The 144,179-nt window shown below is 44.4% G+C and overlaps 1 protein-coding gene across 1 annotated transcript; it reads left to right on the top strand.

Moving 5' to 3' along the window:
- Positions 1-27,166: 27,166 nt before the first annotated feature.
- Positions 27,167-93,372, top strand: ALDH7A1 (aldehyde dehydrogenase 7 family member A1). Its single transcript, XM_088475107.1, has 18 exons — positions 27,167-27,513; positions 30,951-31,004; positions 32,553-32,618; positions 35,879-35,959; positions 38,305-38,428; positions 39,490-39,622; positions 51,391-51,435; positions 54,620-54,697; positions 62,726-62,823; positions 76,789-76,830; positions 78,624-78,718; positions 78,820-78,904; positions 80,175-80,281; positions 80,379-80,495; positions 83,940-84,037; positions 88,731-88,804; positions 90,965-91,040; positions 92,911-93,372. The coding sequence occupies exons 1-18, from the start codon at positions 27,319-27,321 to the stop codon at positions 92,963-92,965; spliced, it is 1,623 nt and encodes a 540-aa protein (XP_088331233.1). The 5' UTR covers positions 27,167-27,318; the 3' UTR covers positions 92,966-93,372.
- The last annotated feature ends 50,807 nt before the right edge of the window (positions 93,373-144,179 follow it).

Below are 144,179 nucleotides of genomic sequence, written 5' to 3'. Positions count from 1 at the left end.
TCAACCTGACTATAACGTCAGGTTGAGCATGTTAGGGGATGATTGATGTGCCTGCACTGAACGACTGAATGCTCAGTGTAGGCACAGCACCAGACAGTGAAACGACTGCACGATTACAATGTCGTAATTGTGCAGTCGTTTTTATGGGGTCTATTTACTAAGCAGTGTTAGGAGACAGAGTGAAAAGTGATAAGAAAGTGATAAGGTGCCACCCAATCAGCTCCCAACTGTCATCTCACAGGCTGTGTTTGAAAAATGACAGTTGGGAGCAGATTGGCTGGCATCTTATCACTTTCTTATCACTTTTCACTCTGTCTCCCAACACTGCTTAGTAAATAGACCCCTATGTCTGCTAGTGGATGTGCCCCTTTAGTTACAAATCTCCACTCTGCCTAACAACTGTTTGATGCATGTAAATCAATACAATTCGACACAGTTAATAAAACAAATAGACACCTACAGTATGTGTAATTAAATGTCAACAGGCATTTTAAAACAAGCTTTACAAACTATTGATCATCATTGTAAAGCACAATGAAATTTGCTGGCGCTATGTAAGTAATGTTAATAGTAAATAGTTAGTGCTTTCAATGTGTCTTTCTTATTCCTCTATCACATATGAGGCATGTTTGCTCCACATGACCTGAAACATGCAGAAAACATGCAGAAAATAATATCTAACAGAATTCTCCCTATATTAAACTTAATTCCAGTGGCAGGGAAATGGCCTGCCTGACTTTGCAACCCTTTCCATTAGTGATTGGATCTCCTTTTTAAATGCATTATATATACAAATTAGTGCACACTTCATACAGGGGTATTCAATATGGGAGCGATAAGTCCGTTTTTGCGTTAATATCGGAGGTATGACGTCATTATCGCAGGTTTTACTTTTACACTGTATTCAATTTCAGAGACTTATCGCAGTTTTGAAAAGTCTTTTAGGGGTATTCAATATGGGTGCGATAACATCGTTTTTTGCGTTAATATCGCACTTTTTAACTTTTTTGCGTTAATATCACTGGTTTTAGTTTTACACCGTATTCAATTTCAAAGACTTATCGCAGTTTTGAAAAGTCTTTGATAAAAAACGGGGATAACTTTTCACCATTGAATAGGTGTCGAAAAAAAGTGCAGAATTGGGGTTTAGGGGTGCAGGCTTAAAAAAATAGCCTGCACTCCTGAGATTGACATTTAAAAAAGAACTGTGTCAAAAAAAGTAAAAAAAAAAAATAGGGACACCCCAAAAAATGTATTTAAAAATTGGGGTGCAAAAAAAAAAAATGGGAAAAATGTTTTAAACAATAGGGAAATAGGTTCAGGGCTATTCTGCAAGTATGCGGAAGATGTTTTCTAGAATAGAATTATAGCGGCAGGTGCACAAATGCAGAATTTAAAAAAAATTACTTTAGGGACACCAAAATATGCTAGTACCCATTTTCATGTACCCCAAATTTGATGGGACCACTTAAAAAAAACAAAAAAAAAACCTAAGTGCTCTTCTGCATCACTTCTTCAATGTCGGAAAAAAAACACCTGCTGCGGCTATTTAAATCCCCGACTTTCAATTAAAGGCTAAAACGGGGTACCCATAGTGTACCCCCATGTTTTTACAACTTTAGGGGGGTCTTACAAAATTTTTATGGAAAAAATCGTAACTTTACGCAAATCCAACTTCGGAGGTTCCCGTTTTCGATAATTTTATATTGAATACGGGGATAAGCGGGAGCGCGCCCGATACTTTAACGCAGGTAAAAACTCCGATATGAAACGTTAACTTCGACAGTGAAGTTAACGTTTCATATTGAATACCCCTCATAGTGTCAATGTCTGATGAACTATCTGATATATCACAAGAAACAGTAGCTTAGATAGATGTATTTGAGCTACCAGTAGTATGCACTGATGCTGGACGACAGTGTTTTACTCACAACCATTAAGCTTTTCACTATCAGGTCTGTGGAATTCCCACTTTGGTAACATGAAATCTCGGTGAGCAGGGAAAGGGCGAGAAAAAGATCCGCAGCCACAAATTCATTTGGCCAGCAATGCTTCCAATTGTCAGAATGATGGTATGAATAACAGATGATGTTTTGGTCATAGTTGATCAGATAGCTGCCATAACCACACTGGCACATGCATTTGGAATTTATCACAATATACTTAAGCATATAAAATGAGGTTATTTATGTAAATGTTAAATAATGAATGATTTATCAATGTAAAAACATCTTTCCAAATATTTAAACAGATTTTCCTTTATCTTTACTAGAACTTAAAGCCAGTGAAGAAAAGAATGCCGATTTCACGACAGTGTTTGCTTTTTCTTCACTTTGTATTTTAATCATACTATTTGTTCTTATTCTCGCATTCTTTTACATGCATTGGTAAGTACGGTAAATAGTTTTTATTTCTGCCTCTTCTACAAATTAAACACAATGCTTATATTTAATAATAGTAAAACTGTATAATCCCTTTATATGATGGTAAGGAGATACACTGACAGCAGCTATTTGTTAGTATCTACCAGTTATCAATGAGAGTTATCCTTCCCAGCTATTTGCAAATTGTACATGATACATTCTAGCAATCTCTGACTCCCAATACTGTCACATTCCAAGGATTCTGTATGGTTGCAGTTGAAATACCTGCGTGCGGGATGCTGGCACTCAGAATACTGGTGCCGGAATGCCGACACCAGTCAAAATCCCGGTGCCGACATCCCGACGATAAGTAGTGGGGTTGGGGGACGGTTAGGGGTTAGGCACTAGGGGGGAGGGTGAGGCACTGGGAGGGAGGGTTAGGTTTAGGCACCAGTGGGGGAGGCTAGGTTTAGGGTGCGGGGAGGTAGGGATAGGATACTTACCCGACAGGTGTTGGTATCCTAACCCTGTCGGGATGCTGGCGTTGGGATTCTGACTGCCGGGATCTAGAGCGCTGGCATCCCATACCAACCCATCTGTATTACTGCTATGGGTGCTAAAGTACAAAGAGCGAAAATACATAGGATGCAGAACTAGAGCAAGGTCTAAATATCTGTTATCAGGTTACTGTCTGTTATCCCTGTCACCTATGAGGTGTAATAGTAGAAATTTCCTCCCCGTCAGTATCTGGAAAATCAAATTGCCAGAGAAAAGATACTGTATCAGCACTGGCTTACCTGAGGGTCACTCAGAAAGTGACAGGGTGTTACATGGACTTACCTGAAAATATCTGAAAATTAGGGAGTTTGAGGGGAAGGTTCACTTAAAAATATGTTAGAGTAGTTGAAATGTTTATTTAAAATGTCAAAATATGTGGAGTTAGCTTTTAAAGAGGCTACGTATAGTTATATATCCATTTTGGCTATTTGAAGAAAAATGTGCATACTATCTGATACATGGACACAGTGAATTGATTGGTAGAAACTGATATAAAACGTCAACAATGATGAGGGACAGTGGCGGAAGTAGAGAGTGGTGGGTCCAGGTGCAAGATTATGCTTTGGCCCTCTCTATGCAGTGCCCTCAGTAGTGATCCCCCTATGCAGTGCCCCAGTAGTGCCCCATATACAGTGCCCCCAGTAGTGGTCCCCCTATGCAGTGCCCCCTAATACAGTGCCCCCAGAAGTGGCCCCTCCTACGCAGTGCCCCCAGTAGTAGTCCAACCCTATGCATTGCCTCCAGAAGTAGACCCCTATGCATTGTCCCCAGTAGTAGTCCCCCCTATACAGTTCCCCAGTAGCAGCCACCCACTCTATACAGTGCCCCTAGTAGCGGCCCCCCATACAGTGCCCCCAGTAGCGGCCCCCTCTATACAGTGCCCCTAGTAGCACCCCCCTATGCAGTGCCCCTAACACACACACAAAAAAGGAAACCCAGAACCCTGTCGGGATGCTGGCGTTGGGATTCTGACTGCCGGGATCTAGAGCGCTGGCATCCCATACCAACCCATCTGTATTACTGCTATGGGTGCTAAAGTACAAAGAGCTAAAATACATAGGATGCAGAACTAGAGCAAGGTCTAAATATCTGTTATCAGGTTACTGTCTGTCATCCCTGTCACCTATGAGGTGTAACAGTAGAAATTTCCTCCCCGTCAGTATCTGGAAAATCAAATTGCCAGAGAAAAGATACTGTATCAGCACTGGCTTACCTGAGGGTCACTCAGAAAGTGACAGGGTGTTACATGGACTTATCTGAAAATATCTGAAAATTAGGGAGTTTGAGGGGAAGGTTCACTTAAAAATATGTTAGAGTAGTTGAAATGTTTATTTAAAATGTCAAAATATGTGGAGTTAGCTTTTAAAGAGGCTACGTATAGTTATATATCCATTTTGGCTATTTGAAGAAAAATGTGCATACTATCTGATACATGGACACAGTGAATTGATTGGTAGAAACTGATATAAAACGTCAACAATGATGAGGGACAGTGGCGGAAGTAGAGAGTGGTGGGCCCAGGTGCAAGATTATGCTTTGGCCCTCTCTATGCAGTGCCCTCAGTAGTGATCCCCCTATGCAGTGCCCCCAGTAGTGCCCCATATACAGTGCTCCCAGTAGTGGTCCCCCTATGTAGTGCCCCCTAATACAGTGCCCCCAGAAGTGGTCCCTCCTACGCAGTGCCCCCAGTAGTAGTCCCCCCTATGCATTGCCTCCAGAAGTAGACCCCTATGCATTGTCCCCAGTAGTAGTCCCCCCTATACAGTTCCCCAGTAGCAGCCACCCACTCTATACAGTGCCCCTAGTAGCGGCCCCCCATACAGTGCCCCCAGTAGCGGCCCCCTCTATACAGTGCCCCTAGTAGCACCCCCCCTATGCAGTGCCCCTAACACACACACAAAAAAGGAAACCCAGAACTTGAATCCCCGCTCCTGCCAAGACCGCTGCTGTCCGCTCCTCCTGGCCCGCTCTGCACTATGGGAGAGACGTTCATGTCTTTTCCATCACCCGCTGCAGTGAGCCGGAAGGCAGAGCTCATGAGTGAGCTCCAGCCGGCTCCCTCCGTGGACTCAGCAGCCAATGAGTGTCTGTCTGACTCTCATCGGCTGCTATAACAAACACACCACCACCGTGGGCGGCTGTGTTTTTGTTACTGTGTAGTGTAGTGTGGAATGCTCTCACTGCGGTCTGCAATACACTTACATACTGTGGGGCCTGGGGGACACTTGGGGGCGGGTGCAGCGGTGCTGTTGGATGCAGGCGGCTATGGGCCCCTGCACCATAGCGGGCCCCGGTGCAAGCAATTGGCTGCACTGCCGCTATTTCTGCCAGTGATGAGGGATGAGGTCTACAGAAGTGTCCTAGGACTGCTGAAAGTGTGAGTGCACATACTCAGTTTCAGAGATCATGCTCTCCTGGGGTGAGATGCTGTTATACTGCTCTGGTTGAGCTTATTATAAAGTGTTAAATTATGGAAAATGTTATATTAAAGGTTCAGGAAAGGTGTAATTGGAAATGTAAAGATAGATACCCATCAACCGGTAACATTGCTGCTCTTCTACACATGCCCTCATATTGTTCTGCAATGCTGTGTGCTTTGGCAGATGTTTAGCATATTACCACCAAAGAGGAGTTGTTCTTTGCCTTGACCATTTTGCACTTTCTAATTTAGATCAGTTATGTAATATCAAGTGTAAGCACTTTGTAGTATGTATTACCTGTATGTTCAACACACCCACCTGTCTTCTTTGGAAGGTTTGATAGCTCTACCCCAAAAAATATATCTAGAGAATGTAAAGAGCTATACCCACAGATCGCCCCCACATGCCATCTACACACTTCTCCCACTTACCGATTACAGCTGGAGCCTGTAGATCAATGATTCCCAACCTCGGTCCTCATGGCACACTAACAGTCCTGGTTTTAGTGATATCCATGCTTAAGCACAGATGGTTAAATCAAAATGCCTAAGGTACTAATTAAGTCACCTGTGCTCAACTATGGCTATCCTTAAAACCTGGACTGTTAGTGTCCCTTGAGGACCGTGGTTGGGAACCCCTGCTGTAGACACATGCTACACAAAGGGAGGAGAGAGAACACAATGAACTCCCTTCTCTGATTGGTTATGCTGAATCACCATGGTTGGCCTGTGCTGCTGGCCAGTTTATACTAGGGGTGAGCGGGCTCGGTTTTACTCGGATCTTTTTATTGGCTATCGCCGAACACGTGTTTTGGATAGCGAATGAAATCGAGCCGAAATTGCGGTAAAGTGGCGATAAGAACCGAGTAAAACCGAGTAAAACCGAACCCGCTCACCCCTAGTTTATACTTAACTAAAACTCCTTTATAAGAGGTGATGTATGTATTCTGTGGTTGATCAGGTTGGTTTTTTTTCTGTCTTCAAAATGAATCTCTCACTTTGGTCAAAATATAATATTCTGAATTCTGCATTGTATGCTAATGTCACACAAGAAGAAAATGTACATATTATGTGCTTGCATCTTGTTATATGTTTCAATATTTTATATCTAAACTATATCCTCTTTGCATTTTGTAGGAAAACCATTGCATCTGATGTAGAGAAAATGGATATGGAAAGAGGCGACACATAAATATTTTCTTTGTTCTTTTTCTTTTTATTCTTTTTCTCTTTTTCTTGATAATAATAAAAAATAATAATAATAATATTATCCTTTATTTTTTTGGCACAACAAGGGGTTCGCAACACCTTACAATGTACATAAACAGTATGAACAAACAAGAAAAAAGTGACATACAGTGCAGAACATGGTTTATAGGCATTGCTGCATTAGCAGTCATAATACACAGCAGCAGAACCCAAGGGTTACTTGCCATTGATGAAGTGAGAGAAGTAAAAGCACATACGGGGAAAAAGGTCCTGCTCGTGAGAGCTTACAGTCTAAAGGGGAGGGGCAGACAGACAGGGGTGACAAAGGGGAGAGTCAGTGAGCAAGTAGCATGGAGCAGTTAGGATGAGATCTTGAAGGCTTTGATAAAGTGGGGCCTGCTTTCCCATTTGAAGTTTTGCAGAGAATTGGAGAGTCTGAAAGGGATAGGGAGAGAATTCTAGAGTTAGGGAACAGCAGGAACAAATCTCAGAGGTGGGAATGGGAGGAAGTAGTCAGTTGGGAGGAGAGGCAGCAATTTGTGGGGTGAAGTGGGCGGGAGGTGAAGGGAGAGAAGCTCAGAGATGTAGAGGATTGGGTGAAGGTTTTGTAAGTGAGTGTGAGAACTTGGAATTGGGATCTGAAGGGGAAGGGGAACCAGTGTAGGGCTTGTAGGAGAGGGGACTGCGGAAGAATGGCCAGAGAGGTAGGATGACAGCCAGGAAAGGGCAGTATCACGCAGACCAAGGGAGTGAAGGATCTGCAGGAGCAGAGGTGTCAAAAGTACTAGTGTCACGGTGTCCAAAGTACTAGAGAAGTTGAGTAGAATGAGCAGGGAGTAGTGGCCCTTGGATTTGGCAGCAAGGAGGTCATTGCTGACTTTAGTGAGGACAGTTTCTGTGGTTTCTGTGAAGTGGAGAGGACGACAGCCAGACTGAAATGGGTTATTCAGGGAGTGGGAGGATAGAAAGGCGTTGTAGACAATCTGCACAAGGAGTTTGGAATCAAAGGGAGGAGGGAAATCATGATACAGCGCTGAAGTCCATTCACTGCTGAATGGACTTCAGTTTTGGCACATTGTGGTTGTTTACGTGGAATGAAACTACAGATACTGGTACTTATTGGCATCAGTCTGCTGCTATCTTATTGTGTTGTATAAACCTTTAACGGAAAAAAAACACAGAAAGAATAAGGAGACAATGCTGCAGTATCCAATAATGTATAGTATAATTATATTTAAATATATCTCATTTATATGAAATGCTGCAGTTGTGGTTCTTCGGCATTACTCCAACTACTGAGAATATTAAAATGCTGGAGTCAGTTTTATAACAAAATCTACACTTGGAAATGATGATGCTTTTTTTTACATATTTGAATAAACCAAATAAAGGGGCTGATTGAGAAGTGGACACAGACGCAGGCGCCTCTATAGGTTGCCGTCCACCTGTGACTTTAAGCATATGCTTGCTACATAGTCCTTCACTGATGTACATCCATGAGTATGAATGTACAAAGTCTGAGACCAGGTGGTGCTTTGGTTGCACCATCAAAACTTGCACCACTTCTATGAGGTGCAGACAGAGCCGGATTAAGGCTTGTGGGGCCCTGGGGCAACTAAATTGGGGGGCCTCCACCAAGCCACACAGAGCCTACTCCCCCCCACCTCACCCACCACACCACATGGAGCCTAATCCTACTCCCCCCCACGTGTGTTAAACACACACACACACACACATATATATGTAATATATATGTAGCAAATGTATATATTATATATAGAACATACTAACACACATATAGTATACACACGTAAACAAATACACATATACATACACAGTATACACACACTAACACATATATACACATTAATACATGTATACACATATATACACACATACTGTACAGTATATACAATAGCACATACACATACTATACAGTATATACAATAGCACATACACATACTGTACAGTATATACAATAGCACATATATACACACATACTGTACAGTATATACAATAGCATATATACACACATACTGTACAGTATATACAATAGCACATACACATATATAAATATATATATACACATACTGTACAGTATATACAATAGCACATACACATATATACACACAAACAGTACACAGACACTTACTTGTATCCAGTAGCTGCAGGTTGCTGATAGGGGTGGGCACCTCACAATGTTAGGCTCCGTCCCCTCACGGCATAATGCCGCAATTTGCGGTTGATTTGGGGGCGGGGCTTGTCGTATTGGCTCCGCGCCCATTGCGGCCAGTGAAGAGGGGAATTGGTCCATCAGGGGGGGTTTCTATGTACTCAGAAACCCCCCCTGCGTGCTCAAGTGTGGGGGCCCCTCTGTGTGTGGGGGCCCCGGGATGACCGCCCCTGTTGCCCCCCCCTTAATCCGGCCCCGGGTGCAGATTTTCCTACATATGGCCTCCAAAGTGAGTGATTGAGTGTATGAGTACGCAAACACTTCAACGAAGTGCCTGTGACACTTCTATAACACGCCCATAAGATGGACCATCTCCGTGCATCTGTTTAGCCACCTCCCAGGATTGCCCAGCACTTATCCAAGACATTACTGTTACTGTGTGTCCCGAACAGCGCCTTTGTGTGTACACTCTGTGTAATGCATGTGCTGTAAGAGTTTGTAAGGATGTTGCCGAATGCGCAGTAGCAAAAAAGTTGCCTAACTCAGTCAACATTGGCATTGTGTGCGTCTGTGTAGAAATAATATGGCAGACCAATATTGTATATCAATTTGAGAAATATACAAACTACTGCATCAAAGGTGGAGGTCTCTGGGTTTATTGATGCTGGGATAGGGGGGACTCACAATGTTTTGGGTATTACCCTATAATCCCAGGAGAAGTTGATGGAACTCCCGCATCCAGCCCACTTGCTATTGAAGTGTCAGAATGAGGAGAGTAATACCAGGAATTGCAGGTCCGTAGAGAGGGGGCAGTGTCAATATGACACGAATTCCATCATTTGGTCCTGCCTACTGTTTTTAGACCTGTGATTCATGGGATTAAGCTGCAATGGGGGCAGAGCTTAATGATACAAAGCACCCAACTCCGTCCTCTCAGTGGTCAGTTGCAGGGTTTGCTGTGAGATCATAGAAACAGGTTTTGGTGTTGTGATTAAAACTTTTAAATAAGGTTGAAAATTCAACTTGAAGTTTGGCTGATACAAAATGATGCTCATATAATGGACGTGGATTAAAAAAATAGATTTTATTAATTGATGAATGCCATATTTTTTTTATCATTTTGGGATTGTTTTTATGGGAGCACACAAAGATCCATTAAAAGTGGCTATGAGTGCAAACTTTAACATATATATATAGAGAGAGAGAGAGACCAAAAAGCAGAGTCTTAAAAACACGTTTAGAAAAGTTTTTTACTGTGAGACAATCACATAACCCAGAAACCAATGTTTCGGGACAAACAAGCCCCTTTGTCAAGATGAACTAAACAGAATGTGCAGAAAATCTTACCTTAAATAAGGAGAAACCCCCGCCCTGTGCGCGCGGCTGGACACTGCCCGGGACTAGCAGCGTGGACGCCCGTCCCGCAAGGATGACGTCAGAGTGCCGGACATCTCCTGGTAGTCATAGCAACCTGGGCACCCGGCCTGATGCGGCTTGTTGATCTAGCCGTCAAAGTATAGAAATTAGATAGCTGAAACCAAAACAAAGAACAAGCATGGCCCTTCACCGGTCGGCAGTGAAGGAGAACTCTTGGCAGTGAAGTTGGCTTTAAAAGAGTGGAGATACCTGCTGGAAGTGGCTAAATTTCCCTTCACTGACCATAGGAACCTCCTCTTCCTCAAGAATATCCAGTGTGTGAGCCCTCGTCTGGCCCGATGGGCAATATTCTTCGCTCGTTTCCAGTTCACTCTGACCTTCCGGTCTGGAGCCCTTAATCAGAAGCAGATGCTCTGTCTAGATCCCATCTCTGTGATGACATTTCGGAGTCAAGAGTGTTTGCCACCATACAGTTACAGCCTCCTACTGGGAAGACTTTTGTGGCCCCGGAATTAAGGAAGCAGCTCCTCACCTGGGCTCATTCCTCTCGCTTTGCAGGCCACTCAGGTACTCGGAAGACTCTGGAACTTTTAAAGAGAGGCTATTGGTGGCCATCCATGAAGGCTGATGTATTAGAGTTTATTTCTTCATGTACCTCTTGTGCCCAGCATAAGTCTTCACATCAAGCTCCAGCTGGTGAGTTGTTGCCATTACCTATTACATCACGTCCATGGACGCATCTATCCATGGACTTCATAACGGATCTACTGAGCTCTCAGGGTTACACTACCATCTGAGTCATAGTAGACCAATTTTCAAAAATGGTCCATTATGTACCTCTAAAGAAACTGCCTACTGCTCCTGACTTGGCTCACCTGTTCGTCCAACAGTAGTCTCTGACCGTGGTGCTCAATTTGTAGCAAGATTTTGGAGAGCCCTATGTTCTGTTCTACAAGTAAAACTAAACTTCTCCACGGCTTATCATCCACAAAGCAATGGATCCACAGAGAGGCTTAATCAAGACCTTGAGACCTTCCTGAGGATTTTTATGTCTTCTTCTCAAGACAATTGGTCTGTATTGCTACCATGGGCTGAATTTGCACATAATGCCTCCTATCATTCTTCTACAAACCAAACCATTCCAAGTTGTTTACGGCCTTCATCCTCGGTTTCCTGAATTTCAAAGCCTGCCTGTCCTTGATGTACCAGCCGTGGAGTATACTGTACGGAGATTTGCATCTATTTGGTCTCAAGTACGTACTGACTTGGAGAAGGCGTCCTCTCGCTACGAACTTCAGGCAGATAAAAAGTGTAGGAAGGTGCCACGCATGCAAGTTGGAGACCAAGTCTGGTTGTCCACCCAGAACCTACGGCTCAGAGTACCATCGATGAAGTTTGCTCCACGTTTTATCGGACCCTTCTCCATCATTGAAATAATTAACCCTGTGGCTTATCGCCTTCAGTTGCCCCTTATCTGAAAGTCCCCAATTGTTTTCATATTTCCATACTTAAACCCCTGGTGCTGAATAAATTCCACAGAGTTCTCCCTGTTCCCCCTCGTATCCAGACTGAAAGAGACGTGGAGTTTGAGGTCTCCCAGGTCCTGGATTCTCGTGTACGCAGAAGGCAATTGCAATACCTGTTGGACTGGAGGGGATACAGCCCGGAGGAGCACTGTTGGACCGATGCCCGAGACATCCATGCTCCCGCGCTCATCAGGAAATTCCATGCTGCCCATCCTGAGAAGCCTGGTGAGTGTCCTGGGGCCACTCATAAGGGGGGGGGATTATTGTCACGACCAAGCTTTCTTGGCGTGGTGGTCGACGGGTAATTCCTGTTAGGTCGCTGTGGCGGGGGCATCTGGTGGTGGTGCTGGTGTTTGGTGGAGGGCATTGGCTGCGCATGGTTCTGTGTGGGCACATTGTCACACTGGGCTGGTGCTTCCATTCCGCCCGGCGTGGGCGCTGCCATCTTGCCTCTGGCCATGTGATTCAGTTGTCCAATCCTGGTGGGTCATGTGCTCTCTCCAGCCAGTCACGGTGCAGCACTTGGTATTTAGGGAGGTCCAGAGTCTCCCTTCATTGCCAGTGCAACGTGTTTCTCAGCGACAGCTGAGAGAGAGTTCCTGTGCTCATTACCTCCCTCCTTGGAAATGCTACCTAGCCAGTTTACCTTGCCTGCTCCAACCGCTGGACTTCCTCTGCACCCCCATTTACCTTCCTCCTGCCTGAGTACCTGAGTCTGCTGTCACCCTGCACCTTGCCTCCACTTACACTCTGCTGGATTATATCTCCTCTGCCTGCATATCATTTCAGCTCGCCATACCTGCATACTGGACAGTTTCCTGCCTGTCACTATCTGGACATTCTCCCATTTGCTTCACTACAGTTCCTAAGTGCACTTCAGTGCTTTGCCTGGACTTTTACTTTTGCCATATTCATGTCTACTAAATCATTAAAAGTTCCACATTTTCATTTAAATCTGCTTCTGTGTCTGCTCCTATCACCACCCCGGGTCCACAACAAAACCAGAACCTCACACACGACTGGAGTCTTCTGCCTCAGTCATCTCCAGCAGCGTGAGTGTGACTCCTGTCGGTGTGTGTGTGTTCCCTGTGTGTGTGAGGTGTGCTGCCAGTGTCACTGTATGAGGGGTGCTGCCAGTGTCTGTGAGGGGTGACAGCGTGTATGTGTTGTGTGAGGGGTGCTGCCACTGTCTGTGAGGGGTGACAGAGTGTATGTGTTTCCTGTGTGTGTGAGACCCCATGCAAGTAGTGTGTGTCTGTTCTGTGTTTGTGCAGCATGCGGCAGCCAGTAGAGGAACGCTGGAACACTGGTGAGTGTAGGGTGTGAGTGGCCGCATCTAAAATCCTGCAGGATTTTGCCTGGAAAAAAATCAATAACCATTCTTCTTTAATGAATACCACGGGTATCGGGCATACCCGCGGTAATTCAAAATTGGGTGCAAGGTCCGCAAAAAATGTTACTAGCAAAATCCCTTGCCCAATTGGATATGCCCCTTAGTCTCTCTTCTCTACCCAATTTTCACTCTTCTGTCAGACCAAGTTCTCTATTAACTATGTGCAAGCCCTTACCTCTGTCCTTGACTCTACACCACCGGCTGTCACTATTAACGCATGATGATCCTCTCCTCAGTCAAAATACTCACTTTCTGCTGAGCTCCTGTGAAGGAAATTGCATGCTCGTGCTAACTTCCTCTATTTTAAATTCATGTTCTCCTCCTAAGGCTCTGAAAAAGTTTAAAACCTCATCTACTCACAACCCATGGCATCTCTTTCCTATAATAACCTCCCTTCTTTCCCCTTCCGCTTTCTCCCTGCCCTTATCCCTCTTTGCAATTAATTTTTCCACCCACATTTCCTCCAAAATCAATTACATCTATCATGATATCTCCTCTTAGAGGACTTCTTCCATGCCCAGGGGCACCAAGAGGGTTAGGGTGGGTGGGGAGTGGGGGGGATGGCGGGTACTAATGACCCAGCCCAATAGAGGTGCCCGGTGGGAACCCAGGACTGCCTCTTGCCACCCCTTGCCAGCCCTCCCTTACCTGTGTCTCCCCAGCCCAGCACACACTGATGTGTGCTGGGCTGTGGTGAGGACCAGGGAAGACTGCAGTCGCTGATCATCATCAGCAGCAGCAGCCTCCTTTGGCTGTACAGGGGGATCACACTGATCATGCCCCCCCCTGGATTTGGCCCTGACTGAGGGCTCAAGGCGCCCCATGTAGAGAGAGCTGCCCCAGATATACTATTTTTTTGTATGGAGGTATGGCCATGCCTCCTTATACTAGGCCACATACCAAAAAAGTACCAAGACGCAGCCTTGCCTCTCACTCCCACTCCAGCACACACATTCACACACCTGGCCTGCCAACTCTTCTTTCTCTCTTTGCCAGATGTTGGTGTCCATACCCTTCTCTCCTCCACTTCTCCCTCTACCTGCCCCCTTGACTTTCTCACCGCCACTGGTGCCTCTTCCTGGCTCTCTACCGACCTATTCAGAAACTCTTACTCTGTCTGCAGACCTCACTGTACGTCCTCTCCTTTCCTTGTAACTATTAAGGGCCCTCAAGCAGGGGCATTTCTAGAGAGGAGTTGGCCCACGTGCAGTCTCCATCACAGGCCCCCTCCTCTCAGTCCAGTGGCCAGCGCTGCACTGAGCGTAGCGCAGCCAGCGCTGCACTGATAGACTCTGGGCACTAGAGTGTGCCCGGAGTCTATAGCGCATGCGCAGGTCACCAGGAAAATGGTAGCGGCAGCCATTTTCCCTGTACAGCACATTTGCAAAACAATGGGAAAATGGTCGTTACAGCCATTTTCCAGATGTTTTTACAGTGGGACTCCAGAGAGGTAAGTATAAAATGGATGCACCCATTATAAATATGCCCCTGCCCTCAAGGCTCTGTTCTTTTTCCTTCCTCATTTCTCTCTACACTTCTTCCCTTGGTGGGCATCAGCCCCTTCAGCATGCCATTTCATCTATACACCAGGGACACCAAATGTACCTATCTTTCCCTGACCTCTCCCCTCCTGTCCTCTCTTATGCCACTTGTTCCTATTGGATGTTCCACCAAGAACATCCAAGAGGAACTCATCCTCTTAAAACTGAAGTTATTGTCTCCCTCCCCGCAACCCCCTCCTTTCTATCTCCATTATCAATATCTCCCTTTCCTCTGTTCACCAAGACTAATGTCTAGGTGTCATATTTGCTTCCACTTTCTCATTCTCTTCATGCAGTGACTCCCTTTCCAAATCCTGTATTTTGTTTTCTCTGCAATATTTCCAGGATCAGACAGCTTCTTATACTGGAAGGGAAGCCATTAAAACCGCCATTCTTGCCTTCATCATCTCTCACTTTGTACTGCAATTTTTAACCACAGCCTACCTATCTCTTCATCATCTCTCACCTTGTACTGCAATTTTTACCCACAGCCTACCTTTTTCCCCTTCAATGTATTTTTACCTCTGTCTGACTTATTTTCCTCTCTCGCTGATCCATCTCCTTTTTTAAATACTTTTACTTATACTGGCTAAGGTGGTTGGTGATCCATTCAGGCACCTGGAGGAACAGCTGGCTAAGGTGATCAGAACGTCGTTCTGGCACCCGGAACAGCTGGCTAAGCTGGTCAGCACCCCATTCTGGCACCCCAAATGGCTGGTCCCCTGTGTAAGGTGGTGAGTGCCCCATTCTGGCAGGCAGAATTGATTATTAAAATAGTCAAAAGTGGTGGAGTGGTTTTCTTTTTTGTAAAATCAATAACCTCCCAACTTTACCAATGGGCATGGGGTAATTATTAAACATAAGTAATAATGTGATGAAAATATCTGCCACAACCCCCCATCCCTCTCTCCTCGCTCTGTATGTAGCATGTGTAGTCATTGTATATAGAGATTAGTACTAGCACTAGCAGCTATCTTCGTGCTGCTCCCTTTTTGCCCTGGAGCGGCAGCAGCGGGTTAGGAGGCTGCAACGTCTCCCTGCACCGTTTCCCGTGTGACAGCTGTCACATACACCCACCCTGATGGGGACACACACAGAGAGCTCCACAGTGGCAGAGGTCACTGCAGGAAGTTGTTCTGCTTCAGCGTTCCGAAATCTGGACCGCCCTGGTTTTCAACGATTCCCTATAATGTATATACCTGGTTCCAGTGCCCGGCGCTGCCAGCACTCAAGAGCTACAGGGTGGGTGGAGGAATGAGACTACATGATGCTGCTGCACTGCTGCACCCCCTCTGTGCCATCACATGACCTGCACCATGTGACACAGCGGGGACTAAACAGCACAAGACACCACGTGGCAATGACACTCACTGCAGGAGATGGGAATGCAGCAGATATAATAATGGATGAGTGTAATATAGCTGCAGGGTACCAGGATAGGGGTGCCAGTGTGACGGGGAAGTGGATAGACGTCTGTGTACTATAGGTGTCACTGCATGGAGGGAGGGACTGTGTGACAATGGTACTGCTGCAGGAGGGACTGGACCTGATTCATATATTGACGGGACAAGGCACAGCTGCTGCGTCTTTGTAAAATATGAAAAAGCAGCGAAAGAAGTCTTAAGTGACTTAAGTAAAAAGAAACCAAGTGTCGGCTTCTCTGATCTGCTGCTGCATCTGAAGACACAGCATCGGATCAACTGCGAGAACATCAGACATCTGAGCAACCCTCAGGTTGCTCATGATGTCTGACAAAATACACGCACATACAGCCATACATACTGTGGTGCTGATTCTGAGTTGGATGCAAGTCCATATGCAGTGACATCCTGCAGATACCTACAAACGGCATATGTGTCATAGAAATCACAGAGAGCACTTGTGCCACACCATACATACACACATGGACAGAAATGGACAGAGCAGGCAAATTGATCCGTCTGGTAACTGATCACTCTTTCAGTTCAATGGGAATTTCTGTGCAGTGCCCATGCAATCACACGGGCCACATTTCAGGACAGTTCTGGAGTGTTCAGACGCTGTGGGTGGGCTGGTCATCCACATAAAGACAGATGGATAATTGCTGGGACAGTCCCATTTTTCTGGTACTGTCCCACTATCTCCCCCGCAGGCCTCAGTGTTACGCAGGTGGGGGGGGGAGTTGGGGGGATCACAAACCGTGGCTCGACATAGTATAGCAAAGCAGCAGGTAAGCAGAGGCATAACAGATGCTGTGCGCATGTGCACGGCATCTGTTCACTAGTGTAGGGAGAGCCTGGTGTTGAATCGTAAATAAACCTTTAGTACATTCCTGCCTATAAACCTCTAAGATTCACCTGCCTAGAACCTCTAAGACAAAACCTGCCTATACCTTCTAAAACCACAAGATGTCACTAATTAGCGCTGTGTTTAATTATACCATTAATAAAACTCTAAGACAGTTGAATAGCGGTCCAACGCGCTAAAGATTATTATTCAGGTAAAAGTACAGATGTTACCACGCTATGATCTAACAATGAGCGCAAAATAAATTGTACAAACATTAGGTCATAAGGTACAGTCAATACATACGCGTGCGCTCTGGGACCAGATACCGGCATCAATAATGAGACCTCCGTCGAACAGCATAACAGGAACACCGCAGACTGGCATCTTGTTTAAGAACACTCACATATATACCCGTACTGGGATAAGCAATACAATAGAATACGTTGGCAGGTTCTCATTGGTTCCTCTTCTTGCTTCTTCCGTTACGGTACAATTCATAGGTCAGTGCAAAGACACAACCCAGCCTCTAACAGCCTGATTGTGTTCACCTTCCCGCTGCATAATAAATCTAATCTAACTATGGCATACAACATTTCAAGAAGTTATTCTCTCTAACATTCATATTTCATAGCCGCATGTTCTGATCTTCTCACCGATGCCACCGAAATGCTGTGGGAACAAAGTAGATCAGTACGGCACCAAACACGGTCCAATTGTCATTTACTAAGCCATAGTTACAGAAAACATTAATTTCTTTATATGCTAGCATTGCAACTAAACCAAGTAATAATTATCCTTTTTGCGTTACGGGACCATTGCTTTTAAATGTATGTAGGCGGGGAGAAACAGCACTGAATTGCGTTGTGCGTCTGAGGGTCGGTGGGGCACTCAGCGAGCAGCACTAAGCTGGAAGGGTATCTATGTGTGTATGTGGCCATGCCAGTATGATTTTGGGAAGGATCACTAAAAAGCTGACTGTGTTCTGTTTAACATTGTGTGTATGAGTTGCAGGGAATTTTGCTACTTTTCAAATATAAGTCTGTGTGTGATGTTATACACGTAAGTCTATGCATGATGGGCCACATGCACACACATACATACATATATATACACATATATATATACACACACACAAGCACACATGCATTTTTCTGATGTTTTTAAACTGCAATTGCAAAATGTGTTTATACAGTGAATTTAGGCCCTCATTCAGAGCCGTACGCTCTGAGCAGAGCGCACGCTCTGCATGAGGGCCGGGCTCCATTTTCATGGAGCGTCCTCCTGGACGCTCGTATAGCTGTGGGTCACCACCCACAGGCTATACGAGCGTGCATTTTGATGGCCGCGATGGTCGTGACCATCGCGACCATCGAAATTGCGAGCCGGAGCCTGCGGTTGAGGTTTTCAACCGCAAGCTCCGGAGTGATTTTGGCTCTATCAGAGCCAAAATCACTCCCACTGACATCACTAGTGATGTCAGTGGGCCGGCTTCTGACGGGAGGCGTTCCCGTGGGAACGCCCCGTCAGGGAGGCACGCCCCCGGCACGCCCACCAAAGGGGGCGTGCTGTCAATCAACATTGACAGCACGCCCCCTTTGATCGGACACAACGAGCGAAGGAAAGTCCTTCGCTCGTCGTGTCTGGCGCATGCGCACGACGGAGCTCCCTCCGTCGTGCGCATGCTCAGTGCAGACCATCGACCCACTTGCGAGCGGACAGCCGCTCGCGAGTGGGTCTGAATCAGGCCCTTAGTTCTCATACAGGGTGGATGCTCCCAGCAGTGCAGTCGGAGCCTCACTCTTTATTCTGCTTGTTTTGGTTGTGGGGATGGACTCAATTGTGTAGCTCCATAGCTAGGCTACATTACAATTGCCACAGCTCATATATTCTTATGTAAAAATGCTCATAGCACCACGGTATATTGTGTCGTGTTATGGTATAGGGATTTTCTCCAGGATGGGCTTTGTATAGGATTCCAAATGCTAATAAGTTAGTGTCTATGTGTTAAACACTGTCTGCATGCGTTTGAGGGAAGGCTGACTATCTATTTTTTTTTACAAAATAGTGCTGTGAGATTTTATCATGTTGGGAAGTCATTTTTATGTGTGCTGAAAACTGTCGGTATGTGTTGGGGAAGATTATTAAAAAGCTGTTCGTGTTACTTTTTAGCAACTTTGCATTGTGAGTAGCAAAATTGCTACTTTTATCAATTTTGCACTGTGGATTGTGTACTATGTATTTTTGACCAAATGTCGCTTGTGTAAGCTTTCTTTTCTAAAATGGAGTCTTGCTGCCATTCACAAGATGGCGTCGTGCAGGTTTTCCTCATTGCCAAACAGATTCTGTCTTACCCAATTATTTGGTTTCGACACTGGGGACTGCTCAGCATCTCGGAGAGTGCTGAGCATGCCCCCCCACAGTGACGCAAACGGGGGGTGCCGCGATGTTCTGCCCCGTTTTTCACCAGACTCCATGCAAAATGTCCCTCCTGATAAATCTTAAAAGTTGGGAAGTATGCATTAGCATAAGATAGCAAGCTGGCCGCCGTGGCTGGATGGGATCCACGAGACAGATGTGCGAATGGTGGTGTTGTCCCCTTTCTGCTTATACTAGGCTATCCCAATAATCTAAAAGCGCATTCACACAAGCAGGTAAACCATACTTGCCAAGTCTCCCGAAAATCAGGTGGTGCTCCTGGCCACCCAGAAAAGTGTGCAAGTCTCCCGGGGGGCTGGGGCAACCCAGCCACCCACTTCCCCAGTGAATTGGGCAGCACAGACATCCGACGATGCAATGTGCATTGGATTGCACCATAGTGGGTCCACTGCCTGCTCCACAAAGCCGGCGATCACATCGCCACACTCCTCAATCGATCACTGTCTCCTTCCGCCCCCAGACCCGCCCACCTCTACCGAGCCCTGGCCACCTCTACCGAGCCACGCCCACCTGGCTGCCTCATCCTGGAGGAGGCAGCCAAAATGTCGGCAAGTATGAGTTTAACATCTCATACTTTGGCCTGTATTCACTGGTCCCTATTTAACAACGAAGGCAAATACTGGCGGAATGTTTCATTTTGTATCACTGTGGTACTAACGAAAAATCCACTCGTATTTTACCAAAAAGGGATGACCATCCTCTTCAGCAAATTGCGCAGCTTTGTGAGGAATATAAATTAAGTAATGTCAGGAGATGTGGACAGGAGCTATATTAATGACGTCAGCCAATATAATTTATTAACTTGGTGAAATGTATACTCTATTTCAGTGTCAAATGTTCATATTTTAACTACATTTGGAAATATAACTCTGCATAGCCTCCTAGTGCCCAGAGGGACGGGCAGTCCTTCAAACCATGGGTCCCAGAGGCTTCCTCCACAGGGGGTTTTTCCTCTCCTGAGTGCTGAAGGATGAATCTTTGTGAGTCATGAGGCTTCCACCATCTTGGTCCTCTTATAGGACAAGCTTGTAAGAGCCTCCGGCTAATCTTGGGCACTAATTTATTTTACAATGCAGAGTAAAAATAAAGTGTTGTTTTCCTTGTGCTAAAAACTCGTAATAAATATATTTTAAAATTGATTTTGTTTGATGTGGGCTTTGTTTTTTTCATAATGGAGGCTCTTAGAAGGTTAAAAGGCAGTGAGGTCTAGCAAAGTAATGATACCATAGCGGGTAAGAGAAAATAATGCAGTAGTTGGGAGGCTAAAAATATAAAAGCTATGCTATATACAGTATAGAGCATGGGGAAAGGTGTGAAATTTGATGATAATAAAAATGAGGATGTTTATGGAGAAATTAAGAAAATGGATGGATGCTTCTGATATACGATCAAGAATTGGTTGGAAACATTCTATTTGTATGTAAGAAAGGTAATAACAACAATAACATACAAAGGTAATAAACTCTTCTTAAATACGAGTCTATGGGCCTGATTCAGAGGAGCTCTCTGTTTGCGAGCGCTCGATCTGGATCAGGGCATTTTTTTTCTTCTAGTTTTGGCCCTCCAGGCCGCTCGCAAAGCTGTGTGTGACCACCCACAGCTAGTGCGAGCGGCCTGGCGATGGTCGCGATTATCGCGACCATTGGGCTTGCGTCGAGACCCTGCGGGAGGGTCTCTAATAGAGCAGGAAGTCCACTACTGACATCACGAGTAATGTCAGTAGGGCCGCCCACAAACGCCAGGCGTTCCTAAGGGAATGCCTGCGTTTGTGCAGCCTACAAAATGGGACGAGCCTACAAAACGGGGCGAGCTGTTACTCACCATCGACAGCCGTCCTGTCTTGTACCGAGCCCCGGAGAGACCGAACTTGAGTCGCTCGCTGGGGCTCATGCATGCATACGCCGGAGGCGGCGTATGCGCAGGGGCCAAACATCGACCCGCTTGCGAGTGCTATGTGCTCGCAAGCGGGTCTGAATTAGGCCCTATATCTGCTACTACAGAATCAGGAATGTGGTCTTAGGCCCTGATTCAGAGCCGGATGCTCTGACAGAGCGCTCGCTCTGAATCAGGGAGTCTTTTTTTTTTCGCCATAGGCCAAAAACGGCGATATTTTCACCAACAAACAGGCGAAAATGCAATTGGCGAACAAACACTGGAGATAAGTTTTCTCCATCCCAGACCAGGTGAAATAAAATGCAAAATCCCTTATATTGGCTAAAAATGTGGGGATTTCTTTCAGAACCCTTTGGACACCCCCCCCAAATGATAAATTAGTCAAAAAAATGTAATAAGTTGCGCACTTTGGCGAGAAACGACCGCGCAATTTTGGGTGAAAAAAAATAAAAAAAACTTTGAAAATGATAGGAAGCAATTTTTTTCCACGTAAATTGGGGATATGTTAAAAAGGATGCAAGTATATTTTCGTGTCGTACAAACGCAATTTTAAAAACCGTAGAAAAATGCCTGCTGTGACCGCGTGCGATGTTTAAAATACTTCACACATCCATATCGTCCCCTGAAAGATCAGACCCAATACATTAAAACCATTTTCAATGATTTTTTATTTTTTACCCCAAATTTGCGCTGTAGTTTTTCGCCAAAATGCGCAACTTATGATTTTTTGGGGATAATTTATCATTAGGGGGTGTCCAAAGGGTTCTGAAAGAAATCCCCACATTTTTTAGCCAAAAATAGGGATTTTGCATTTTTTTTCGCCTGGTCTGGGATGAAGAAAACTTATCTCCAGTTTTTGATCGCCAATTGCGTTTTTTTTCACCTGTTTTTTTGGTGAAAATAAAACGGCGAAAAACGTCCGTTTTCACCGCTAATTGAATGCGGCCCTAAATCTTATCAAAACAAACAAGAAATTAAAATAAACACAAAAATGTTATGTTCATTTCATGACACTCACAAAGCACTAAAGGCCTTGTATTCTGAATGACATAAAATATTTCTATGAAGCTCATATTGGTTACTGGCACCTCAGGAGTGATATGATAACATTGGGCTGTGGTAAGGGTCCCAATGACAAATACTTTGTTTACGCACAATCCGGCTCAAGATTTTACAGGGATTTCTACTGTGTATTCTTTTCTCATATAAATATTAAGTAATGAATATATTCAAATAATCTTAATTTTTCATAAAATACAGGTCCAATACCCTTTTAATTGTTCTAGTACACTGTTTCCAAGTTTTTATTGTATCTATTCATTTATGTATATTTTATATTTTTATGTGAAATATACAATTTATCTATTTATGGGAAATATACATCTTTTCTTCTGAAAAGCAATTCGATGTGCAATCATTTTTCTCTCCGTTAATAATTTTAAATATCATCTGTAGTGCATTTTATGATTGCTTTTAAATATTCTCAGTAATGCACTTAGTACAGTCCTTTATAACCCATTTAGAAATTTACTACTCATTGGAAGATTTTTTGTGTGTACATTATTTATTTCAGAAGTTATCATCATAGAGAAGTCCTGAGACTAAAAAGAAACCGTGGAAAGAGGAGAGAGAGGAAAGAAGGGGAAAAAGGGGTAAGGAAAGGGAAAGGAAAGGAGAAAGGAAGGAAAAAGGAAAGAAAAAAAAGAAAGGAGGGAAAAGGGAAAAGAAGGAGAAAAAAAAATAAAAATAAATACATTTTTTTTTCTAAAACTACAGAATGACATCACTTCTGGTGAAAGTAGAACTACAAAGTGACGTCATTTCCAGTCACGGACGGGCCATGCTATAACAACATCGTTGGTTTCTTCTGAGAGGATGGATTGAGTTAGCAGAGGATATACCTCATTGGGACTTTAATACGTTTAGCTACCATATGAGTTTTTTCACAAACAGGATGTAGAAACTTGACGGACCACAACTTCCTGTTTCCGGCCAGACAGGAACAGGAAGTGACAAACAATCAGGCTATTAAAAGCCACATTTTAGAATGGAGCCTCCATGCCTTGAAAAAGGGACAAGGGAGTCCCGAAACTCGTTGGAAACTAGGAGGAAAAAGGGGACTGTGGACCAGGACGGCTAAAGCAGTGGCAGAGAGGACTAAGGTGATCCGGACCACCTGTCTTCAAAACACTAACACCAATGCCCGTTTAAACCGATTATCTGGTAAAGCAGCCACCCTGGCAAAGTTTTATTCATTTATTTTACCATTGTCTTTATTATAATAAAATGTGCATGTTTTGATATCTATGACACTGGTCGGTTCATTGACATGCTAATTATAACCACATAGGAGTGGTATATATGTAATTTTAAGTGATTTATTTTCAAGACTTGTCCATCAGTTTCAAAGGTAGCGCCTAGTGATTACATTCACACCACAATTCATAGGCTTTCGAGTATTATTGACCAGGTGAATGCTGACTGCATATGGGAGAGAGCCCCATCAAGGAGGAGGCGGATGGGTAATGTGTAAGGCGGTTGAATAATGTGTAAGGGGGGGATTTCTACTGTATGGCATAATGTATATGCCGGGGCATTTTAAGAGAGGAGGAGGCCCGTGTTCAGCCTCCGTTTGGGCCCCCTCCTCTCTGACGGCGGCTCAGCGGCAATCAGCGCTGTAGATTCTTGCTTCATGCCAGAATCTACAGCGCATGCACGGGTCTCTGGGAAAATGGCGCCCGCGCCTACTGTCCCGCAGCCATTTTCCCAGTGCATGTTTGCTGCTCTACAGCACCGGTCCGGCGCTGCGGAGCAGCACTTCGGGAATCGGCGGAGGTAAGTATAATTACCTATGGGTGGTGGGTGTGCGGTGTGGGCTCCCCTGGACCGGGGGGCCCGTGTGCCCCTCACGCCCTGCACCCATTACAGATACACCCCTGTGTGTATGAAGCATTACTACCGTGGGCATAATGTGTAGGTTAATAACTGTGTGCACATAATGTGTGAGGGGCATTACTACTGTATAGCATAATGTGTATAATACTATGTAGTGTAATGTGAATAAGGGGCACTACTGTGTGGTGCAGGTGCATATCTATAATGGGTGCAGTGTGTGCGGGGCTTACGGGCCCCTGGGTCCAGGGGGGCCACACCGCCCACCCTCCACCCAAACTTCCTAATACTTACCTCTCCGAAGTTCCACGTCGGCTGGAGATGCGCTACACAGAACGCCTCGACTTTCCTGGCGTTCTGCACATGCGCAGTAGGGAAATCGCTGGGAAAATGGCTGCCGAGCCATGTTCCCAGTGTCCTGCGCATGCGTAGTAGACTCTGGGCACAGAGTAGTGCCCGGGGTCTACTGAATCTGTCAGTATGCTGCAGCCGCCGGAGAGAGGAGGGGGCCCCGGATGGTGAGTGAACATGGCCCCCCCTCTGTAAATACGCCCCTGGTGTGGTGTAATGTGAATTGGGGGTACTATAGTATGGCCACGCCTGCGGCGTGCACTGTCCCTATTTACTATAAGGGGCGGGCACCAATGCTCTTTCTGGCACACGGCACCAAAAAACTATGTTTATGCTGGGGCAGATTCAATTAACCCATTCCGGTAGCTTCCTCATGTTAAATACAGAAGCTGATTCTGCTCGCATTAGCCTTGGGCAGAACAATGTGCAATGTCGACAGCAATTTGTGTCTAATTTAGGGTTTATGGGGCCTATTCATCATCACTTAATTTCTACAAAAGCAGGTGTAAATGAACATTTTCACCTGCAATTGTAGAAGTTCAGTTATCGGGCCATTCATTAAGAAGGTAAGGTAGGAGATATCACAGATATCTCCTGCTTACCTTCCTCTGGCGGAATGGCCCGCTGTCCCCATACACTAGTATCACAGATATCTCCTGCTTACCTTCCTCTTGCAGAATGGCCCGCTGTCCCCATGCACTAGTATCACAGATATCTCCTGCTTACCTTCCTCTGGCGGAATGGCCCGCTGTCCCCATACACTAGTATCACAGATATCTCCTGCTTACCTTCCTCTGGCGGAATGGCCCGCTGTCCCCATACACTAGTATCACAGATATCTCCTGCTTACCTTCCTCTTGCAGAATGGCCCGCTGTCCCCATACACTAGTATCAGATATCTCCTGCTTACCTTCCTCTGGCGGAATGGCCCGCTGTCCCCATACACTAGTATCACAGATGTCTCCTGCTTACCTTCCTCTGGCGGAATGGCCCGCTGTCCCCATACACTAGTATCACATATATCTCCTGCTTACCTTCCTCTGGCGGAATGGCCCGCTGTCCCCATACACTAGTATCACAGATATCTCCTGCTTACCTTCCTCTGGCGGAATAGCCCGCTGTCCCCATACACTAGTATCACAGATATCTCCTGCTTACCTTCCTCTGGCGGAATGGCCCGCTGTCCCCATACACTAGTATCACAGATATCTCCTGCTTACCTTCCTCTGGCGGAATGGCCCGCTGTCCCCATACACTAGTATCACAGATATCTCCTGCTTACCTTCCTCTGGCGGAATGGCCCGCTGTCCCCATACACTAGTATCACAGATATCTCCTGCTTACCTTCCTCTTGCGGAATGGTCCGCTGTCCCCATACACTAGTATGAGGACAGAGGCCCTGATTCAGAGCCGGACGCTCTGACAGAGCGCTCGCTCTGAATCAGGGCCGTCCTTCTTGATTTTTAGAGCAGCCTCCTGGCCGCTCGTATAGATGTGTGTGACCACCCACAGCTATAGCGAGCGGCCAGGAAGATGGGCTTGCGACGAGAAACTTATGGTAGGGTCTCGTTGCCGCAAGCCCTGGAGTGCTTTCGGCTCAAACAGAGCTGAAAGCACTCCCACTGACATCACTTGTGATGTCAGTGGGGCCGGCCCCAGACGGTAGGCATTCCCATGGGAACGCCTCCGTCTGGGCAGCCACGCCCACCAAAGGGGGCGTGCTGTCACTCAACATCGACAGCACGCCCCCTTTGGTACGAGACCCAGAGCGACGGTTTGCCCGTCGATGTCCGGGTCATCGCGCATGCGCACGATGGAGCCGGCTCCGTCGTACGCATGCGCACTGGGCCACCATCGACCCGCTTGTGAGCGCTCGCGAGCAGGTCTGAATCGGGCCCAGAATTCATCTTAATTCATCTTCGCCATCTTCACATGGAGATTGCTCCAACTACCCGCTCCTTTCCTATGGGAAGGAGTCCCGGGTAGCAAAGAGGGATCCTTCCGCCCCTGTCCGGCTCCTTCTGCCGGACGTCAGGGCTCTTGTGACTTGTAGGTCACACATGTGCACTAGTGTCACTGCTCAGAAAGGAGCATTGAAAAGATTCACTGTTCCTTTCGGAGCAATGAAGCCGCTCGCGGGGACAGCAGATTTCCGGATCAGCTGTCTCTGCGCCGGAGCAATGATGAATTGCTCCGTCGTCCACGGCGAGTTAGAATGTGAATTATTGGGGTCCGTTCGGACCCCGATAATGAATAGACCCTAATGTATCAAGCAGTGAAAAGCGTGGAGCAGTGGACCAGTAGAGAAGTTGCCCATAGCAACCAATCAGCTTTGAAGTAGCATTTTTCAAGTAGTCTATAAAATAAGATAGATGATTGGTTGCTATTGGCAACTTCTCCACTTGGCCACGCTTTTCACAGCTCGATACATAAACCTATCTGCCCCTATATGCTGGATCTCATATTTTGTATGGAAACAAAGGCATAACCTTCCGCTATAATAACTAAATTCCTCCTTCCTCCAAAGATGAAACCTTAGCCGAACCTCTTTTTTATTTACCTCCTGCTCCTGTAGCCAATCAGATCGTCTAAATCTTAGTAGCTGACGTATAGCAGTGTCACTAGTCTAGTAGCATGTAACACCCTCCTCACATCACATGGTACCGTATCCGTATGTTTACAACACTGACAACAAGGCGATGGGCTATAGTCATATACAGACGGCTGTCAGCGAGTAACGCAGCCAGCATGCAGCAGGTGGCAGTAAGCCTGGGCCTCGTGAGCTGAGTTGTCTGTGCCGTGACAGCAGCTGTGTGGGCTGAACCTGTCCCACCAATCACACGCTGTGGAAGCTGGAGGTGGATCTGCCTCTTAACTGCCCTCTCACCAGCCAGCTGCATCCCCCAGGCCGAGCTCACCATGCTGCAGCTAACCTTCCCTCTATCCAGACAGTTTCTGCTGAGGAGGAGGAAAATCCTCACTTCCTGCTGTAGACAGGCTGTAGCTATGTCTTCTCTGTTAATTAACCAGCCACAGTATTCATGGCTTAAAGACCTGGGCTTGAAGGAGGAGAACGATGGTGTGTACAATGGAGCCTGGGGAGGCAGAGGAGAGGTATGTGTACTGCCCTGTCTGTGCCTCCTACTAAACTTAAATGATTTTGGGTCGATGCCTAAAGTACACGTACGTTCCCTTCAGTGCAGCACAGCCTGGCATACAGGAACAGTGCATGATTACCATTTCTTATTTCGTATAACAGCTTGATGTTCAGAATTATGTAGATTTTTTAACTAATTATGGTCACGTCCCTGCTTACAGCTTGCTGCAGGTTGTCCTCTGGGATGCATGTCACTGACAATGGCAACTTTGCTGTCTGGACTTGAAGTCCCTGAGAAACTCATGCAATGTGTATTATTAAGTCCAGTCCACTAAGCCACCACAGGAACTGTCCCAGGATGAGATATTGCTGTACGGTGATTTTTCTGGTGCCTATTATGTGGACAATGCACATCTACATAACCGATGACATATTAGCTAGTCATCAGATTTGTTCTTTTTAAACATTTATTAATCCTAATCTCATTATCCAGAATGTTATTTTAAAATCAAATATTGTAGCCGTAATTTTCATTTATTTGGCCAAATAAGAGAATTACAGATAATAATATGGAAGCTGGGTGTTTATTCTGCAGATGTGACTCATTGTTATGATGACGCATCACTGGTACAGTCTGGTCCAGCACTAGTTTGCTGAAAATGAAATTTATTGTGTGGTATATACTGATCTTAAGTTGTACATCTGTAAATACCCAAAAATATCCCAGGGTCCACATTTTTCTACCATTTTCATGTTATGTCCTAACATAAAACCAAGGGATAGGAGCTGTTATGAATCCGTTGAGTTGCCCATTACAGTGAGAACTAATTGGTGCCAATCTTTACTAAGCCAATTAGTCATCATGCACATGAATCTGGGTTATATAATGACTCTTCTGAGAGCATTGGTTCTTATGGGGGCTCTTTTCATGTGTCCTGTACATTTATGCATCTGCCCCTAAACAGTGTGTGCTGGAAACTTCTCTAATATAATAAATGAGAAAGTCTGTATGTCTGTCTGTTTGTCCTTTATTCACGGCCAGAGTTTTGGACCGAGCACCACCAAATTTGGCATGTTAGTGTACTTCGACCAGGATTAGGTTTTTGCCTCACTTTGAACTTTGACAGGTGCCCCATATAACACATTCCACACTGCCCCTTTCATATTATGCTCACCTCCCTGTGTCCCTTCAGCAGCCTCTCTTCTCCCCCTGTGTGCCATCAGCAGCCAGCAGGTGTGGATTTGGGGTCAGCTAATTACATTTGGCGCACTGGCTGGCATGGACAGACAGCGCCAGCACAATTTGAATCTCACGCCGGAAGCGAGCCAATTGGAGCTCGCTGACTTGCAGCCAATCAGGTGCCTCCACTGTTGATTCGCTGCCGGTCTGTGAGCTCTGACTGCCACGCAACCGGCGGAGCTGTCTCTCCATGACTGCCTGCCAGTGTAATCCGCGCGCAGACCGGCAACCAAATCAACATCGCTGACACCCGAACCCCCCCTCGACGGCCCTGACTGGACCTGCCCACCTTGTATGCCTGGCGGTTCAGGTGGAGCGGCGGGCCACAGAGGCAGCTTGAGGTCCATAGCAGCCGCACCCCCTTGCATCCACGGTAGTTACGCCACTGTTTGCATGCATGTTTAGCAAACAGTGGGGTCCTTTTCAGGATCAATGGGATGGGGTTATAGGCGAGGACAACGTAAACAAATAAAGGCTGCAGGTATACTTCAGGGTCCTGTCTTCAAACCGGGCAACGCAGGGTATCCCATCTAGTATTAAATATTGGAAATATATTCATTGAGGCCTGACCCTATTGTTTATGCCGTCCCATTTCTGCCTCTAGGAGTAGTGAATTATTGACTTTGTTTGAAAGCGTGTAGCAAACAATTAGGCTAAATAGTAAGGTAGTAGCTAAAGGTCATACATCTGTTCCTAAAATTGCAAATGTTCTGCAGCATTACTTATTTTCAACTTAAATCACTTGATATTTTGCTGAGTGAACACATCTCTCCTGCAACCTGTACTCATATATTTTGCTTAAAGTTAATGAATGATTGCTGAGTTTGCGAAGTTTACAGTTCACTTTCTAGACATGATTTATAATAACTGTATAGATTAAGTAAGGTTATGAGTTGGCAAAAATCATTTGTCCATGTTAGTTTTGGAAATTTGCCACCTACATAATTGTTTTACAAAATGTATAAACTTGGGGTCTGATTCACATCCGCACGCAATGGTGATATTTACGCAGATTGAGCGATTGTTAGCCATTGTGTATTCATGTAAGTCGCACTGTGCGTGCTCAGCGATTGGTTTACTATTGTGCTCACACAGAGGATTCACTGGCAAAGTAAGTGACAGGTAATCAGCGTTTGGGGGAGGTAACTGGGGATGGTTAGAAAAATGCAGGCATGTAGGTTAATTTAAACTGTTTTGTGGGCGTGCATAAATTAGCCACTGCATCCTTGCAGCAAAAGAGCCCTCTGGGTAAAAAAACACTGCATCCAGTAGAAGACAGGCAAAAGACTGCACGATTATAGAAATTGTAATCATGTAGTCGTTTGTCTGTTTATTATGATTGATGTTCCTACACTGAACGAGCAGTCGTTCAGTGTAGGAACATCAATCATCTGCTAACATGAGCGTCGTCAGGTTGACCTGCATGTTTGCCCGATGATAGATGTTCTAAAACGACCAGCGGGAGTGTGCATCGCTGGTCGTTTTAGACATTTTAGTGAACGATCTTCAAACGATTAATGAACGATAATGACGTCGTTATCTTGCAAACGCTCAATTTAATCGCCTAGTGTATGGGCAGCATTAGTCACTGTATCCTTGCTCGCAGCAAGAGAGCTCTCTGGGTAGAAAAACGCAGGTGTGTCTGACCTTCTAAACACTGTTTTATGGGTGTTCATAAATTAGCCACTCCTTGCAGGAGAGCCCTCTGTGTGTCTGGAGACCCGCTATGTCTATGGCAGCTTAGACTTACTCAGAAGGGTGATGGCTGCCTGATCTGCGTCCGATGGTTCTGTGTGTGAGCGGCGGATGTGAGGTGCTTTCAGTGGGCATCTGTACTGGGCGGTGGGTGAGTAATTAGCATAATTTTGATATTGCGATTGCAGCTGCAATGGCATTTGCGTGCGGATCTGAATTAGGCCCTTGGTCACTTTATGGATACTGTAGAGACAGACTTTTGCAGCTAGGCCACTATCATCTGATCACTATTTTATTGGTCTTTGCCTGAGTTCTTGCATACCATATGTAGAAAACAATTATGGGTATCCCATGTTTTATTACATTTCATCTACAATGCCACGGCTATTTCTTAATAAAAACAATGCCCTCTTGTGCTAGCAACATGATCACAAGGACTTAAATATAAAACAAACATATTGATTTTTGCAGTCTTTAAATGTATCTGATAATTATTTTACACATTTCATTTTCTTTCAGGTCATAACATCGTATTGTCCTGCTAACAATTCACCAATCGCCAGAGTTAGACAGGTAATTTATTTTGTATTTTAATTGAAAATCCGGATTCTTTATTGGTATAGCCGCATACACACTACAAAATGTGTATATGCAGCGATATAGTCACACTTGCCGATGCCGACCAGCAACAGATGGCGAGGGGGGGGGGGCGGGGCCATGCTTAACTATAATTTTTATGTTTAATAGTGTGGTAATAATACATTTGTTTTCAAGAAACAGTCTTATTTTATCTATATTTTTATTAATTTTAAAGGCCAAGTCAATCCAAGAAGACCACCCGTTCCTAGGCAGGTTCATCCCTTCTCCACCCCCAGGCAGGTTCTTCCTTACCTCAGGCAGTGGAAAGGTGGAACACTTGCAATGGCACTCTCATTGTTAACTTTATAGTGTCCCCTTATAGCCTCCCACTGTTCAGTTATATACTGTACATCTGGGACATACAGTAATTGTTCAGCCAACAGGATTTGAACAGCACTATGTGCTCCTTATGGCACTAAAAGTCCTCATTCTAACAGCAACTGACCAAAAAGCTCACTTGGCACATAGAACATGTCAGTTTATTTTCCATCAAGCTTGCTTTGGTACTGACACTGGCAATAGACAGGTTTTTGAATCCAGCACTTTTTGCAGAGCACTAGTCTGTCACATGTATTTTTGTGACTTCATCCTTTGTCCTTTTTTGAAGTCAGGGTGCGAGCAAAAATGTGCGAGAAACCCGTGGTTAGGGCGCCCTAACCAGGACTTTAGACGTTTTACAATACATCCTAATTAGAAATTGATAGAGTAATTTGAAGAGGTGAAATTTTACTTGTGAAAGTCCTACAGTTCGGTGGTCACAATTCTACACTGTGAGGGAAATTAAATCTCAGTGATGTAAGGATGCGCATGTTACTGAATTATGTTACTCCAACATTGCACCTTTTCCTGCACTACACTATTGGGTGCGAAGTAAAATGTGGACTTTGGTGGCTGAAAGGTGCCAGTGATCTAAAAGTTTCTTCGGTGCCAGTCTCCACGAATAAAATTGCCCCCTGTATTTGTAAATTAGAATTTTATGGAATGGATAGAGCTGACGGACAATTCATGCTGCCCTTTGGTATGATTGGGGTTGGACTAGTCACACTTCTGGCCAAAATCCACTGTTCGGATATTGGAAACATATGAACAGTACAAGTGAGCAGAAATCCAAGTAAAGGCCACATGAATGTTATAAATGAGTACATGCCACCATTTTACTGTAGCCAGCCAAGGGAGTGTTGTAGTTACTACACTGACTGTAATATTATTAGGCCACCTACCTGAGTGCTTGATTCCAATCCGTGACTGCAGAGGCAAATGTGTAGTGGAGACGTGACGGTAAATACAAGGGAGTGGGCTGATTTCTGTATGTTTGAAGTCACTTTGCACAACTGGATGCACCATCTGTGAATTCAACACAGTTATTTTTGATGCTGCATATTAAGTCCTGTAGTACAGATTTTGCTACAGAAATAGGTGCATCTTGCTTCCTAATGTCAAATGATAGTGATCTATGTCTGTTGTATTTTTTCTTTATTTTAGGCCACTCTTGAAGAGTACAATGAAACTGTTACCAAGGCAAAAGAAGCCTGGCAATTATGGGCAGATGTAAGTACAATTTAATCATAATAGATGGAAACAGAGAGTCAAGGCCGCCAATATTGTTTGCTGTCCATTAACTTGTGACAGTATAGAGGAAGTAGAGAGCGGTTACATATATCTGTCTATATCTGTCATAGTTTAAACAAACCAAACATCTGGGCTTAACACTGTGAGGAATACCAGAGTACTTGCATAAAACTATTATCATGTGCTTGGTGAGTAGCCCTTATTTCCAATTTACCAGTTGGGCCTCTGGTGCTTGACTTGTGGTCACCTCAGGAGACCTGACACTTGGTGAGCAGAAGAGATCTGATGCTGTACTTTTTAATTGATAACATCTAGAGGCAAAGGTTCTTTTTTTCTTTATTTCCTGTTCCAAAAATGAGAAGCACGTCATGCACCTGTGGTTTTAATAAGTAAAAGCTTGTGTCCCGTGCTGATCGTTTTGGAAGTGTTCCATTTTGTAAGGGGGAACCATGGCAGCCGGGCTTGGTCCTCAGGTCAGTCACGCAGAGTTGATAATTGGACTGTGAACGGTCTTTTGGAAAATGTTCATAAATTGTCGCCCTGTTTCAAAGGAAATTGATATCCAAATTCACTCGCCCTCAGCAGTGGTGTAATAGTACAAATCTGTGAATTCTCACCGAGGACTTGACTTATGATGATTAAATTGCCAGCTTCCATAGTATATAATGCGGGAGATGCCGTGGAGACTGATAAAGTGGAGAGTGCCAATCAATCGGCTCCTAACTGTCAGTTTACAGGCTGTGTTTGAAAAATGACACTTAGGAGCTGTTTGGTTGTTTCTTTATCACTCTCCAAGGCTTAGTGCATCTCCCCTTGTGAAATTGCTTTCCTCTGCCTCAAGAAAATGTGCACTTACATATGTGCCTATGCAAAATTGCATTGTTCTGGCACTTGCACCAGTCATCACCTGGAAAGGCATAATGGGAAACTGTTAGAGCAATTGCAAACACATGCAGACCAGGACTCATCTGGGCAGGTGTAAACAGTGGATAATGATGCTGGTCACCAGCACTAGCAACTGCTTTCGATTAGCTGTTTGTGAATGTGACACTGATTGGAGCTTTCATTGTGGCTTCGGCATCGATTATGCTGTAGTTTGGGTTTTTCTCCTCCTACATGAGTTATACCTCTTTTCCACCAAAAACCCAGGTCCGACCTGGGTTTTTGGACATGGTTCCAACCCTGGTCAGACCCAGGTCAGACCCATTTACACTGCACCTTTCATCTGGGTTACTCCCAGGTCAGCCCTGTTCATTCACACTGAACTCAGGTCTGCCCTGCTAAACCTGTGAGGTCATTAAAAGTGGGAGGTGACTGCTCCACAGCCACCAATCAGCTCATTTTAGGCATGATCCAGGTCAGATAACCCGGGTTGCACCGTCTACACTGCACCATTACCCGGGTCCATCCTGGGTCCAACCCTGGTAGCTACCTGGGTTGGATTGCAGGGTCACTTGACCCAGGTTATTTTTCAGGGACCCATTTACACTGAGCTGCGACCTGGGTAGACCCAGCAAAAACCCAGGTTTTTGCTCTGGTGTAAAAGGGGTATAACAGAGTTGTTTCTGCATTTGATGGTTTAATGATGACTAATAGTGAATGCATATTTTGGAAACAAAACTAATTGTTATGTTAAGTGTATGTGATGTACTGGTGCCAAACTGCACACATGTTGCAAATTTGCATATACACACAGTTGCGATTTTTTTTAAGTGAACACATATTACACCTCTGCTGAAACACCCCTATAGTGAGAACTTTCATAGTGTAATATGTTTTCACAGAGAATATATTACAGGCCTAATCCATTCCATGCTGTAAATGATACATACCAGATGTTAGAGTTGTGATGTTACAGTAGAACAATGCTTTTATTCTGGTGACCTAAATCGAAGCTAGCTTTTAACATCAATAATATTCTTTAGGGATTACATAGTTCCTAACATTACAGATGTGTTCATGATTAATTTGCATAGTATGTACACTGAAGTGCCAAAAGTCATGGGATAGATGCCTAGTATCCTTACCTTCTAGCCCGGCAAAGTGCAGCAACTCAACGTAGCAGATGTAGATCCATGCCATCTGAATAGCTTCCCAAGGCTGCCTGATATTTGTAGGTGCAGGATCTTGGTTGCAAATTGACCTCTCCACCATAAATGCTTGGGGTTCATGTCGGACGAACGTGGTGCCACACCAATCGTCAGAACTCTCCAAAATGCTCCTTGTACCAATTCTGGACAATTTGGGACCGATGACACTGTACATGAAGTCCATGAAGGGCTGCAAATGTTATCTAGCAATGCAACGTAATAGTTTCTTGTCAATGACATGTACAGATGGACCTATGGACCCCACACTATTATGGAACCACCAACAGCCTGCACAGTGCCTTATTGACAACTGGGATCCATGGCCTCATGGGGTTTGTGCCCTACCCGAACCCTACCATCGGTCCTAAACAACCGGAACAGTGACTTATCAGACCATGCCACATGTAGCCAGTCTTCCTTGGTCCAATTGGTGAGGTGCTGTGTCTGGTGTCATAGTGTTAACCGGTGCACTGTGGTGGGTCTTCTGCTCCCATATCCCATGGAAGATAAAGAAATCTGCACAGACCTGCTGGATGTGAGCCTGGTATCTGCTGCATTGAATGTGGATGTGATTTGAGCCAGTGTCACTTGTCTGTTACCACGGACAAATCTGGCCAGACTCAGATGGTCACGATCATTAAGCACCCAAGGACTGCCACTGCACTGTCCGTGGTGGGTGGTAATGCCTTCCATGAGGTATTCCTGGCACACATGTGACACCATAGATCGAGTAATGTTGAATGTCTGCACAATTTATGAAATAGAATGTCCAATCCATCATGCCCCGTTCGAATGCCGATAATTCACATTGCCTTGCCATTAACAGCCTAGCTGGTGTTCAAACTGACTCAAGAGGTGTCTGATTACAACTGATGCAGGTCTGGGCATTTAAAAGACCTCACAGTATGGTGATGCCACCTGCCATTACTTTGGCACTTTAGTGTATATTATGTATAAATATTTTCAAGATGCTTAATGTTGCATTAAATCTAAAACGTTTATTATTGTATTCATTATATGCTTGTCCTAGTAAGAAAATTGTTTACATGACTACTCTATATTTTTTAATCCGGAGATATTTCTAAAGGAAATTTAGCTGTCATATGATTACAAATAATCTGACTATTTCATTTACTTGTTTGTTTTAAGATTCCTGCTCCGAAACGTGGGGAGATAGTGCGACAAATTGGTGATGCTCTTAGAAAAAAGATCAAGCTTTTAGGACACCTGGTAAAGTAAACTAATCCTAAAAATACACTATGAATGACACACAATGGTGTAGTACTGCTTGGACTGAAGCAAATTGCTTGCCAGTAAACAGAAGATGTATAATTATGGTAATATTCATGTAATAGTACAGCTGTTTTCATTTTGGTTTGGTCGCTTACTATTAATTGTTATCTGGGCCAAAACATTGGTACCAGTCTTTCTGACCTCTTTAGAGTCTTTAGTGCCACCACCCATCTAGTCGTGTTCTGAGAATGTCCATCTATGGGGACAATGTGATCATTACTGATCCAGTCTTATAGGTTCACTGTATCTTTCCATGATTGTGGATAACTCTGAAACATGTTGACTGCAGCTATAGCTTCAAACATGCTCTAGGTTTATTTGTGACTAGCACAGAGCAATGTACTGTGTATACCAGACAAAGTTTTGTTATCCCTCTCTGCAGACTGAGCAAGCTTATGGTGCTGTGTCTGCAACATCTTTTCCTGGTCGTTTTAGATATTTTCCAAACCAGCCTAAAAAATGACTTCATGCACCACCATGAATGACCTGTGTATGTGCCTTGCCGCTAGGCCACACCCTCAAACAATTGTATTGTATGATAGCAAGCAATCAGTTAGTTTGGATTAATTTATGCAAGGCAATAAAATAAATGAATAATTGATTCAAATAATTGGTTGCCAGCTGCTACTTAAACTTTTTTTTTTTTTTGTTTACTGTTAGTAAATACTGTGCATGCAGTATTGTAAAGTATATGGGGAAACTGATGTGTTTGCCTTTCAATTCCTTATGCAAGATCTTAAGCCTGTGCTTTCTGAGTTTTCACTACATTAAACGTAGTTGTTGCAATGGAAAATGTTTCCTTTTTAAAAATGAAAAAATGTAAAACAAGCCGAACCTAAAATGGTTCTAGTAACACTAGTTTCTTGATCAGAGACGTCTGACCGTTTCCACATTTTGTCTGATGCAGAGATGGACGCAAATGCCATCGCAGCTGTGATCTGTCACGGATCGCAATTGCTAAAATATGCTTATGGCTCACTCGCTGTCCAATGCTTAGACGCCCACTGAAAGCATCTCGCATACGCCGCTTACACACAGAACCGGAAACCGCTCAGATCAGGCGGCCATCAGCCTTCTGAGCAAGCCTAAGCTTTCGCAGACATAGCGGGTCTCCAGACACACAGAGAGCTCTCCTGCTGCATTCAAGAATGCAATGGCTACTTTATGGATGCCCAGAAAGTGTTTAAATTCTCCGACACTACGGGTCACCAACTTTGAGAGTGAGCCGCAATTCAATCGCTGAGTGTGCACAGTGCGGCTTACATGCATGCTCAATGGCTAACAATCGCTCATTCTAAATTTGAAAGCTTATAGTTTGTATGAGTTGGGCCGGGGTTCAGAAATCCTGACTTTGAGAACACACCACCAATAATACATATTTATTATAAGCTATTTATAGTTCATTTAATTCATCAAGCAGATATTAGATATTTTTGTTGTCTAAAGGTATTGTTGGGATTTAGGAAAAAAAAGTCGCTCTATTATTATACAGGTGTTTGATTTACATATTTTTATATTAATTTTTTTTTACTTTTTTTTTTATTTGTCTAGATCTATAGCCATTTTATTAGAATGGTTTTATCTATTTCTTGAACTGTACTCAAAACAGGATGTAGTCAGGATGCCGGTGGTCGAAATGCCGACCGCCGAAATCCCCACGCCCAGCATACCAAACGTAGGTAAGACGGGCGTCAAGAGCTCTTGGGAGGGGGGGAGGGTTAGGTTTAGTGACTCTTGTGGGGACTTAGGGTCAGGCAGCCCCCCCCCCCCCGGGAGAGTTAGGGTAAGGCTAGAGAGAGGGGGGGCTAGGTTTAGGCATCACCAGAGGGAGGTTAGTGTTAGGCACCCCCCCCCCCCGGGGGGTTTAGGGTGCAAGGAGGGGGGGTTAGGTTTAGGCACCCCTGGGGGGAGTTTAGGGCTAGGCACTAGGGGGGAGGTTAGGACTAGGCACCACTACAGAGGGTTAGGGGGGGGGGTGGGGAGGGTTAGGGGACTTACTTGCCCTAGTTGGGATCTTCATCTGCCGGCCTTCCATCTGCCAGCCTTTCCGGCACTGGGATTTCATCTCCTGGGCTTAGGACCGGTGGTATTACATACCGATTCCCTCAAAACAACTTTGTCTGTTATAATAAGCAACATTCCTTTTATTGCCCTGTATTCTTTAATGTTGTCAATAACTCTAAATAATTCTATGTTATTGGTAACTGATATCTCCACCCTCTAACATTATCTCCTGCACCAATTCTACATTTGGATAAGTTGTGTATAACCTGCATTTTCAGGAGTCATTGGAGATGGGAAAGATCTTAGTAGAAGGAGTTGGAGAAGTCCAAGAATACATTGATATATGTGATTATGCTGTTGGCCTTTCACGTATTATTGGAGGACCTATATTGCCATCAGAAAGTAAGGAACTATGATACCATTACTTTAACCCAATATTTCTTGTCAAATGAACACACTGTTGTAGGTTATATAATCTCTTCCTATACGCCTCCCCTGTCATCACTTTGTGGAGCAACTCAGCTTTTCAACCTAGTCTATCCCATATAGCTACAGTATAATGTGGTGTAGTGCAAATTGGCCTCCTTCCTCCTTTTCAGACCTTCAAGGCTTGTATGGGTTCTTAGTGTGGCAGTTCCCTCAGTACATGCCGATTAGGCTCTAGTATCCTTATAAGCTAGACCTTTTACCCCATTGTTAACACTTTGTCAGTGCTGACCTTGTTGATATGGACAGATCCGATGATGGCAATAGGTGTCATCGGAGTGCGATGGAGGTTAATCCACGCTATAGATAACTTTAACATAACCAGGGATTGGTTTATTAACTGGTAAAAAGCAGGTGCAGAATAACACAGGGTTAAACAGTATGCAGCAGGTACAGGATGCAATATCCCCAGGTACAGCCTGGAACCTGATTGTGGTTAAGCAAACAAGCCCTAATCTATTGCAGTTTGCTAAGTAACAGTATGCAGGATTTGGGATTCTTCATTGGGCGGTCTTAGAAAGTCTGTGTATTCAGCACTGGTCATACAGATCTTTGGTCTCTATGGGAACTGTACTGGTTGTACCCAGTGACTGTTTTTGTTTCAGGTACTAGTGGCACAAAAATTTTACAAGCAGCATTAATTTTGTCACTACATAAAACATGTAATTTGCACAGAAAGTACAGTTCTTCATATGGATCACTGATTTCTGTGATCTGCTCTGTTTACCGTGCAGTAACTGTAGCTGAAACCCGGTGTAGGATGCCGAATTGGAGGAGTACAAAGAGTTACAACTTTTTTTTGGTCTGTTTAATTCCACTTGAAGCAGATTGTAATAAAATTATTACTTTGTCATGTAGTCTAGTACAATTATCATGACCCGTTTTATTTTTGGCAATTCACTAATTTGAAATAGAAGTATAGAATGGTATTATAAGTATAGCATAATACAGATGGACTTGTTGCATTTGTCTTCCAGGGCCTGGGCATGCTCTGATTGAGCAGTGGAATCCAGTGGGATTGGTAGGGATTATTACCGCTTTCAATTTTCCAGTTGCTGTGTATGGGTGGAACAATGCACTTGCTCTGATCTGTGGGAATGTCTGTCTATGGTAAGAAAATAGTAGATTTGCAGCTGTTATTGAGGATTATTATTCTGTTTTTGCATTTTCCACATCTTTGCACTTGTGTTTACATAAAACTACGCGAATAGGTCAGGATAGAAAACCAATTGTGTTAAACTTACACGCTTAACAAATCTCTGAATTGGATCACTGAACAGTCAATAGGTTGACATGAAACATATGTAACTATTCACTACTCCCTTTGTTTTGTTTTTTTCAATGTCAAGTTGAAAGTAAATAGGTCATGGCTTCCATCCTGTTTCATTTCAATCTATGCGATTTTGAATTATGACATTTTTAATCTATGTGACTGAGTGACATTGTGACATTTAATGAAACCATTAAAAAGTGAAATAAGATAGAAACAAGGCAGTAGAGCAGTAGCAATGTCATTTCACTTTATACAGGAGCACAAATATATGTAATGTTTTGTATTTCTAATTAACAATTACAAGTAACAGGCTCCCATATATACATCTGTATAAGGTGCAAAGAATATATAAAACGGCAGGTTAGAGGCCTGTGTCCTGAGAGCCCACAGTCTATGAGAAGGTGATACAGGTGTGATCTTGTAATTTATTTACTAAATACTGTCTTGAATTAAAAGTATTTGCTTAGAGGAGTGTATTAGACAGAAGTGGATGGCTTGTGTCAGGTTTGGGGGGCAATCAATTGGCTTGATAAATTAGTTGGCTGTAATTCTAACTTGAAAAGATTGCTCTGTACTGGACATAGAGCAAGATATTATTACTATTAACCTCTTTATGGCACCACAGAATGTATGCAGCACCGTACAGAGTATGCATACAAAAAATTGTCACTATTACAAGGTATTCAACTTACATACAATACACAGCAGAATGCCATAGCATTAACCATTTAAGAGGAGAGCTGGTATACTTTAATAAAAAAGTACGTCTTAAGGGTGCGTTTAAAACTGTGGAGGCTGGTTGAGAGTCTGATTGGGTAAGGAAGGGGGTTCTAGAGGATGGGGGCACCTTGAGAGAACTGTTGTAAGCGAGTGTGAGAGGAGTGACCATGGTGGAGGATAGGCGTTGGTCAGAGGAGGAGCATAGAGGGCGATGAAATCAGAGATGTAGGTATGGCAGAGTAGTTTACGGCTTTTATACAGTAGGTGAACTCCATTTTGTGAGAGATAGGGAGCCAGTGAAGCATGTTGTAAAATAGGGGAAGGCAGAATCTGTACGGTGGGAGAGGAAAATGAGATGAAGCATTAAGAATAGATTAAAGTGGAAAGAGAACAGAGAGGAGGAGGTTGCAGTAGTCTAGACAGGAAATTATGGAAGCATGAGTGAGAGTTTTGGTGGCATCAGGTGTAAGGAAGGACATATTTAGTTGCAGGAAGCACTGTGACATTCAGGAGGAAAAGGCAGACCGGCAACTGGAGACACGGGTGAAGATAGAGGTCAGTGGGGAATTGCTAGATTTGAGTGTCGTCAGTGTATAGATGGTATTGAAAACCAAAAGAGCAGATGAGGTTTCCAAGGAAGGAGGTGTAGAGGGAAAGAAGGGGCTAAGGATTGACCCTTTGGGGCCACCTACAGGTAGAGGAAGCAAGGATATGGTAGAGACAGAAAAGGAGCAGTGGGTGAGGTAGGATTTGAACTAGATAAGGGCAGAGTTGTGGAGGTTGATAAAGTAGAGTGTATGAAGGAGGAGTGGGTGATCAACAGTGTTGAAGGCAGTAAACCTATCAAGGAAGATGAAGAGAGAAGTGAGCCTTGGATATGGCTGTGAGATGGTCATTGGTGTCCTTGGTGTGGGCAGTTTCAGTAGAGTGGTGGGAACGGAAGCCAGATTGAAGAGGGTCGAGAACTGAGTGGGTAGAAAGAAAAAGGTAAGGCGAAGATGGACAATTCTCACTGATCTAGGAGGCATAGGGAGGAGAGATGTAGGGTGGTAGTTAGCGAGAGAATCTGGGTCAAGTGAAGGTTTCTTAAGGATGGGTGAGGCATGTACTGTGGGCAGGTAGAGGGGACAATGCTGGAATAGAAGGACAGGTTGACGAGGTGGGAACAGACATCAGGAGAGTGGAGGAGGTGTGGGGGAATAGGGTTAAGTGATTCTTGTGGGAAGGTAGGTTAAAGGGGAGGGGAAAGCATTGCGGATGTATTTGATTTCAGTAGTGAAGTGGGTGTAAGTTTATGGGAGAGAGGGAGGAGAGTAAAGGAGGACCAGAGTAGGGGGGGGAGCAGAAGAGGGACTTAAAGGTGGCAAAGAGGCGGCAAGAGTTGCAGGAGTTGAGGGATTTAAAATAAGAGATTTTAATGAGAGACCGTAGAGTTGTAGCAAGTGAAGTAGAGTTTCAGTCTGAGCACGTGATTTCCTCCAGGGCTATTCAGCAGTGTCAGAGCATTTCTGAAGGTAACGAGTATGTTTAGTGTGCCATAGCTGGAGAGCAGACCAGTGAAGTCTGAGAGTGACAGTTGGACCAGCAGAGTCGAGAGTGAAGGAGAATGCACAGTTCTAAAGTCCAACAACTTGGTTAGGGTGGAGATGGGAGAGATGAGGGTGTCTGTTGAGGAGGAGATGAGGGTGAGGTCAAGAGTAGCAAGGCTGCGCTTAGTGAGCATAAACTGGAGAGGGGGGTAAGGGTGTGAGATAGAAGCTGAAGGAGATATTATGGTGGTTTGAGAGAGGAAGGGGAAATTAGTCAGGTCAGATATATTGCAACGGTGGGAGAAGACAAGGTCAAGAGTGACCACTAAGGTGGGTGGGGAGGAGGTCCATTGGGTGAGTTCAAAGGAGGAGGTGAGGGATAACATTGTGTGAGGAGGGACTGGGGGGGGGGTGGTAGATGACTGTGAAGTGAATGGTAATATGAAGAAGAGGCAAATGGATTGCACCATGAAGAAGGAAAAATAGAGGAGGGATTCAGGGGGTAGAACTCAGAAGGTGCAGCAAGGAAAAAGTGACTTCCACACATTCACCTTGCTGTTCACCGGGATGAGGGGTGTGGAAAAGAGAGACCCACAACGCAGAGGGCAGCTGGGGAAGTAGTGTCAGATGGGGAGAGCCAGATTTCAGTAATGGCGAGGTTGATGAATTCATGAGATTAAATGGTCATGGATGATGACCACTTTATTACAGACTGATCTAGCATTCCAATCGGCACAGTAGAAAGGAATGGAGTGTTGAAGGTCAGATGGGTTTGAGGTTGACATAGTTGAGATAATTCTGGGGAGTAGACTAGTGAGGGAGAGGGTGAAAGAGTGATGATGGGACAGAGAGGGGAGGGGAGCTGGGGGTTGTGAGAGGGAACGAACGAGGATAGGCAGGGCAGGAAGAGAGGAGAGGAGTGTAGGGAGAGGAAGGAAGTAGGGGAGAGGGCAGTGAGTCAGGAGGAGGAAGATGGGAGAGCAAAATGCTAAGTAGTATTTATGGGCTGGAAATGGGCAAAAGATGGGAGAGTAAGATGTAAAACAGCAGAGGCAATACAATACACAGATATATAGAAAATTAATTCCAGCAAAGCAATACAGGGGCAGATGCAGATGTGGCCACAACTGCATCTATTGGAATTTTCCATTCTGCAGCTTTATGCAAATGCCACTACAAAGTCCTTCCCTAGCGTATGAACGTGCAAGGATGCCCACTTTTTACTGTACGTACACTGTAATACTACCTGGTGTGTCTTTAGAGTGCAGATTTACCATGTGAGTGGGTATGGCCTTCAAAGTGAACAACTGATCGTCTGAGTACACCAACACTTTAGTGACCGTCCCATAAAACACCCATAAGATGGACCATCTCTGTGCATCTGTTTAGCCACCTCCCAGTAACCTCCTAGGAACGCCAACACTTTTCCAATACATCTCTGACACTGCGCCTCTCAATCACAACAGCGACTTTGTGCTTACTCATACAGGGTTTTAGGGTTTATCGCGCGGTAGCAAAAGATTGCTCAACTTCGCCAAAATCCACAGTATGCAAAGGACAAATGGAGATTGGCAAAATAGGGCAGCACGAAACAGAACAAATGGTGGGGAGATGCGGAAATCAGAATGGCATTAAAATATAAAAATGTTAAATGGAAAATAAAAATGCACTTTGATGTTAAGAAAAGGCAATATAGGATACATGTCAATGCAATTACTTGCTGGTGCAAATAACAGAAGTAGTAAGTTAAACTTTTGAAAGGAGAACTCTTAGGTTATGTGCATCATGCAATGTTACGTAAAATCAGCAACTTAAATAGAATAAAGGATGAGGACATTTTAAAAAAGGTTAATGGTATTCAGGAGTCTATTTACTAAGCCTTTATCTCTGTTCACTTTATCTCCATCCAAGGCTTAGTAAGTAGACCCCTGAATGCCATTAACCTTTTTTAAACTGTCCTCATCCTTTTATCCTTTTATTTTTGGTGGGGTGTGGAAGCAAAATTACAATGGGGTCTATTGACACCAGGAAGGAGGGTGGGGGGGGGGGCGGGGGCGGGCAAAACATCTCCTTGGTATATTTTTAAAAAAAATACAATATATTTAAAAAAATACTTTTTAAACTTCATTAAATATAAAAAAAATAAAAATAAATTGTCAGTAAGTGGTTTAAACCAGAGGTTCCCAAACTCTGTACCTATGGCACCCTAATAGTCCAGGTTTTAAGGATATCCATGGTTGACCACAGGTGACTTAATGATTTAGCCACCTGTGCTCAACCACGGATATCTCTAAAACATGAACTGTTGGGGTGCCTTGAAGACTGTGTTTGGAAACCTCTGGGTGAAACCATAAGATGTGACCTAGTTTAGTGAAATTACCTAAACATTTCGTCTTCTTTTCTTGGTAAGATATTTTGAAAGTGCAGCTGAAAAATCACTAATACAACTCAGGAATCAGTATTTACTCAGATAAAATCTGTTTACTTAGGGTTACATGATCAGTAAACCGTAGTGTCTAAATCCAAAATAAACTCTCTGCAGGCACATGTGACTCCTCTGGGAGACATTCTCTTGCAATAGCAATATGATTCATATTTATATTCTCAATATTAGAAACATAATTTCTATTCTTGTGCAATATTATTTTATATATATATATATATATCATTTTTTTTTTTTTTTTTAAACCTCTAAATTGAGACTAATGACTCCTTGACATATAAAAGATGCATTACACAGTAATGAAAACACACACACGTGTCCATCAGGTAATAAGTTCATCTGCTCTTTGATTTATTTGAATGGAGAGAGCAAGGAGTAAATGGACAAAGGTAACAGACCGAGAAAAAGTTGCATCGCAAGCAGAAGTGTGTCCCGCATCCCCCCCCACCTCAGCCTTGCTCTACAAGATTGAGGGGCCTATTTACTAATGGATGGAGATAAAGTACCTGCCAACCAGCTCCTATCTGCCATGTAACAGGCTGTGTTTGAAAAATTACTGTTAGGATCTGATAGGCTGGTACTTTATCTCTAGTGCCAAAAGATCCCCAGTCATACCAACTCCCACTCCCCAGGTGTAGTAGGTTCTTGCGGCAGAGCCCCTCCTCCCCGTGTGTCACTATATATGTAATACATTTATTTTTTTTATATATCCCCTAGGCAAAACAAGTATTTTAATGGGTAGCATAACCCCCAACCCCCCAGTGCCAAAAGATGCCCCACCCCCTCACCTTGTTGCGGAGTGCAGTGCGGGGGGGACTAATCATCATCAGCTGCTGCAGAACAGATCTCCTCTGCAGAAGCCAGGGACCGAGCGGGCTGGTGTGGTCGCATTTCATGCCACCAAATGAAGCACTTCTGGCTCCGGTCACATCACATTAATTTGACATGGTTGTTGTTATGAAGTATTGTTTTATACTTTTTTTCTGTTCCTTTTTTGTAAATATCATTTTTGGTTAGAATAAGCAAAGCATAAAGTTATCTGCTTCACTGCAAATTAATGTTTCTAATCCATGTAGAGTTTCCCAAACTCTGTCATTACAGTCCAGTTGTAAGGTTATCCATGCTTGAGTCCAGATGTTTAAACGAACTTGACTGAGGTACTAATTAAGTCACCTGTGCTCAAGCATTGATATCCTTGAAGCCTGAACTGTAATGGTGGAGTTTTTGAAACTCTGCTTTAATGCAATGGATCTCAACTCCATTCCTCAAATAACCCTAACATGTAATGTTTTATGGATGTCTTCACTTATGCACAGGTGAGTTAATCTATTTCTTCTTCAGGGTCCATAGGGCTCCACAGGGAGACATTGGGGTGTAGGTGTGACCTGGATGACCGGACAACAACCGCAAAGCCTTTCAATCCCAGGATGCTCCGGTCCTTCCCCCTATACCCCACCCACAGGCTGAAGGCACTTCAGTTTCGTTGGTGTCCGGCAGGAGCTGGACCACCATTATAACAGGGGATTGCATTAAGCAGCCCAAGCTTTTCTTTTATGATTTAATTTATTTCTATTTTTTTACTACAGTATAACGGGCGAGCAGCACCAGACTGTCCTCCGGCCATCTGCTGCCGCCCCATCGCTCCTCCGAGGCGCTGTGACACAAGCCTTTTGCTAGGTACTCCTGGCCGGGCTCCGAGGGGTCTAGCTAGCGGGCTCCGAGGGGGACTAGCTAGCAGGCTCCAAGGGCCCCAGACTGCAGCCCGGAATTCAGGGGACAGGTAAGGTGGAACCCTGTTCGCGGGACCCGCATTGTTGCGCAGTCTTGCCTCCTGTCGTAGGAGGCAGACCGGAGGCACAGATGTGGACACTGGTGAGCCCACGAGTCCAATAACCACCGGGGCATATAACATACTGGTGCAGGGCATATGTAAGGGGGACCCTGTGGTTAATGTCAGCAAGGGGAGAAGGCGCTCTCCCTGCAGCCCCTCCCCCTGTCCAGGGCGACATTCCACTGCGGTCTTCGTGTTCCCTGGGCAGCTCCTCCCTCATCCTCCGCCCCCTCAGAACCCACCCTGGGCTGCCTTTTCACAAATGCTGGCAAAACTTGCGGACCAAGTAGCAGTCCCCATGGTAGCTCCCCTATGGGATGGCCGCAGCAGGTACTCCCTGAAAATCCTTTGCCTCCCCCATGGATTGACATGCTGTCTACCTCAATACAGAGTTTGGCTAATACCTCTACGGTTTTTCAGCAAATGCTGCAAAAAGAAAAGCCTTTACCTACTAAGGGCCTGATTCAGACCCACTCGCGAGCGGCTGTCCGCTCGCAAGTGGGTCGATGTTATGCACTGAGCATGCGCACGACGGAGGGAGCTCCGTCGTGCGCATGCGCCAGACGCGACGAGCGAAGGAAAGTCCTTCGCTCGTTGTGTCCGATCAAAGGGGGCGTGCTGTCAATGTTGATTGACAGCACGCCCCCTTTGGTGGGCGTGGCGGGGGCGTGCCTCCCTGACGGGGGCGTTCCCACGGGAACGCCTCCCGTCAGAAGCCGGCCCACTGACATCACTAGTGATGTCAGTGGGAGTGATTTTGGCTCTGATAGAGCCAAAATCACTCCGGAGCTTGCGGTTGAAAACCTCAACTGCAGGCTCCGGCTCGCAAATTCGATGGTCGCGATGGTCTCGACCATCGCGGCCATCACAAAGCACGCTCGTATAGCCTGTGGGTGGTGACCCACAGCTATACGAGCGTCCAGGAGGACGCTCCATGAAAATTTTGCCCGGCCCTCATTCAGAGCGTGCGCTCTGCTCAGAGCGTACGGCTCTGAATGAGGGCCTAAGTCTACTAAACGTGCTCTGTTATCTTCCCAGTCCACACAGTTATCGGATTCTGAGATATCATCTGGGGAGGCAGAAGACACAGATCTCTCTCACTCTGACTCCATCTCAGGAGAGGAGGAGCCACCCTCTAAACTAAATATACCTGCTCTTGTGAGAACTGTTAAAACTATTCTAAAAATAGAAAAGGATGAACTCGCTCCTAAGAAAAAACACACACTTTTTAAGCGATAAAAGGTTGTTTTTCCAGAGTTTCCTCTGACAGCTTGGAATATGCCTGGGTAAAATGTTTCAAATTCCAAAACTGTTCAGTTCCTTTTACCCTCTTCCAGCTACTGATGGTTCTAAATGGGAAGTTCCCCCCGCAGTGGATTCTCATGTAACACATCTGGTTAAAAATGCCACCTTACCCATTCATACTGCAACCTCCTTGAAGGGGACTACAGATAGATGTATAGAAGCTTGTCATAAATCTATATACTACCTCTAACAGGAGCTATTACTCGTCCTTCTAGGGCTACGGCCTGGGTGGCAAAAGCCATTGAGAGTTGGGCAGAGACCATAGTAGAGACTTTTCCCCCTGGTGCTTCGAGGGAACAGCTGTGCTACATATCTCACATTAGAGATGCAGCATCCTACTTATGTGAAGCAGCTATGTATACGGCTTTCCTGGCCTCCAGGATATCTGCCACCTTGGTAGTGGCCCATCGTATTCTTTGGCCACGTTCCTGGAAAGCAGATTCAGACTCTAGAGTCTCTGCCTTATGCAGGAGACATCCTATTTGGTCCAGAATTGGATAAAATTGTGACTACTTTGGCGAATAACAAGACAGCGTTCCTGCCCTCTGCATATAATACAAAGCCTCGGATGTCATCCTTTCAGTCCTTTCACCCTCATGGAAAAGCCAAGGGTCAGTCCTTTCCACGACAGCAGACATCAGCCAAGGCCTCCAAGTCGGGCTACTAGACATCCACCTGCCAAGTCTGAGAACAAGCCTGCAGCCTGACGGGGAGGCCGACTTCTTCAATTTGCCCAAGTTTGGCATCAAACCAAGTCAGATGCCTGGGTAAGAGAAGTGGTCTCCCACGAATATGCCCTCTCCTTCCTGAGGCGAACACCCCCCGCCCCACCCCCAACAGTTCTTTTGCACAGGACCTCCATCAGACTCAGCCAAGGCCCTGTTGCTCCAAAAGCCATTTAGTCCTTATTGAAATCAGGAGTAATAATTTGGGTCCCCTCCTCACAACGGGGCAATGGCTATTATTCTACCCTTTTCTTAGTTCAGAAGCCCAATGGGTCTCATCGGCCTATCCTCAACCTCAAGTCTCTGAACAAGTTTACCAAGGTGCCCAGGTTTCATATGGAAACCCTCCGTTCTGTTATCCTAGCTATGGAGCCTGGGGATTTTATGGTATCTCTATAGACATTCAGGACGTTTATCTAAATGTACCTATAGTGCCTTCTCATCAACAATATCTCCGGTTTGGTACACTGCAGCAACATTACTAATTTCAGGCTCTGCCGTTCGGTCTTTCAACACCCCCCCGGGTCTTTACCAAGATCATGGCAGTTATGGCGGCCTATCTTCGTCGTCAAGGGATCAGACAGCTCCCATACTTGGACAATCTCTTGCTGTTGGCAAGTTCCCCAGAGACTATTCACCGCCATCTACAGGTAACCATTGCCTTTCTTCAAATGCACGGTTGGCTGATCAACTGGAGAAAAAAATCTTACACCCTAACACCCTCTCAAAGGATGGTACATTTGGGAGCCCTCCTGGACTCTCGAGTTCAGAGAATCTTCGTAACGGCGGACAAGATTTCATCAATCCAGCAAAGATTACGCAGACTGCTCCACATTCGCTGAGTATCAATTCACTCTGCAATGCAGGCCTTGGTATCAATGGTGTCCACCTTCGACATGGTGGAGTTTCCCCAGTTTCACTCCAGGCCCCCTACAACAGCTGATCCTCTCCATGTGGAACGGGCTACCTCATCTGGTCAATTCCCAGAGGATGAACCTCCCCCCAGGGGGTTCGCCTGTCCCTAGCCGGGTGGCTATAGACTTCCCATTTGAACAAGCAATGTCCCTTTTGGATCCCAGACTGGGCTCTCCTCACCACGGACGCAAGCCTCCGAGGGTGGGGCGCAGTAACCGGCCAGCACTCACTTCCATGGCCGATGGTCCCCAGTCGAGGAAGTGATACCAATTTAACATCCTGAAACCTTGAGCCATCTACAGCGCTCTCACTCTGGCTCAGAATATTCTGAAAAAACAGGCCAGTACAAGTACAGTCCGACAACGCCACGGCCCTGGCCTACCTCAATCACCAAGGGGGCACTCTGTCACTCAGCAATGACAGAAGTGTCCCGCATTCTCACATGGGCCGAATGCAATCTCCCAGCCATCTCCACAGTGTTCATCCCAGGAATTCTCAATTGGGAAGTGGATTTCCTCAGCCGTCACGACGTGCATGCTGGATAATGATCTCTACATCCAGAAGTCTGTTTCAGCCTCTAGTGGACAAATGGGGTCTTCTGGAAGTGGATCTCATGGCCTCCAGACACAACAACAAACTTCCAATTTATGGAGCCAGAACACAGGACCCCTACGTGGCCTTCATAGACGCATTGTTGGTGAAATGGAACGCTCCATTTTAATGGAGGAGGGCCCTGATTCAGAGCGAGCGCTCTGGTCAGAGCGTCCGGCTCTGAATCAGGCCCTATGACCCTCAGGTCTTTAAGGTTTCTAGAATTCTTGCCTTTCTTCAAGCTGGATTGAATCTAGGCCTCCGCCTAGCATCTCTCAAAGTGCAGATCTCTGGTTTGTTTATCTGGTTTCAGCACAGAACTGCTCCTATACCAGATGTTCACACCTTCATGCACGGTGTTCTACAAATACAACCTCCCTTTGTCCCTCCTGTGGCTCCATGGGATTTGTTAGTGGTGCTCCAAGCACTTCAGGAACCGAATCAGTGGATGTCAAATGGCTCACTGCAATTACTCTGTTTCTTCTGGATATAGCGTCTGCCCGTAGGGTTTCGAATTTAGGGGCGCATTTATGTCGCTCCCCCTTTTTGATATTTCATCAGAACAGGGCTGTTCTTTGAAAACGCCCGGGATTCCTTCCCAAAGTGATTTCTTGCTTCCACCTAAATGAGGAAATTGTGGATCCGGCCTTTATTTCACCAGACCTCTTTTGCAGATGAGACCTCTTTTGCAGATGAGACCTCTTTGGATGTGGTCTGTGCTCTAAAGTTCTACGTGGACCGTACTGCTTCCATTCGGAAATCGGACTCCTTCTTTGTCTTATATGGATTCCACAAGAAGGGATGGCCAGCTAACAAACAGACTCTGGCCAGATGGATTCGCAACACTATCTCACAGGCCTACACGCAGGCGGGCCTTCCTATGCCGACTACAGTCTCTACTCCTTCTACTCGCTCTGTGGGTCCCTCGTGGGTAGCCTCAGCTGAACAGATATGCAAGGCGGCCACCTGGTCTTCTGTCCACACCTTTCTTAGGTTTTATGCCTTTGATACATTTGCCTCTCGGGACGATTCCTTCGGGCGTAGGGTTCTCCTATCGGCTCAGGCGCGTTCCTGCCCTTGAACAACTGGTTTGGGACATCCCCAATGTCTCCCTGTGAAGCCCTATGGACCCTGAAGAAAAGGAGAGTTATGGTAAAACTTAACTTGGTTAACTCTTTCTTCGAAGTCCATAGGAACCACAGGGCACCAGCCTTGACGCTCCTAGCTTCTATGGGTTTTCCTCTCCTGGTCATTTGTTTTCTTCTCTGTGTGAGAATGTGATTCCTCAGTGTACCAGTCTACCTTCTCTCAAATCCTGCTCCTGCGTTGGGCTTGTTAACAAAACTGAAGTGCCCTCAGGCTGTGGGCGGGGTATAGGGGAAGAACCGGAGCATCCTGGGATTGAAAGCTTTGCTGTTGTTGTCTGGTCCTCCAGGTCCCACCTACACCCCAATGTTTCCCTGTGGACCTTATGGACTTCGAAGAAAGAGAGTTAACCAAAGTAAGTTTTTTACCATAACTCTTCTTTTTTTTTTTCCTTAATTAGGAAAGGTGCTCCCACCACATCCCTCACCAGTGTGGCAGTGACAAAGTAAGTGACACAATTATGTGCCAGTAATCTACTAAATCTTTTCTATGCCTGTACTCTGTTTTTAGTTTTATTTAACATTATTCATTATGTGTACTTGCCCTGTATGGGGTTATTGTTGTTCATTTTCATAGCCGAGTGTAGGTGTATATAAGATAAAGTTTGCTGATCCTAGATGTGCACCACAAAATAAGGCTTTTTGCTAACACATAACACCACACACTCTTACCTAATACAGGAAGCACATTTGAACTACATTAAGGGCCTGATTCAGACCCGGTCGCAAGCGCTGAGTGCTCGCAACCGGGTCGATGGTGGCCCACAGCACATGCGCGAGTCCCGGCTAGCGAAGGGCACTCCGTCGCTCCGGGTCTCGCAACAAAGGGGGCGAGCTGTCGATGTTGAGTGACCGCTTGCCCCCTTTGGTGGGCGGGCCGGGGGGGATGGCTGCTCAAACGGAGGCGTTCCCATGAGAACCCCTGTCGTTTGGGGGTGGCCCCGCTGACATCACAAGTGATGTCAGTGGAGAGCTTCCGGCTCTGTTAGAGCCAAAAGCTCTCTGGGGCTTGTGGCCACGAGAGCCTACCACAAGGGTCTCGTTGCAAGCCCGATGGTCGCGATGGTCTTGACCATCGTGACCATCATCATAGCCGCTCGCTGTAGCCGTGGGTGGTCACCCACAGCTATGCGAGCGGCCAGGAGCCGTTCTAAAAAAAAAAAAAAAAGCCCGGCCCTGATTCAGAGCGAGCGCTCTGTCAGAACGAGCGCCTCTGAATCAGGCCCTAAGTTCCCACTGGTTTAGAAGTTCTACATTAGATATTGCAACACCTGATACATTCCTGCTAGGTTTGTTTTCTTTATTTTGTTGGGATATTTTACATATGTAATGTACCTGTATGAATAATTATTTGTCTACAAGCTCTGTGATTCTTAATGGTAACTGAACATTTTTTCTATTTAATGGTTTCATTATTTAATGGTCCCAAAAAGATCACAAGGGCCTGATTCAGAGTTGCAAGCAGTTGCAGCAAGCGTCTGTAGTAAAAAGGTGCCCACTGTATGCTTTTGTGATCCTATGCTGCATCTGGAGAATATCGATCACCTGAGAACCCTGTATTTCACGTTTCCGGGGCCAATGAAGCTATGTTGAAGGATGCAGCCACTGGCTCAGCACACCCAGATAACACTGGCCTTCGCTGCCCCTTCCCTGCTCCAGCTTACGGGGCACTGCGGCCATTTTTGCAGACACCGATCTGGATATGCGCAGTACAGATCATGCGTATGCACAGATCGACAAACATTGGAGATGTTTGTTAAATCATCAGGCCCAATGTGTACAGCATTTGAATGATCAAATCTTAGAGACTGCGTATGGACACCATAAGGCACTGTATGGCACGTTGCAGCTTAGTAACTGCCTAAAGTTTGCACGGAGAAGAATTTAACGAAGGAAAAAAAAAAAGTTGTCTTGGATGGTATCTTTTTAGGCTTCTTTTTTTCTTTATTATAGGAAATGTGATAATGTACATATTGTCATGCAGTTGCACTACTTATTATTTCTTGTAGTTATACAATGTATTTTAAAATGTAACCTTGGCGAGCAGCGCCATCTCTCCTCCTGTCATTCTTTCCGCTAACTCCGTAACTCAGCCTATATGCATACACTATAGCTATAACTACACTTGTATTCATGTAAATATGTTACTTGATGTAAAATATGTCACTATGTTGCCTTGTTTTCCCTGTTTTGTACCTTTTTAACTGTGTACAGCACTGTGGAAATTTGTGGCACCATATAAAGAAATGCTGCTAATAAAATATATAACTCTTCAGAAGGGCAACTTGTGCTGTCTTTTCCAAGGAAAGGGCATTCTTTGGGTCTTTATTATATAATTTGATCTTGTCCACCAGAGAAATGTCTCCACTGGCCCTTCACCATTTGCATGACTCGGTCACATGTGATGCGACCGTGTCAGAGATGTCTGTGGCGACTGCTGAAAGGTGATCTTCTGGCAACCGCCAGGCTCAGCCTACTCCCCCCAGGGAACAGGAGGGCAACCAGAAAAGGATCGCCCACCTGCTGCTGCAGGAAGACAGTCTTTATGCTGTCCGGGTTCAGGGCAATCTAGAAAGCTTTGGCTTGGGGTGTCTGCAGTTCCCCTTGGGGGACACGCTCACACACACTCTCACACTCTTCCTCTCCCCCACTGTAAACGTTTTTTATTTTATTCTGCATAAAACTATTTTTTCTAAAAATGTCCCAAAATTGTTAACGATTATTTTTTTTTAAATTAGCAAATTATGTTCATGAGATTTCTGTAACCCTTATTCTGTATAATTTTATTTACAAATCTGCATATCTGATGATAAAATTATACTGAATCTGGTTTAAGTAGCTATTTACATAATTTGATACACAAAAATCGAAAATTTTGGAAAAAATATTTAGCCAGTTAAATGCATAGAATTCTCATGAAATGAATAATAATTGAGTATACTGTTGGCTTTTACTAAGCGGCCAAGTCACTATGAATCTACTGCCATCGGATTTTGTTGGTGGTGGTGACTCAGTATGGCTCAGAATAAAATCCTTCTTTTTAATGCAGCAAGTAAAATAAGCTATTTTTATCGTTGCAGCTGTGTTAATTGTGTATCATGACAGTAATTTACATGAACACAGATAACTGCCATTATTCTAAACCAAACAATTGAATGTGTTGCTGTATATGAATGTAATTTATTACGGTTTTTAATATTGTTTAAAAAAAATGAATCAATTTTATAAAGCAGCTTCTATGTAAATATGACCTTCTACATAAACTACTATTGTGTTCTATTTTTTACCTTGGGGTAAAAGAAAGAACGTAATTTGCCAGCTTATTGTATACACTATATTTTTCTAGCTTTTTTTTTTATTTTATTTTTTTTATACAATTTCCAGGGATATTTTGCTGTTGGGCAATCACTGAGACACTCTATATACTCATTATGATACAATGGCAGGCATGCTCAGTGTGCAAGTCTTAACATTTCAGTTATTCAGGCATGTTCTGAACAGATGAAGGTTGTGTGACTAATACCTGAGCTGTGGCTTAGTGCGAAACAGCATCTGTGCTGACAAGCTGAGGTGATGTAAATTCAGCCTAGACAACACTCCATAAATTATCATTTTGTTTACACTTTTCAGAATAGTTGCTCAAGTACTAGAAGACAATAACTTGCCTGGTGCAATATGCTCTTTGACCTGTGGTGGCGCTGATGTTGGGTGAGTTAACTGACTTCACCTTGTTTGACCTGCATGTCTGTTTAACTGCCAGAGGAAATCTTGTGCAGATGATTGTAGTATGTGCATTTATATGATGTATTTAATTGAAGACACTTTTAGATAAAGAAAAGAATGAAACTTGTGTTCCTTTTTTTTGTGTGTTTACTTTAACCACCTTCACCGCGGATGACTAGTCCAACTTATCAGCATGTATACTAAAACTGTGAGTGATGAGTGGGACTCGCCATCTGCTTTTCAGGGGGTAAAAATCTGATCTGTAAAAGTATGAAAAAAGGGGGGGGAGGTCAATGACTGGGTCACGTGGAGGCAGAGTCCCCCTATCACCGTACAAGATATAATGATGGGGTCACCAGAGAAATGTATGGCTGGTAATAAGTGTAATTACCAGGCATTAACCCCTGCTCTACAGAAAAATGTTGGAGTCCAGTAATGGGGGTAGATCTTCCCCAACCTGGCATTCATAAAATCAGCACCCACATTAAAAGGGGATGATGTGGCCACCTTGTCTGGTGATCACTAGACTATACTACCCAGGCCTACAGAAAAAAAAAAGTATGCATCCATATATGCAACGGTGGGCACTATACTTGCCTTTATGATGACACCTACAACTGTGTGCGCCACCTATATTTGAAAGAGAGGAGTCCGCTCCTTCAAATTATGTGGCCCACTAGTAGCTATCGTCTGGGAATCACCTGTGATCAAACTTTCCACAGATGAAAGGGTGGCCCTTATTTAATGCAGTAGATTGTCTAGTTTTAAAATGGTTGGTCTTTTTTGGCTTCCCTCCCCCCCCTACAATAGGCAGTGTTTAAATTGAGACAGTGCAAATTTAATAAAAAGAGCATTTTTCATTTCAAGTGCAGATTAAAAAAAAAATTTTGTCAAAGGAATCCTGCTTTTTACTATTTTGGAAAGGTGAATTACTGGACAAACAAGAACGACAAATCATTTCTTTGTGGTGTGTCGAAGACTGGAAAAAACATATTTGCATGGTTATAGTACCTTTCTCAAAATTGTTATTATAAACACAACTTTCTACTTCAGGGTCCATAGGGTATCCACAGGATACCTTGGGGTATAGGTGTGACGTCAGTCGCAGGGCACCAAAGAGTTAATCTTTCAGCCTCCCAGGATGCACTAGGTCCCCCTCCTATACCCCGCCCCCGGGCCAAGGCACCTCAGTTTAGTTTGGTGCCCGGCCGGAGTCGGGTGCACCTGTTGGAGTGGGGGCTAGAAGAGCCCCTGAAGCTTTTTCTTCATGCAGCTGTGGCTGCACATCTGGATGAACAACATGGACAGTCAGTCCTGATGTCCATGCTGTCTTACCTACACCCCGCCGGTACCAGAACGCCGGTACTGATCCGGGGATGCTGGTGGGCGTCTGGGGTCACAGCTAGCGGTGACCCCAGATGCTCCGGACCATGGCCGGATTCAAGGGGGACAGAGGTAAGCAGCGGGGTCCCGCGGTGGGTCCCCGCTGATCACATGGTCCTAAGTCCCCAGGCAGGGGGGTCCCTGGGGACTGGCTGCAGCGTGGAGCCAGGCGACCAACCTGCGCTTCCACTACCCCCTGGGACAGCGGACCGCAGCAGAGCGGTAGCGCTGCGGCGTCCCAGGGGTTAAATGCATGCCAGGGGAGCGCGCCTTCCCTGTCTCACAGCCAGCGCCTCCCCCGCTGCACACAGCCCTCTCTGCACTGTGCTGACTGGTCCTGTGTCAGCGCTCCTCCCCCAGGCCAGCTTCTCTCTGCTCCTCGGCGGCCATCTTCTCTGCAACGCATGGTGAACGCTGCTGGAAGTCTGGAAGGAAGCATCGTGGTCTGGGTCCCCCCGCATACCTCTCCTCCGCTGTGGCTCAGGTCTGTGTATGCAGCGCTGTGTCCTACCAGGCCCTGTGTCTGTGTAGTTGAGTGATCAGCGCTGTTAGTGCAGGAATTGTTATTTCTCTGCATTGTATGTGACTGTGCTAGCGCTGCCTGTAACTTTTCTTCTCTAAACTGTCAGCTTTATTACTGTCCCTGTTCTTCTGCTAAAGCCCTTGCGGTGCGGTGCTGCAGGGTGGTCTCTCGTCTATTTAATACTTAATTGGTGAGAGAGGTCACATACGTGGTGCCATCATGTCTGAAAGTGATTTTCCCCTCCGGCTACAGTGTACCACGTGCAAAGTACCGTTAGCGGAGGGGGAGGGTAGCGCAGAGGGCCTTTGCCGGCAGTGTTTGTCCATGGCGCGGCCTATTACGGTTACAGCACCGGTACAGGAGCCGCCCTGGGCTTGTTTCGCTCAGGCGTTAACAGCTTTAGTGGGCCAGTTAGCTCCGCAGCCCGCGTTTACTCCGATGGGTTTGTCCCAGCAGTCTGTGGTGTCGTCACCCATGCAGGGGTTCCCACGACAATTGGTGGTACCCCACAGTCTCCCTATTTCCCCGCTCCCGGGTTCTCAGGAGCCAGCGTGGGTTAACTCCCTGACGAGTTCTGTACAGCACTTGTCGGATGTGTTGCAAGGGGAGTCTGTGATGCGGCCTCATAAAAGGCCGGTGGCATCTCTGTCCGCTCCTTATGAGGATAACGAAGGGACGTCTGATGATGGGGAGATTCTGCATCCTTACGATCAGGAACCTCTCCATACTAAGGACGCTGATGCTAAGTCCAAAGTATATATTCCTGGACTTATTCGGGCGGTCCGCACAGCCTTGGTGATTGAGGACGAAGTTCCCCCAGCGGCTAAATATACCAGCCGCAGAGACGCCTGGCGGTGGCTTATCCGTTCGCGAATAATTATTTTGCTAAGTGGGAATCCCCTCCACAGGTGGATTCTCACGTGACCCGTCTTGTCCGTAGTGCCACATTGCTGATGCCATCCATGTCCTCCCTTAAGGATGCTACGGACCGCAAGGTAGAAATCTGCCTGAAGTCCGCTTATTCCCTTGCAGGGGGGGCAGCACGGCCGGCTATGGCCATTTGCTGGGTTGCCAGAGCGATGGAGCGCTGGGCGGATTCATTAGAGGCTTCTTTTGAATCCGACTGTCCGGCCGAAAAGGCGGAGTTGATTGGCAATCTCCGTGATTCGGCCACCTACATCAACGAGGCGGCTCTAGACATTAGTACTCTGGTGTCTAGAATTTCTTCAGCAGCGGTAGCTGCTCGTCACACCTTGTGGCTGCGATCCTGGAAGGCGGACGCAGATTCCAAGAAAGGTCTGGAAGCGTTGCCGTTTACCGGAGAAGTTCTCTTCGGTCCGGATCTGGATAAGATTGTGGCCACGCTGGCGGCAGCCAAATCTGCTTGTCTCCCGTCGGCCGCTGCTCCTTCTGGTTCTGGACCATCGTCCTTTCGGTCATCTAGGGCCCAGGGCAGGCCCAAACCACAGTCGTTTCCTCGACAGGCTGGCCCTAAGAAATCGGTCAAGCCCCGGAAACAGGCATGGAGTACCAGACGTCCGGCCCCCAAGCCAGATGACAAGCCTGCGGCCTGACGGTCCGGGTCTCCCCTTGGGGGATCCCAGGGTGGGAGGCCGCCTGCTGCAGTTCTCCCGGTGTTGGTCGTTCACTACGACAGACACTTGGGTTCTGGAGGTGGTCTCCCACGGGTATGCCCTCTCCTTCCGGCACAGACCCCCGGCTCGATTCTTCACCACGGGTCTACCATCAGACCGGAACAAGGCTACGGAGCTGCGGAAGGTATTGCACACTATGCTCCAGGCTGGAGTTATAGTGCCTGTTCCATTCTCCCAGAGGGGCCAGGGTTTCTATTCAAATCTATTTTTGGTACAGAAACCCAATGGGTCATATCGTCCGATTCTCAACCTCAAAGCACTCAACAAGTCTTTGCGGGTCCCGAAGTTTCGGATGGAGACCCTACGGTCCATCATTCTGGCGCTGGAACCTGGGGACTACATGGTGTCATTGGACATACAGGACGCTTACCTGCATGTCCCTATTCTTTTGCGCCATCAAGAGTTCCTTCGGTTTGCAATCCGCAGCGACCACTTCCAGTTTCGGGCGTTACCTTTTGGCCTGGCGACAGCACCACGTGTTTTCACCAAGGTGATGGCGGTCATGGCGGCTTCTCTGCGGCTGCAAGGAGTCCGCATGTTGCCGTACTTGGACGACCTGTTATTGGTGGCAGGATCTCCAGAGCTCCTGTTACACCACTTGGACTTGACCATTGCACTGCTGCAACGGCACGGCTGGCTAATCAACTGGCAGAAGTCCACTCTAATCCCGTCTCGGAGGATTCTGCATCTTGGAGCCTTATTGGACTCGGGACAGCAAAGGATCTTCGTGACGGAGGACAAGATCTCTGCTTTACAGTCAAGGGTGCGCAGTTGTCTGCACAGCCGCCGGGTGTCCTTACACTCGGCGATGAGGTTACTGGGCTCCATGGTGTCGGTGTTCGACATGGTGGAATACGCCCTGTTTCACTCCAGACCTCTGCAGCACCTGATCCTGTCCAAGTGGAACGGGCTGCCTCAGTCTCTGAAGTTCCAGACGATTGTGCTCACCCCGGAGGTTCACCTGTTCCTTGCGTGGTGGTTAAAGACGACCCACCTCAACAAGGGACGTCCGTTCTGGGTTCCAAATTGGGTCCTGTTGACAACGGACGCCAGTCTTCGGGGCTGGGGAGCAGTTTCGGGTCCACACTTGTTCCAGGGCAGGTGGACGCCGACAGAAGCGGAGCTTCCAATAAATATCTTGGAACTCCGTGCGGTCTTCAATGCTCTCCTGCAGGCACAGCGGTTTCTCCAGGGTCACCCGGTGCAGGTCCAGTCGGACAATGCTACCACCGTGGCCTACATAAACAGGCAAGGAGGAACTCGCAGTCGGGCGGCTCTCGTAGAGGTCTCTCGGATCCTGGTTTGGGCGGAGCGCAATCTTCCGGCCATATCAGCGGTCTTCATCCCGGGAGTGCTAAACTGGGAGGCGGACTTTCTAAGTCGCCAGGACGTTCATCCAGGGGAATGGTCCCTGCACCCGGACGTTTTTCAACTACTGGTGGACAGGTGGGGTCTTCCAGAAATCGACCTCATGGCGTCCCGGCACAACAACAAGTTGCCGGTGTACGGGTCTCGCACAAGAGACGAAGGGGCGTCTCTGGTGGATGCTCTGTCCGTCCGGTGGACGTTCAGGTTCGCATACCTGTTCCCTCCGGTCTCCCTTCTTCCACGGGTAATCCGGAAATTCAAACAGGAAGGAGGGACGCTCCTGTTGATAGCTCCCGCGTGGCCCAGACGGCACTGGTTCTCAGACCTTCAGGGTCTGTCCGTGGACAGTCCTCTGCGGTTGCCGCTACGACCGGACCTTCTGTCTCAGGGTCCTTGTCTTCACCCGGACCTGACTCGGCTGTCTTTGGCGGCGTGGCTGTTGAGACGGCCATGCTGAGGTCCCGGGGGTTTTCCAGCTCTGTGGTGCGTACCATGTTACGAGCTCGGAAACCGTCTTCCGCGAGGATATACCATCGCGTGTGGCATACGTTCTTCCAGTGGTGTCGACCGAGAGGTTATGCACCGCGGGAGTTTCGTCTGTCTCGGATTCTCGCCTTCCTGCAAGCGGGACTAGATCATGGGCTTCGCCTTGCTTCTTTGAAGGTACAGGTTTCGGCCCTATCTGTCTGGTTTCACCGTAGGATTGCTACAATCCCGGATGTGCGCACCTTTATGCAAGGTGTTCTCCGTATTCAGCCGCCCTTTGTTCCACCTGTGGCGCCTTGGGATTTGGCTGTGGTCCTGAGGGCTCTCCAAGGACCGCCGTTTGAACCACTGGGCTCAGTGGATATTAAATGGCTAACAGCTAAGACTGTTTTCCTTCTGGCCGTTGCTTCGGCCAGACGTGTTTCTGAGTTAGGGGCTCTTTCTTGTAGACCCCCTTTCTTGGTTTTTCATGGGAACAGGGCAGTGCTCCGCACTCGGCCCGAGTTTCTTCCCAAAGTTGTTTCCCAGTTTCATGTTAACGAGGAAATAGTTGCTCCGGCCTTTAACTCACCGGGTCTTTCCGTGGGTGAGGCCTCTTTGGATGTTGTGCGGGCCTTAAGGACTTATGTTGACCGCACTTCTTCGTTTAGGAAGTCGGACGCTTTGTTGTCCTCTATGGCTTCTGTAAAAAGGGTTGGCCTGCTTCAAAGCAAACTTTGGCAGCCTGGATCCGTATGGTTATTTCTGAAGCTTATCTTCATGAAGGCCTACCGGTCCCTCCTTCTCTGAAGGCTCATTCCACTAGGTCTGTGGGTGCTTCGTGGGCAGCTCGACGTGGTGCCTCGGCAGTTCAGATCTGCAAGGCTGCTACGTGGTCTTCTGTCCATACCTTCGTGAGGTATTACAGGTTTGACACCTTCGCCTCTCAGGATGCTTCCTTCGGGCGGCGGATTCTCCTTTCTGCACAGGAGCGTCCCCACCCTTAAAGGATACTGCTTTGGGACATCCCCAAGGTATCCTGTGGATACCCTATGGACCCTGAAGTAGAAAATATGAGATATGGTAAGAACTTACCCTTGTTATCTCTATTTCTACGAAGTCCATAGGGTTCCACAGGACTCCCGCCCTGTCGCACCTGTGCTGCAGATGGGCTTTGCTCTGGTCACCGGTTTTCCGTCTCCCTCTGGTGAGAATGTGATTCTTGTATGTGTCCAGATCTTTGTTCTCTCTCTTCCTTCTCCTCCTCCGGCCTATGGCTTGGTAACTAACTGAGGTGCCTTGGCCCGGGGGCGGGGTATAGGAGGGGGACCTAGTGCATCCTGGGAGGCTGAAAGATTAACTCTTTGGTGCCCTGCGACTGACGACACACCTATACCCCAAGGTATCCTGTGGAACCCTATGGACTTCGTAGAAATAGAGATAACAAGGGTAAGTTCTTACCATATCTCATATTTTTTGCCCATTTGGGGTAATTTTTTTTTACTTGTTAGAATGAGTAAAAAGACTAATGGTATTTTCTGAAAATACAAAGTCCTCTGAAAAAAACAAGGTATAATTATTGTGGCTGCCGCATAAAAAAATCATTGATACTGATCTTGGAATGTGACGAGCGCAATTGTAAAAAAATTACGTCAGCACAAGGGTGAGCGAACCACTTCAGCGAAGGGGTTAAATCTTGACTAGAGGCTTTTATGCATTGGAATATTAAAATATTTGGATGCCTTCAGCATCAATTTTATATAGAGAATAAATATTCACTAAAACTATTCAAGCTTCGCCGTGTGTTCTGTTTAACACCGGTTCTCCATGGTAATCTATTCCCACCTGAAAAGATCACCAGTTTCATATGAATGCCAATATTGTTTTTTCAGGTAATTTCCAATGTTCAAAGACAACCAGACTTGTGCATACACACATAAAGATTTTATGTCCAACCATCCAACTTGGTGATTGGTTGAAATGAAAATCTGGTAAGGTATGGTAGTAAATGATGATCAGCAATTTGCTCCTAAATGCCAGAAAACAGATGAAAATGGTCGTCAGACAAGTTTGTTAAATGTTTGATCTAAACAATTTGTTCAAACGACAGTTTTCGTCCATTTTTCGGCGTTTGGGAGCAAGTTGCTGATTGTCATTTTCTTTCATACCTTACCAGATTTTCATTCCAACCAATCAACTAGTTGGCTAGTTGGACAGATAATCTTTACATGTGTACCCAGCATTATGGTGCATAACCACGATCAGATTTTTCCTTCAGATATGAACGATAACTATTTAAAAATCGTTCAGTCGTTCATATCTGAAGGAAAATCGTTCATATCTGACATGCCTGAACGATGGACGATCAACGATGCGCGTTCCCGTTTGTCAGATAACGATATCTGACATCTGATGGGTTTGCAGTCAGACTTGGACGATTCCATTCATTTTAATGCAGTCAAAAATCGTTCAAATCGTTCAAAAATTTGGTAAAATCGTTCAAATCGTTTAATCGTTCAGTCGTTCATCTGACAAATCTGACCGTGTGTACGCTCCATTAGCGTGGTAACCTTACTAATGCTATTACTTGTTACAGATCTCTCTTTGTGTACTTTCTAGCAATGCAATAGCCAAAGATGTGCGTGTAGATCTGGTGTCCTTCACTGGCAGCACAACCGTGGGGAAACAAGTAGCTCTGAAGGTTCAAGAGCGATTTGGTGAGCTGCAGCAAACTTTAATGACTGATTACAATTTGTAGGGACTCTAACCCGTATGTAGTGTCGTCACAACAGGTACTTTGAGGAGCTCTATGTCAAAAGCTGGTCACTAGCTGTAATATTGCAGACTATGTTGGGCCTATATCGCAGCTAAACAGATTCAACTGGACCATTACCAGGCATATTGGAATAAGTAGATACAACACTGATGTAGGCTACCTTACTACACATTTTAGTCCCTCCAATATGGTCTGTTACTATTACAACCTTTGTGATTCCTGTCAAAACAGGACTCATTGGTATTTAGTAATTAAGCAGCGCTGATTTATATCTGCACTCTCGCTGTAATTTATGACTGATATGACCACAGAGATACACTTTGAAGTGCTAATTTGCGCTAATCACACTTATTTAGTGTCACCAATCCATGAGATTGCAAATATTAAAAACTGGGGATTAATAATAATCCACTAATTTCCTTCCTTTTCACTTCTTTATACATTATTATTTCACTTTGTAGTTGCATTACTTTTAAAACTTTTTTTACTTAATGCTATTAAAGGTTACATTTTAATAAAGAAACTGTGTAATGGTTAGCGTTACTGCCTTACAGCAGTGAGGTCGTGGGTTCGATTCCCACTATGGCCCTAACTGTGGAGTTTATATATTCTCCCTGTGCTTGCGTGGGTTTCATCCCACACTCCAAAAATATACTGGTAGGTTAATTGGCTCCCAACATAAAAATGAACCCTAGTATGTAAGTATGTGGTAAGGAATATGGATTGTTAGCTCCACTGGGGCAGGGACTGATGTGAATGGACAAATATCTCTGTAAAGCGCTGTGGAATATGTGTGCGCTATATAAATGTCTGGTAATAAATAATGATTTGATACTGTTCAGTGCACCATATACTACTTTTGCTGCTATTTGGTACCTTTTCGAGCTCACAAGATATGGCTCTAAAGGACAAAAAAGTTGTGAATACATCTGAAACCCAAACATTTAGCCGTCATTAAGACTCTAATAAATTATTGAAGAGTTATTTTTCCTTGCCTGCATTAGAGTTCTCTGCCTTTTGGGCTTAGATCAGGTATAGATGCCCATGTACGCTCTGAGCCTTACATGTGCCAAAAGGAGGTAATGGGCCATCTCCTGGTCCTCTGGAAGCCCGAGGTACTTTGTGTCCACCGAATGCTGCCTGAGCTGGTGTTGACCTAAAATGCATTTGCCAGCACCATTGTACAATGCACAATTTTTTTTAGACAACACCACTTTTTCCTTTGCTGTAACACTTTGGCCAGCAAATGGACAGTTTTATTATTATCTGCCAGAAGACTGGGGCCTTATGGCACTATTTATTATAGTTCACATTTTTGCATTCACACCTCGCCTATATTTTTTGTGTAAAATTTTTTTTTATTTGAGACGTTAGATGGAAACTCTCATGGGTGACCCTTTCCCCAAGTAATTAGAGGTACTTTCCTTATGGGAGAAATTGAACATCCAGTTCCCCAGGAGAAACTCAGGACAACATTGTGGAGAATGGTGCCTGCAAGAGGCTTGCGGCAGAGGTGCACCTCTAAAATCGTTCTCCCCAAATGGGCCTTAGTGGCTCTGGGGGTCGGGATGTCAGGATTTGGTGAAGGGGCATTTTGACTCCAGTGAATAGGGAGAGCGGAGTCCTGCTTTTGGAGACACCCAAGCTGAGTACTGCACTGGGTGATTGGAGTATGCAGCTGGGCTTCATATCACAAAAAAATAGAATAAAATATATTGTATGACGCACTCAGGGAATAGGAGCCAACTTTTAAAATTATTTTGGTGGATACCTTAGCCTCCTCTATGTAACTGAAAATGTTCATGCAAAGATAAAGTTCGTGATGGCAGTAGCATAAATATTGAGGGTATTCAATCGCCACAAAATTATCTCCTATGACAGGGTGTGTGTTGGTGTATGCTTGTGGGTTTGTTTGTTGAGTAGGACCCAGTACATTCCCTTTGATCCACTGTTGAACATTCCCCATAGATCTCTGTGTTTTCATTATGTGTCTATCTCATATACAGTCAGGTGCATAAATATTGGGACATTGACAGAAGTTTCATATTTTGGCCTCTATTCACCACCACAATGGCTTTGAAATGAAACAAACAAGATGTGCTTTAACTGCAGACTTTCAGATTTAATTTGAGGGTAATTACATCCAAATCAGGTGAACGGTGTAGGAATTACAACGGTTTCTATATGTGCCTCACACTTTTTAAAGGGGCCAAAAGTAATGGGACTATCAACTCAAAAGCTATTTCATGGACAGGTGTAGGCTATTCCCTCGTTATTTCATTATCAATTAAGCAGGTAAAAGGTCTGCAGTTGATTCTAGGTGTGACATTTTCATTTGGAATCCGTTGCTGTCGACTCTCAATATGAAATCCAAAGAGCTGTCACTATCAGTGAAGCAAGCCATCATTAGGCTGAAAAATCAAAACAAACCCATCAGAGAGATAGCAAAAACATTAGGTGTGGCCAAATCAACTGTTTGGAACATTCTTAAAAAGAAAGAACGCATCGGAGAGCTTAGCAACACCAAAAGACCCGGAAGACCACGGAAAACAACTGTGGTGGATGACAGAAGAATTATTTCCCTGGTGAAGAAAAACCCCTTCACAACAGTTGGCCAAATCAAGAACACTCTCCAGGAGGTAGATGTATATGTGTCAAAGTCAACAATCAAGAGAAGACTTCACAAGAGTGAATATAGAGGATTCACCACAAGATGCAAACCATTGGTGAGCCACAAAAACAGGAAGACCAGATTAGAGTTTGCCAAACAACATCTAAAAAAGCCATTACAGTTCTGGAACAACATCCTATGGACAGATGAGACAAAGATCAACTTGTACCAGAGTGATGGGAAGAGCAGAGTATGGAGAAGGAAAGGAACTGCTCATGATCCAAAACATACCACCTCATCAGTGAAACATGGTGGTGGTAGTGTCATGGCGTGGCCATGTATGGCTGCCAATGGAACTGGTTCCCTTGTCCCTTGTGTTTATTGATGATGTGACTGCTGACAAAAGCAGCAGAATGAATTCTGAAGTGTTTCGGGCAATATTATATGCTCATATTTAGTCAAATGCTTCAGAACTCATTGGACGGCGATTCACAGTGCAGATGGACAATGACCCGAAGCATACTGCAAAAGCAACCAAGGTGTTTTTTAAGGCTAAAAAGTGGAATGTTATGCAATGGCCAAGTCAATCCCCTGACCTGAATCCAATTGAGCATGCATTTCACTTGATGAAGACAAAACTGAAGGGAAAATGCCCCAAGAACAAGCAGGAACTGAAGACATTTGCAGTAGAGGCCTGGCAGAGCATCACCAGGGATGAAACCCAGCGTCTGGTGATGTCTATGTGTTCCAGACTTCAGGCTGTAATTGCCTGCAAAGGATTAAAAAGTGAAAGTCAGATTTAGGATTGTTTAGGTTGTCCCATTACTTTTGGCCCCTTTAAAAAGTGGGAGGCACATATAGAAACCGTTGTAATTCCTACACCGTTCACCTGATGTGGATGTAATTACCCTCAAATTAAATGTGAAAGTCTGCAGTTAAAGCACATCTTGTTTGTTTCATTTCAAAGCCATTGTGGTGGTGAATAGAGGCCAAAATCTGAAAATTCTGTCAATGTCCCAATATTTATGCACCTGACTGTAGAAGCTTATGAGCAACTACTAGCTTCTGTAGCATCTCCATGATTGATGCTTGGTAGGTATGCTCGTAGGGGTAGACTTGTACACTCAATAATGTGTCTAGTGCTGCACAACAGACCTAGACTATCCTTCAGGAATGTCCAATCTAATTAATCTGCCTCACCCATGTCCAAAGCTACTATAGAATATGTGGCTTTCACTTTGGCTTACAAAAAGTGGGGAAGTTTGCTGTTTTGTCTTTATCATGTCTGTGTTGCTGATATCCCATGGGAATTCTATGTTGAGCCCACTCATACAAGACCGTCTTTCCTCTCATGTTCAGATTGGATGCACAGATGTGTCCTCATACATCTAGCCTCCTTTCGTGTTAAACAGCCCTTCTAGTCGCGCCATGCCGTAGTGTGACTCTGTAGTGCTGAGCGTTTTTTCGTGCTACTTACCTTCAAATGTGTCTTAATCGCACAGCGATGTGCATAGATAGCATAAGCTGCTTGTACTGAATAAAATGATATGCATCATGCCTATATTCTGTGAGTGACTCCGGGTGTATCTGCATGCACAATGCTACGTTACAGTGTCATCGGCTGTAACGTAGCATTTCGCTGCAGATACACCCACAGTCGCACACAGAACATAGGCATACTGCATATAATTTTAATCAGCAGAAGCTGCTTGTGCTACTTATTCACATTGCTGTGTGATTAAAACGCATTTGAAGGTAAAAAGTCACACGAAAAGGTGCTCGGCACTACCGAGTCACACGGAGCTCCCGCGTTGTGTAGTGCTACTTGTAGCGCATGGAGGATAGATGTATGTGGACACATTTATACACCTAGTCTCAAATGGAATATTTGGCGCCACAGACCTTGCAACTTATGGGTATATTCAATTAGCCGTGAAAAGTCCCGTAATTTTCACATGCCTGACTTTTTGCCAACATCGCTGGTTTTCAGTGCAAAAAAGTATCGCGCTCGTTCCCGCTTATCCCTGTTTTCAATTAAAAATCAGCGAAAACGGGACCCGGCGAAACTGTAACATGTGAAAAGTGCTGTCAGATTTGGGGAAATCGGCCTGACACCCCCCAAAAGATGCACTGACATTGGGGATTATTATAGATACCCCCAAATAGCCCTGCTGAAGGTATTTGAAGTTCTTAAATGATCTCAATAGCTGCTATTTAGCGTCTTTGCATAAGTGGTGAAGAATAGCATTTAGCAGTTTTTTGGGGGGTGAAAATTAGTTGTCTCAGCAAATTTGGGGTACATGAAAATGGGTTCTAGAATATTTTAAAGTTGCTAAAGTGAACTTTTAAAAAACATAAAAAGTCCACCTGCAAACTTAAAAACACCTGGGACATGCTGGAGTCTATTTCACTTGGTTTTTAAGTTTTTCCCTGACTTTTTCGCCCCTAAAATGAAAGTACTTTTATAGGTGATCTAGTGTATTCATAGGGGAAACTTTTTTTCGCAGGCTCCAATGCAGTGAGTTTCCGCACCGGCGAAAAGTCTCCGGAATTGAATACGGAGGAAACTTTTCGCATGAAAACGGCTTTTCACACCTAATTTGATTACGGCCCTTAGTTGCATCAAGCGTCCCACCTTAGACCCTTTCAAAATATGCGTGCTATTCACATCACTAATGCAACAAAAGTACAATGCAATGGTAAACTGACTATGGAAGCTGGCATTTCATATACTTTTCTGTGCGACTCAGTCGCTAATCTGGGTAAAACGGCAAAAGACAGAGCTCCAATACAAGCGACCCGTGCCAAACCTCGCCATATATGTTGTTCAGCTTAATCTGCAAATTGATACCATTTTCTTAGCAACAAAAGTACTCATGTCACTGTAAGTAATTTTGTATGTGGTTATGATGCAAAGAAATTCAGGAAAAAATATGGATCACTACCCATGATGGAATATCTAAGTTGCGCCAACGGGCCATATGGTGCAATAACGCTAGGTGAAAGATGCACCTATTTGCCCAACTGGCTAGATTTAACAACACTACAGATCCACATCCACTTTGGTGACAATCCTGACAACAGCATGATTGGGGTTGTTCAAATTCATGCACGAGTGGGTATTTCTATGGGCCGACTGTTTCCTCCTATGTGCGGTTTTCCAACTACAAAATCAGTATGGTAGCCCCCCCCCCCCCCAATTCAGTTTTCTCTGCCCCAGACTGTCAACATTTCTCTAGGACATGAGGCATTTATACACAGTCCAATGATCTGTATGGGTTTTTTTTTTGGTTTTTTTTTAAGAACAGCAGTTTGCTAAGCATATTGCACCCACCTTAACCAGACTTGTGCATCACAATATCTGAAACTGAACATTTCATCGATATTTCTGATGTGTCTCAATGGCTAACTTTAAGTGAACCACACATATTTTGTTTCTCATCATTGTTCAGCTCTTCAAAAGATGGAGCCTGAGACAGCTGGAGTATGTTGGTGTCCTCTTCTAGTTGATTAGAAGCCAAAAGTGACTGGAGCCGATAACAGTATAGAAATGTCTCTGATGGGATCATCACACATTTGCACAATTTGTCTTAAGTCTTAGGGCCCATTTAGTTTTAAAGGGTATCAGAATCAGTCCTAGATTAATATAACTCAAGTGACTTGTTGGGCATCATTTTTGTTTGAGATGGGGAAAGGTGTATTTTCTTTTGGATTAGTTCAATGAAATCCATCCATACCGAGAAATATTACCTCCAGTCCCCTTCATTTTGTCCACTTTAACTGTCCATCCTATGCTTTTGCATGATATGCTAGAAGAGTGTAGGTAACCTTGGGGTATAGTGTTAAAAGGTTACTGGTATCAACCCTATGTGAAGGGGCAAGCTGATCTGTCATGTCACTATGTACGGCGCTTGTGGCGCCATATAAATAAAGGATAATAACAATAATCTGTGAAGCAGGTTTTATAGTAACTAAAAAGCATGCATTAGCCAGGTATGTTACTGTATGATACTCACCCAACTATTTTGCTTTTATACCTACAATAGACACTACAGTTCAGGCTGTCATCTGTTTTTTAAGCTGCGTACACACCTATAGCTGTTTTTTAAGCTGCGTACACACCTATAGATATATCTGTCCAAACCGTCTGGTGGGATGGAAAATCTGGTAATGTATGGGAGCAAATAACAATAGAAATTTGTTACCAAACGCTGGAAAACGGACCAGATTTTCCTTCCTACCAGACAGATTGAACACCTTAAAACTCTGTAATCTATGGGGCGTGGTCTTGGCTGCTAGGTGTATGAGCTAATTTACCTGCTCTCCCACTGAAAATCCTGCTGATCATCCTGAAGGAGCAGTGTCCCAAGCTTCATTCTGACCTGTTTGGCTTGATGAAGGTCCTCTGCCCCTCCTGGATCTAGAATTGGGTCTCTCTTCTTGCTTTCTGAGGTGCAGCGAGCATCTGGTGCTTCTCCTATCTCCCACGTGTGCGGCTGCATCCTTCGGCGGCTCTTGTACGCTGGCTTGCTCAGCTGCAGGTGCGTTCATGGAAGGGACGTTTCTCCCCCTGTTTATGCTGCAGTGGACTGGCTCCTGTGTCTAGGTCCCTCTCCATACTGGGCTTTGGTGATTGTCCCTGGAGGTACACATGGACGGCGGCCATCTTGGGTCCGACTCTGCAAAGCTAGAAGCGGTTTGCTGGATGGTGAGAGACTGTTAGTATCCTGTATTTCATTTCTCCTCCAGATACAGTGCATCCGGAAAGTATTCACAACCCTTCACTTTTTCCACATTTTGTTATGTTACAGCCTTATTCCAAAATGGAATAAATTTAATGTTTGTCCTCAAAATTCTACACACATTTAATAAAACAAAAAAACGCTAAGAAATCACATGTACATAAGTATTCACGGCCTTTGCCGTGAAGCTCAAAATTGAGCTCATGTGCATCCTGTTTCCACTGATCATCCTTGAGATGTTCCTACAGCTTAATTGGAGTCCACCTGTGGTAAATTCAGTTGATTGGACATAATTTTGAAAGGCATACACTTGTCTATATAAGGTCCCACACTTGACAGTGCATGTCAGAGCACAAACCAAGCATGAAGTCCAAGGAATTGTCTGTAGACCTCCCGAGACAGGATTGTCTTGAGGCACAAATCTGGGGAAGGGTACAGAAAAATATCTGCTGCTTTGAAGGTCCCAATGAGCACAGTGGCCTCCATCATCCGTAAATGGAAGAAGTTCGGAACCACCAGGACTCTTCCTAGAGTTGGCTGGCTGTCTAAACTGAGCGACCGGGGGAGAAGGGCCCTAGTCAGGGAGGTGACCAAGAACCCGATGGTCACTCTGTCAGACCTACAGCATTCCTCTGTGGAGAGAGGAGAACTTTCCAGAAGGACAACATCTCTGCAGCAATCCACCAATCAGGCCTGTATATTAGAGTGGCCAGACGGAAGCCACTCCTTAGAGCACATGGCAGCCCACCTGGAGTTTGCCAAAATGCACCTGAAGGACTCTCTGATCTGATGAGACAAAGATTGAACTCTTTGGTGTGAATGCCAGGCGTTATGTTTGGAGCAAACCAGGCACCGCTCATCACCAGGCCAATACCATCCTTACAGTGAAGCATGGTGGTGGCAGCATCATGCTGTGTACATGATTTCAGTGGCAAGAACTGGGAGACCAGTCAGGATAGAGGGAAAGATGAATGCAGCAATGTACAAAGACATCCTGGATGAAAACCTGCTCTAAAGCGCTCTCGACCTCATACTGGGGCGACGGTTCATCTTTCAGCAGGACAACAACCCTAAGCACACAGCAAAGATATCAAAGGAGTGGCTTCAGGACAACTCTGTGAATGTCCTTTAGTGGCCCAGCCAGAGCCCAGACTTGAATCCGATTGAACATCTCTGGAGAGATCTGAAAATAGCTGTGCACCGATGCTTCCCATCCAACCTGATGGAGCTTGAGAGGTGCCGCAAAGAGGAATTGGCGAAACTGCCCAAAGATAGGTGTGCCAAGCTTGTGGTATCATATTCAAAAAGACTTGAGGCTGTAATTGCTGCCAAAGGTTCTTCAACAAAGTATTCAGCAAAGGCTGTGAATGTACGTGTGATTTCTTAGTTTTTTTTATTTATTTAAATTTGCAAAAATCGCAAAAAAACTTTTGACACGTAGTCATTATGGGGTGTTGTGTGTAGAATTTTAAAGGACATAAATTAATTTATTCCATTTTGGAGTAAGACTGTAACATAACAAAATGTGGAAAAAGTGAAGCATTGGGAATACTTTCCAGATGCACTGTATCTTGTCTCCTTGCTGCATGGTCTCCCTAGTGAGGTGCCTGTTGTACCAGTGGATGTATTTGTCATACTCTGCAGTTACTCCCTGGAGCCGGCTGGCTGGGACTTGTAGTTCCTCCTCTAAATAAAGTCTTCAATCGTAGTCCTGCTTTCCTGACTGCCTACACTGCTCCCTAGTTAAATTATTTTGGTGGCCCCTTATTATCTCCTGAATCCTTCTGTGGGGCATTTCTTCCTAAATATGGATACCTCTCTGCAACAAATCCTCCAGGCTGTTAAAGCCTCTACTGAAAAGCTTCTTAAAGTGCTTGATAACATACAGGTAGATTTCCCGATCCTTGCATCTGCAGCCCTTACAGCTTCAGCGACTGATTGTGTCCCAGCTTTACCTTTTTTCATTGGATGTGCTTAAACCTGAGTTTATTTCCAATGCCATTCCTGGGTGTTTCGATGTTGCTGCTGTACCCCTGCAGATTTGATATTTATTCTTATTATCTGTGCTGAGATTTTGAGGTTTGCCGTTACAGTATGCTGGATGTTCTCCTGTTTGTCCTCGATGGAGCCGGAATGGGACTATCATTTTAATTCCATTGTTTCAAGGGATCAAGACCTGGTTGGACTAGGGTCTTGAAACATGTTGCTCTGTCTAGTTACTGCATATTTGTATATCCTGTATACTATATTAATTTTTACTCTTTGTTATATGATTGCATGGGGGCCTGTAATATATTAATCATTTTCTTACGGGTTGTACTCCATTTTTAGATGCTGTGGGAGAGCTGGGGTTAGTCTAGTCTAGCTTAGGGTATTTAGTGGTGGGTTGGGGGTTAGGGGATCCAAGTATACCTAAGTTGGGGTTAGGTTATCTGGGGTGGGGGGTTCTGGGGAGGTTTGCTTTAATTGTGTTTGGATTTGATATTCTGGCTAATAGAATTTTTATTCATATATTTTATTTACTATATCCTGCTATGTGATTTTTTATGTGGTTTATATAATGTCGAGATAGTTTGTCTGTTCATTCTTTGGTATGTTTTATCTACGACCTGCTTTAATTTTGCTTTATGCTGCGCGGACCCAAATGGCTTTGGGCGCGCGTTATAATATCCGTTTTGGCTTCGAGGTGATTGTATATTTTTGTTATACATATGATATATTTTATTTCCTAATATCAGTCAATGTGTTTTTTTATATTGTTTTAAGTCACACCTTATATCTGCCAACACTACTGTATTGTACCTTTTTTTTTTTTTTTTTTTTTTTTTTTGTCTGGGTGTATTTCATAATTTTCAATAAAAAATTACTCAATTTATAGAAAAAAAAAAAAAAGACTCTAATCTACAATTAGGCAGGAAAACAAGGATTGAAAGGACTTGAAGCAGACCTGATGACTGCTGTTCTCATCAGCTCTTGAATGGTCTTGTCTATCTCTGGACACTGGTCTATTTTCTTTAGCAATTTTTATTACTAACCTTTCCACATGTACCTGCCGATACGCATTACCATATGAAGACAGATGCCTATGTGTGTCTATTCCTATATTCATTGTCTGCACCTCACTGTCATCCCACCACAAAGGAGGGAGAACTTCCAAATACCACTTGATATGATCCTTGAAGTCTTATAAAGGGGTTGTGTGGAGGGTGTATTTGCTCAGTAAACTTTGAATGTCTGGTATTTCAACACCTTATTCTACCTCTCAAGAAAATCTGTTATTGAAACTCCATCCATTTGTCTTCGATAGTCATTATTTTTACACCATTCTCTAATTTTGTTAGTGCTGCTCTGAACTTAGGTCACATTTTGTATCTTTTAATTGTTCAGGAAGGGTGGGGACCACATCTATGCTGACTGAAACCCCCTAAAGACACAGAAGTGGTTCTTGAAGTTGTATATTAGCTGATTTATATGTACACTATGTAGACAAGTGATTGGACACTGACAGCAAATAGATCAACAAGATTTTATTAATATCAGTACTTTGTAGGTGCAGTGATTACTGCAGACACCCTTCTTGGCAAACTGCCCACAACTTCCTGGGCAACAGCAGGCGGTATGTTTTGCCATTCCGCCTTAAGTACAGTGACCAACTGTGACACTGAATAAGGTCGAGTTGGCCTAAAACGCTCCAATTCGTCCCAGAGGTTATCAGTGGGGTTAAGATCTGGACAATGAGCTGACCAGTCCATCGGGGTTACCAATTTTTCTGTATACCAGTCCAGCGCCGCCCTGGAAACATGACACGTGGCATTGTCATCCAGATAAAAACATTTATTATTTCTGTAGAACTGCAAGTGCATGGGCCTCCCTACGAAGTGTTCTTTCCAAAACCGCCACATTAGTGGCCATTTGGAACTTGTTTGCAATGGTATGCATTTGGCTTGCGCATGGGTGTCCAGTCACTTTTGTGTACATAGTGTTAATTCCGCCAATTAGCATTTATTTCGTTCCATATCTTGTCCTCCCCAATATGAGAGTTTCTCTAGACAAGACGCACTCTGGCTATCCTGTCAGATATGCTTCTCTAGCCACTTTAGTTTCTGAAACTTGGACTATACTACACCTTCTAGGCAGTTGTCAGTACTCTGTTGCTCTTGCTTCTTACACGTTAACAAAACATTGTCTGCTCCTTCATTCCACAATCTTGGCACCTGAGCTTACTGTACAGTGGCTATATGAGTTAGTTCTGTTTGTGTATACTCGCAGATTTCCTGTACTTTTCTTTCCATGTCATTGTTATCTATTATCACTGTTGCCATCATCCTCATGGCTATGTTGTATTTTTGGGTGTCAAGTGATGACAGGTTGGGCTCTTTGCTTATCAACATTTGGATGTGCTTTCTCCTCGTTAGATATCGCTATCTCTGTTTCTTCATAAGAATTATCTGCGGCTTTCTCAGGGACCCATTTATTATTCAGAATTGTACGTACGTTTCACTTTAGCCCTGTTAAGCAATCGGCTGCAACAGCTATGTTGTTCTCCAGATATTCTACTGATTGTACTATATTACTGCATTCTGTTGTCCATTGAAAGCTGAACAGTAACTGCCAGCAGCTGTGTCGGCATTCCTTTTTTTTTTTTTTTATCATCCCCTTCCTCTTTATATCTAACTGGAGAGTGCAAAAACAACCATTTACTCAAAGCTACAACTTTGTATTTCCCTTCTCACTAACTCCCTCAGATAGAGATGTGTCCGCATTCATCATTGCTGCAGTCGCAACAAACAGCCCTTCTCGGCAAGCGTAATTTTTTCCTCCGAAAATGCATCTTCATCGCAAGGTGACTGTGCTAATTTATTTGACATGCGACATTTGTATATCTATCTGCAACTGAGTCTCTGCTTCTATATACAAAGTTCTGCAATGCAGTGGCCGCAGCTTTTTTACACATCAAGTTCAGTTGTGCTTCGTATACAGACTTGGGGCCTGATTCATTACGGATCGCTGTTGCGATTACGCACGCAGTCTCACTGCAAAACAATGCTAATGATTGCAGTCATAATGTAGTTGCAGCCTAACATAAGAACGCCCACTTTATCTTATACACATACGTAATACTTTGCAAGTCCGCGAAACCATCGGTAGCATAGAGTACCATCGGAGCCTCACGCACACTTCCACACGGTCAAACCTTACTTATGAGTTACTAACCTTATTGCATGCAGTGAAAGCCCAAGCTGCGTATGGCATCGCAGTGTCTAATTTATGCACACCCCTGTAATGGAGTTCAAATGCATGTGTTTCACTGACCACCCCCCCAAACGGTGACTTTCTGTCAATCATTCTGCGATGGGTTTGCATAGTCACTTTGATCGCAGTCCTGATCGCAGTGGAGTCTTTGCGCACTGCGATGCATGCGCAGGACGCAACAATTGGCTAATTGTGTGCGTAATTGCAGTTGCGATCGGTAATGAATCAGGCTTTAAGTCACATGCGCATATATATGTGTCACATATCAAATGAATCGGCACAGTCTCCTGGTGCATCTTAGTCGCATCACATTGCGATTTAGATGCATTTTCGGCAAAAAAATGCCTAAAAAGATACTCAACGCTACCATAGTCGCACAGGATTTGTCAGCTCACTCGCGCCAAGCATCTCGCACCACATGGCGTATTGAGGCTAGATGTAGGAGGACACATCCTGTATGAGAATATATTTAATTAACTTGTGAGCTACAGCTAGTCAAACTTTGAAGCTAATCTGTCAGAGTATGGAGCAAAATTGTATATTTGCCCCACTGCAATTTTCTTCCTAAATATCGGTTTATCCAAAGATCAGAAAGCGAAAAAAAGATAGAAAAATGGGTAATTTTCTGCTGTAAAATGTGTGATGTTGTCCAGGATACTGGAGTCAAAGAGGTAGTCACAAATACACACACTCCTTCTCACAGAGACTGCCACAAGTCAGTGACTTGATGAGGTTCAAAAAGCAGGGGTTCCTTTCAGTTTTGATAATAAAGAGAAGTGCAAACCGGGCTTCTAACAAATGTCCCATAGTGTGTTACTAGACTGCAGAAAAAGAAAGGCATATGACAATAGAGAAAGCAAGGGATCTGACAATCATACAGCCAATCTCTTTGGCCAGGATGAGGCTGAAATGGGTATTTTACCTTTTTTCTGTATCCACTTACAATATTTCTGGGTCAGCACCAATCCATTTTATTTATTTCCATAAGTATTTTATATGTTACAAGTTTGCACACGACACCCCAGCACCACTTTCATGTGAGCATGCACTGCTAGTAGCCATTAACAAAGCTATGATGCTTTGGGGTTTATGCCTAAAGCTGTTACAGTAAACGTTGCTACCCTAAGATGTTACAAATGTACTGTAAAATCAGCCAGTAGCCTTACAGATGAGATGTTTACAAGATGGAAGCTCTGATGCCATGGTGAAATACTTACACCTGGTGGTTAATAGTTGTATTATACTGAAATATTTTCGTGTCCATATTAACTTGTGACTGGTTGTTACGTTTATTTTTAAGGACGGCAGTTACTTGAACTTGGGGGAAACAACGCGATCATTGGTAAGAATTAAAAATTATGTCCTTACAGTGTCTGCATTATTTCCTGGTCTTGTCTTCATGTCCAAAACATCATTGTCTGATTATCATTTGGTCTTGTGTGATACCACAATACCTCTCACAGGTACAGGCATTCTTGCTATTCATGTACACATGTAAAATGTGTAAATTTTAGTCCTACTAAAGTGGTTGAAAAAGACAAATTCATTCATTTCTGTCCCCTTTTTATTTTTCTGTAATACTACCCAGAGATTATGGATACATTTAAAGCAATATATCTTACTATAATAATAAATTATTATTATTAACAGTTCTGTACAGATGTGTTCTCATACACCTGAGGCACTCAGGGAGGTGTAGTGTACCGTCTTTTTCTTTACCTGTAGCGTCTTATTTGCATAGTAGACACAGCAAAACACCACTTGCAGTGTACTAGAGATGTTGGGCTGAGACTTTAATTGCACAGGAATTAGTTGGAAACATGTACAAAGTCCCAGATGAAGCCCATCGTAACTTGGCATGAGAAAAAGCTGTGGCCACTCCGCTGTAGCACTTCATACACAGATTCAGAATCAGTTGCACACAGATATACAAATATCACACACATCAGTGCAAGCCAGCAATACAGTTTTGTTGCTCGTAGTTTTCTTTATTTATGTGAATAAAACGCACATTGTGAGCGAGTAAGAGACTTGGGACTGGGACCTGGCACACTGAGGGGGGCTATTTGGACACATCTGTATATAGCACCAGCCTTTTCCACTGCACTCTACTGGTACAAACACTTGTAACAGTTGAATAAAGCTTGAGGCTAATAAATATGCAAAATCTTATGTTTAGTTATTACATAAACTTTAGAAACTCTTTAAAACAATGGCCATCAAAGTATAAGGTGGGCCCACCAACAGGTCAAGGGGATGTGGTTCCCAGGCTTAATTTGATGCCCTGCATAAAGAAAGGTGATGCAGATACCTGCCTTACATGGATTTGCTGCTTAATAGGTGGACGCTCCTGTCATTCTCCTCTCTGCTGTGATCTAGATCATATCATGACTGCCCCTCATGGAGGAGAAACACTGTAAGGCAATATCAGGTGAAGCAGGCACCCGTGTGTTCAGCAGCAATGCAGTGTAGATGGTGTCTGATTCACAGTGTGACTCCCTCAGTGCACAGGAGTCTGTTACACTGGGTGGCTTATCCATGTACAGGTGCCTTCTGTACAGCATTATTCCTCTATGTGCAACTGGGGAGCAGAGGTAGCAAGCAGTGTGGCAGTATAGGTAATGGGAGGCTCAGAGACAGAGGAACTGATGGAATGAACATAAATCAGGGGAAATGTATAAAGTGACCAAGATATGGGAAGGTCAGAGAGGGTCAAGGACGGAAGTTAACTGTGTGAAGAATAGAGCGCAATAAGAGAAGGTAGAGGTGGACAGGAGAAGAACATACCATCTATTCATCCTTCACGTGTCTGGGCTGCCAGTATGACTTTTCTCTCATCTCAATTGACTGGCGCTTAAATTTCAGCCATTTACTCTGTTCGGAGCTCGTGTATGGGTTTGGGGACCTGAAATACTATTAGATTTTAAGAGGGGTCCTAAATGTCTGAAAACCTCTGCTGTAAAAGGTTCCTTTCATTGATCTAATAGCAGAGGCTTGCATTATGTGCAGTGCATTTGTGTTACAAAGACGTCTTTAGAAACCACATTGTCAGAGTGAATTTCTATTTGCTCAGATAATTATTTTGAACATTTCTAAGGGACAAGTTTGGCAGTTTCATCTGCTTTTACCCCCCAGTGTTTGAAGATGCTGATCTTAACTTGGTCACCCCTTCTGTTTTGTTTGCTGCGGTTGGCACCGCCGGGCAGAGGTGCACCACTGCCAGACGACTGGTAAGCAATGACTAGGTGACCTTTTTTTTTGTAACTTTGCTGTTTAAACTGGAATCGGCGCTGTACGTCCTTAATCTGTCTTCTGCTTCTCTTTTATGTAGTTTTTACATGAAAGCATTTATGATGGCATTGTGCAAAAACTGTCTAAAGCCTATGCACAAGTCTGCATTGGAGATCCATGGGAATGTGAGTAGAACTAATTTAGGTGGAATTCTGTGCCCTGAGTGTGCAGAAACTCCTGACTGTCACATAGAGCACTTTGATTATTGTGTAAATAATGCTTTATATTGCCACATTTCTTCTGTCTACTTATCCAAGGTTATTGTCGCATGTATAGCATACAATATGTGTATTGTAAATGCTTGTGCACTTAGCATTAAAAATACGTGATGCTATCTATCACACAGACAAATATGTTTATAGAGTATTAAAAATGTGACTTTTGGTTTAGCAATAATACAACACTAAAGGTGCCCATCCACTAGAAGACAGGCAAAAGACTGTACGATTATGACATTGTAATCATGCAGTGTTTTGTCAGTCTGTGATGAGCCTGCCCTGAACCAGCAGTCGTTCAGTGTAGGCACAATCAATCATCTGGTAACATGCTGAACCTTACGTTATCGTCAGGTTGACCAGCATGTTTGCACGATGATAATGTCTAAAAGACCAATTTTTTAAACAATCTGCAAACAATTTACAAACTTATCGGATGATTATCGAATCGTTTTAATCGCCTAGTGGATAGGTACCTTAAGGGCTTGATTCAGTACAGATCACTATTGCGGCTGCGATTACGCACGCAGGTCTGCTGCGGAAATAAGCGAATGAATGCAATCGCAAAGCCGTCGCACAGCCCGCATAGAGATTTTCACATCCGTAATACCTTGCAGTCCTGCATATACATCGGGAACATTGAGTAACATCGGCCCCTATCACACAATTACAACGGGTATGACCTTACTCAGAAATTGCTAACCTCGTCGCACGCAGTGAGTACACAATATGCCGTTGCAGTGGCTAATTTATGCACACCCAAGCAACGGCGTTCAAACGGACAGGCACGCCTGCATTTCTCCAACCACTCCCCTGTCATCACCCCCAAACTCTGGCGTCCCGTCCCTCGGTCTGCGATGGCTTTGTATCTGCGTAGGTGATCACAGTGTGATCGCAATGCTAACTCATGCACACGCATTGTGAAGTACGCACCATCGGACGATCTGCGTACGCTGTTGCAGTTGCTATCTGTGATGAATCATTCCCTAAGTTGGATAACATTTTATTTTTATATTGTTGATTACATGTGCAGGGCAAAGTAGACGAAACTGGTAATTGTTTCCATGACTATCATCCTATGACAACGTGTAAAATCCTTCATCCAACCCGCTGTATTGTTAGCTCACTGTTGAAGTGCATTGGTCTGTGCTTAGTATGTTACGGTTGTCTCTCTCTGCAGCTGACACGTTATGTGGGCCTCTACACACTAAGCAGGCCGTTGAAATGTTTCTCTCAGCTATTGAACAGGCAAAATGTGAAGGGGGCACAGTTGTTTATGGCGGTAAGGTAGGTTTGTCTAGATGTACAGTTCAACTGCATGGAGCTGTGAAATCTCTATAGTCGATAACATATTGTATCTCCTTCTCAAATATTATTAATGAAGGTAATTGATCGCCCAGGGAATTACGTTGAACCAACAATCATGACTGGCCTTGCTCATGATTCCCCCATTGTTCACAAAGAAACGTTTGCTCCTATACTCTACGTTATAAAATTTAAGGTAATTTTCCGATGTTGCATTTTTGTTTTGAATTGCATTATTAAATTAACACTATTGTATTTTAAGTTCTCTCTATCACTGGCTGATTTTTCTCTTCTAGTCCTATGTTTTTCACTTTGTTTGTGGGTACCTTTTTTATACATGCATACTTTTTTAAAGCTATCCTCTTACAAATCAGTATCTTCTTTTCAATGCCTCTCTGGAGTGCAAACAATTATGGCTGCCACAGGGTGTCAGCTTTTGGCGTGTCATGTGAAGGCGCAGGTTGTCACAGGGGGAACAGGGCTCAGATGGGTGTTCCTAAACTTCTTTGCTCACGACATCATGTGTCTGTCACATTTTTTTTTTTTTCATGAGATTGCTGCTTTTTATATGGGATGTAGTCAGCTTCTGGACATGCAAGATGCCGACGGTCTAAATCGGTGCCGGAATCCCGACTGCATCGGGATCCCTGCTCCAGCATCCCGTCCTCCGCCATCCCGAAGGTAAGTATTGGGGGGTTAGGTTTAGTGTAATGGGTTAGGGTTAGGCACTAGGGGGAGGGTTAGGCACTAAGGGGGAAGGGTTAGGTTTAGGGTGCATGGAGGGGGATGTTAGATTTAGGCACTAGGGGGGAGGTTAGATTTAGGCACCAGTATGTATGGGTTAGTGTCAGTGATCGCAAAATATTCACTATAGGCAGTCTGGTCAATAACCTCTTCAGTGTCTCCCCGAGTCCCCAACCAATCACTGTGGGAGGGTGAGGGGGGGCATGTCACTCACCGTTCCCTGCTGTTCAATCCCTCACTTTGTCCTCCACTCTGTTGGAGCTGTTGGCGGGGAAGGGGCTGCACACTACTACTGCGCATGTCGATCTCAGGAAATGCTTTGAAGAACTATTAAATAAAGTTTTTATTTTGAAGCTGGTGTCAGTACACTTCTACTGCCAGTGACTCCACAGCCCTGACAGATCTGCAATTCTGTATGCATAAAGGCATTTTCCCCAGGGAGTTAGACGAGGAAGTGTGGACATATTTCTAGTAGGGCATATGGTCAGATCATACATGGGGCATGTTATGCTCCTCCCCTTTAGCGCATTAGATCCTCTCATTGAGAACGCATTTCACTCTCACTCTCTCCTCTGTAACACAAATGCCTCTTTACTTAACACACTTCTCCCTCCCCCAACCTCAGTAACAGATTTTTCCTCCCAACCCCCACCTGTAGCACATCTTTGCCTAAGTCCCAAGCCCACTGTCCTGGTGTCTGCAGAAAGTTTGTAGAGTGATCTAAATGGACTTCATCAGCGCCATATCTCTTCCCCTGTGACACCCTGTCAGCGAGCGCTTTCTACTGCAGTACTAACCCCCTCACTGTCAAAAGCTCTTCACACATACATACTGCACAGATGTCCACTGCACACACATACTGAACACATACCCACTGTTCACCTACATACTGCACAGATGCCCACTGCACATATACTGCTATCTATCCTTGCCATCTCCCTAACCCCAGCACTGCCTGCCCTAGCCTCCTCCTTTCCCCCTAGCATTCTCACAACTGCTGTCTGCACTTACCCTCTCCCTATGCCTAGCACTACCTGCCCTTACTCCCCTCTACCCTAAGCTCTGCCCCAACTTCTACCTGCCTTTACCCCCAGCTCTACCCCAACTGCTGCTTGCCCTTAATCCCCTCTACACCAACTGCTGCCTGCCCTTACCCCAATTTTTTAAAGTGATCTACTATCAAGATTCTGACTGTCAGAATCCCGCTGTCGGTATTCTGGCCGGTGAAATCCCAACCGCTGGGATCCTGTACCCAACCCTTTGATATTACCTGATGACTTAAATACATTACCATTCACAACAGTGGACATTGTTTAATCTTTCATAGAATCCCGTTCTCTATCTAGAGCTGTTCTTGAAATGTGGTAATCCTCTCACAATGGAGTAGCTTTAGGACATGGGCTAGTGACAGGGAATATGTGTGATGACCTGCTCTCTGTTGTGTTCAATGCTGTCATACCCAATGCTAAAATTAAGAGGTTGTACACACTGGGGGTCATTCAGACCCGCTCGCGAGCGGCAGGGCGCTCGCAAGTTGGTCGATGTTCCCCACTGTGCATGCGCACGACTGAGGGAGCTCCGTCGTGCGCATGCGCGAGGCCCGGCGAGCGACGGGCTCACCATCGCTCCGGGTCTCGCACCAAAGGGGGCGTGCTGTCGATGTTGATTGACGCCCTTTGGTGGGCGTGCCTGCCAGACGGAGGCGTTCCCATGGCTCACCACTGCATATGCAACAATTAAGGAGTAACGGGAGCAGCATACGGGACTAGGATTTTATTGCTAATCTTTTTAAAGAAAACACTGCCCACAGTTTTTGCCCAGCAGACATACTGGTATTTCGCTATTAACTATTGAACAGTTTCTTTTGTCACCACTGACTTTGCACACCAACAGTTAACTCAGAGAGAAGATTCTGCCCACAGTTATTGCTGACCGGTTGGACCAAGGTATTGGACTGGCTCAAAAGTTAGGGTATAGCTGTCACATAAAACTTCACGAACAATTACTACATCCGTATCCAGATACATCTACTAAGTAGTATACAGAATAGGGAACAACTAGTACGTCAGCCTACATCACAGAGCGCTTACCCTTTCCCCGACACTACCACTTAACTTAGGAGGTTGGAACACCTCTAAGAGTAAGCTGCTAGTGGTGTAGTTAGTGTTAGTAATATCCTGAGAGCGCCCACCGTCCATCTGCTGTGTTCCCATGGGAACGCCTACCGTCTGAAGCCGGCCCCACTGACATCACTAGTGATGTCAGTGGGAGTGATTTTGGCTCTGATAGAGCCAAAATCACTCCAGGGCTTGCGGCAGGGAGACCCTACCGCAGGGTTTCCGTCGCAAGTCCGATGGCCGCAATGGTCAAGACCATCGCGACCATCTTTATGGCCGCTCGCATATGCTGTGGGTGGTCACCCACAGCTATACGAGCGGCCAGGAGGCCGCTCCATTTTCATGGAGGAGGGCCCTGATTCAGAGCGAGCGCTCTGGTCAGAGCGTTCAGCTCTGAATCAGGCCCACAGTCCACTGACTTAGCCTGTACAGTGTCCTACTACAAAACAAACTTTAGTATATACTTTAAATTCCCCTGGGCCAGAATTAACTTGAAAAAAGTGTTAGGTAGGAATATCATTGAACTCAATGTAAACTATTTATTGTAGTGTTATGGAATGTGACAAGTCATTGAGATAGAGGAATAAAAGTTTAAATAGAGAACTACTGTCCAACAATGAAATTGTGATGGCTGGACAATGTCTTAAGTTTGTTTTTAAATGTTCTGAAGAATTCTGTTTTCTCCACAAATATTCCATTTTAATTGGTTATAAAAGGATGTATTCAGTTCTTGGTATGGTGCATAGAACAGATTCTATGTTTTCTACCTGTTTTTATAGTCTGAAGAAGAAGCTTTTGCATGGAATAATGAGGTGAAACAAGGTCTCTCAAGCAGCATCTTTACGAAGGACTTGGGAAGGATTTTTCGCTGGCTTGGGTAAAGTCCTTTTTTGTATTTATTATAAAGCAAATGTTTTTTTTGTGTTTTTTTTTTTAACGTCAATAATTTGTATTGAAAAGAAAATAACTTTTGTTTTTGGAGGAGAAGGGCTACAGAAAGGGGAGAAAAAGGGGGGGGGGTGATTACAGCATAATCAACATACTGTACATGGGATATATAGGTTACATAATTATACATAGGATCCCGCCAATAATCAACATCAGTAGCAGTCATCAAACAAAGAACAATGAAGAAAGGATTGACATGGTTAATCGAACCAAAATTGAGTTACTATAAAAACATCGGGAAAACTCAGCCTTGTTTAAACTAATTTGGAGAGTGGAGAGGGTTAGGCTGAGAATTCTGTGACAGAAATTGAATTCCTTCGCCTGTCACATATTCATGCCAAGGTATCCAAGGCACAAGTGGGGAGGATGAATAAGGCATAAACTCTGGTTCCATAGCAAAATGGAAATGTACCTTATGGAAAACTTTTAAAATGGGGGGGGAGGTTGTTTCCAGGATTGTGCACAAGCGGCACGTGCCGCTATACAAATATGACGTATTGATGATGGGGTTGGTCCTCAGGAGGGTACATTTAACACTGCAAGGGTTGGAGAAGGAGACCAAGCTGAGGTCAACACTTTATTAGCCCTATTAAAAACCTCCACCCAAAAAACCTGCAACAAAGGGCATGACCAGAAAATGTGGAATAAATGGCCTACTTCACCACATTGTCTCCAGCAATATTTAGAACACGAAGCCCAAAACGTATGTAGCCTGTCAGGGGTAAGATACAACCTATTTAAATTTACATGCATTTCGGAATGATTTAAGCAACTGGACATAAGGTAGGATGAGGAAAATATCTTACTCTATTCGCTGTCGGAGACCGCAAAACCAAGGTCAGTCTCCCAACGTTTCTGGGCCTTTGATTTGGGTGTAGGTACTAACTCTATAAGAATTTTATATCAAAATGATAAATCACTTCTGGAGCCGTGGGATTTCATGCGAGCTCTAACTGTAACAATGAAGTAGTTCAGAATGAGGAAGAGAGAACCTTTCTTGAAGCTGAGAGAAGGTAAGCAGAGCATTGCCATCTAAAAGGTCTCCAAACAACTTTATACCACTTACGTGCCAACGAGAGAGGTTGAGGTTAGGGTTAAGTTTAACGATAGCTCACAATGAGAGGAACAAAAGCTGAGGAGGGAAGCTAGGAATTCAAGACTGCAAGGAAACTGGGCGTAGCAATTTAGGAGTCCATAAAGCATCTTCCAAAGGGAAGGCTGAGCAAGCCAATCTCTCCAGGGGGACCCAACGGGAGACAGAGGACTCCGTAATCCAAGCCTTAATTTGAGCCAACAAAAATGCTTCATGGTAGATCAGGGAGAGCTAAGCCACCTATAGCCTGTGGGAGGATCATCCTAGTGGAAGAGAGGATTTCCACACACAGCTCCATTGTATAGAACTACATTTATCCAAAAATTTCTTCAGAAAAGCATATGGGATAGTGTGGAATAGATACATGAGTTTGGGCAAAAGGGACATTTTAAAGGCCGACAAACGTCTTAGCCATGAAATGTCATACGTAAGCCACGATTTAGTCAAAGCCATGAATCCTACAATAAGGGAAGGAGTTACTCCAAAAACCAAGTAAGTGGAGGGAGTTATGTTAATTCTCAAATAATGAATGAAAGCAGTTTGCCAATTATATGGGTAAGAGGAGCGTAGGGCAGATAAAGAGTCGAAGAGATTTATTGGGAGGGCATCTGTCTTAGATGTGTTTAATTTGTAAAAAAAGAGGCCTCACCGTGACAGTACAGGATGGAATGTAAATGTGGAAGTGAAGAGAGGGAGTCTAACAAAAAGTAGGACATCGTCCGTAAACGAACAAAGTTATGTGAACTGTCACCAAAAGTTACGCCAGGGAATTGCGTGTCAAATCTAATCTTAGCAGCTAGGGGTTCTTTGGCCAGGACATAAATCAAAGGGGAGAGAGGGCAACCCTAGCGAGTGCCGTTAGAAATTGGGAAGGGTTCCGACGGAAAGCCGTTACCAAGCACCCGAGCAGATGGAGAACTATATAGTGCCAGGATAGAGGGCATAATTTGGCCATGAATTCCGAACATAGAAAGTACTTCTCGCATGTAAAGCCAATTTAAACGATTAAAAGCTTTTTCAGCATCGAGCGAGAACAAGAGGAGACCTTTTGTCGTCTGGTAGGGAGTCAGTCAGATTAAATACTCTGCGGGTGTTGTCAGACGCCTGCTTACCGGGCACGAACCCAACCTGGTCAGGGTGGATCAAAGAGCAAAGAAAAACATTAAGGTGAGTAGCAATCAATTTAGCATCCAACTTAATATCGCCATTAAGTAACGTGAAGGGGCGGTAGTGGTGGCAGTATGCCAGGTCCTTCCCCGACTTAGGTGGAGTAACTACTAGAGCTTCTAACATTTCCTTCAGAAATTCACCAAGAGCAGTAGCCTCATTAAACACAGATGTCAGTGTTGGGGATAATTCCTTCTGGAAGAAGGTATAAAAGTCGTTAGTAAAGCCGTCAGGGCCAGGAGCCTTGCCCCTGGGGAGGGATTTACTGGCTCTAACTACTTCCAGAGTAGACCAGGGAGCGTTTAATACTTCCAAATGTTCATCCGTCAGTGAGGGTAAACCTAAATTCGTCAAGAAAGAGTTAATGGACAATAGAGAAGTTTGAGGTTGTAGAGGGGTCAGAAGAAAGATTATACAATTGTGCATAGTAATTGGCAAACTGATTTACTATCTCCGATGGATTGGAAATCTTCGCATCAGCAGGGGAAAAAATATGTTTAATCCTATTCCTGGCATGTAGCACACGCAGTTTACGAGCCAACATTTTACCAGGTCTTTTACCAACAAGGTAACATTTCTGGCGCAACCTATTGAGAGCTATTTGCGTGCGGGTCATGAGAAGTTTCTGTAATTGGCTCCTAACAGCGTACAATTCTTTGCAGACGGATTTGGAGGGGCGAATCTTATTCCTATCTTCTAAATCATGTAGTTTAATTTCTAAATCAGACTGAAGTTGCAGATTCCGTTTCTTGAATTGTGCACCCGTCTCAATAGCAGAGCCTCTAACCACGGCCTTAAGGGCACACCAAAAATTTAGAATAGATGTATTGGAGGGGCAATTGGAGGCCATGTACCTAGAGATACTATCCCCTATATACTTCTTCCTCACCTGATCATTAAGCAAATGGGGAGACAAACGCCAGGGGCGTGGGGGAACCCGTGATCGGGCAATATCCCAACACCACATTAACGGAGCGTGGTCTGACCAAGATATAGGAAGGATATCTACCGGGCCAGAATATTGAAGGGTCCAATTATCACACATAATAAAATCTATTCTAGAATAAGAATTGTGTACTGATGAAAAATAAGTGTAGTCACGACCTGTTGGGTTTTGAACACTCCATATATCATATAAGTCAAATTCAGTTAATAGGTTACGGAAAGCAACAGATGGTCCTATTTGAGATGAAAAGGTGGCAGCTGAAGAATGGGTAGATTTATCCAGTTTAGGGTCTAACACTAGGTTAAAATCCCCTAGAACTATGAGGGCACCCTTACGGAATTTTTGTATGGTTAAACACATTTTACGTAGGAAGGATATCGGACCAGAGTTGGGAGCATAGACAAAAACAATAGTAACCAACCTTTCCTCCAAAAGACCCGTCAATTTCCGGTATCCTCCATTCTCAATTGGTTGATAAAAATAGTCAACAAATGAAACTGCTACGAAAAAGGATGGCAACACCATTTCTTTTGAAAGGGCCATTAGCAAAAAAGCCCTGCGTATAATCCTGGTCTTTTAGAACCGGGGGGCTCAGAGAGGTATAGTGCTGCAGTGCTACAATATCCGCTTTCTTCTTTTTAAAAAAAGGACTGTGCCATTCTACGCTTGTTCGGGGCGTTTAGTCCCTTAACATTTAGTGATATGAAGTGCACCATTCAAGCAGCAGGCAAGGGACATCCGGAATCACATCAAACGTCCACAAAAAACTGAACGAGGCAGAGCTAATACACCGCAAATGTTTGTTTTTAATGGGACTCTGTCAAGATCAATATGTTTATTCATATGAAGAAATATTATATAAAATTCTGTAATATTGAGTAGTGATTAGTTTAAAAATGTCAAAGGTTACAGACGGCCACCAGCTTAGACTGTTATCTAGAACATGTACGTCATTTATAGACTTTATTCTTATCTGTTAAGTCAGCTAAATGCAATTTGTTTATGTCCCTAATTCTTTAAATTGTGATTCCTGATCTTTTTCTACTAGGAATAAAATATACTGTACAAAGCATGTAGGATACATTATACCTTTTACAATATAGCGGTGATGTTTTATGTATGCATACAATCTGTGTTAACAGTGAGTTTGGATTTCATTGCTTATATCGGTAATGATTGATATCTTTTCAGAGTTTAATTTAATTAATGTGTTCGATCAGAGATTATCCATCACTTACTGTAAGATACTACATATATTAAGTCACCTTTTGTATTTCTGTGACTTGTATAAACTGTGCCTACACCCTTGTCTTTATATACATCATCAGGACTGACCAACCGTGTCCATATAATTTACCATAGAGCAAATTATCCCATATCTATTATCAGTAACCTATTATCTCTATTTCTCACTAGGCCAAAGGGATCAGACTGTGGCTTGGTGAATGTAAATATCCCAACCAGTGGAGCTGAGATTGGTGGAGCTTTTGGTACGTCTCAGTATTGGTCCGAATGAAATATAACACCGCTAGACCAAACCAATATTCCCTGCTAGAAAAATATACAAATTGTTTGAGCAGATATTGAAACTAAAAATAACATGCAAAAAATGGTGTCATTTGAATATCATATAGGGAGAGTCTGCATCCCGACAGATTGTGGAGGTAAGTATTCGGGTCAGGGGAACACTTAAGATGGGTACACATTAGACAATATGTTGCCCGATCCAGCGGATCGGGCCGACATCTCATCCACATCGGCGAATGTGTACCCACTGTGGACAACCATGCACTCTCCCGCAGGTCGATCATCTGAGTCGTTCCATCGGCCTGCATGTAGGGCTGACTGAACGACCCAGCTGCTGATGCCAGACGGGGTCGGGCACCGGAATGTGAAATGTGTACCAGCTGCCCGATATGTCGGCCCTTCAGGCATCGCATCCCTGGGTACACACATTTGTAAGTGTGTACCCAGCTTTAGGGTTAAGGTTAGGCTGTGGGACGGGAGGGTTAGTTGCAGGATGGGAGGGTTAGGCTGTGGGATGGGAGGGGAGGTTTAGGCTGTGGGACGGGAGGGTTAGGGTTAGTTGCAGGATGGGTGGGTTAGGGTTAGGCTGTGGGATGGTAGGGTTAGGGTTAGGCTGTGGGATGGGAGGGTTAGGGTTAGGCTGCGGGCCAGGAGGGGTAAGGTTAAGCTGCAGGATGAAAGGATTAGGGTAAAGATGGGTACACATTAGATGATATGTCGCCTGATCAGGCCGTCATATCATCCACATCGGCAAATGTACACCCACTATGTTGGACCACGCGCGCTCCCACAGGTTGTCCATCAGGGTCGTTCCATTGGCCTGCATGTAGGGCCGATGGAACGACCCAGCTGCCAACGCCAGGCAGGTGAATGAAGCCGGTGCCTGACATATTGGGCGGTTTGGCATCGGATCGTGTAATATGTACCGGCCGTCTCGTCACTGGCTACAAACATCGGTAAGTGTGTACCCAGTTTTAGGCTGTGGGAGAGGTGGGTTAACGTTAGAGGGAGGCTTAGGGCAAGGGTTATAATTACAGAAATCTGTTGTGATGCTGCTGTCAGTATTTTGACCCTGCTGCATCCTAACTGACGGGATCCCGTACCCAACCTGTCATATATAATTTATCATTTTTGTTCATGTTACATAAATGTGACCATCCTTTCATCACAAGATGGATTTTGCACAATGCAATCCATATTCACTTGATTGCGCTTTGTGAGCGCTCATAGAAATGACATTTTTCAAATGTTTTACCTTTACCTAAGCAAATCTAGGCCCTGATTCAGAGCCGGACGCTCTGACCAGAGCACTCACTCTGAATCAGGGCCCTCCTCCATTAAAATGGAGCGTCCTCCTGGACGCTCGTATAGCTGTGGGTCACCACCCACAGCATATACGAGCGTGCAGGATGATGGTCGCGATGGTCTTGACCATCGCGACCATCGCCACTGCAAGCAGAAGCCTGCGGTTGAGTTTTTCAACCGCAGGGCCAGGAGTGATTTTGGCTCTATCAGAGCCAAAATCACTCCCACTGACATCACTAGTGATGTCAGTGGGGCTGGCTTCTGACGGTAGGCGTTCCCTTGGGAACGCCTCCGTCTCTGTCAATCAACATCGACAGCACGCCCCCTTTGATCAGACACTACGAGCGAAGGAAAGTCCTTCGCTCGTCGCATCTCGCGCATGCGCACGATGGAGCTCCCTCCGTCGTGCGCATGCGCAGTGCAGACCATCGACCCACTTGCGAGCGGACAGCCGCTCGCGAGTGGGTCTGAATCAGGCCCCTAATATCAAGACAAATGCAGATTAGGGAGTTTTGCATCTCTTGCATGTGTAATGGCCATTCTGCACTGTATTTGCAAACTTGCATCTTGTTGAGTTTCTAATGATTTTATTTTTTCTCTATGGTGCTTGCAAATAAACTGTTAAGTGTGGACTCTATATTTATTAATTGAAAAGTAGTTTATGCTATATTTAAAGTATTGAAATGTATTTAAAATATTGCTCAGTACATTATTAAAGCAAGTGGACTTTATTTGCACTAGTGTTTTTGGAAAATGTTTCAGAACTTGGCCAGGTTTATTTTGACATTTCTGTTAATTTTTTTTTTTCTATTTGCAAGGTGGTGAAAAACACACAGGCGGTGGTAGGGAGTCTGGCAGTGATTCCTGGAAGCATTATATGAGAAGATCTACATGGTAGGTGGTCTGAAACTGATGAAATACTCTACTTCTAGGGTTACTATGTACAGGTTGAGTCTCCCATATCCAAATATTCCCCTAAATACGGAATAATTTGGCATGACTGAGATAATGAAACCTTTGATTTTTGATGGTTCAGTGTACACAAACTTTGTCTAAGGTAGGGATGTGCAGGCTCGGGTTTACTCGGATTTACTCGGTTCTTATCGCCACTTTACCGCAAATTCGGATTTATTATATTGGCTATCCAAAACACATGATAGGCGATAGCCAATAAAATGCCGTTTAAAGATCTGAGTAAAACCGAACCTGCTCACCCCTAGTCTAAGGTACAAATTATTAAAAATATAGTATAAAATTACCTTCAGGCTGTGTGTGTATAAGGTGTATAGAACCACAAATGAATTTCATTTCTGTACACAAACTTTGCTTGAGCCACAAAATTTTTGAAAATATTGTATAAAATTATCTGCAGGCTGTGTATAAAGTGTATATAACACATAAATGCATTCTGTGTGTATATTGGGGTCCCATTCCCAAGATATTTCATTATGATTTGCAAATATTCCAAAATACAGAACATTCTGTTATCCAAAATACCCCTGGTCCCAAGCATTTTGGATATGGGAGACTCAACCTGTACATGTGCAAAGTCTTGTGTGCATTGTTAGCAAATAGGTATTGCCTACTACCATCCTTCCACAGATCAGTGTAAGTGCTGATTTTCATTTGGAAACACTAATCTTTGTTCACCTTCGCCTAATGGAGACAGAAGAATTACAGCAAAAAAGGGATTATATATATATTATTATACTGTATATCTATCTCTATGTCCGCTTTTACCTCGCCATGAGTTATATATTTTTTTTAAATGCACTCTATTAAAGAACTATATCTATTCACAATATATAGTTTTTTTAATACAGTGAATTTTAGAAGAATATAAATAACTAGTTAACAGCCCGTGAAAATGACTGGACATTGTCTCGCCTGCAAAAAGTCCCATTTGAACGCTGAAAAGGGTCACTTTTCGGTCATTTCTGCTCGGCAGCTCGGGGGCCTGGGACTATAGATGTTAGCACGCAACACACGCTGTCCCTTGTATAGTGTTGTTGCCTCCCTGTATAGTGCTGCCCCATTAGTCTGAACATTGTACGAAAAGTCCAACGGGTCACTTTTTGGTCATTTCTTCTCGCAGCTTGGGAGGCTGCAAATATAAATGTCAGCGCCCAAACGGAGCAACAATTGCATTGCTCCGTTGGGCGCCATCTAGTGGCCACCAGCATGCAACACACTTGAATTCTCCCCATAGAGGTGAAGAGCTGCGTTAGTGTATGTATGTATGTATGTGTGTATGTATATATATATATATATATATGTGTATGTGTGTATATATATATATATATATATATATATATATGTGTTTATATATATATATATATATATATATTAGTGTATATAATATAATAATTAGTGTGTACATTTATATTTATTGCTCTTTATGCATGTGATGATGATGATGAAGATAATAATACATTACTTACAAAGCTTAAGTAACCCCTGCTATTTATTTTATCTTTCCAACATATTTATTTGGTAGGGAGTCGCCCCTTATTCACTCTTTACAACATTGCGGTAGTGCTGCCAGTGAAAACTGAACAAATGTTTCACACAACTATTGAGCATGTATATGTTTAATGCATGTTTTTCTGTAATAAGAATGTTGGTCAGGCCACTGAGACTTGGGTCTGATCAGTGAGTGCACTGGTAACTGGGAGTGGTGAGCCTGACCCTGCTGCACATAGGTATATAGATAGATATCAGTGTGTTTCTGTAATTGTTTGTTTTTTCTTCTTTTCCCTTTTAGCACCATCAATTACAGCAAAGATTTGCCTTTAGCACAAGGCATAAAGTTCCAGTGAACCAACACTAGGTGACACTCTTATAACTTTAAAGCTACATGATAAAGACTCCAGTTCAATCATTACAAAAATATGATCAGGAAAAAGACAATCTCACGAATTGACTATTTCAAAGTTACAGATTTGTCAGACAAACGTGACAAAATTATTATTACTTGTATAACTAAATCACAGAAATAAAACCAATTGGAAAGTTCTCAACTCAGCAGATAGACGGCATGACCACTGCTAGATGAAACCATCTGTGAGAGTCCTGCTGGGCTTTTGGAAATCATCCTCTCCTGCATCAGTGTTTTAAGGTTTATTTAGGGAATAAATACTGGAAAAAATAGAAAATCCAATATTCTATAGTAGAAACAGCATTTGTATTCAACACATTTAGTAATAAAAAAAATTTGAACAACCAAGTACAAGTGGACCCTTTTTATTGTCCTGGACTGGTTTGAAATATTTTACCTACTTTTGTTTAAGTTTTTTCTGAGCTATTCCCATAAAAGAAGAATACCTTTGGCTCACGGCAGAACTGGGATAATTGAACATCCTAGTAACCTTTCAGAGGAAAGAATGAAACTTTGGCTTCGGCCTGTATTTACCATCCACCAGTTTTTTAAAGACACCAATGATTGGCAGCTTTGACTAATAGATTAAAAGTGGCAACAGAAATAAATGCTAAACCACTGCGGTTTAGCATTTATTTCTGTCGCTGCTTTAAAGCCAGTGGTCAATTTAAACATCCAACAAATAGTAAATATAACCCTTTGTTTTTGTACAATGTAAGAAAGAAATGGGGCCCTCTTCATGTAGGAACATAGGGCCTGATTCAGAGCCGCTCGTAAGCGGCCGCTCGTTCGTTCCGAGCGATGTTTGCCCAACTGCGCATGCGTACGGATCGTAATACGCATGCGCGAACCAGTCAGTGCGGACGAAAATCGTTTGTTCGCTAAATAGTGAATGCCTGCTAATATGAGTGACAGGAAGAGGCGTATGTGGGTGGTAACAGGGGAAGGTGCTTGAAAACGGGGAGTGGAGATCAGAACGCAGGCGTGCTTAAAGGTCAAAACGGGCGTTTTATGGGTGTGCATAATTAATACAGCAGCGTCACTGACCACGTCACTTGGTTATTTTATAGTCAGAACTGCTCGCAAATTTGTGGTAGGAAAAACCAACCACAAGAATAGCGAGCAGTTCATACGCTGGTCGATGTACTCGATTAATCTAATAAATAGCGGACATGACGTATGATGCGAGCGGCCAGGGGGCGTTTTTATCAAAAAAACGACCGCATGTTTTGTTCGCTCGTTCAGACACAGAGGCGGCAACAGACCGCAAAGAGCGAACGGTTCATTTGAATAGCCACCCCCTTTTTCTGAACGAGCGAGCGCTAATAGCGACCGGCTCTGAATCAGGCCCATAGCCCCTGCTACAGTGGGACCATTATTTTGATGTCACTCCATGAACCTTTACCTAATGTGCCCAGGAATTGCTATTTTCTTTTTTATCAATAAATTTTTATTACATTTTCAAAAAGGAAAGCACAAATAAAGTAACAAAATAAAAAGAATCACAATACTAATAATTGTAATAATCGCAATAAAATAACATAAATTAAAATAAAACAAGGGGAGAAGGTATACAACAAAAAAAAACGGGAGAGAGTGAAGGTACCACAATACACAAAAATAAACATTACATTATATCGTAGTCAAAACAAGAAAAAATAGAAATTAGTTAATATGATAATCAGACGGATAACATTATATAAAGAAATGCCAAAATCAAAGTAAAGTCTAATAATGTAAATAATTCTTCATACGGGGGGCATCCCTAAGCAGAAGGTCCACACCCTCACCGTCAGATACATATTCATGCCACTTAAACCATAGCATCATTGACGAGGAAGCAGACGTGGCGTAAGCAACATCTGTTGTTTCCATTAGACATGCAAATTGTACCTTATGAATAATCTTATGGATGGCAGGAAGAGTAGATGATTTCCATAATTGTGCTATTGCTGTCTTAGCTGCTATTAAAATATGACCCACTATATAACAGTCACTTTTGGACATACTTAAAGGGTAAATGTGTAGTAGTGCCAAAGAGGGGGATGGCTGTATACTTACTTTCAAAACCTTGGAAATCAAATAAATCTTGCCATAAAACCTAGAGATGGGAACAACTCCAGAAAATATGGAATATGTCTCCAACATTCACATTGCATCTCCAGCAATATTTTGATTGCGCAGGCCATATTACGTGTAATTTGGCTGGGGTGAAGTATAACCTATGGAGTATTTTATATTGTAACTCAAAATGGTTCTAACATTTGGACAGTTTGTGGGCAGTGGTGTAAATAGATTCCCATTGCTGGGGGGGTATAGGCCTCCTGGAGATCTAACTCCCACTCAGTTTGGGACTTGGTTTTGACTGGAGGACTAGCCTCGAGACACACGGAAAACCAAAAACCAATCGAACCCTTGGAATTACCTCTTGTCAATTTAGCCAAAATATCTGCCGAGGGTAATTCCAAGGAACTGCACACTTTAATGGTACTAACCACCCAATGCTGAATTCGGAGATAGGTGAATAATTCTCCAGCCAGCAACTGAAATTGGGATTGTATTTGAGAAAACGGGATGAGTGAGGAAGAACTTGAGATATCTGCGATGGATTCTATCACTCGGGAACGCCAGAGCGCTACCGGTAAATCAGGGATTAAACGGGCTATAGCGGCTAAAGATAAAGTTTTAGCTGGTAGTGTAATACATATAGACTGAAGTACCATATCGTCCCACCTTTTAAGAGAGTCAATAATCGCTCTAGGGGTATTACTCAGTAAAGGGCGCATGTGTTTGGGTGTCCAAATTAAATCCACCAAGGGGTAGTCGTCTAATAATGCCCTTTCTAAGTCAACTCATGGTTTAGTGTTGGGGGGAAGAAACCAATGACTAATTTGTGATACTAAACACGCTGATTGATAGAACACTAGGTCTGGAATTTGCAGCCCCCCCTGATTCTTGGGTTTAGTCAAGCGCTGGTAAGCTAACCGTGGTGTTTTACCCTTCCAGATGTAAGACACTATTACTTTACGGGCCTTAATTAGGTAATGTTTCGGGAACGAAAAAGGAGTGGTCCGAAATAAGTACATTAACTTTGGCAAAATCAGCATTTTGAATGCCGCAAGGCGACCCAGCCAGGAAACCTCAAAACCCAACCAATTATGTAATAGTTCCGCTATATGTTTTAGACTTGGATCAAAGTTTATCTTAGCGAAGTCATCAAGTCGATTTGGTATATTAATACCAAGATAGAGGAGATAGTCTGTTTTCCAGTTGTATCTGTATTGGGCTTGTAAGCGAGACAAAACAAGATCAGATAAGTTAAAAGGCAGAGCCTCAGTCTTGGTGGTGTTGAGTTTATATAGAGAAGCTGCACTATATTTGGCTAGTAATCCATGGAGGGTTGGCAATGAAGAAACTGGGCTGGTTACAAACAAAAGAATATAGTCTGCAAACAGACACATAATTTGTGAGTTGTTAAGCCATCTGTCACCCCAGGAAATGATGGGGAATTTCTAATTGTTGATGCTAATGGTTTGATAGCTAATATGTACATCAGTGGGGATATGGGGCATCCCTGTCTTGCACCATTCCTAATGTTAAACGGGGATGATAAAAAGCAGTTGCTAAACACCCTAGCTATGGGGTTCCTATAAAGCGCCTTAATAGACTGCAATGTAGCGCCCTGAAAACCAAAATGCATTAATGATTCATAGAGAAACTGCCAAAGAAGGCGATCAAACGCCTTCTCCGCGTCTAGGGAAAGAAGAATGAACTCCTTGCGTCGCCTCGACATCAGCTCTGCTAAATTAAGCATCAGCATCGACATCAGCTCTGCTAAATCAAGTGTTGTCCGATGCTTGTCTGCCGCCGACTAAGCCCACCTGGTCTGGATTAATCAAATGAGGAATTAAAGGGGCCAAACGTGTGGCTAACATTTTGGCATAAATTTTAATATCTGAGTTGAGTAGGGCTATTGAGCGGAAATTCAGACAGGAAGTAGGAGGTTTTGCTGGTTTAGGTAAGGTAATAATTTGAACTTCGAGCATCTCTGTTGGAAAGTTGCCCTGACCCGAAGCAAAATTAAATAAAGAGGTAAGTATGGGGGAGATAGAATTCACAAAATGTTTATAGAATGAATTGGTAAACCCGTCCGGACCAGGGGATTTCCCCGTAGGCAATGCCTTAATAACATTCAGAGTTTCTTGATCAGTCCAAGGAGTGTTTAAAGTAGCTAAAGCCTCTCCTAACTGAGAAAATGAAATGTCACGTAGAAAAGAAGAAATAGAGGCACCAGACGGCTGTGTTGTAGTTCTGTCAGTATGAAGATTGTATAGTCCAGCGTAGTATTCAGCAAAGGCGTTAGCGATCTTGGCAGGTTTAAGTAATTTCTTATTATTGGGTGTGATTAGATATTCAATCCTATTTCTGGCCTGACGTTTACACAACTTGCCTGCCTTATTCCCTGAATTATAGAACTTCTGCTGAAGTTTAGCTAGAGCTGATTTCATACGGGCCAAAAACAGCTTCTGAAGCTCTTTTAAGTAGGTGAGAAGGACGGGCTCTATTTAAAGATTCAACCTGTGCTATACTGAGCAAATATTGTCTCTTAAGTCGAGAACTAATTTGAATGGCCCCTTTCGAAGAACTGATTTGAGGGCACACCAGTATGTTGGAATGGAAGTGTCTTTTGGATCATTAGTTGCCAAATACTATTCCAAGGCGTCCGCTAAAGGTGTTTAGCACCTTCTGGGGAAGATATTAAATGGTCGGGAAAGCGCCATGGTCTAGGTGGAATTCTAGTATTATGTCCATCCCAAGTCCACGTTACCGAAGCATGGTCAGACCAGACTATAGGAATGATTTTAGATTGGTGAGTGTGTTGGAGCGAATGTCTAGTAAAATCAGATCAATACGTGAGTATGTATTGTGTACATGTAAGGAAAACGTATAGTCTTTCGCAGAAGGAGAACAAACCCGCCACACCTCATATTTCACATTCTGCCATGACCTTCCGCAGTAAAGCTGATGTATCAGTGTTACCGTCACTCACTCCGGAAGCATAAGATGATGACTTATCTAACTGAATATCAGGGACTAAATTGAAATCACCCATTTATAATTGCGTGACCACATCTGATCTGGTGGACAGCCTCAAACACTCATCTGAGAAATGGAATTTGGAGTGTATTAGGGGAGTAAATAGAGACTAATGTGACCTCTTTACCATCCAACTGGCCTACTAATATCAAATAGCGGCCATTCTTGTCTTCCACCTTATTAGTTAGAGTGAAGGACACTGAATTATGAAATAACATCGCCACACCATTCCTTTTAAGTGGACCATTAGCATAGTATGCAACATTATATCTCGCATCTCTCAATAACTGCGGGGCTAAAGATGAAAAATGGGTCTCTTGTAATGCTACAACTTTAGCTCTGTCTATGGAAGGTGGACAAAGCTAGCCTACGTTTGTTAGGGGAGTTTAGACCGTGGACATTTAAGGAAAAAAATTGAACCATGATCTATATTCCATAAAAGAGGACATCAAATTCGACGTGAATACCCAGAGTATCTAGCAAAAACATAATAATGTGGACAATGGCACCCAAAATAAAAGTAAAGCAAAAAAGGAGAGACACAAAGGAAAACAATAAAACTATCAATAATAAAAAGGGGAAAACATTGGGGAAACTGAGAGAGCCCAAAAAATTAGGGCTACAATGTTTGCCGTAGGGGTAGAAAAACGACAAAACCAAAAACATGGTGTAACGTGGCCTGTGACAAAGGCCACCCATGCAGTATATCAATAACAAAATACAAATATAAGTGCACAACATATATATGGAAGTATAACAAAATCGTTACACATAATAAGGCATAGTGCGTATTAACTATTCAAACCTCTTTAGGGGTAAAAAATGCACAATAGCCGTTTCTGGAAATTAACTAACGCATAATCATACACTGAGAAAACAAAATAAAAGTGGAGTTGCTAAACCAACAAAAGTAATGATATTACAGGAAACTTCTAAATCTGGATTGCACAAGACAGTGTAGTCAGTGAACATTAAACATAGATAGGGACATAGAGGTGTATCAGAGAGGAACCCTAGGTTAAGACTTTTGCAACGGTAAGAGGAAAAGAACTCTTATAAATTCCCTCCCCCCATTTCTCAATTGTAAATAAATCCCTTAAACTAGCATGTTATACGGATGATACTTCAGATTGGAGGTCTGCATGGGCTGTGAGAAGATCGTTATGAGATGAGACCAGTTCCTGCATCTTGCCCTCTAGATGGTCTGTACGATTGCCTAGCCCTACAAGATCCGCTCGAATAGATTGTATAGAAGTATCAACAGTCTTTAGCACATCAGCCCGAAATGCCGCAAAGACCTGGAACATTGCCTGGGTGGTAAGCGGGGCATTAACATCCAGTTCAAGGCCCAGGTTGGCCGGTGAGACCGTATCTTGTGTAGCGGACATAGAGGTCGATCCCGATGCTGGGGAAGGCAACTGTCCCACTTTAGATATAGGGGCAGCCTGAAAGCGAATTGGTGTTGGAAGTTTGTGTTGTCTTGTTTTCCTAGAGGGCATAGACCAGAGAGACGTGCCACGACACATGTGGGGATAGCGATTCAGGGAGTGGAGGTTACTGCATGGGTGGGGAAGGCATTACCCAGAAAAGGACATCATTCTTTAGACTGGTAGATTCACATTATTGACACTAGTATGTATCTAGTAGGAGGTCATCCACTTCCACGATATAAGGAAAAACTGGTATCACTCACCGGTAGGCAGGTGCTAGGTATGTAGAGTTTGGGGCTGTTCCAGTGCTGACTTTCCAGAAAACCTGCCCAGTAGCTCTGTCTTCAGCCTGTGTAAGTGACTGACTCACAGGTTTCCCTGTAGTAGACACTGTCAGCATGAAGGGCCTCATAGGCGCAGGGTACCTTCTTCTGCTCAGTTAGGAAGCAGCCTGTGAATAGCTTAGGAGAGGGGCTGTGCACTCTGGCACTCCTTCATTCACGGCTGGGCAGGTATCGCGGCACCCGCCCGCCGCAGATCAAGCCTGTGTCTTCTGTTGGGGGAGAGATCTTGCAGGGGCAAGGGGGCCCACAGAGCTCCTCTGGAGGTAGGGTGTGTGAGTGCTGGGTGACTAGGGCCACAGGCAGGCAGCGCTGAGTCCATGTTGCGTCCGCGCGGACACTGGAAGTGGCCGCGCCCTACGTCAGGCACTATCATTAGTCCGCGGCTTCGGGGACCTAGTAGGCCCAAATACCGGAATGCAGACTCGGCCGCCCAATTTGTCTTGGCATCAACCCTGGCAGGTAGAGGAGGTACCCGCAGTCTCAGGAGTTAATTTAGAGGTCAGTAGTGCCGGTGAAAGGCCCCTACAAAGCAGGAGCACTTGGAGAGTACGTAGTTCTTCAGCAGCAGTCAGGCCACGCCCCTGGAATTGCTATTTTCTATTATCCAATCTTTTGGGATATGCAGAGTAATCTTCCTCCTGATTTTAGATTTCCCATCTACTGCCCTGTATGTAAAGAAGTATGTATATCTATGTGTAAGAATGTATGTATACACCTTTATGTATATATTCTTTACCTCAATCTGGGAACAGCAAAAGTGATTTGGTAACGCCTTTCGTAATATGGTTGACCAGGTTTTATCTTCTTGGGTTTGCAGCATTGGTCCGCTAGATTTTTAGCCTGTTGCTGAAATTCCCTTAAATTAGTAGAAATCCTCTGACATTGAATAAAGACGCTGGAAATGGATTAAAAATAAGTTTATTTACTAGTTCTGGTAAAAGAAGAAGGAAATACACCTAAATCTTATAGTATAATCATTGTTTTGAAGAAAGTTTCCAGGTGATGGTACTGTTAACATAACCAATAATAATCATATGTGAAAATTAAAAGCTCCTAACCAGCTGACTGAGCCCCACATAATCCAATTGTTTTGGCAAACTGGTTTAACAATCACATCTGGCTGTGTGTGAACAGCCTTCGGTTCTGTAAGTCTCGAACTTTTATGCCTGTATCTAGAAAACTAAGGCCCTGATTCAGAGCCGCTCGTTAGCGGCAGTACGCTCATTCCGAGCGATGTTCGCACATCTGCGCATGCGTACGGTTTTTATTACGCATGCGCGAACCTGTCAATGCGGCCGAAAATCATTTGTACGCTATATAGCGAGTGCCTGCTAATATGAGTGACAGAATGAGGCATATGTGGGTGGTAACATGGGAAGGTGTTTGAAAACAGGGAGTGGAGATCAGAACGCAGGCGTGCTTAAAGGTCAAAACGGGCGTTTTAAGGGTGTGCATAATTAAAACAGCAGCGTCACTGACCACGTCAGTTGGGTGTCTTTTAGCCAGAACTGCTTGCAATATAGCGGTTGAAAAAACCAACCCCAAGAATAGCGAGCAGTTCATACGCTGTTCGATGTACTCGATTAATCTAATAAATAGCGGACATGACGTATGGTGCGAGCGGCCAGGGGGCGTTTTTATCAAATAAACGAGCGTATGTTTTGCTCGCTCGTTCAGACTTAGAGGTGTGAACAGACCGCAATGTGCGTACGGATCATTTGAATAGCCACCCCTTGTTTTTGAACGAACGACCACAAATAGCGAACGGCTCTGAATCAGGGCCTAAGTTTGAGTAATCAAGTGAAGAAATGAATCTTTAAGAACATATTAGCACCAATCTAATCTCACCAATACACACATCACCCCACCCTACAAACCTCTATTTCACGGTCAATACCTCTGTTGCTAGGCTCCTCCGGAAAGGTTTCTGGACTTCACTTACAATAAGAGACCTATATTTGTGTGCCGTGATCTCTGACAGTTCACTGACGCTTTAAGGGATAGAATACTGCAATCAGTGTTTATGACCCTAGAAATTTACTATTCTTCACTTTCAGAGTGGAAAAACGCATTATATAGGGAACATGTAAAGTAAGTCATGATTTTATAAATTGATGTACATCCATATATCTGCTCAATTTTATAAAATGGCCCAGTGGAAACAAACACATTTATATATCCTCCTTACTCTACTTCCCCCATTCTGCAGGTAAGTTATTTTTCCTGGGTGTCTTTTTGCTTTATTGGCAGCCTGAATTTTAGTTCTTTTAAATTGCTATCAAGTTTATAGGAATTTATAATGAAAGACTGTCACAATGGGAGTTGTACAATATCTTGGCCATACAACACATTGGCCCTCATTCAGAGCCGTACGCTCTGAGCAGAGCGCACGCTCTGAATGAGGGCCGGCCTCCATGAAAATGGAGCGTCCTTCTGGACGCTCGTATAGCTGTGGGTCACCACCCACAGGCTATACGAGCGTGCATTTTGATGGCCTCGATGGTCGAGACCATCGCGGCCATCGAAATTGCGAGCCGGAGCCTGCAGTTGAGGTTTTCAACCGCAAGCTCCGGAGTGATTTTGGCTCTATCAGAGCCAAAATCACTCCCACTGACATCACTAGTGATGTCAGTGGGCCGGCTATTGACGGGAGGCGTTCCCGTGGGAACGCCCCCGTCAGGGAGGCATGCCTCCGGCACGCCTACCAAAGGGGGCGTGCTTTCAATCAACATTGACAGCACGCCCCCTTTGATCGGACACAACGAGCGAAGGACTTTCCTTCGCTCGTCGCGTCTGGCGCATGCGCACGACGGAGCTCCCTCCGTCGTGCGCATGCTCAGTCCAGAACATCGACCCACTTGCGAGCGGACAGCCGCTCGCGAGTGGGTCTGAATCAGGCCCATTGTTCTGTCTCAAAGTAGCAATGGTAGCTTCTCTTGTGACGCAGAGACAAAGGTCTGACTACCTTCACTGCAGATTCCATGGTCTCTGGTTCCAAGTGGAAGTTATATTTTAGATAAATGTTCTAGATGCTAAATACTGTTGTTGAGGGTCACCCTTTGTTATGTGGAAAACCCATACAAATTCAGTCTGGAAACAGCACTGCAGTGGCGTAGTTCATCCATTAGCGAGGTGCAAAAAGCGACCTTGCAATGAAATTGGCAGAACAAATTGCCAGCACTATCTGTTGTGTAACTGACCAGGTACATCCTGCACCCAAGTGAGGTCCCTCACTCGGACATGGTCCAACAGATTGTGGAGGTATAGGGAGCCTGATTCAGAGATGTATGCTAATCCAATGGTTAGCGCACATCTCTGATGGGAGTGGTCTGCGCAAGATAGGTCCTGAGTTCTCATTTGCAGACCCTCCCAAGCCACAGCATGATTGACATGCTGTGGTGTTTGGAGGACGAGCGGGGGCGTTCCTGGGCAGTGTTCCCATAAATGGGTGCGTGTCGTCCGGGTTTTCTGGGATGGAAGAGGTCAGGGTCTGCTTTGATGAACACAGATTTCCTGGCCTTCAGCTGCTAGGACCCGGCCAGGCTGCATAAGTATCAACTACCACAGCCTGGCCAAAGGGGCAACCATCACAACCGATGATTGCGATGGTGATCCCAGGCTGTGACCTCTGTCGCAGTGCTGGAATCGCAGATGCAACAAGGAGGTGTCTGTTTCCTACAGACGCCTCCTGCTGCATTTGAATGTTAGATGGACGGAATTGCACAGCATCTTGTGTGCAGCTCTGCAATTCCATCCATCCATCCCAGGGCTAGTCAGCTGGGGGAAACAGTCGGGAAGCCGATGAACGGAATCCCGACCGCCGGCTTCCCGTTGTCTAATCCCATCAAGGGTTAAATGACAGAAGTTGAAATCTCAACGCCTGTCATTTCCCCTACGCCGGGAAACCGATACCCGGCTTACCGATCGAAGGTAAGACGGGCGTGGACAGCCGTGGGGGGGGGGTTAGGTTTATGGTTCCCAGAGGGGACTTAGGGTTTGGCACCCCCCTGGGAGGCTAGGTTTAGGCTAGGGGAATGGGGGGTTAGGGTTAGGCACCCCCCCGTGGGGGACTTAGATTTAGGTGGCGGGGAAGGGGGAGTTAGGTTTAGGCACTTAGAGGGGGGATTGGGGTTAGGCACTCCTAAGGGAGGGTTAGTGGGTAAAATAGGTTAGTGAATACTTACCTTGGGATGATCAGGATTTTCATCCTTATCGGACTGCCGTTGTCAGGCCGGCGGTAAATCATACTGAATCCAGTCAGCTGTTATGATATTTATTACTTACATGAAATTCTACTGTATTCTCATCATTATAGTGAGTTAAAAACAGAAAAGATAAAAATATATAGATATATGTATGTAAAAGAGCATATAAAATCCTACAATGTGCCATAAAAATGCATCTAATGAATATTATATACAGAGTACAGTAAGTACAATGTTCATTACATGATAAACATTAGACACTAGAAATGGCCAAAAACTGGTTAAAAAGTGAACAGCTGTACTTCGTTGGTATGTACTGTATATGCAGAAATTCGGCATATACTTGATATTAAAAAAAAATCATGCGACTGAGTTCGTAAAACTTAATAAAAGTATTCTGTCCTGGATAGGGATTATAGCAGGGAAATAAGCTTGGGTGTGCGCACCTCCTACTTCCGTGCCGATGGATCAGCGGTGTCCAGCTCAGGGGGCGGTATAAGGTGTACTACTGTGTGGCATAACCTGAATGGGCTCTGTGTGGGGGCAAATGTATGTGTCTTTGCCTCTGGGAGGCCCTTCTAAGATCTTACTATGTGGGCCACAAAGTTCTAGTTATGCCCTTGCATGCAAACACAGAGGGCTGACTAATCTACATGGTCACATTAAAAAGGACTAACTCTGGATTTAATATGAACTTGCATAAGTGATATAGTTTGACACTTGCTCAGGCTGTGAGGTTAAAAGGATACTTTTGTAGCTGTCACACAGGTTTTTGGCAGACTGCCAATTTCCACTGGAACCTGTGTAATTTAAGAGTGTACCCATTTTTATGGATTGTGTGACAGTGTGTTTCCCTGACTAAGTTCAAACCTAGGCAAAAACTTCATCCTGGTCAAACAACATCAGCATGCCAAGTTTGGTGGAGCTAGGTCTAAAACTCTGGCCGTGCATAAAGGACAGACAGACATGATTATATAGATGACCTCAATCTTGCCGTATCAAGTTTTAAAGGAGCCCATTTTTAAACTGACTTTCATAGTAGAAATAATTTGTTCATGATTGGAGGAATTAAGGCTATGTAATAATTCTGTGAATTCTACTCGTATTCTGGGGCGCAGAGATGGGGGGGGAGTGGGTACTAATTACCAGGGCCCAGGCTTGCTGGAGGGGCCCGGCGGGGGCTCAGGTCCGGAACCACTTTTCCCCCTCCTCTTACATCACAGCAGCCCAGCACGCGCTGCTGTGTTCTGGGCTGCACTGGGAGACTGCTCGCGGCTGCTAAGAAGCAGCCACAGCAGTCTCCTATGCCTGTGGGGCATCAAGCTGATCGCACCCCTCAGTCTTCTATGCCTGTGGGGATCAAACTGATCACACCCCCCACTGGTTATGCGCCGGGCTGAGGGTGCTCAGAGCCCCCCCCCTTCCCCAGCGCTGCAAATCTTAAAAAAAAATGTAACCGAAAGGTGCATGACCACGCCTCCTGCTATTAGACAACACCCCTTTTCACCCAGGCCCGCCGTGGCTCTTGCCAGGCCTGCTCATATGACAAGTATGTGATTGGGTGTGGGGAAATATGAGTTTGTAGGAAGGCAGCCTGCATTTCAGAGTACGAATTAGGAAGTCATAAACCCCGCCAGAAATGTATTGCAGCTGGCCCATTTCCTGGTCACATTGCTTGCTTCATTGGAAATTCTCATGTAATAACATGGTATAGTAAAGGCAAGCGGGTTACAGGACTGCTAAACCCTTCTTAAGTGTACTACTGCTATTTGAATAACATAAAATTAAAGCACACAGTCCACAATTAAATATTTAAAAATATAGTAAATAAGTATCGCTGCAGGCATTTGTCAAAGAAGTCAAAATAATGTTTTTAATTAATGAGGTATTATAAGTCAAAATTCTATATAAATAGAGTAAAGCTAGATACACATTGGACGACTTGCAAATGATGCGATGTGATCAACTATTTCCCCTGAACTCCTGGGAATCGATATAGTGCATACACACTGTGCAATCTTACCAATGACCAAACGATATATATCGTGCATCGTCAATGACTTCCAAATCATTAGATCATTAACGATATGTTGTTTGCTTTCCAAAACACCTGACGACCATCTTAAAGATTTCTGCAAAATGTAAATAATGGGCTGTACTATCTACAGGGTATATAAAGCAGGGGCCATTTTAGCTCTGTGCAGTTCTGCTCTGTGACTAGTGAGGCTTAGTGCATACCTGCTGAACGCTGTACATTGCTTTACTGCTCTGCTTTGTTTTGCCTGGCTTAATAAAGTATCTATTCTGCTTTCTTTTGTGATGGATCCTTTTTCGCTATTGAGGTATGGCATCATATGCTGCGGCTGTGGTGTTAGCTCATAAGGAGGGGGCCCAGTACAGCAGAAGGCTGAGATCATGCTGGACAAAGGGGTGGCTGCTGCAGAGGGAGTCTCTCTCACATGCCACTGCTTATGGAGATTCGGGAGAACAATCCGTATGACTACAGCAACTTCCTGCACATGGATGACGCCACTTTCCAGGAGTTGCTGCTTCTGGTGAATCCCTACATCCAGAGGCAGAATACCAAGTTGCGGAGGGCCATCGCTGCTGAGGAGAGGCTGATTGCTACCCTGAGGTACTTGGCTACAGGCAGATCCCTTGCAGACCTGAAGTTTGTCTCTCATCTCCCCTCAAGCTTTGGGCCTCATCATCCCAGAGACCTGCAAAGCCATCATTACTGTCCTGAGTCAGCAGTACATCAAGGTAAGAAAATACAATACACTTTTTTTATTTTATGTGCAAGAAATTGTTTTATTTTTTTTTAATTCTAAACATACAAAATATGCATCATAAAACGCAGCTGCATTTTTTTTCTGTATTTTAAAAGTCTAGCAGTATATAAAAGAGTATAAACAATTGCACATTTGAAAGAAAACTATATGTGCATAAATATAATTACAACTTTTAAATAGTATAAAAACAGACCAGAACAACTACAATATGGGCCTTTAAATTGCACATTGACAAACATTTTTTAAATATGCATATAATACAAACAACAGTATAACAAAATCATCAACAGGTTTTACCAGTCCCAATAGCATTAGTGCTCTATGATATATGGTGCTTGTGGTGCTGGTTTGAATAGGTCAATAAACACGTGCCGTGAGCGCAAATTGTAGCCCCATCAATCTGCCCTAACGGCATGTGTTTATTGACCTAGTACAATCTGCGGCAGAAGCACCATATATCAGAGTAGTTATTGGGAATGATAAAATGTGTTAATTGGAGTACAAAAGGGGGGTTACAAGTTATAAAAGTGAGGAGGGCCCTCCTCTGCCTCCATTAAGGCAGTATAAATCCCTGCAGAAGATGTGGAAGGATTGCTGGCTGGGGGAATATGGTTCGGTGGGGTGGGACCCATCATTGTAGTGTTAGGGCCAATTGTGTGGTGCCGAGGATTCATTAGGCAGGTTTGGCGGGAAAGTTGGGACAGTTTTCCCTAGGATGACCAAGTCATAAACAAGGGTTTCTAATTCGAACTGTTGCTTCGGGACCATCTGTTGCATAGCACTCCCTAAATGAGAGGCTAAAATGTCAAACTGGTCCGGAGGATGTTGCAGCATCTTTTCTGCCTTTTGTATGAAGCATTTCTCAGGGGTTGTTGATTGAGTTTGTATCTTCCTGGCCACGTGTTGTTGTCTTTTAGGGGGTGGTGGCCTCGTTTGTGTAGAGCTTTCCCCCTCATTCTCCATGATGCCACTTAGGTCCTGTGTGAGATCAATGTCCAGGTCTGGGGTTGAAGTCTGTTATAAAATTTTTTTTTAAAAAATTGCATAATGGTCATGTTTTAACCAATTGTTTTATTTTATTCTAGTTCCCTAGAACCGTGGAGGAATGGAAAAGCATTGCTGATGAATTTGACCGAAAGTAGAACTTCCCTAACTGCGGGGAGCAATAGATGGTTAGCATGTTCGAATAACCCCACCTGCCAACAGTGGATCCAATTAGTACAACTACAAGAGATTCTTCAGCATTGTTCTCATGGCTGTGGTAAATGCAAACTATGAATTTCTGTTTGTGGATGTTGGCAAGAATGGCCGTGCTTCGGCTGGTGGGTCCTTCAAACAGACTGTTGTCTACTAGAGGCTCATCTCCAAAAGCCTTAACTTGCTGTCTGTTGATGAAACAAAGCAAAGCCTAAATTATGTGTTTGTGGCTGACTAGACCTTTGCACTCCATGAACACATTCTGAAGCCGTATGCGCAAAGGGGACTGACTAAGGTGAAGCGCATCTACAACTACAGCCTGTCACGTGCACGCTGGATTGTAGAGAATGCGTTTTGGCATCCTGAGCAATCGCTTCTGCAGCTTCCACACAGCCATCAACCAGCGTGTGGACATGATCGAATATGTCATCTTGGCATGCTGTATCCTGCATAATTTTCCAAGGTGGAAAACCACCCAGCAAAGGACAACAGGCACAGCTATGCCAGATGACCCGGAACAGCCAGAGGACTTGGATTGCTGGTAGTCTGTGCAAGCAACAGGGGTTTGTGAAACAGGCATCGCACGTGCAAAATAGGTCAGAGATTAATACCTGACCTATTTTAATGGAGTGGGAGCAGTGCCATGGCAGGAAAACGGTATCAAATAAAGTAGAGAGGACAAATGTTGTCTTTATTATGGATTGTTAAACATTTGGCATGGTGTGTGCACTGTGTCTCCACTTACCAAAGCAGGCTGGACGTTTTCTCCAAATCTTCCACTTCTCCAAACTCACAGTCCAACGAGCATCGTGATGGGCACTGTGAGTCCTGGTCAAGGATGAAACGTAGTAAGTCGTAATACCACAGGGTTAGGTGGTATATATCGCCTCCCCTGCTCCAGATGACTTGGATGCCTGACTCTACTTTCCTCCTTCAGGAACACCATCCGTAGGTTTTGTATCTTCTTGCGGACCCAGTCACTGGAGGCCGCACTGTGATGGCTCTTGCTCAAGTCCGCTTATTCCTGGAGGGCTAAATTCTTCTTTTGTTAGTTGGAATAATCCTCTCCACAAATACTCCTCCTCCCTGTAGAGTTACAGAAGGGATGCAGTCAGGAAGCAGACGGGCTTCCCAACTCAAATCCCGGCAAGGTACTAATGACAGGCGTCGAAATCCCAAAGCCTGTCATTAAATGTGGTCGGTGGTATTACATACTGATTCCTTACAGAAGGCCTGTCCAAAATTCGTGGTCTTTGTCCATAGCCATTTCTATCGGGAAAAAAAAAATATTTGTGTTTAATTGAAATCAAATGTTTTTTGCAATGAGTTCCTGTATACCCAGACTAGAAATCAATGTCTGGCTACCCCCAGTAAGGGTAGGTCAGTTTTTTTTTAAAATTGGCACGGCCCCCAATCAATGAGGGCCTTTAAACCTAATTTTTTGATAAGTTAAATTTAGTAATGCTGTTTGTATATGTTTTTACTGTTTTTATTGTTGTTTGAGTGGTTTTAATTTTATTTATTTAAATACATTTTTAATATGCATTTAATTTAAAGTAGGGGTGAGCGGGTTCGGATTTCTGAAATCCGAACCCCCCCGAGCCCCCCCGATCCGAGTCCGATCCGAGTCAGGCTCGACTTTTCCCGCCTGACTCGGATCTGAAATCGAGGCAAAACGTCATCTTCCCGCCTTCCGAGCCTCGCGGGTTTTGGATCCTATATAAGGTACACACGTCGGCGCCATTTTCTCACTCGGCTGTGGACAGTGAAGAGGGAGGGTGGGAGTTAGGGCTGTGTAGTGTAGTGTAGTGCTGCTGTTGTCCACTACTTCAAAGTCCATAGGGGCTGGCTGTGTTGTGCTGTGCTGCTGTTGTTAATAGGGGCTGTGTCCACTACTTCAAAGTCCATAGGGGCTGGCTGGACTGTGTTGTGCAGTCAGTTCTCCATAGGGGCTGTGTCCACTCCAAAGTCCTGTGCAGTGTCCCAGTCCTAAAGGAGTGCTGTAGTGTTGTCCAGGGGGTGCTCTGTCCATCAGGGGTGCTCCCCCCAAGTGCTAAAAAAATAATATATTTTCTGTGTTTGTGAATTGTGTGCGCAGTAGCCGCACGTGCATCAACAAAGTAGTGCCAAGCGTGCGCCTGTGTCATAAGTAAAGGGCCGGCTGGCTTGACCGTTAAGGGTGCTGTAACCCCCGAAAGTACACTCCAGTCCAAACCAAAAAAAAAATTATTTTCTGTGTTTGTGAATTGTGTGCGCAGTAGCCGCACGTGCATCAACAAAGTAGTGCCAAGCGTGCGCCTGTGTCATAAGTAAAGGGCCGGCTGGCTTGACCGTTAAGGGTGCTGTAACCCCCGAAAGTACACTCCAGTCCAAACCAAAAAAAAAATTATTTTCTGTGTTTGTGAATTGTGTGCGCAGTAGCCGCACGTGCATCAACAAAGTAGTGCCAAGCGTGCGCCTGTGTCATAAGTAAAGGGCCGGCTGGCTTGACCGTTAAGGGTGCTGTAACCCCCGAAAGTACACTCCAGTCCAAACCAAAAAAAATATTATTTTCTGTGTTTGTGAATTGTGTGCGCAGTAGTCGCACGTGCATCAACAAAGTAGTGCCAAGCGTGCGCCTGTGTCATAAGTAAAGGGCCGGCTGGCTTGACCGTTAAAGGGTGCTGTAACCCCCAAAGTACACTCCAGTCCAAACCAAAAAAAAAATTATTTTCTGTGTTTGTGAATTGTGTGCGCAGTAGCCGCACGTGCATCAACAAAGTAGTGCCAAGCGTGCGCCTGTGTCATAAGTAAAGGGCCGGCTGGCTTGACCGTTAAGGGTGCTGTAACCCCCGAAAGTACACTCCAGTCCAAACCAAAAAAAAAATTATTTTCTGTGTTTGTGAATTGTGTGCGCAGTAGCCGCACGTGCATCAACAAAGTAGTGCCAAGCGTGCGCCTGTGTCATAAGTAAAGGGCCGGCTGGCTTGACCGTTAAAGGGTGCTGTAACCCCCGAAAGTACACTCCAGTCCTAACCAAAAAAAAATAATTTTCTGTGTTTGTGAATTGTGTGCGCAGTAGCCGCACGTGCATCAACAAAGTAGTGCCAAGAGTGCGCCTGTGTCATAAGTAAAGGGCCGGCTGGCTTGACCGTTAAGGGTGCTGTAACCCCCGAAAGTACACTCCAGTCCAAACCAAAAAAAAAATTATTTTCTGTGTTTGTGAATTGTGTGCGCAGTAGCCGCACGTGCATCAACAAAGTAGTGCCAAGCGTGCGCCTGTGTCATAAGTAAAGGGCCGGCTGGCTTGACCGTTAAAGGGTGCTGTAACCCCCAAAGTACACTCCAGTCCAAACCAAAAAAAAATTATTTTCTGTGTTTGTGAATTGTGTGCGCAGTAGCCGCACGTGCATCAACAAAGTAGTGCCAAGCGTGCGCCTGTGTCATAAGTAAAGGGCCGGCTGGCTTGACCGTTAAGGGTGCTGTAACCCCCGAAAGTACACTCCAGTCCAAACCAAAAAAAAAATTATTTTCTGTGTTTGTGAATTGTGTGCGCAGTAGCCACACGTGCATCAACAAAGTAGTGCCAAGCGTGCGCCTGTGTCATAAGTAAAGGGCCGGCTGGCTTGACCGTTAAGGGTGCTGTAACCCCCGAAAGTACACTCCAGTCCAAACCAAAAAAAAAATTATTTTCTGTGTTTGTGAATTGTGTGCGCAGTAGCCGCACGTGCATCAACAAAGTAGTGCCAAGCGTGCGCCTGTGTCATAAGTAAAGGGCCGGCTGGCTTGACCGTTAAGGGTGCTGTAACCCCCGAAAGTACACTCCAGTCCAAACCAAAAAAAAAATTATTTTCTGTGTTTGTGAATTGTGTGCGCAGTAGCCACACGTGCATCAACAAAGTAGTGCCAAGCGTGCGCCTGTGTCATAAGTAAAGGGCCGGCTGGCTTGACCGTTAAAGGGTGCTGTAACCCCCGAAAGTACACTCCAGTCCAAACCAAAAAAAAATTATTTTCTGTGTTTGTGAATTGTGTGCGCAGTAGCCGCACGTGCATCAACAAAGTAGTGCCAAGAGTGCGCCTGTGTCATAAGTAAAGGGCCGGCTGGCTTGACCGTTAAAGGGTGCTGTAACCCCCGAAAGTACACTCCAGGCCAAACCAAAAAAAAATTATTTTCTGTGTTTGTGAATTGTGTGCGCAGTAGCCGCACGTGCATCAACAAAGTAGTGCCAAGAGTGCGCCTGTGTCATAAGTAAAGGGCCGGCTGGCTTGACCGTTAAAGGGTGCTGTAACCCACAAAGTACACTCCAGTCCAAACCAAAAAAAAAATTATTTTCTGTGTTTAGCCGCACGTATATATCAAATCGATATAACATAAATGGAGGACCAAACTTTCTCCGATAAAAATAAAATAGAGAAAGATCAAGAACCACTTCCTCCTAGTGCTGAAGCTGCTGCCACTAGTCATGACATAGACGATAACATGCCATCAACGTCGTCTGCCAAGGCCGATGCCCAATGTCATAGTAGAGGGCACATACAATCCCAAATGGCAAAGTTCAGGAAAATGACCTTGAAAAAGACATTTAAATCAGCTGAAGAGAAACGTAAACTTGCCAATATGCCATTTACGACACGGAGTGGCAAGGAACGGCTAAGGTCGATCCCTAGTATGTTCATGACTAGTGGTTCAGCTTCACATGACGATGGAAGCCCTCCTCCCACTAAAAAAATCAAAAGAGTTAAGCTGGCAAAAGCACAGCGAAGAACTGTGCTTTCTAAGAAGATATCACAAATCCCCAAGGAGAGTCCAAGTGTGGTGGTGGTTGCGATGCCTGACCTTCCCAGCACTGGACGGGAAGAGGTGGCTCTTTCCACCATTTGCATGCCCCCTGCAAGTGCTGAAAGGAGCACCCACAGTCCACTTGCTGATATGCAAATTGAAGATGTCACTGTTGAAGTACAACAGGATGAGGATACTGGTGTAGCTGGCGCTGAGGAGGAAGTTGGCGAGGAGGATTCTGATGGTGATGTGGTTTGTTTAAATCAGGCTCCGGGGGAGACAGTTGTTGTCCGTGGGATGAAAAAGCCCATCACGGTCATGCCTGGGCAGAAGACCAAACATTCCACCTCTTTGGTCTGGCAATATTTCTATCCAAATCCGGACAACAACTGTCTTGCCATATGTACCATATGTAAAGGTGAAATAAGTAGGGGTAGGGACGTCAACCACCTAGGAACATCCTCCCTTATACGGCACCTGCAGCGCGTTCATAAAAAGTTACTGTCAAGTTCAGAAACTTTGGCTAAGACCGTAAGCAGTCCAGGGACACCTAAATCCCGTTGTCCTGTTGTATCCAAGCGCCTGCAAACCACACCGTCAACTCCCTCCTCGTCAATTTCCTCCTTAGTCAGGATCGGAAGTAGTCCTGCAGGCCATGTCACTGGCATGACTGACTCTCCTATCCGGGATTCCTCTGGAGGATCCTGCATTGCTACGCCTACTGCTGCCGCTGCTGCTGTTGCTGCTGCTGGGAGTCGTTCATCATCCCAGAGAGGAAGTAGGAACACCACTACTTTTACTAAACAATTGACCCTCCAACAGTCCTTAGCGAGGAGGATGAAGTACGACAGCAGTCATCCTGAAGCAAAACGTATAACTGAGGCCTTGACTGCTATGTTGGTGTTAGACGTGCGTCCGGTATCCGCCATTAGTGCAGTGGGATTTAGACAATTGATGGAGGTAGTGTGTCCCCGGTTCCAAATCCCATCTAGATTCCACTTCACTAGGCAGGCGATACCGAGACTGTACAGAAACGTCAGAAAAAGTGTCCTCAGTGTCCTGAAAAATGCCGTTGTACACAATGTCCACTTAACCACGGACATGTGGACAAGTGGAACAGGGCAGACTAAGGACTATATGACTGTGACAGCCCACTGGGTAGATGTATCACCTTACGCAGCAACAGCAGCAGCGTCACCAGTAGCAGCATCTCAGAAACGCCAGCTCGTTACAAGGCAGGCTACGCTGTGTATCACCGGTTTCAGTAAGAGGCACACCGCCGACAACCTCTTAGAGAAACTGAGGGAAATCATCGCCCAGTGGCTTACCCCACTTAGACTCTCCTGGGGATTTGTGATATCTGACAACGCCACCAATATTGTGCGGGCATTACATCTGGGCAAATTCCAGCACGTCCCATGTTTTGCTCACACAATAAACTTGGTGGTGCAGAATTTTCTGAAAAGCGACAGGGGCGTGCAGGAGACGCTTTGGGTGGCCCGAAAAATTTCTGGCCACTTTCGCCATTCAGCGACTGCGTGCCGAAGACTGGAGCGCCAGCAAACACTCTTGAACCTGCCCCGCCATCACCTGAAGCAAGAGGTTGTGACACGGTGGAACTCAACCCTCTATATGCTTCAGAGGATGGAGGAGCAGCAAAAGGCCATACAAGCCTATACATCCACCTATGACATAGGCAAAGGAGGGGGTATGCACCTGACTCAAGCGCAGTGGAGAATGATTTCCGTGTTGTGCAAGGTTCTCCAGCCCTTCGAACTTGCCACACGTGAAGTCAGTTCAGACACTGCCAGCTTGAGTCAGGTCATTCCCCTCATCAGGCTTTTGCAGAAGCAGCTGGAGAAAGTGAAGGAGGAGCTAAGACGGAGCGATTCCGCTCGGCATGTGGGACTTGTGGATGAAGCCCTTCATTCGCTTTGCCAGGATTCCAGGGTGGTCAATCTGTTGAAATCAGACCACTACATTTTGGCCACCGTGCTCGATCCTAGGTTTAAAGCCTATGTGGTGTCTCTCTTTCCGGCCGACACAAGCCTGCAGAGGTGCAAAGACCTGCTGGTGAACACACTGTCAGCTGAAGCGGAACGTGACACGTCAACAGCTCCTTCTTCATTTTCTCCTGCAACTGGGGCTGCCAGGAAAAAACTTAGGTATCCTAAGCAACCCGCTGGCGGTGATGCAGGACAGGCAGGACCAAGTTTGGACATCTGGTCCGGACTGAAGGACCTGGCAACAATTTCTGACATGTCTACTGTCACTGCATATGATACTGTCACCATTGACAGAATGGTGGAGGATTACATCGGTGACAGCATCCAAGTAGGCATGGCAGACAGTCCATACCTGTACTGGCAGGAAAAAGAGGCAATTTGGAGGCCCCTGTACAAACTGGCTCTATTTTACCTGAGTTGCCCCCCCTCCAGTGTGTACTCCGAAAGAGTGTTTAGTGCAGCCGGGAACCTTGTCAGCGAAAGGCGTAGGAGGTTGCTTCCACAGAATGTGGAGAAGATGATGTTCATCAAAATGAATTATCAGCTCTTCCAGGGAGACCAGCCTCCAGAAGGTACAGAGGGACCTGTGGTGGTGGATTCAAGTGGGGACGAGTTAATACTTTGTGAGGATGAGGATGTACACACTGAAGAGGGTGAGGAATCGGTGGATGAGGAGGATGAGGATGACATCTTGCCTCCATAGAGCCAGTTTGTGCAGGGACACATTAATTGCCAGCTTGTTTTGTGGGGGCCCAAACGAACCAATCATTTCAGCCACAGTTGTGTGGCAGACCCTGGCGCTGAAATGATTGGTTTGTTAAAGTGTGCATGTCCTGTTTATACAACATAAGGGTGGGTGGGAGGGCCCAAGGACAATTCCATCTTGCACCTCTTTTTTTTCTTTGCATTATGTACAGTTTGGGGCCTAGTTTTTCAAACTGCCATCCTGTCTGCCACTGCAGTTTCACGCCTAGATGGGTCACGTGTTTGTGCCGCCCACTCGTGTCGCTTAGCATAGTCATCCAGCTACCTCGGTGCAACGTTTTGGACATAAAAACACTATTGTGAGGTGTGAGGTGTTCAGAATAGACTGGAAATGAGTGGAAATTAAGGTTATTGAGGTTAATAATAGCATAGGAGCAGAAAAACCTACAAATTCTGTGATTTTAGCTGTTTTTATGCTTTTTTTTAAAAAAAATACAGATCCAAAACACAAAACCCAGAACCCAAAACACGGAAGGGTGGTTTTGGCAAAACCAATCCAGATCCAAAACACGAAGAAAGATCCAGATCCAAAACCAAAACACAAAACACGAAAAGTGGCCGGTGCACACCCCTAATTTAAAGTGATTTTTAATGTTTACAGTGCCTACCAACAAAGAAAGATTAATTTACACAAAGGTCATTGTCTGTCTTTTTTTTTTTTTTTTTTTAAAGTTCACATTATAAAAAAATATATATAAATAAAAGAGCAGTGACCTGTGTGTAAATTAAACTATTAGTCTACATTACACCTGGTTCAATAGGGTGCAATATATAAGTCTGCACATGGCTACGTAACATTGTTGGTCTGCAGTGTTTTCCCCAAAGTGGATTAGGAGGGAATCGGTATGATTTACCACCGGACCCATGCCCGGCGGTTGGAATCCCGACAGCGGCATCCCGGCAGAGGAGGAAATTCTGATCGTTAAAGGTAAGTATATACTAACCTATTTCTATCCCCTAACCCTAAACCTCCGTTAGGGGTGCCTAACCCTAACCTACCCCCCCAATGCCTAACTCTAATCCCCCTCTAAGTGCCTAAACCTAACCGCCCCCACCGCCTAAACCGAAGTCCCCCGGGGGGGTGCCTAACGCTAAACCCCCTTCCCCTAGCCCTAGCCTAAACCTAACCTCCCGGGGGGGTGCCTAAACCTAAGTCTCCCCCCCCCCCCGGGAACCCTAAACCTAACACACACACACACACACACACACACACCCCCCCCCACCGGCTTCCCGACTGCATACCGATTAGGGGTGGACATAACACACCTGAGACAAGGTCTCTTTGATTTTGAATGACTCAATCCAAGAAGGCCGGAAAGCCAGTAAAGAGCTGCAAAATGTAAAGAAAAAGAATAGGTGTATTACAAAAATAGAAAATCATGAGGTAACCTATTTATTCAGTGGGGTCATTGGTGGTCTGTGGCATGGTTAGTGTCATATAATACGCATTAGAAGTCAGCAGAAAATAAGAAACATTGTTGGTCTGTAGTAGGGGTGTGCACCGGCCACTTTTCGTGTTTTGTGTTTTGGTTTTGGATCTGGATCTTCTTCGTGTTTTGGATCTGGATTGGTTTTGCCAAAACCACCCTTCCGTGTTTTGGGTTCTGGGTTTTGTGTTTTGGATCTGTATTTTTTTGAAAAAAAGCATAAAAACAGCTAAAATCACAGAATTTGTAGGTTTTTCTGCTCCTATGCTATTATTAACCTCAATAACCTTAATTTCCACTCATTTCCAGTCTATTCTGAACACCTCACACCTCACAATAGTGTTTTTATGTCCAAAAGGTTGCACCGAGGTAGCTGGATGACTATGCTAAGCGACACGAGTGGGCGGCACAAACACGTGACCCATCTAGGAGTGACACTGCAGTGGCAGACAGGATGGCAGTTAGAAAAACTAGGCCCCAAACTGTACATAATGCAAAGAAAAAAAGAGGTGCAAGATGGAATTGTCCTTGGGCCCTCCCACCCACCCTTATGTTGTATAAACAGGACATGCACACTTTAACAAATCAATCATTTCAGCGCCAGGGTCTGCCACACAACTGTGGCTGAAATGATTGGTTCGTTTGGGCCCCCACAAAACAAGCTGGCAATTAATGTGTCCCTGCACAAACTGGCTCTACGGAGGCAAGATGTCATCCTCATCCTCCTCATCCACCGATTCCTCACCCTCTTCAGTGTGTACATCCTCATCCTCACAAAGTATTAACTCGTCCCCACTTGAATCCACCACCACAGGTCCCTCTGTACGTTCTGGAGGCTGGTCTCCCTGGAAGAGCTGATAATTCATTTTGATGAACATCATCTTCTCCACATTCTGTGGAAGCAACCTCCTACGCCTTTCGCTGACAAGGTTCCCGGCTGCACTAAACACTCTTTCGGAGTACACACTGGAGGGGGGGCAACTCAGGTAAAATAGAGCCAGTTTGTACAGGGGCCTCCAAATTGCCTCTTTTTCCTGCCAGTACAGGTATGGACTGTCTGACATGCCTACTTGGATGCTGTCACCGATGTAATCCTCCACCATTCTGTCAATGGTGACAGTATCATATGCAGTGACAGTAGACATGTCAGAAATTGTTGCCAGGTCCTTCAGTCCGGACCAGATGTCCAAACTTGGTCCTGCCTGCCCTGCATCACCGCCAGCGGGTTGCTTAGGATACCTAAGTTTTTTCCTGGCAGCCCCAGTTGCGGGAGAAAATGAAGAAGGAGCCGTTGACGTGTCACGTTCCGCTTCAGCTGACAGTGTGTTCACCAGCAGGTCTTTGCACCTCTGCAGGCTTGTGTCGGCCGGAAAGAGAGACACCACATAGGCTTTAAACCTAGGATCGAGCAGGGTGGCCAAAATGTAGTGGTCTGATTTCAACAGATTGACCACCCTGGAATCCTGGCAAAGCGAATGAAGGGCTTCATCCACAAGTCCCACATGCCGAGCGGAATCGCTCCGTCTTAGCTCCTCCTTCACTTTCTCCAGCTGCTTCTGCAAAAGCCTGATGAGGGGAATGACCTGACTCAAGCTGGCAGTGTCTGAACTGACTTCACGTGTGGCAAGTTCGAAGGGCTGAAGAACCTTGCACAACACGGAAATCATTCTCCACTGCGCTTGAGTCAGGTGCATACCCCCTCCTTTGCCTATGTCATAGGTGGATGTATAGGCTTGTATGGCCTTTTGCTGCTCCTCCATCCTCTGAAGCATATAGAGGGTTGAGTTCCACCGCGTCACAACCTCTTGCTTCAGGTGATGGCGGGGCAGGTTCAAGAGTGTTTGCTGGCGCTCCAGTCTTCGGCACGCAGTCGCTGAATGGCGAAAGTGGCCAGAAATTTTTCGGGCCACCCAAAGCGTCTCCTGCACGCCCCTGTCGCTTTTCAGAAAATTCTGCACCACCAAGTTTATTGTGTGAGCAAAACATGGGACGTGCTGGAATTTGCCCAGATGTAATGCCCGCACAATATTGGTGGCGTTGTCAGATATCACAAATCCCCAGGAGAGTCTAAGTGGGGTAAGCCACTGGGCGATGATTTCCCTCAGTTTCTCTAAGAGGTTGTCGGCGGTGTGCCTCTTACTGAAACCGGTGATACACAGCGTAGCCTGCCTTGTAACGAGCTGGCGTTTCTGAGATGCTGCTACTGGTGACGCTGCTGCTGTTGCTGCATAAGGTGATACATCTACCCAGTGGGCTGTCACAGTCATATAGTCCTTAGTCTGCCCTGTTCCACTTGTCCACATGTCCGTGGTTAAGTGGACATTGTGTACAACGGCATTTTTCAGGACACTGAGGACACTTTTTCTGACGTTTCTGTACAGTCTCGGTATCGCCTGCCTAGTGAAGTGGAATCTAGACGGGATTTGGAACCGGGGACACACTACCTCCATCAATTGTCTAAATCCCACTGCACTAATGGCGGATACCGGACGCACGTCTAACACCAACATAGCAGTCAAGGCCTCAGTTATACGTTTTGCTTCAGGATGACTGCTGTCGTACTTCATCCTCCTCGCTAAGGACTGTTGGAGGGTCAATTGTTTAGTAAAAGTAGTGGTGTTCCTACTTCCTCTCTGGGATGATGAACGACTCCCAGCAGCAGCAACAGCAGCAGCGGCAGCAGTAGGCGTAGCAATGCAGGATCCTCCAGAGGAATCCCGGATAGGAGAGTCAGTCATGCCAGTGACATGGCCTGCAGGACTACTTCCGATCCTGACTAAGGAGGAAATTGACGAGGAGGGAGTTGACGGTGTGGTTTGCAGGCGCTTGGATACAACAGGACAACGGGATTTAGGTGTCCCTGGACTGCTTACGGTCTTAGCCAAAGTTTCTGAACTTGACAGTAACTTTTTATGAACGCGCTGCAGGTGCCGTATAAGGGAGGATGTTCCTAGGTGGTTGACGTCCCTACCCCTACTTATTTCACCTTTACATATGGTACATATGGCAAGACAGTTGTTGTCCGAATTTGGATAGAAATATTGCCAGACCAAAGAGGTGGAATGTTTGGTCTTCTGCCCAGGCATGACCGTGATGGGCTTTTTCATCCCACGGACAACAACTGTCTCCCCCAGAGCCTGATTTAAACAAACCACATCACCATCAGAATCCTCCTCGCCAACTTCCTCCTCAGCGCCAGCTACACCAGTATCCTCATCCTGTTGTACTTCAACAGTGACATCTTCAATTTGCATATCAGCAAGTGGACTGTGGGTGCTCCTTTCAGCACTTGCAGGGGGCGTGCAAATGGTGGAAAGAGCCACCTCTTCCCGTCCAGTGCTGGGAAGGTCAGGCATCGCAACCACCACCACACTTGGACTCTCCTTGGGGATTTGTGATATCTTCTTAGAAAGCACAGTTCTTCGCTGTGCTTTTGCCAGCTTAACTCTTTTGATTTTTTTAGTGGGAGGAGGGCTTCCATCGTCATGTGAAGCTGAACCACTAGTCATGAACATACTAGGGATCGACCTTAGCCGTTCCTTGCCACTCCGTGTCGTAAATGGCATATTGGCAAGTTTACGTTTCTCTTCAGCTGATTTAAATGTCTTTTTCAAGGTCATTTTCCTGAACTTTGCCATTTGGGATTGTATGTGCCCTCTACTATGACATTGGGCATCGGCCTTGGCAGACGACGTTGATGGCATGTTATCGTCTATGTCATGACTAGTGGCAGCAGCTTCAGCACTAGGAGGAAGTGGTTCTTGATCTTTCTCTATTTTATTTTTATCGGAGAAAGTTTGGTCCTCCATTTATGTTATATCGATTTGATATATACGTGCGGCTAAACCCAGAAAATAATTTTTTTTTTGGTTTGGACTGGAGTGTACTTTGGGGGTTACAGCACCCTTTAACGGTCAAGCCAGCCGGCCCTTTACTTATGACACAGGCGCACTCTTGGCACTACTTTGTTGATGCACGTGCAGCTACTGCGCACACAATTCACAAACACAGAAAATAATTTTTTTTTTGGTTTGGACTGGAGTGTACTTTCGGGGGTTACAGCACCCTTAACGGTCAAGCCAGCCGGCCCTTTACTTATGACACAGGCGCACGCTTGGCACTACTTTGTTGATGCACGTGCGGCTACTGCGCACACAATTCACAAACACAGAAAATAATTTATTTTTTGGTTTGGACTGGAGTGTACTTTCGGGGGTTACAGCACCCTTAACGGTCAAGCCAGCCGGCCCTTTACTTATGACACAGGCGCACGCTTGGCACTACTTTGTTGATGCACGTGCGGCTACTGCGCACACAATTCACAAACACAGAAAATAATTTTTTTTTTGGTTTGGACTGGAGTGTACTTTCGGGGGTTACAGCACCCTTAACGGTCAAGCCAGCCGGCCCTTTACTTATGACACAGGCGCACGCTTGGCACTACTTTGTTGATGCACGTGCGGCTACTGCGCACACAATTCACAAACACAGAAAATAATTTATTTTTTGGTTTGGACTGGAGTGTACTTTCGGGGGTTACAGCACCCTTAACGGTCAAGCCAGCCGGCCCTTTACTTATGACACAGGCGCACGCTTGGCACTACTTTGTTGATGCACGTGCGGCTACTGCGCACACAATTCACAAACACAGAAAATAATTTTTTTTTTGGTTTGGACTGGAGTGTACTTTCGGGGGTTACAGCACCCTTAACGGTCAAGCCAGCCGGCCCTTTACTTATGACACAGGCGCACGCTTGGCACTACTTTGTTGATGCACGTGCGGCTACTGCGCACACAATTCACAAACACAGAAAATAATTTTTTTTTGGTTTGGACTGGAGTGTACTTTCGGGGGTTACAGCACCCTTTAACGGTCAAGCCAGCCGGCCCTTTACTTATGACACAGGCGCACGCTTGGCACTACTTTGTTGATGCACGTGCGGCTACTGCGCACACAATTCACAAACACAGAAAATAATTTTTTTTTGGTTTGGACTGGAGTGTACTTTCGGGGGTTACAGCACCCTTAACGGTCAAGCCAGCCGGCCCTTTACTTATGACACAGGCGCACGCTTGGCACTACTTTGTTGATGCACGTGCGGCTACTGCGCACACAATTCACAAACACAGAAAATAATTTTTTTTTTGGTTTGGACTGGAGTGTACTTTCGGGGGTTACAGCACCCTTAACGGTCAAGCCAGCCGGCCCTTTACTTATGACACAGGCGCACGCTTGGCACTACTTTGTTGATGCACGTGCGGCTACTGCGCACACAATTCACAAACACAGAAAATAATTTTTTTTTGGTTTGGACTGGAGTGTACTTTCGGGGGTTACAGCACCCTTTAACGGTCAAGCCAGCCGGCCCTTTACTTATGACACAGGCGCACGTTTGGCACTACTTTGTTGATGCACGTGCGGCTACTGCGCACACAATTCACAAACACAGAAAATAATTTTTTTTTTGGTTTGGACTGGAGTGTACTTTCGGGGGTTACAGCACCCTTAACGGTCAAGCCAGCCGGCCCTTTACTTATGACACAGGCGCACGTTTGGCACTACTTTGTTGATGCACGTGCGGCTACTGCGCACACAATTCACAAACACAGAAAATAATTTTTTTTTTGGTTTGGACTGGAGTGTACTTTCGGGGGTTACAGCACCCTTAACGATCAAGCCAGCCGGCCCTTTACTTATGACACAGGCGCACGCTTGGCACTACTTTGTTGATGCACGTGCGGCTACTGCGCACACAATTCACAAACACAGAAAATAATTTTTTTTTTGGTTTGGACTGGAGTGTACTTTCGGGGGTTACAGCACCCTTAACGGTCAAGCCAGCCGGCCCTTTACTTATGACACAGGCGCACGCTTGGCACTACTTTGTTGATGCACGTGCGGCTACTGCGCACACAATTCACAAACACAGAAAATAATTTTTTTTTTGGTTTGGACTGGAGTGTACTTTCGGGGGTTACAGCACCCTTAACGGTCAAGCCAGCCGGCCCTTTACTTATGACACAGGCGCACGCTTGGCACTACTTTGTTGATGCACGTGCGGCTACTGCGCACACAATTCACAAACACAGAAAATATATTATTTTTTTAGCACTTGGGGGGAGCACCCCTGATGGACAGAGCACCCCCTGGACAACACTACAGCACCCCTTTAGGACTGGGACACTGCACAGGACTTTGGAGTGGACACAGCCCCTATGGAGAACTGACTGCACAACACAGTCCAGCCAGCCCCTATGGACTTTGAAGTAGTGGACACAGCCCCTATTAACAACAGCAGCACAGCACAACACAGCCAGCCCCTATGGACTTTGAAGTAGTGGACAACAGCAGCACTACACTACACTACACAGCCCTAACTCCCACCCTCCCTCTTCACTGTCCACAGCCGAGTGAGAAAATGGCGCCGACGCGGGTACCTTATATAGGATCCAAAACCCGCGAGACTCGGAAGGCGGGATGATGACGTTTTGCCTCGATTTCAGATCCGAGTCAGGCGGGAAAAGTCGAGCCTGACTCGGATCGGACTCGGATCGGGGGGGCTCGGGGGGGTTCGGATTTCAGAAATCCGAACCCGCTCACCCCTAGTCTGTAGTGTTATACACAAATTCGATTAGGGGTGCATGTGCGGACATAACATACCTGAGTCAAAGTCTCTGTAATTTTGAAGAAAAAAAACAATAACCAGGAAGGCCAGAAAAGAACTGCAAAATTGAAAAGGAGAATGGGTATATTACAAAAAAAGGAAATCACCATGTAACCTAGGTATTCAACAGGGTAATTTGTGTTAACATTGGGGGTCTGCGGCACACAGTATACACACATTGGAATCTGCGGGATATAAAACACATTAGTGGTCTGCACCAAATATACACATTGGGGTCATCGCCATATAAAACATATTGGTGGCCAGTGGCATATAATACACATTAGGTGTCTGCAGAATATAACATTGGTGGCTAGTGGCATACAATACAAATTAATGGTCTGAGGCATGTATAACACATTGGTGGTCAGTGGCATATAAAACACATTGGTGGCAAGTGGCATACAACACACATTGGTGGTCAGCAGGGTATCACCAGGCAGGGATATATAATTACCAATACTCCAGAAGATGCTGTGATAACGCCGCGATGCTTCTGCTCCTTGCATCCACGATCCACACACAAAATGGAGGAGAGGAGTGTCCACGGACTGCCTGTCAAGTGACTCCTGCATCGTCTAGGTCGGAACAACATATTGTTCTCCGTTTGGTAGTGCATTCACGCTGCATGTGCTGCGGCTATTTCTTTGAGCGCCTGCCAGAGCAATGCAATTGTTGCTCAGTTCTGATGCAAATAGCCGTGGTTGCACACATTTCTGCCTCCCAGGGTGGTGAGCAGAAATGTGCGATAAGTCAGCTGTTTGGCAGTTTGGATGCCCAAAGCAGGACTTTAGATGGGGTTAGCTGCTAAATGTGGCTAAACCCTGTGCTTTTGAGTGCGCGCACACACAGCACTGGTGCCCGAACGGAGCAACAATTTAATTGCTCCGTTGTGCGCCCAAACATTTTTTTCATTGCTCCCTAAGATAGCTGATGCTGTTGCTGTATTGGGGGTGGGCCAGGCACACCTTCAGTTACATCACCTGTATATAAAACACATTTCCCAGCAATGTAATGGTCATTCTAACTACAGTATATGAAGCTGTGTATGCAGGGGCGATTTAAGAGTGGGGAGGGCCTGTGTGCAGATTCCGTGTGGGGCCCTTCCTATCTGGCTGCGCAGTAGACAATGGCTTTGTGCCAGAGTCTAATGCACAGGTCTCTAGGAAAATGGACGCTGCGCCAAATTACCTGTGATTTTCGTTCTCACCATCAACATTTGCAGTAGCCTGGGGTCTACTCTAGCTAATCTCCTCTAATCCAACTAAACATGGCCTCTGAGGCATTGGATTTGCGATTGGCATTCCCAGACACACCCGTGACACTTTTTTGCAATCACTTTAGGTCACCTCCCACTCTCCACCCTGATACACTCAGGGTTAGCAAATCTATTCTCACATTTAATGCAAAAAATCGCAATGAGCAATTTCTGTAATCTATATATTTATTAGAGATGTGAGGTTTGGTTCTCCAGAAATCTGAATCCACCCGAATTTCGTGTATCTAGGCAAGTCCAAGTTGCGGTTCGGAATTTGGATTTTAAATCCGAATTTAGGGTTTTGGATTGCATAAATTACATGATTTTAGCTGTTTTTAAAACTTTTTATCTATTTTTTTATTTAAAAAAATCCAGATCCAAAACACTGGAGAGTGGTTTGCAAATCCAGATTCAAAACCAAAACACGGGGGTCAGCGCACATCCCTAAGAAAAAAATAAAAACTCATGGAATGAGGCTGAGAGCCACAGGTGGGCCTGAGGATGGAAAGATGCAGGGGGTCCTTGGGATGGCGAGGCTCAGGGGGTGCTGGTGATAGACAATTGGGCCTGGAGATAGAGACACAGAGAGCCTGGAGAACCACAGGGGGCCTAGGGATGGAGACTTTGGGGGGTCTGGAGTAACACAGGGTAGCCTGAAGACACACACAAGATTGATCAGGGAAATTCAAATTTTTCCTGTACAAAAACTTCTGTTACTACAGTATATATTATCTGGTTATGATGATGACATGGGTTATATTTTTACATAAACAGGCATCTTCCAGACATTGTGATCTCCTACATGAATAGTGAATACTGGCTGAAGACACTGCCCAGTGAGGCTCAAATTCTTCAGAGGTTCCCCATTGCAGAGAAACCACCATATAGGTAAGCTAAGCATTAAGTGCAGCACTCGGCTCCTGACAGTGTGAGGGAGCCAGCACTGCACAGTGCTCATCCATACTTCTGGCACCCCCACCACACCGGACCACTGGGGTTCGGGTGGCAAGGCCATACTCCTTTCCAAGTGACCATGCCCCCTGCCCATTAGGCCACACCCCCTTTTGACAGCACGCAGCTACGCCGCGCACGCAACGACCTTTCCCACACAGGGTAATACTGTGGGGAGGGACGCCACTGGTGTGTGTGTGTGTGTGTGTGTGTGATACAATTTGTTTTTACAAGAAACAGTAACACAATATCTGATGTTAAAATTGGGACCACCCATTACCAGATCTTTAGTTTCGCCTATGCTGATATCCACATGTTTGTAGATTTATTCCTGTCAATGGGCCTGATTCAGAGTTGGAAATAGAGAGAGAGAGAGATAGCACTTAACTGTGTACCTGGACAAACCATGTTGCAATGCAAGGGGTGTAAATACATAAATTGTTTTTGCATGTAGGTAAATACTGGCTGCTTTTACATGTAGCCCACAAATACTGCACAGCTTTATTATTACTCTACAATTTAGATGTCAGTTTGGACGCCTCCCTCCCAAATCTAAATCTCTGCACATTATAAATCTGCCCCACCTGCAGTGCAGCATGGTTTCACCAACATGATCAGTTGAGAGAGATATCTCTCTCTATTCCCAACTCTGAATCAGGTCCTATGTCCTTAGTTTTCAAGAACAATTAAACCCTCAAGAGATGTTACCTACTCCCATTATATGTACTAGTACCAACTCCATACTGCAAGGCAACTTTGACAATGGCAATTAGCTGTTATTAGTTATTATGTTTATTTAAGATGTAATGTCCAATGATCATGTAATGTTCCTCCTCCCCCTTAGGAGTCGAATTTCAAAAAATTTCTGCTTAGTGGGTGCTTTCGTCATGGAAGGAATATACTCCTTGAATTTCATATTTCTAGGTCCAGGGTTCAGGCTGGGCGTTGATGAGTCAGGAGATTTGTTTTTATATAGGTAATGAATATATGCCAGCATAAGAGCAATTGGGGCTTTAGCAGCTGCCACCTTGGAATGGCTATTAAGGAGTGAGCAAGTAAAACAATGTCAAAACTAAAATCTCATTTAAATAATGTTAAAAAAAAAAAATTCCAGATGAAAACAGGTTTAAAATACATTGTTTGGACAGTAACCAGATGCTAAAGATCAGACAACGCAAAAAAAAAAAATCAGTAAATCTTTGCTTTGCATAATTGTGTGTCTACATTTGAAGGATTAAAGTGGCAAATAATGTTTTAATAAAAATATTTTGTTTTGAAGAAGGATTAGAACTAAAGCATAGTTATTTATAAAGGGCAATAATACTAATACTTCATTCAAATGTCCTCTTCAATATAACAGTATTATTAATAAAGTTGTGGCCTTCAGAGTAGTATTCATCCACCACTTAACCACGTCCCCACACAACTACCTCACCCTCTTGCACTCTCCAATGTTCCTACTCCTGCTTCCTGCTCTTAGCTCCTCTTACACTGGTTCACTTCTAATGTCTTCTGTTTGTCTGCCATTTCCCTTTAGATTGTAAGCTCCATGAGCAGGGCCCTCCACCCTCCTGTTCTCATTACCTACTTCTCTTACACACCAGCTACACACTACACCTCCCCTTTGGGCTCTCTGCCCCTGGACTCCACTCCTCTGTTTTTGCTTCTTCAGACGACCTAGACCCGTTACCTACGACCATGCTAATAGCTACAGGTTTCAGCTTACGCTGAGTTATTTACACTGAACTCCTTGCATCAGTGGCTGTGTTGGGATTTGTAGTGCAAATTGTTACTTGTCTCTTGCATTGACCTGTATTGTTGTACCTGTACTGTCTTATTGTTTTGCCCTCTGTACAGCGCTGCGCACCACTTGTGGAATCCTATAAATAAAGTTTAATAATAGTAATATTCATCACAGAGTTAACTGTTCGATATTGAGTTTAAATTGTAGCTATTAATAAACAATGTTTAACTGCCATCAACTTAAATTATTTTTTAAATGATACTTGTATCAGAAATGAATATGAAGACACTCTATTATCTTAGCTCTATGTGAGGAGGGAATCCAGCCATGAATGTAATATGAAATTAAAGTTTGCAGATCAGTAAGGAATCGGGAATATATGAGAGCATTCTATTGTATAAAGGGATGCTCTGTCCAGAAAAGGAAGACTACAAAAAATACATTTAGGCAGGGAAATATATAAAACATTATCCCTGGCCAAACAGATGCAGATGGGAAATGCATAAAATTCTGATCCTCCTGGGGATTACATCTAGTACGGACTTCTGGCAGTGAAAGAGTTAATGCTTTAAAGTTACAATTTTGTAACTTTTTTTTTTTTTTTTTTTTACACATCTTTGTCTGATTTGGCCTAAAGCCGGTAAAGTAGCATTCTAGCATTCTTCGTCCAGTCATTCGTGCATAGAAAAGGAAGTGAAATGGCAATTTGTTGAATGCCATTGCTTAAGTCAGACGTTCCCAAATGCGGTCCTCAAGGCACTCCAACAGGTCAGGTTTTAGAGATATCCATGGTTGAGCACAGGTGCTTAAATTAATTGATTGAGGTACTAATTAACTCACCTGTGGTCAAGCATGTATATCCTTAAAACCTGGACTGTTTGGGAGCCTTGAGAACTGGGGACTTTATTCAGAGTCGGCCGCAAGCACTGATGCGCTCGTAACCGACTCAGTGGTTAGGCCTGCGCACGAGCAGCGGCTGCACTGCGCATGCACAAGCCCCGGAGCGACAGATAAACTCTGTCGCTCCGGAGCTCGTTACCAAAGGGGCGGCGGTCGATGTTGATCGACAGCTAGCCCCGTTTGGTAGGCGGGCTGGGGGGGTGGTTTCCAAAACGGAGGCGTTCCTTTACGAACGCCTACCGTTTTGTGGGCAGCCGCACTGACATCATCAGTGATGTCAGTGGGGAGCTTCCTGCTCCATCAGAGCAGAAAGCTCCCTGGGGCTTACGAGTGCCCAGACCCAACGTTAGGGTCTGGTCGCAAGCCCCGATGGTCGCGATGGTGATCACCATCGCGACCATCAGCCTGGTCGGTCATTAAGCTGTGGGTGGTAACCCACAGCTTAACGATCGACAAGGAGGCGGCCGTTCAGGATGCAAGCGGCCACCCTGATTCAGTGCGATAGCTTGCATCTAACGACCCCCTCTGAATGAGGACCTGAGTTTGGGAACCTCCGGCTTAAGTTCTAATTATCAATATCACTGCTGCACCTTTGTAAATTCTTTCTTGAAAACAACAGTTTTCTTGCTATAACAGTGTTTCATATATTATGTAAAATAGATCTAAATTCTAATATCCTCCTACAAAGTTGTAACCCCAGCCCTGGTTACAGGATACAGTGGCAAACGCGGGATTTCTAAAGGGGGGTTTCCAAATGCATGATTTTACGAATGTGGCCAGTCCATGAAGAGGGCATAATCAGCACTTATCCAGCTTTAATATGCATCATACAAAGTGTTTTGGGTGTCATAATTCCAGCATATACAGAACCAGCGATCACAGTAAGGCATTAAATGCAGCAGTAGGGCCATACTGCCTAAGCTGAATGGAATGGTGCCCACATCTGAAACAAAAAACAGAGTATGGGAGCAAGTCTAGGAGTCTGGGGGAGCAGCAGAAGAACCTAGCACTACCCTGGACGGCATGCAGTCAGGAAGCCGACGGTCGAAATCATATTGTTATCATTCATATCATCCGGTTTTTGGGCCCTTCCAACCCCAAAACGATGGTCGATGCGCGGGCACAGATGGTCCATCGCCCATGCATGCAGGCCAACCTGGTCGATATCGATCAGCTTAGCCTGGTTACTATAGGGATCCGTGATCATCGATCGCGGGTTGTTACTGTTGTTTGGGGGTTGGTGCTAGTGCCGGATGTTCGATATCGAACATGCAGGACTATCAGATGTCTGATCGCTCCGTGTGTACAGAGCTTAACTCTATTCCCAAATCTGAATCAGGCCCAGAGAGTGAGTGAGCCTCCAACGAACCCATGAAGATGCTCTGATGCAGTCATAGGAGCCAGGGCAGGTGTGGCTATCAGGAATTTAATAAAAACAAGGACAACATAGAATGATTTCCATTTGATGGTGGCAAACATCAGACCGCCACCACTCCACCGTGAAATGCTCCCTCTCCAGCGTGATGTTCCCGCTCAGCCACACACCCTCCATGAACAGGAGGCACCTCCCATGGAAGTCAGCGCTGTTCTCAGACAGGGGCACCAAAGCGAAGAAGCCCAGGAAATGCAGGGTACATTGTGTAAAGAGAACATTGCTCATTGCTATATTCGGCAACGTGGAGGGGTGTGCATGGAGACTGCGAAAATATACACAGGTGCCCTAGCCCCAGACACGTTACTGATAACACTTACAGTAGCTGCAATACAAATCTCTCATCCATGATCCTCCTGTCATTCCCAGCACATTCCAGTGGCCGGGCCCCAGCCAGCCACAGGGCAGCAGCAGTGGGTTTGTGATGACACTGGTGTGATGGAGAAGACAGGAGTGAGAAGCAGGGGGTTGTGGTGAGATGCAGAGGGCTGCGGTCTCATGCAGGGGGCTGTGGTAAGAAGCAGGAGTGAGAAGCAGGGGCCTGTGGTGAGATGCAGGGGGCAGTAGTGAGATGCAGGGGACTGTGGTGAGATGCAGGGGACTGTGGTGACATAGCGTAGGTTGTTATGAAATGTATGGATTGTGGCGACATGAAATTGCTCCCATGCATCAAATGTTAAAAACACTACCATTTGAACAAAAAGATCGATGTCCAGTAACCTTCAGATTCCAATGTTCATCTCTACCCTGAACCTTTGGCGCCCAGGGCAAGGGAATACATGGCGCGCCACCCCCCCCCCCACACTTATTACCCCATGTGCCTAATGCCTGACAACATGGTGGTCTAGGTATGAATTAATGGTATAGCTTTCCTGCCTTCAGCCACAGACGCTGGAGATCTTCTTTCAGGCATTTTCTGGCCTCTTCCAGGGCCGCTGGAGCTCTTCCCATGATGTCTGGCTCCTCCGCCCGCCAAACTGACTAATCTGCCCAGTGACTTCTGACATCAGACGCCATGGGTGGAGCCAGCCATGACACAGCGAGCCACGATTGGCTCACCGTGACCTCTTTCTATTGGCTGCTGATCCGCAAGCCATAATTAGCTCACAGCCAACTCCAAATTCAAAAGGGCGCTGGCCCGTGAACTGTACCCAGCTTGTAGCTGGCACTAAATGTCACCCTGTACTGGGCACAGTACGGTGAGATGTGTCCTCTCACCGCACAGCAGAAATTCCAGTACTGGGATCAACACTTGATCCCAGCATTGGATGTTGCAGAGGGGGGAGCTAACGGTGCTGACGCACCCAGGGCAAGGTGCCTCAACACACACACCCCCAGTTACTCCACTGTTTGTATGTAATATTTTACTTCTTTTTATGATGTCAGTCATCAAATACTTATTAATAAAATTATTATAAACGTATTCATTGTTCAATTCTGCCATGTCAAGCTGTTTTTTTATTATAATGAGCGCAGTTCCATTCTCAGTTATATTAATGGGGAAGGAACTCGATAAATTGGTGATTATGGCAGTCCTCCTATATGGCTTTAAAAAAAATTAATAAATATGGAACTATGGGCCTGGTTCAGACCCGGACGCTAATTGCAGATGGTCGATCCAAAAAAGGGGCAGTCTATTTAAATTGAGCGCTCGCTCTTTGCGGTTTGTTGACGCCTCTATGTCTGAGCAAGCGAACGAAAAATGTGCTTGCTATTTTGTAAAGACGCCCCTTTGCCGTTCGCATCACACGTCATCTCTGGTATTTATTAGATTAATCGGGAACATTGAAAGGCATCTGAACTACTCGCAGTGCTTGTGGTAGGTTTTTCTTACCACTATCACTGCGAGCAGTTCAGGCTAAGAAACAACCAAGTGACGTGGTCGATGACACTCCATTACTAATTATGCACTCCTATTAAATGCCCTTTTGACCGTTTGCCACGCCTGCATTCGGATCACCACTCCCCCGTTTTCAAGCACCTTCCCCTGTTACCACCCTCAAACAGTACATTCTGTCAATCAAATTAGCATCCCCTCGCTGTTTTATGAGCACACGATTTCCGACCGCAACGGCTGGTTTGTGCATGCTCATTACGACCCATATGCATGCGCAGTTGTGCAAACATCGCTCAGAGCTAATGAGCGGCCGCTTATGAGCGGCTCTGAATCAGGCCCTATAGCCCATAGGTGTTAGACACTGTGATCATGCTTTTGGAGCTTGGTAGATTGGCCATTATCATGGAATCGGTATGATTTACCGCCGGCCACATGCCCAGCGGTTCAAATCCCAACAGCGGCAGTCCGACAAGGATGAAAATCCTGATCATCCCCAGGTAAGTATTAATTAACCTATTCTACCCCCTAACCCTAACCCTCCCTTAGGGGTGCCTAAACCTAACCCCCCCCTTCCCTGCCGCCTAAACCCAAGTCCCCCGGGGAGGTGCCTAACCCTAACCCCCCCTTCCCCTAGCCTAAACCTAACCTCTCAGGAGGGTGCCTATCCCTAATCCCCCCCCCCCCCCCAGAAACCCTAAATGTGGCTATCTGCGCTCAGCGTCCCTTCGACCAGGGTGCCGGTCTCTGAAGTGGTGTCAAATGTTGAATGTGAACTGTGTCGCTGTGTGTGTTGATTTGGGTCCAGGGAGTCAACAAGAGGTAAGGTGAGGCTGCAGGAAAGGAAGTTGTGGCAGCAGGAACAGTGTGGTAGCCATAAGCAATGCTAAAATCACCTAGCATGATCAATCTTACCTTTACTTATATCAGAGATCGCAAGCCCCTGTGAGCAGAGTTATCTCCCCTTCTATTGCATAATATGGTGCTGTAATTTGAATCATAGATTTCATTTGTGACCCTTGTTATACAGCACTATGGAACATGTTGCAACCAGTAGGATGGTGGTTCAATTTAATGTGCATTATAAATAATAAAAAGCAATAACAAAAAAACACAAGAGTTACTAAATTACTGGTGGCCACTAGAAGTCCATCACAACACCCTCACACGTTTAGGTATGCAGTCCCTACATGTCCAACTAGGACTATCTTGAAGCTAAAATAAAAGAAATAATTTTCTAAAATCACAAAATATCATAAATCCAACTAATTTATAGCAATGAAGAAAAGAATACTGCACCTTATTATTTAAGCTGGGACATCAAAAATATACATATGTATTTTATTCAGGGCAAATGCCCATAAACAAATCAAAATAAATAATTTTGAATAAACAATTAAACACAATTAGCACAATACATCATAATAAGCATAAAAAAATAATAATAATGCATTCAACAATATAAGAATTGATCAGACTCCTATAAAAAATGGTTGCAGATGAAGTTAGGAATAAAAATAAAAAATATATGATAGATATGATATATATATATAATAATATAACCATAAATGTATCCAGTGGAGAAGTGTGTATCTAATTGACTGATAGAAATTGGTAACTCTCGATCAGTGGTTCTCAAAACTAGTCCTCAGGACCCCACACGGGTCAGTTTTTGCAGGTCACCCAGCAGGTACACAGGTGTATTCATTACTCACTGACACATTTTAAAAGATCTGCAGGTGCAGCTAATTATTTCGCTAGTAATTATGTGAGGAGACCTGCAAAACATGCACTGCTTGGGGTCCTGAGGACAGAGTTTGAGAGCCTGTGCTCTAGATCAGTGGTTCTCAAACTCGGTCCTCAGGACATCACACAGTTCTCATTTTCCAGGTCACCAAGCAGGTGCACAGGTGTTTTCATTACTCACTGGCACATTTTAAAAGATCCACAGGTGCAGCTAATTATTTTATTTGTGATTCTGTGAGGAGACCTGGAAAACATGCACTGTTTGGGGTCCTGAGGACAGAGTTTGAGAACCTGTGCTCTAGATCACAGGTTCTCAAACTCGGTCCTCAGGACCCCAAACAGTGCATGTTTTGCAGGTCTCCTCACATAATTACTAGTGAAATAGTTAGCTGCACCTGTAGATCTTTTAAAATGTGTCAGTGAGTAATGAATACACCTGTGCACCTACTGGGTGACCTGCAAAAAGTGAACTGTGTGGGGTCCTGAGGACAGAGTTTGAGAACCACTGCTCTAGATGATAGCCTCGGAAATCCTTTCAGGGCTATAGATATGTAACAATTCACCTCTGATTATTTACACATATCCCGGCATTGGTAAATTGCAACATGTGCCGTCTTCTAGAGGAGACTGTAACTTTGAATATCCACTACTGTTCATAAGAGTCTCGTATATCTGTGTCTAATTGCAACAGATAATTTAATAGTGGATACTCACTTAGCACCCTGTAATCAAGTCTGTACCTCAGGCCAGGGGAGGGCAAGCCCAGTGTATATTCCGCCACGGAAAAGTCCACGGTTCCTATCTCAGAAGGAAGCAGCGGCACACATGTAAGTCAGCTGCAGGATGCTCACAGTCACCGTAGTGATGCACAGAGGATGGCGCGGGTGGCGCAGCGTGGAGGGAGCCGGAACACTGACCGTTTGTAGCGACACCAGAGCAGAGTGGTTCACGTGTCAATGTTGCCTGGTCGTTTTAGATTACAACCAGGGACAGAGTGCAACGTAACTACGTCAGCCAATCGAGTGACTGTCGGTATGAGGTATCAAGCCAAAAGTGGATCTCCAGTTCACAATTGACTGAGCAGCAATGCGTTTTGGCTACCAACCATAGCCTTTTTCAAGCTGAATTGCTCATCTCCATTTGTTCAACAGTTGAAATAGCACCAAAGCATACATGATTGGTTAATTGGTTACTCTAGTTTAACTCATTAATGACTTGTCTCAAAACTCATCTGGTAATAATCTCATTTAACCTAGATTGCAATGGATGCATATTGCAACACCATATAAACAGATATTAAAACCAGAAACAAATCATCACTTAATACACAAATACAATAAAAATGTACTCATTTAATTTAGTTATAGTCTGATGTCCCAGCAAAAATATGACAATTACTTCCAAAAATGCGTCTATATATACACACACACGTGTAAATAAAATACAGCAAAATAAAGGAAGTGTATAAAAAACAATGCTCTATAGACAATAATAATTTCTAATTATGGTTACGTTATACTGTCCTAATATATATTTTGTCACTCTTCTATTATATTCACATCACTTCACTGTATTTATGTAGTTGTGTGTATATATATATATATATATATATATATATATATATTTATATATATATGTGTATAATATGAATCAATGCGCATATCTAGGTTTCGGTTGATTTTAATTATCTCGATGTGGTTTTCTATTTTTTGCAACACCAAATCCTTGTACAATGTACCATGTTTTCTGATGTCTTTTAAGCAACCTTATTAGGGGTATTCAATATGGGTGCGATAACATCGTTTTTTGCATTAATATCGCACTTTTTAACTTTTTTGCGTTAATATCACTGGTTTTAGTTTTACACCGTATTCAATTTCAAGGACTTATCGCAGTTTTGAAAAGTCTTTGATAAAAAACGGGGATAACTTTTCACCATTGAATAGGTGTCGAAAAAAATGCAGAACTGGGGTTTAGGGGTGCAGGCTTAAAAAAAATAGCCTGCACCCCTGAGATTGATATTTAAAAAAGAACTGTGTCAAAAAAAGTTTTTAAAAAAAAATAGGGACACCAAAAAATTTATTTAAAAATTGGGGTGCAAAAAAAAAAAAAAAAAATGGGAAAAAATTGTTAAGCAATAGGGAAATAGGTTCAGGGCTATTCTGCAAGGATGCGGCAGGTGTTTTCTAGAATAGAATTATAGCGGCAAGTGCACAAATGCAGAATTTTTAAAAACTGACTTTAGAGACTTAAAAATATGCTAGTACCCATTTTCATGTACCCCAAATTTGATGGGACCATTTAAAAAAACGAAAAAAATAACCTAAGTGCTCTTCTGCATCACTTCTTCAATGTTGGGAAAAAAGTATCTGCTGCGGCTATTTAAATCCCCGACTTTCAATTAATGGCTAAAACGGGGATATCCATAGTGTTCCCCCATGTTTTTACAACTTTAGGGGGGTCTTACAATTATTTTAAAGGAAAAATTCGTAACTTTACGCAAATCCAACTTCGGAGTTTCCCATTTTCGTTAATTTGATATTGAATACGGGGATAAGCGGGAGCGCGCACCATACCTTTACGCAGAAAAAAACTCCGATATAAAACGTTAACTTTGCCAGGGAAGTTAACCTTTCATATTGAATGCCCTTCTAAGTCCGAAGGGAGAAAAGCGCTATATTAATAAAATTATTATATGCACCATCCTCCCCATCTGTGTCTCACCTGTTTGTCTGCCCTTCCCCTTTAGAATGTAAGCTCTTATGAGCAGGGCGTTCTACACTCTTGTGCTTCTCCTTTACTTTACTTTCATCTACTTCTTACTCCCCACTAGGACACCTAACACTTGGTTGCTTATGATCTGCTGCTTATGTGAGTGCTGTGGTCGCTAATGTATATTATCCATGTCCTTGTCCTGCATTCTTTTGTATTGTACTGTAAGGGGTAAATGTACTAAAGTGAGTGTTTAGAAGTGAGTTTTAAAAGTGATGTTGCCTATAGCAACCAATCAGATTCTAGCCATTATCTTCTAGAAGGTACTAGTTCAATGTTAAGTAGAATTAAATTGGTTGCTATGGGCAACATCACTTTTAAATCTCACTTCTAAAAACTCACTTTAGTAAATGTAGTCACGTATTTGTTTATATATTTTGTAAGGCACTGCGGAACACTTGTGGCACCATATAAATAAATAATATTATTATTATTATTATTATTAATAGACTTCAAAATTAGGAGTTTTATTCAATACCCCCCCCCCAAAAAAAGTCCCAATAGTTTATATTAGATTATGAATGCTCACATACATATATAGTGCACACATAAATAATATTTCTTATGGATCATAATAGTTCCAATATGAACTATTGGTTAATTACTTTATGATAGGCACTGTGCTTTCACCTTCCCTTTCATAGTGACAGCTAACAATCCACATCAAAAAATTTAAAAACCACAAGAGTGTTACTGACTCAATTGAAAACACCTCAGACTTAACAAAACCAAAGGAAAAGTGTTATCATATATCCTTAACAATGTGATCAGTTACTCTTACTCAGTCCATGCATTAAATAGGCGTATCTGAAGGGATTTTCCTCCTCCCTTATGAGGGATAGGTGGGGCCCCATGCCCATAGGAGCAGGGCTTAAAGTGGTCCTGGATAGGTGGTGGAACTCATCTCCCCCACTGCCTACTACAAGAGGGTCACCAAATAATACATAGTAATTGACATTTTACCTTACCCGAAAATGTCAACTTCCCTGATCAATCATCCTGTAGAGATAACATCCCCCTGCATCTCTACAGTGTCAACCTCCCTTGCGTGTCACCAGCTTCATCCCCCTGCATTTCACCAATGCCATCCCCCATCTAATCAGCACCATCTTCTTGTGTTTCACAAGCATCAGCCCCCCTCTGCATCTCACCAGCGCCATTCCCATGTCTTCACTCCAAACACCATGCCCCTGTGTCTCTCCAGCTTACCTCTTGTCGAAGCTGGATAATTGGCTGAGACAGAATCTGTTTAAAATTAAATCTGCACGACACCATTTTGCGAATGGCAACAAGACGTCATTTTGCGACTGGCTGCCCAGCGGCATTTTAGCGAACTTCACATATTATAAGTACATACGACGATGCTATCATTTAGCATTGTGCGATCCCCGCGCAATAGAAAGATGTTAAAAGTCCTCATTATATAAATACAGAGTTACTAAAACATATATGATCAACCCTGCAAAACACGTACCACGGTGTACTCCAAACACAGTCGCACAACGCTAACTAGCGCCTTTTCTCAATACCCCAATACTTACACACTGCACACTTACATAAAAAGGTTCCCTAGCATTAAGGTTAATATTTAAGGTTTCATTCATTATCAGTAATGTCGTGAAATACATGTTATTTGATATCTAAGGTTTAGTGCATGATAAGCAGACAGTGTTCGGTGTCATTCTAAACCACTGTGTCTTTGCAGATTTCCAGTTTCATCGGTGAGCAGATCGCAACATGTGTCTGCAAATTATGGATCATAGAGAGTTAGGCATTAAAATGTACTCTGTAATGTAGCCAGGTTAGATTTGTTATGCAGTGGAAAAATGGACACAAAGAACTGTTGGAGGCTGGATTGTGACCATACGAACTGACCTATGAACTATACTGTAACAGAAGAACCAGGAAGAAGAACCAATGGAATCATGCCAACCTGTTCTATTGTATTGCCTACCTCTGTAAGGGTATATATGCAGGCTTTCTGAAACTGGATGCCAGTCATCTCTTTTCTTTGCAGCTGACGGAGGTTTAATCTTTGATGCCGGTATCTGGATCCAGAGCGTGTGCGTATGTAACGACTGTACCTTGTGACTGTACGATTTGTTTGCGGTAATTGTATTTAGATCATAGCGTGTAACCATCTGCTTTTATATTGAATAATAACGTTTGTGCTTTGGAACCACAATCAAAGTCTGAAAGCAATAATTTAAGTGCGATTCATAACGCTAAATAGCGACAATCTTAGAGTGTATAGATAGGTAGGAATCGATACCCTTTTGTCCTTCCTTCAGCACCCTGCCCTTGTATCCCCCACCAGCAGCTCCCTGCCTTCTCTCCCACCAGCAGCTTATCTCCCCCCACCTCCCCCATAGCAGCAGCTCACCTTCGTGCCTGTCCTGGCCCCTGCTCCTCAGTGCACTATGCAGCAGTAACAGCATGACATCATATATGCTGTGCCACAAAACAAGCCACCGGGAAGCAGGCCCACAAAGTGAGTAACAGGAGGGGTGGGCCATGGGCGGAGGAGGAACATGGAGCTGGAAACAGAGAAGGGGAAGCGGCCGCCGCCAGTGTGGCTCTCTGTCTGTGGGACTTCTGTGCAGGGACGTTGGGGAGGCGGAACTATAGAAATGTCAGTACCATAGAAAGTAAAAAGTTAATGAATGCACTTAGACAAAAAAATTTAACAGTTTATCATAAAATACTAAAAATAGCCTTCCAGCTCTATACCAAATAATGAGAAGACCCATCAGAATACTGCACAAGGGATACAAAATGTTTTTAGTTTGACACGTTTCAATGTGTCCATTATCCTTTTCAATATATAATGCAGAGATTCCCAAACGCGGTCCTCAAGGCACCCCAACAGTTTGCACAGTGTGTACCCAGCTTAACATGTGATGAACTTACGATTTGTCCTTGCGAGGAAATTCACAAGTACGTGCAATTGTTTCTTCCAATCCTACTATTTAGCTGTTCTAATGATTGGATAGAAAGATTTTGTTCATATCGGCCGGCAGCACGTACACACTGCAAAATGTTTACGATACAGTGATCAGATATGTTACATCCTATGAGCATCCTAGAAGATGCGATCATGCAATGAGACTAGTTTGATAGCGGGCATGTTATTTAGGGAAGGCTTGAGTCAATAATTAAATGGTATATAGGATACAGTATGTCATGGTGCAAACAACAAACTTTGTGCTATCACTGTTGTGCTTGAATCAGATGCCTGGTATAAGTAAGCCACCGGGTCCGTGCAACTCTGATTGCTCCAAGCATCTTTTATACCCGAAAATGCAACTTATTCGCAATGCAACTTGAATAAGGACACAATAGGAGACTGTACTGATTAATTTGATATGCGACACGTGTATAAGATTATAATTAGAAATATATATGCTGAAAAATAAGAAAACGTGCGCCTAATAGTGTAGTATTTAAATAAAAAGCTAATAGTGCTCAATAGAAGTAATGTGCGTACCAAACAATAACTTTCAATAAAGCTTATCTGGTGTCCAGGTCAACTTCCTATGGTCAGGAAACAAAACTGCCAATAGATTCCGGATAACAATCCAAGGACGGGTATCCTCTTGCAAGGACCTTTAAATAAAAGGGCTCAAGCCACGCCCATAAACATAATATAGTGTAGTATTTTCTTTTACCATTAGAGTGGCAAATAGTAATAATTTCTGCGTACCAGATAGAGCGAAATGTACTGCATATAACAAAAGGCTTCTTCCTGTTTTGTGAACTGCCAGAAGTCACCTTCTACTTTATATATCAGGGGTGGCCAGCCTCAGAACAGGTTGATGCAGAGGCAGTCAGTCTGTGGACTCAGCAGGATTCATGGTATTCAAGCCCAAGCACCCAGTCTCTCAGTACGGGAAGTGGTATGGCATAAACCCTTTTCAATCCAAGGGCGCTCATCCAGAGCTCAGCATGGAGATCATCCACATGGACAAAGAAGGGGCATATAAACCTGTGGCGAGGGAAGCGAGCCACCGTGCCCGAAGTGTGGTGAGCGGACAAATTTCTACTTTGGTGGACTTTATGGGTATGGAACTGCACTTCCGCCCTCACTCCACGTCACTTTCAGGTCCTAACAATCTTTGCCATACGGATTTTTAGAAGATTGCGGCCACCTGTCATCAGGAGTGTTTCACATTCACAAGTGCCACAAAGAATTTATTAATGACAATTTTTTTATAAGACTATCCACAGAAGGTTAAAAAGGTTGGGCGCTAGTATCTCTCTTTTTTGCAATATATATATATATATATATATATATATATATATATATATATATATATATATATATATATATATATACATATACATACACACACACACACACATACGCGACAGTCTGTAAACGAAGCCCAATAAAACTTGGCGTGAGACATTTTTAGGCAAAAAAAGACAGAAGCAGAATCACATGGTTAATGGCGTGCCAATAGGGGCTGTTTGGAGTGACTGCAGCAACAATGATGAGGAACACATCTATACCTAGATAGGGTAGTGTTAAACATGAGGTACATGTGGTAAAAGTTGCCCACTTATCACTATCCAAGCAAGAAGTGGTGTGCTACAATTTCTACAACCATTCCAAATACTATTTAAAAATGTTCTCTCAGATTTAATTTATACTATTCATGCTGAACTGCCTTAAATGACAAAATGGGACAGTGACTATTATATGTAAGTCACTTAATATGTATAGTTTGAAAGTTTCTATTATGCCCCCCCTTTCCCTTCTCTGCTCCAAAAATATAAAGGGTATTAACAAGGTACAGGAGGGAGACATTCTTCAAAAGAAGAAAAGTACTAGAGCCTGCAGACATGCACTGAAACTGGAGGGAGGTTCAAAAGCAATTTGAAGACAAATTACTTACAGAAAGGGTATTTCATAAGTGGAATAGCCTCCCACTAGCCTCAGAGGTGGTAGAGGCTAAATTGGGGTACACACAGATATATTGGGCGTTCATTTGATCGGCCAATATATCTGGTGCCCGTCAGCCAGTGTGTACCAGCGATATGTCTTGAATGACGCCATTCAGACATATGGCGTTGGCTGTGCTGCACAACAGATATCTGTCCACTGGCAAGTGTGTACGGGCGGTCAGCCGATCGCCCGTACACATGCAGCGGCAGCTGCGGGACCCGTGGCTGCCTGGAAGATGGTCGTTCAGAGTGTATGAACGACTATCATTTAGAGGTCACTTGATCCGCAGATATAGCTTTGCAGTGTGTACCCACTTTGAGACAGTAGAGAAATTACTTTTTTTATATATATACTCTTTTATTTAAAGATTTACATAGCAAAAACAGTCACAAATAAGTCACATATAGACAATATACATTTAACCAAGTACAAAAAAAAAAAAAAAAAAAAAAGGATAAAAATACCCAAAACAAAAAGGGGGTGGGGGTGGGGTTGGAGAGGAGGGGAGGAGGAGAAGACGGAAGGGAGGGTTGGGGGTTTTCCAGGTCTCCAACAGATAAATACAAACAATGAACGGGGCGGTACACTATAGTAACCAGATTAGATCATTAAAACTTTATATGTGGCAGACTCCTTACATTCTAGCCAATAAAACCATGTGGCCATAAAATTAGAAAGCCGATCTGTTGCAGACAGACATTTCTTCCATAATCATATACAGTATATAGCTAGTTGAAGCAAGTAGAGCAATTTCAACAAGCTTGGGATAGGCACAAGAATATCCTTACAAAGTAGTAGGGATCAAATAGGGTGGAGGTTACCAAAAGGTTAAAAAAAGAAAAAAGGGCAGACAAGATGGGCCAAGTGGTTCTGCTCTGCCGTCAAATCTCTGTTTGTATATTGTTTTTCAAAGAGATTTCTGCATCACTACTAATATAATTGTTAGCAGATCTTCTATAACTGATCTTACAGATCACTAATCAGAGATAGGTCAGCGGTCAAAAGATAGCAGCATCCCGACCCAATTAGGTAAATGTCCTAATCCCCCAGCCCACCTTTCCCGCAGCCTAATCGTAACCCTCCCCCCGCAGCCTAATCCTGATCCTCTATTCCTAAACCCTAATACACAGTCGGGATGCCGGCGGTCGGGATACTGGCGCCAGGATTCCAAATTCCAAATGCTATTGAGACATCCGGTATCCCGACCACCGGGTCGGTAACTACATCCCCTTTAAGCCTATCCTATCCTTTGCCCCATCTTTCCTGCACACTTCCAGGGATGTGTGTATTTTGACACGTTCTTTCATACAATCGCAAATTCCTCACACACTCTGCTATATTCCATTATATGAATGACATTGATCGGTCAGCATAAGCTCTTACCAATCTGTTTGCAAAATAGGACACTTATTGAGCAACTGGATTGCATGAAGACGCAGTCAGTAGGTACACATGCAAGGCAGATGGTAGCCACCTGGCAACTAGGACTTCTGTCATCCTTGGATATAATGTAATGCCAACTATTTTTATTTATAGCACTAGTTTCCATTTGGTGCCACAAATATAGGAATATTAGGACAACTTACAGATGTCATCTTTTGCTACATTTCGATTTGATTTGTTTCAACTTTATAATCTTGCTGTAACATCTTTATTCTGGACTTTACATGGTTTCTATTTTGTCATAAAATAAATAAATGGAAAGAGGGGTGGTACAGCGAGTCCTACTTTATCTGTTAAAATAAATTACTATTCAAATATATATTTCATTATTAATAATACTTTCCTCCCTCAGACACAGGAGCTTTTGTATAATTATTACCTGGTACTTGAATGATTAAAATATAAACTTGTATACCCCAGATAGCAGGGTGATTTATCAGGTTTTGTATACCATTAAAATAAAGCAAGTTTTCCTGTCCACAGCTTCACGAGTTATGGGTAGTTCCAGGTGGTGTGTGTCAATTGTGGTTACGTACATCTGCAGTCTACAAACACTAGTGCAGGGACTGATGTGAATCAGTACACAGCCTTTAAAGCATGCTTATTATATTGTTGCTGTATAAATATAGATTGAGCAGTCATATTATATACACAATTGTAATCTGTGTGGCTCAATAGCATCTCAGAAAGGCTAGAGATATTAGACTAAAAACCTAAACATATTTAAGTATATGATGTAATGTAAAACAGCATGAAAAAGCCTTAAATTATTGCTTTTTTTTTTTCTAAACACCAATCAGAAAAAAAATAAAAATGTATAGTTAATGTGGTATGTCATTTTAAGAATGGGTGTAAAGCATACAAGAATGTCCTGTTGGATGTAGTTTGCTTTGTTTAAAAACCAGTTGTGCTTCATTTCTTTATGGTCGATTTACAAGAAAAGGTTTTTATTTTTAACCAACCAACTGGTTTTGAGACTTGCACAACAGGAGCAATACATTTGCCAATATATCATTACTGTAGTTCAAACATCCTGCTCACTGCGGCCTTAACTATTTCACTTTTCAACACTGCCAGAAAAAAAGGATTACAACTCCAACCCCATTGTACAGAATATAGAAAGCAGATATTACCTTGCAACACAGTCAAAGGATAAAGTATTCTGTTAAACAAACATCCTGCCAACTTTCAGTCTGAATCTTCAAGATTTGCACTGTGTATTTCTCAGAGTATACATTTCCTTTTGAGCCAGTTGCCATGAATGGTAAATACAGACTGTTTACTTCTTGTTTTGTAAAAACGTATGGACTTTGTAATATCATATAAAACCTTGATAATCTGCCAAAACTGAATGTTACTGTAAGACAACACTACACAGCTTCCTTTGTAAGGGAACATTTACAGTAAGCGCTCAATAACTTTTATAATAGCGGCTTGGTT

The sequence above is a fragment of the Taudactylus pleione genome, unplaced genomic scaffold (genome assembly GCF_031769625.1).
Source record: "Taudactylus pleione unplaced genomic scaffold, aTauple2 ptg000162l, whole genome shotgun sequence".
NCBI classification, from domain to species: domain Eukaryota; kingdom Metazoa; phylum Chordata; class Amphibia; order Anura; family Myobatrachidae; genus Taudactylus; species Taudactylus pleione.
The sequence above is the reverse complement of the archived record's forward strand: the minus strand, read 5'-3'. Positions and strand labels throughout refer to the sequence as shown.

Coding starts and splice junctions, on each gene's coding strand:
- ALDH7A1 (XM_088475107.1), top strand. CDS start 27,319: ATGCTGCAGCTAACCTTCCCTCTATCCAGACAGTTTCTGCTGAGGAGG. Junction 54,698..62,725: donor TGTGGTGGCGCTGATGTTGG/GTGAGTTAACTG, acceptor TGTACTTTCTAG/CAATGCAATAGCCAAAGATG. Junction 88,805..90,964: donor TGAGATTGGTGGAGCTTTTG/GTACGTCTCAGT, acceptor TCTATTTGCAAG/GTGGTGAAAAACACACAGGC.